This window comes from Lemur catta, chromosome 5 (genome assembly GCF_020740605.2).
Source record: "Lemur catta isolate mLemCat1 chromosome 5, mLemCat1.pri, whole genome shotgun sequence".
Lineage (NCBI taxonomy): Eukaryota > Metazoa > Chordata > Mammalia > Primates > Lemuridae > Lemur > Lemur catta.
Genome location: NC_059132.1, coordinates 30,443,481 through 30,564,626, shown reverse-complemented (window position 1 = coordinate 30,564,626; position 121,146 = coordinate 30,443,481). Strand labels below are relative to the sequence as shown.

The following is a 121,146-nucleotide window of genomic DNA, read 5'->3' as shown; positions in this document are numbered from 1 at the left end:
GACTCTAACACCCAGGCTGCCCTGTTCCTCCATCCATCCATCCATGCACCAGAAGTTAATTAAGCACCTATGGTGTGCCTGTCCTTATAGAGTTCACAAGCCAACACAAAGAAAACTGCAAATTAATATTAACAACATCCAATTTTTTTTTTATTCAGGGTCTCACCCTGTTGCCCTGGGTAGAGTGCAGTGGCGTCATCGTAGCTAACTGCAATCTCAAACTCCTGGGCTCAAGCGATCCTCCTGCGTCAGCCTCCCAAGTAGCTGGGACTACAGGCATGCAACATGATGCCTGACTAATTTTTATTTTTAGTAGAGATGAGGTCTTGCTCTTGCTCAGGCTGGTCTCCAACTCCTGAGCTCAAGCGATCCTCCCACCTTGGCCTCCCACAGTGCTAGGATTACAGGCGCGAGCCACCGCACCTGGCCAACAACATCCAATTGTTGTAACTGTGATGAAAGAGACTTAGAGAGTAATAGGCTGGTAGGTGGAGGCTCTTGCTCGGGTAGAGTAAGCCTTCTCTGGGGAAGCCACATTTCAGCTGAGACCTGAGGTTGTGAGGCCACGCACATGCAGGAGTGGGAACAGTGCTAGAGAAGGAACAGCATATGCAAAAGCTCAGAGGCCAGAAAGAGCTTGGTGTTTGAACAGAGAGAATACTTGCAGCACAGAGGGGGCAGGGTGTGGCATGAGGTTGGAGAGGCAGTCGGGTGCCAGGCATCAGGGCCTGGTGGGCCTGAGGATGAGTCTGCCTTTAATCCTGAGAGTCAGTAGGGTCCACTGCAGGGTTTTGAACAGGGGACTGATGAGGCCAGGCCACAGTGGTGCCCTGTGGAGGCTGGACTAAGGGGCGGGAGACGGGGCAGGTGGCCAGTGTGGAGGCTGCTGCAGTCGACCGTGGACTGAATGTGGCACACATCTCCCGCCCCGCTGCCCCCAACTCTTTTCCCATCTGAAAGGCTGCAGGAATGCATCCCAACAGGGAGTCTGGACTTCTGGGTCCCAGTCTGTGCTTGACCACTGACTCATGGGGTGACCCTTTTTCCTTCCCTGGCCTCTGTAACTCCTCTGCACAATGGGTCAGACACAGAGCTCCTCTGACAAGGACATTCTGTGGGCCTCTGGTTCTAGCATTCTCCCTGCTCCCCAAGTGTCTGTGTACAGGGGGACTGCTATCCAATACAACTCTTTCCCCAGGACGACTTCAGAGGCATCCAGGCTTTTCCTCCAGTAGTACCCTGGAGTGCCAGCAGGTGGCGCCCCCACTCTCAGGGGGCGGGAGAAGGGGAAAGGTGCTGGGAGGAGAGGGGTCTGGAAGGCACAGATGCCCCCAGGAGCCCCCGCACCCACTTGTGAGCCTCGCCTGCCTCCTGCCTGGAGGTGGGCAGCGCAGGAATTACCATCCTCCCTGCTGAGGCGGAGGCAGGGGCTCAGGGAGGGCAGTTCACTTGCCCAAGATCACAGAGTGACGTTAGGCTTGGCTGGGACTGGCCCCCGGTCCAAAGCCCTTGGCCTACCGTCTAGAGAGAACTTCCAGCTAGTGGTGGGGGCACAGTGGGCCTAACACTTGACCCCGGTGCCCACCTAGGCGCCCAGCTTCTCTTAAGCAAACTGTTGCCAACAGAAAGCCGAGTGCAGAAGGTTTTCTCTTCCAGGGCCATAAACCTGATTTAAAAACCAAGTTATCACTAAGATCTTTATGAGGCTGCCCCACCCCAGGAGGGCCTGGCCTGTGTGTGAGAGCGGCCTGGAGGAGGCTTCCAGAAGGAAGAGGGGCCTACCTGGGAGCCAGAGGAAGAAGGGGTCCAATAAACAACCACTCCCAGAGATAAGGGGCTGTCAGAGAGGAAGAGGCTGCTCACAGGACAGGGCAGACGGGGCTTCTCCACGCAAGAGCCGCGGCTGGACTGCTGGCATATGGGGAGACTGAGGCCCAGGGGCTCAAGGTCACATGGCAAAGTCAGAGGCCAAGGTGGGAGAGGACCTGCAATTTCAGACTCCCGGCCTGGGACTTTTAAACAAGGTTACAGTGTCCTCAGGAGGGGGACTCTGGTGGTGCCACATCTGGGCAGGCTCAGGACTCTGATTGGGGGGGTCCATCTAGGGGTGAGGGCAAGGGGAGAGCAGAGTCTCTTTTGCATGAAGAAGCCAGAGGAGGAAGAGGAACCAGCTATTTGTTTAAGCAAAATCCCAGCTAAGCAGCCGGGGGGCGGAGAGGCACACAGAAGCAGGTGGGCTCAGCTGGAGAGGGAAGGAAAACTTCCAGATAGGCCACTGACTTGCGTGTGGCCTCAGGCAGGCGACCACCTCTCAGAGCTCCAGCTTCTTCATCTGCAAAATGGGGATAACCATCAACTGTACCTCACTGTATGCTGTTGTGAGGATGAACTGAGATAACACGTGCAAAGGGCTTGGCATGACACCTGGCGCTGAGTAAATGCTCAATAAATAGCAGTGCTGTTATTGTTATTATTATTATTACTCCAGCACAAAGTAAAGGGCCAAACCCTGCGATCTCAGAGAGACGCAGTGCGGGGCACTGAACGGGGAGTCGGGAAGCTCGGGATGGGGGCACGCGGGAACGGTGGAGGCCTCCCCACCCCAGGATGTGTCAGGGGAGTGGGAGCCACGTCCATCTTGGGAGGGCAGGGTACTGAGGGGGCCACAGAGCAGTGGGGGTGGGTCCCCGGCTCCCTGGCGCTGCCTTCTCCCTGGTCAGGAAAACAGTCCTTGCTCTGCTCAGAAAGTCCCGTGCTGCCTTGGCCCCCATCTCGCGGCCACCGCCTGGGTCCTGACCACCGTCTCCGTCTCTCCTGGACCCCTGCCCGCCTCTGCCCTGGCTCATGCTCTGCATGCCAGCCTCAGCTGCCTTCCCGCCACTCCCCTCTGCCACCGTAGACCCTAGGTAATAATGTCCCACGGCCCTCATCCGGCCTGGCCCACCAGGCCTGCCCTGCCCCTCAGACTCACCTCCTGCCCCTTGAGCTCCAGACTGGTCTTTCAGCGCTAGGGGACCATGTCCCCTCGGGCCTCAGGGCCTCTGTTCATACTGACCTTTGGCCCCCAGTGCCCTTCCCCACTCCCTGGGCCTTGACTCACATGTCACTGTCACTTCCTCCTGCAAGGCTTCCCTCCTCCTCCCTCTGGGTCAAATCTCCTTATTCCTGGTCCTTGCCAAGATGTCATTTTATCTTTATTTGTGATTATTTGAGTCACACTTGTCCACCCTCAACCCCTAGCCATAAACACCCTGAGAGCAGGGCCTCACCCGGTACCTAGCACAGTGTCAGTGCAAAGGAGGTGTGTGAATATATATTTGTCAAACGAATGAATACATAAAGAGATGAATTCTTACACCTATTCCCAACCTTCAAGCCTACCATCTAGGTCTGATTTAGCAAACTCTTGGAATTAGAGGGCACCTAGAGAGCACCAACCTCCTCTCAGGGTAGGCATCCTTTGCATAGCATCCTTAACTGGAGACTAACCTCTAGCAGTCACTTACATACTTCCTGTGACGGTGAGCTCACTCTCTCTCATAACAGCCCATTTCATGATGGATGGCCCTGTAGAGAGCACTTTATTATGTATGAATGGGCTGAAATCTTTGTCTGCACCTGCAACTTTCTCTCTCCCTCCCCAAACTCAGTGCACACTCCAGGTCTTCTCCAGTCTCAGCAGTCCCAGTTACTTCAGCTCAGAGAGTGGAGTTCAGTCCTCTTGGGCCTCTTCTGCCTCCTCCGTGTACTTCTCAATTTCTCACCGGCTCCTTGAAAGGTTGGGTCCTGAGCAGAGCCCAGAGCTCCAGATGACTGCTGAGAAAAACTTCACCTCCATGTCCACTCCCTGACCTGGGAAAGCGGGGCCTTCCGTGCTGAGGCAGCCAGGTGCTCATCCGTGCCAGGTGCTCCTCCAAGCACCTGACACAGGGGCACAGCTTTGTGCTCCTCCAAGGTAGCCAAGTGCTCGTCCCTGTCAGCAACAACCCAGGCATCCCCTTTCCCCCGCCCACAGCAGACTTCATTTCGCTGCACACATCGGGCGCGACCCCCTGTCCTTCCTGGTCCTCAGTGCTTCTGTAGGTACAATGGAAAGAGTTCCTCTGAGCAGGGAGGGCAGCCCGGGGCTTACTGAGTCCCCAGCTCTGTTTCAGGATCCATCACAACCCCGGAAGAGCAAGAATCTGACCAGGGCCAGCTTCGTGGGCAGGTCACCCAGTGCTCAGAAGGGCCCTGTGCTTGGTTGAATGCTCTGCTGTCACCATCTTGAAATTCTTAATCATTTTTGAACAAGGGAACTTATATGTTCATTTTGCACTGGGCCCTGAAGATTATGTCCTGATGGTGAAACATCTGCCTAGCCCTGAGATGGTGCTGACCAGCCCCAGCTAATATGGGGACCCAAGAGAGAGACAGCTTGAACAGATAAGACCCTGATTCTGCCCTCCTTCTAGGGGCCACAAAACCCTGCCCTTTGAGGGGGCCCCCAGGAAATGTCAGAGGATCAAATCTCATAGGCGGTTTCTGCACGGCTCCTTGGTGCAAAGCCCCTGTGGGGAGGGACCCCCATCTCCCCCAGGCTTCCTGACCCAGAGCCCTGTCCTTCATGAATCCTTCCCCAATCCCTCAGCCTGCCCCCCAACTCCCAGTTCACTGATGCCCCCTCAAGTGTGCCCTGCCCCAACCCTCCAACCCCCCTCCCATCACTGTAAAATGTTTGCCAGTCCTCAATGGGGGGGCACACATGATACATTTAAAACACCAAGGGGGGCCCAGGTATAATACATGGATCAGGGCTTTAGGATCCTGATTCACACAAACCAACTGCTCAAAAGATATTGCTGAATCAAGTGGAGTACTGTGAATACAAACTCTGTTAGGCAATACCCAGGAATTGGAGTTAATTTGTTAGATGTGTTAATGGCATATTATGTAAGAAAATGTCCATGTGTTTTAGAGATGTACGCTGAAGTACGTAGGGGTAAAATGACATGATGTCTGGAATTTGTTTTAAAATACTTTAGAAAAAGAAGGGAGTAGATGAAATGTGACAAAAACCCTGATAATTGTCGAAGCTGGGTGATGGGTATACAGCAGTTCATTATATACAACTCTACTTTTGCATATGTTTGAAACTTCTTAATGAAAAAAGGGGACAGGGGGTTGCCAAGAGAATTTGGGAAAAATTTCCTGTAATGTCCCCGGAAGACCCCCCTCCCCCGGCATGCCTCTGGGTACTTTCTCCAGAGAACCAACTCAGGCGCCCCCCCCATTGCATGCAGACTCATGTATGTGTATATGTGCATTTCCTCAGGGGAAAACATCCACAGCTTTCATGATAGAGGGGTCGTGACCCCTCGTCCTCAAAAGATTAAGGACCCACTACCTTACAGACGGGAGCACTGTTTGAAGTCGAGTTGCCCCCCCTCACCACGAGTTGGTCACCGCAGAGTGCGCCGCAGGCCCGGTGTGGCCGTGTGACGCTGGCCTGGGGTCCCTTTGCCCCTGCGAGCCCGTTTCTCCACCTGTAAAGCGGGGTCGTGGGACGGTTCACGCGGCCGCGGGAAGGACTAGGTGTTCGGGCCCCAAGGCCGCTCGCTTCTCCGGCGATTCCCACGCGTGGCGTTGCCTCGACCCCGGCCCGGGCCCCGGCCAGTCCACCTCCCGCTCCGGGCAGCAATTTGTCTCCTTTTGAACCCCCCGCCCCCGACGGGTTTCCCCCTTTGATTCGCGGCCCGGAGGCTTCCCCCCGCTTTGAAATGCAAACCCGCCTGGCGGGGGCCGCGGGCGGCTGGGAGCTATAAAGGGCCGGGGCGGGGCGGCGGCGCCCGGCCGGGAGTCCAGGTGAGCGGTTGCGCGTCGTCGGGGCGGCCGGCGGCGGCGGCTCCCGGGCCCAGCATGCGCGGGGGGCCCCGCAGCCACCATGTATGTGGGCTATGTGCTGGACAAGGATTCTCCCGCGTACCCCGGCCCCGCCAGACCCGCCAGTCTCGGCCTCGGCCCGCAAGCCTACGGCCCCCCGGCCCCGGCCCCCGCGCCCCCGCAGTACCCCGACTTCGCCAGCTACTCTCACGTGGAGCCGGGCCCCGCGCCCCCTACGGCCTGGGGCGCGCCCTTCCCTGCGCCCAAGGACGACTGGACAGCCGCCTATGGCCCGGGGCCTGCGATCCCCGCGGTCCCCGCCGCCAGCCCAGCTCCTCTGGCATTCGGGCCCCCTCCGGACTTTAGCCCGGTGCCCGCGCCCCCTGGGCCCGGCCCGGGCCTCCTGGCACAGCCCCTCGGAGGCCCGGGCTCACCATCGTCGCCCGGAGAGCAGAGGCGGACGCCCTACGAGTGGATGCGGCGCGGCGTGGTGGCCGGAGGCGGCGGTGGCAGCGGTAAGGACCACTCCTTCATCCTGCGCCTCTGGACGGTTCTCCTGCCACCGCAGGTGCTCTGGCAGGGCCTAGGCCGCCCCCTCCCCCGTGTGACCTCTTCTCTGGCCCTGCTTGGGTTCCCCGCAATGTGGCCCTTCTGACCGCTCTCATCCTGGGGGGCTGTTCTCTCAGCTTCCCCCTGCTGAATCGGAGCCTTAAGAAGCACAACCTAACCCTCTTATAGATAGGGAAACTGAGACCCCTGCAAAGTGAGGAAATGAGCCTTGTGGTTTCCGGCAAGGCTGCAGCTGGAACTCAGGTCCCCAGACTTGTAGCAACACTGACCCTGGTGGTCTTTGTGTGTCTCTTCCACTCCTAACCTACCCCCAAGCAAAGGCAGCAAACTCTCCCCAGAAGGGACCATCCACCGCCCATTTGAACACGGGCAGGTCACTCTCCCTTGCAGGTCTGAGTCTCCCCGTCTTACGGTAAAGAGACTGGTGGGTCATATCCTTTGGACTCAAAAACCTTTTGGGTTAGATTGGGGCAAGGGGTCTCTACCTTACCTCGCAGGGCCCTCTCTGAACTCTTGACCCTGGGGGAGGGGAAGCCAGAGCAGTTGGGAAGGTGGCTACTGTTTGGCTCCTGAGCCTGTGAACCTCCTGCCCCCAGGCAGGCCTCTCTGATCCACCCTCTTCAAAGGCAGGGGAGGGGGCAGGACAAAGACTCAGCTTTAATGAGGGGTAGCCTGACCTCCTTTATGGGTCCCCCCTTTGTCATGTAACAGGCTGGGTCTTGGCTCAATAGTGACTCCTGTTGGCTGGAAAGTGAACACGATTCCCCATTGTCCCAACTGTGTCTGGCCTGTCCTGACAAAGGCCACCTGGCCTTGGGGGCGGGAAACTGGCCTGCCCACCCTTTGATGTCCAGCCCCTCCTCCCCTTCCCCCAGCTGGGAGTCAGCCTGAGACTTCCCCCACCTCCTCTCTCTCTTCACCCCCATCTCCCCCCACAACCAGCCTGCCTCCAGGGCGGATGCTGGGGAGGGCTTGATCAGTAGCTACAGGCTCTGGCTGTAATCACACACTCTTCTTGGAAGTCCCAGGGATATAGAACCTCCTATCTGCCTCCAGGGAGATAGAAGGGACCAGGCTCTGCCACTTGCTTCTGTGGCCTTGATTAAATAATAGCAGCTAATGTTATGGAACACTTACTAATGGACCAGGCACCGACCTAAACTCTTGCATATATTAACTCATTTAGCTCTTCTAATGTTACAGGAGGTACTATTATCACCTCCATTTTTAAGACGAAGAAACTATGGCACAGAGAGGTTAAATACTGCCCAAGACCATGTAACCAGTAACTGATGGGGCTGGGATTTGAACCCAGGCAGACGGAGCACCAAGCCTGTACTCTAATCCACAACTCTTAGGTCAGCCATCTTTTCTGGGTCTCAGTTTTACTGCCTGTGAAATGAGAGGGAAGGGAGGTTGTACAGTAGTTTGTTCCCTTGTTTGAATTATAAAAGGATTCCTCTGAAAAAATCTGGTGGAAAGTATAAACTTTCTCCCTAGAAAAAAAAATTTTTGCATCACTGGGTAGGCAATTTCAGGGGTTCTGGAGGCCCCCACTAGCTTTATCTGTAAATCCTGAGTTAAGAACCCTGCATTAGATCATAGGAGAGGAGGTGGGAGGGGGCGTGGGCCCTCAGGGTCCTGCAGTTCTGGGTCTCCCAGGCTCTGAAGAAGGAAGCCTGCCTTTCCTACTCTTCTGTTCCACCTACTGCTTCCTGCTGGTCAGGTGACTTTGGAGACAGATGGGGAGGTTCCCAATGGGTGAGGACTTGGAGAGAGGCCGCCACTGTGTGAGGAGGAAGGAAAGGGCCAGTGGGGATCAGAGGACTGGTGGGAGCTTGGGGGAGCTTCCAGGCTGTGCGATGTCAGACAAATCACCTCGTCTCTCTGGGCACAAGAGCTGCAGAATCCAGCTCACTCTCTGGTCTCAAGTGTCATTTATACACTGTTGTTTGCAGGCAGATGGACATGGATGACTCTGCCCAAGGGTGAAAGCATTTCTCCCGTCGCTCTCAGAAAGTAGAGGTAAAGGCCAAGGGAAGTGCAGGGGTCCTGAGGCTCCAGTGGCAGGGCTGTCCCACCCTGCTGAGGATGCAGAGCCATGGCTTTCTTGAGGCCAGAGCTGCTGCCTGTCTCCTGGGGGCATCTGATGCTCACCAGTGCTCCTGAAGTGGGGGTGGAATTGGGGTAGGTCACAGGCTCTCCCCGAGAGAGAGGCCAAGGCCCTCCCCTCTTTGGCCTCAGTTTCTCCTGGGCATTGAAGGCTCAGGGTTTCCTGGGGAGGGTGTCTGGGACAGCTGAGGGAAAGTCAGCATATGCCACCACCCTCCCCGCCCCCACTGAAGCTAGCCACCAGATCTCCAACCCGCCACCCTTCTTGGCCAGCGCCTTCTTCTCCCTGGCCTCTAGCATTCCAGAATATCCAAACTGGACAGTTAGGTATCATGCAGATGGGGAAACTGAGGTCCAGAGACTGTAAGGAATGGTCCGGTTGCACATGAGTGGAGGCTAAGCTGGGGTAGATGGCAGAGAGATGGGTTAAAATTTTCCTGTGGTTTCCTATCATGCTTAGGATGAACTCCACACCGCTTCCTGAGGTCTGCACAGCATCTGGCCCCTAATCACTCCCTGGCCTCACCCCAGGCTATTTTCCAAGTTCCAGCCACTCTAGCCTTCTTTTAGTTCCTCAGACCTGCCAAGTCCTACTTCAGGTCTTATGCATATGCTGTTCGCTCTTCCAGGAATGCCCTTTGCCCTGGTTCTTTGTAAGCCTGGCTCCTTCTCACCCTTCAGGTCCTAGCTTAATGGTCACCTCCTCCAAGAAGCCCTCCATGATCTCCCAAAGTAGACTTCCCCCTATAATCATGGATAATCTTTGCTGTGTTCCCTTCAGAGCACTGACCCCAATTCCAGTTTACTCACTTACTTAAATGTGTGTTTGTATATTGTCTGTTTCCGTGAGGTCCAGAGCTGTGTCTATTTGACACACCAATACATCCTGGGGACCCAGCCCAGTGCGTGGCATTTAGTAGGTACTCAGGACATTCTGTTGAATGAATGAACAGGGCAAGTGTGAAGGACAAAAGACATCTCTGGGAGAACAGGGGAGGGAGAGATCTCGGATCTGACACGGGTTTCTGAGGTCCCATCCCTGGGGTTGGGACCTGTGGCTGTCTAGCCAAGCAGTTCCATCCAGTGGTGGCAGCCTGGCTGCCCCTGTCTCCCCACTTGGACAGTACCCCTGACTTACTTGGGGAACTGGTGTAGCTGAGGCTGGTACCAAGACTCCAGCTTTATTCTAAGGAGAGGCTGCTGGACTTCCATCAGTCTTCAATCCATAAACAAAATATTGGTCAGTTCTGAGCTATTAGCATCACTTGACTGAAGCCAGGATAGGAAATGACTAGAAGGGGGTCTACTTTTTAGTCTTCTCTCTTTGCATCTATAAATATCAGTGTTTTCATTAGGGGGCTTATAAATCACCCTTATCCGGAAGGCTCAGCCCCCAGTTCCCTGTGAATAAACAGTGCTGCACAGGTTAATGGCCCACCGGGGCACCTGAGATCCCACAGAGCGAGGGAGATGTTCACTCAGATGACCAGACTGTTGCAGCAGGGTTTAGATCTTGGTCCAACCTCTTCAGCTTGCAGATGGGAAAACTGAGGCCCATGAAGGGGGCCAACACTTCTCTCCCCTCCATGTTGCAGGTCCTCTCCTTTGACCCATTGCCACAGCCACCAACCTGGCCTCTCATCTTCAGCCTCTCTCTGATGCCCCAGCTGTCTTCTAAACCATTGCCAGATTTGCCTTCTCAAAGCACATCCCCAGCTCAAGAGTATTCTATGGCTCCCCACTGCCATGGAATTGACCATTTCATTTTATGCCATTTCATTGTTGTAAAATCCAGCCCCATTTCTGTGGCATTCAAAGCCCTCTTGAGAACTGGCCCCAAGCCTGGATTGAAGCCATTCTCCCACTAGTTTTCCTAGATACAGAGATCCTCCTTGGGGACAGTTAAGAGCTGGGGCTTGTGAGTTTCACACCTGGGATTGCATTTCTGTTAGAAGCTGTATAGCCTCAGATAAGCTAACTTGGACCATTTCTCTGAGCCTGGGTTTCTTCCATTGTATTAATAACAGTAGGATTGTACCTTGAAGCAATGGTGCTTGTAAGGCATAGCCCTGCACCTGGCGCACAGTAGGTGCTCAGAGCATCAGTGCCTGTGACCACCTCTGCCAGTCCTTGGCAGGTGCACTTGAGCACACACGTCACACTCCCTGCCTCCCCAGTCTGATCCCTCAGCCACACTGCCCTCCCTTCCCTCTCCTGCAGCTTCACCAGTTCAAATCCTGCTCCTTCTCCAAGCCTACCTCCTCCTAGGAAGCCCTGCTTGTCCCCCTACCACCCTGTATCAGGCCCTTGTTTTAACAGCCCTCATCACTGACTATCTACTTTCATCATCTTCTCTATCCCTGCCATCTGCCACCTGTGATCCTCTCAAGGACCAGCCTAATCAGTCCCATCTTCACCCTGCCCTGCACATAGTAGGAGCTCATGATACATAACTATGGCATCGTCTGAATCCTTACCACGTGCCAGGCACTGTGCCAAGAGCTGCGCATGATTACTCTCACTTAAGTCTATTCATAATAGCCCTGAGAGGTGTAAGGATCTATCATTAGACTCCTTTCACAGATAAGGTTAATGAGGCTCAGCGCAGGTAAGGTGGCCTGCCCAAGCTCACACAGCTAGGACCCAGCAGCACAGCGTTCAGACCCGGAGTCTGCAGCCCAACAAGCGTCTGCCAAATAGAGGAACATGCTCAGGGACAGGAGCCTGAGCCCCTGGCTCCCACGTGCATCCCAGCCCAGGTAGGGGAAAAGGAGGCCAGTCAGGGGATGAGCTAGAAGAGGCGGGTGGGGGAGGGGGCAACAGCAGGGGCTAGGCTGTTTAAAACCGGCTCTCCAGGCAGAAGCTACGTTTGACACCTCATCTCTCAGATGTAGCTGGGAAGGGGAATGACCCAGTTAGAAGGTGGCAGAAGGCTTTTTTTGGTTGGGTGCTTCCCCCCCTGCTTTGGCAGATACTGCTGCATCGAGCTCAGGGAGTCACTGTGAAGGTCCAAATGGCTTTGCCAGCAGCAGGGGCTGGCTTGTCAGTAGGAAATTAGCTTCAGGGGGCGGCCTGTCAGGTTTCTGTCTTGAAGCTTCTGGGACGTGGAAACAGTATTCACGTCTGGAGTCGGGGCCATCACCATGTTAACATGCTGGACCCTTCCCATGGACAGTCACCCCTCAGCCCTGTAGGGGCACCCCATGTTGATCCCCTGCATCACTGGAAAGAAGGAGCAGGCTAGGCCCAGCACCCCTCCCGTGACTTCCTATTGCTCTTCAAACCAAATCCAAACCCTCTGCTAGAGGCTCTGCTGGCCTCTCCAGCCTCATCTGGTGGCTCTCTCATTCATTCACTCTGGCAGACAGGCAGTAATAGTTTCTGAGTGTCTCTTCTGTGCCAAACACACTTCTAGGCATTGGAGGCTATGGCCTGAACAAGGCAGACAGCATGCACCGAGCTCAGGGAGCTGGCGCTCTGCAACCCTCACTCTGCTCCACGCTGCCGGAGGGCCTTTGCACATGCTGTGCACGCCTCCTGAAACATCCTTCTCAAGCTTCACATCTTGGTCTCCAGGAGACCTTCCCCAGCTAAGTAAAGTAGGTTCCCCACCCCCCCACTCAGTCTAGCTCTCAGCGCCCAGCTCACTTTCCTTCCCTCTACTGATCACGGTTTGTCATTATTTTATTTGTTTGTTTTTAATCTACCGCCCATGAAAGAGGGGAATAAACTATTTACCAAATAAGCCCTGAGCATCTGTTATAGTAATAATAATATGAACTAGCATCTATTGAGCGTTCAGCATGTGCTCAGCATTTTTCCAAATGCAGGATTTCTGACCCCAGAATAGTGCATTTCTTCTCCGTTAGATTAGTGGCCTGGACTACGGCTGTGGGGGCCGTGGGGCTGGACAGAAGGACGTGCTTTGGAGCTTGAGCTGGCCAGCTGCTGCGGGGGATGTGGGGAGTGAGGGAGACAGGACTCAAAGGTGCCACCTCGTCATTTGGCCAGAGTGGCTGGAGGATGGCTGTGCTGTTTACTGAGACGATGAAGAGGAGGAAGTATCAGGTTCGTTTTATGTTTTCACCAAGGATTCATCAGGTACTCATTGCGTGTGTCAGGCACATCATGGAAGCCAGCTGAGCAAAATGGCATGGTGCGTCCCCTCACCGAGCACGTGAGGAGCTAAGGCCCGAGGGAAGGTACTTACCAAGGTCAGGCAGGCAGCGAGGGGCAGAAAAGGGCTGGAGGCCAGAACCCCTTCCTGTACCCCCACCCCAAATGTGAGCCTTCAGGATCCACACTTGCAGAGGATGAGTCACTTCCAGACCAGAGGAAGATGGCCAGGTGGGGCGGTGGCCTGGAAACCACCAGGAAACAGCTCAGCCAGGCCTCAAGTTGTTCAGCCTGGGCGGAGACCTGAACAGATGCAATTGCTGTTCGCAAATCTTCGAAGGGCCGTGCTGGGCTGAGGTTGCCCCTTTGTCTGGGTGCCCCTGTGGAAAAACTTAGGAAGAACATAAATAGGCAACAGATGCAAGACCAGGCTGCTTTGCAGCTAGTAGGCATGTACGGCATGCACTGTGGGCATCCAGCCCTTGGCGGGAGTTTGACCCAGCGTGACTGTCTGCTGTGATGGACATGCTCCGTAGCTGTGCTGTCCACTGGGATAACCACTGGTACATGTGGCTGTTGGGCACTGGAAATACAGCTAGTGCGACTAAGAAACAGAATTTTACATTTTGTTGAATTAATTTCCATTTAAATAGCTGCATGTGGCCAGTGGTTGTCGTGTTGGACAGTGCAGGGAAGTCCTTGAGAGTCCCTAGCATGGTAATCCGGAACATTGAGGAAGCTCTCCTGCTGGTTTGGCTCCTTTGTCTCTGTAGTGTCATCGTCTTCGTCATCATCGTCGTCATCATAGCTGTTTTTGTTAATAATTACTTTGTTAACTAGATTATCACATCTGGTCTCCATAACTACCATGTAAAGGAAGCATTCACGTCTTCGTTTTACAGATAAAGAAACTGGGATTAAAGAGATCCACTGACTTGGCCGGGACATACTGCTGGCATGTGGTTGGGCTGGGTTAGAACCATCGAGTCTATCTGACTCTAAAGTCCTTTCCCCTTTCCTGCCTCCCGAAGCCAGGTCAGACTGTGGACCTCGATGAAACAGATAGGGCAGCAGATGGTACAAAGGTGGCCCTGGAGGGGGGTGCAGTGATGACTGAGAACTCTGAGTAGGAAGGAGGGTGGCAGCGGGGAGGAGAGGCCTGGCTAACTAAGGCTGCAGGGCTTCCATAAGCAGCTGGTCTAGCTGTCCCTTACCCCTGCCCCCAAGCCAGCCTCATCCCTCCCTGCTCCAGAGCTTGAGTGAGGACCACGATATAGCAGCCTGACATTGTCCAATCAGCCTAGATAACGACCTTTTCGTGCGCCCAACAGACAGCCTCAGGTCCCAGGAAGGGCATCCGTGCATTGTGGAGCTGGTGAGGTCAGAGCTGCACAGCGGAGGTCCTAGCCCTGGTGGTCCAGATGGGGAAACAGGCCCAGGTAGGGGGTCCCGTGTCTGGGTGGGGCACGGCCAGATCTCCCAGGCCAGTGCGTTCTTTGCCCTGTGGCTCCCCATCAGGTGACATTCCTCCCTCTCCCAAGGGATGCCTCCAGCGTCCACTTCTGCAAGCAGCTCAGTTCTCCTTTTCGTCTCCGTAGCTCTCTGCCCTCTACAGACTGTTTTCACATGCACTCTGTTCCCCAGGCAGGGGAAGGAAAGGCCACTTGTCAAGTCCTTCAGCTCGGGATGGCCAGGCTGGGCCACAGCCCAGGCCTCTGCCTCAGCCCAGCTCTGTACGCTGACCTTTCCCAAACCTGGGCAGAGTGTAAGGCTGTTAGGTTTAGGCCCCTTACCAGAAGTGCCACCACCTCGGGGCTGGCCCACAGCCTGCCGCCTTTGCAGCCCCGCTCCACGTGTTGTCCGGGGTGGGGAGATCGGTCCTCCTGAGCTCCTCTGTCTTTCCCAGCTTTCCCTTTGCCGTTTTTCCTGCAAGTGACCCAACAACCTCTCTGCACTTATTTCCTCATCTGGGAAAAGGGGGACTCTTTGCAGTAGGAGTCTATGGCTACCCTAGTCCCACCTCCCCGAGCCCTTCCCACCAAAGGCCCTGTGGTCTCCCTGTGTCATTCCCAGGCTGGCACCACAGGCACGGGTGAGCTCCCTGTCCTGCTGCCCCCAGTGTGGGTCTCTGAGGGACTTGAGTGGAGGATGTGCAGGGCAGGCCCTCCCTGTGGGTGTGCCTGGGGCGGCAGGCAGGGACTAGGGCCTGGCCCTTAAGGGAGGGCTCAGAGCTGCATGGAACTGCAGAGTCCAGAGGGCCCTCAGATTGGTGCACAGGAGAAACTGAGGCCCAGAGAGGAGGAGGGACTTATTCAAGGCTACACAGATGGCATGGAACTGGGACCAGGACCTGCTGACCCCAGTGGTGGTTGAGTGCCCAGGGGGCTTGTTAAAAATGGCAGGGAGATTAGGACGGAGTAGATCTGGGGTGGAGCCTGGGGATATATATTTTCAACAAGCCATCATGTGTGCGTGCGTGCCTGTGTGGCTGTCTGTGTGCTGGTATGAGTGTGTCGGGCGATGGGATCTTGGTGCATAGCCACTTAGGGCTGGACCACCCAGGTAGGGGTCACGGAGGGTTCAGGGCTGCACTTGTGGTCCAGGCCCTGAGGGCCACAGCTGGTCTTCCCCGAGGGCCACAAACCCAGTAGGAAAAGGGCAAAGGAAGTGCTGACCCAAAGGCCATCTGATTTTCTTAGAGCCACTCACCCCATCCTGGAGCAGAGGCCACACCCTGCCTTTGCCTGGCCCAGGCTGGATGGGGGTCCCAGCTGCAGGCTGCCGTGGCTCCTGGCCACCATCCTCCAACTGGGCAGGCCCCGTGTCTAGACTCTCAGACTGGGAAATCAGTCTTAGAATTCTTTCAGCTACAATAACAAACACAATCAGAGAATCAACAAACATTGAGAGCTTCATGTTACCAAGTTGGAAGAGACCTTATAAATAAATGGTCTCTTCCAACACACCGCCCGTCGCACAGAGCCATTTCCTGGCATTCCTGCCAGATGGTCACCCCATCACTATGGGAAGTGAGCAAGACCTGCCCTCCCCATGCATCTGCCACATGCCAGGTAGGTACCGTGCTAGACACTGGCCACCCATCTCAGCTATCCCCTGTGTGCCTCAGGGTTGGAGATAATCACAGGAGAACTTACGGTGAGTGAGTGGTAGGTGCTGGTGCTGTTTTGAGGCTGGATAAACCTATTCGAATCCCACCTGCCTGGAGTGTGGATCTCTCTGACTCTCAGTTTTCTCATCTGTAAAGTCAGAATAACAGTTACACAACCCCATGGGATGTTGAGAAATGTATACGAAGTGCCTGGCACATGGACGTGCTGGCTATTATTAGAATAACAATCATCCCCATTTTATGGATGCAGAAAATGAGGCTCAGAGAGGTGAGGAGACTGTCCTAGGTCACCCAGCCTGTGAGAAGCTGTACCCCACAACCCCAGAGATTTGCTTGCCCGAACAAGCACATGTCAGGGTCACTTGGAGAGTTATCCAAGTACTGAGTCCCTGAGCCCCATTTCACCCCCACTGGATTTGAATTTTGGGAGCCAGAATCTGTGCTTGAAAAACAAAAAAGCTCCCCGGCAGTTCTGAGGCTGCTGTTGAGGCATTTGGAGCCCTTAGCCTGTACTGTGCGTGCTGTAGGGGACAGGGCTTTGCTCCCTCCCAAGGCAGCCTGATTCACATGGTTGGGACACTCTGTGCATCCCAAAGCCAGATCAGAGAGGAAGCCTCTCATTTGGGAGAGTAATCTGAAGCTCTTTTCTACTGTGCTCACCCCTCAAGAGCTGGGGGGTGTCCCCATTCTCCCTCCCACCCGCTTACGCTGGCATCTGGCCAAGAGGGTTACTCATTAGGTGGCTGGGAGTGGCCGGCCCCTCATCAGACACCTGTTAGAAGAGCCTGGACTTCCCCCTCAGCCCCAGCGTCCCAGGGGCCTGTAAATCATTCATCCCAGGCCCTCTACCCACCCCGCCGCTCTCACGCACCTCCCTGCCCCCTCTTTCCTGGGTGCTGGAGGTGGCACAGGTGCTCAGAGGAGGGAAAGAGTGGTGACTTGGGGCAGTCGGGAGTTCTCGCCCAGAGCTGGGACTAGCGCCCAGGATTCCTGACCATCATTAAAAATGCAAATTCAGACCGGGGCGCGGTGGCTCACACCTGTAATCCTAGCACTCTGGGAGGCTGAGGCGGGTGGATCGTTTGAGCTCAGGAGTTCGAGACCAGCCTGAGCAAGAGCGAGACCCCCGTCTCTACTAAAAAAATAGAAAGAAATTAGCTGGGCAACTAAAAATATATATATATAAAATTAGCTGGGCATGGTGGCACATGCCTGTAGTCTCAGCTATTCGGTAGGCTGAGGCAGGAGGATTGCTGGATCCCAGGAGTTTGAGGTTGCTGTGAGCTAGGCTGACGCCATAGCACTCTAGCCCAAGCAACAGAGTGAGACTCTGTCTCAAAAAAAAAAAAAAAAAAAAATGCAAATTCACATCTGCATGTAGTAAAAATTTAAAGACCCCAAAGTCTCGTTCCTACCTGTGGATTTTCAGCCTCTGGTTCCCTCCTCAGAGGTAGCCCCTACTATTGGCTTCTTGTATATTCTTTCAGAAAGAACTATAGGGGTGCACAGATGTGTGTGAGTGTGTCTCCCCCATTTTTATGCATAAACTGTAACATACTATTTATACCACTATATGTCTTGCTTTTTTTCACATATCTTCGAAATTGCTCCACATTGGTACACATGGAATTTTAAAATTTCTTTCCTTTCCTTTTTTGTTTCTGGAGATGGGGTCTTGCTCAGTCGCCCAAGCTAGAGTATAGTGGCATGATCATAGCCCACTGCAGCCTTGAACTCCTGGGCTGAAACGGTCCTCCTGCCTCAGCCTCCTGAGTAGCTAGGGCTACAGGTGCATGCCACTACGCCTGGATAATTTTTAAAATTTTTTGTGTAGACAAGGTCTTGCTATGTTGCCCAGGCTGGTCTCAAACTCCTGGCCTTAAGCAATCCTCCTGCCTTGGCCTCCCAAGGCACTGGAATTACAGATGTGATCACTGTGCCCAGCCTATAATTTCCTTTTAATGATGGCATATCGCTCCTCTCTATAGACGTCGCATTTCTTATTTAACCAGTTCCCTACTTGTACACATACATGCTGCTTTTAGTTTTATGCTATTAGAAACATCACTGGGCAGGTGTCTGCAGGGTCAATTCCTGGAAGTGGACTTCAAGGGTCAAAGGGCACGTGCCTGCTAAATGAGGCTAGATGTAGCCAAGTTGGGCTCCAAGGAGGATGTTCCAGTTATCACTCCCTGGACAGCATATGGGATTCCCTGGTTTCTAGGCCACACAGTGTGATATTAAACATTTTGTTCTTTGGTGGAGTTGTTTTCTTGGCAATTAAATTGTATGCTTCAAACAGCTCCGGCAGATAAAAGTTGGCCAATGGGTCCCTGAGCCTACCAGCCCCTCTCTAGGGCCCAGAGAGGGAGCGACAAGGCCCATGGGCCCAGTCTTTGCTGCAGCCTTGCCAGGACAGAGAGGAGTAATTGTGCAGCTAAAGCCTTATCCGTCTAGCCCCACCCCCCTCCATTCGGGGAGGAGCTGGGCCGGAGGTCAAGACACCTGAGTCCTGGTCATAGCTCTGCCAGGGAGGGTGGCCTCAGCGAGTGCCCTTTCTGAGCCCATCTATGAAAGGGTGGGTCCCTGCTTGCTCATCAGAAAGGTTGGGAGCGAGAGCTGGGTGCCTAAGGGCGAGGCAGCCTGCAGGACCACTGCCTGCCTTCCCCAGGCCCAGGTCTGGGTGGCCAGGGAGCCTCATCCCCTGCCTCAGACTCGTCTGCCTCCCGGGTGTGGCTGTGAGGCCTCTGAGCATTTTAAAGGCCCCCAGCCTGCGGGCCCTCCAGCCCCAGGCCCAGCCCGGGACTCTCAGGGGCCTGTGCTCACCACGGTCCGGCCCCTCCTGTCCCTGCAGTAGAGTGGAGGGGTGTCTGCGGTTAAACTTCTGCCACCAACGCTCAGACCGACCTAGGCCTCCAGCGACCCTGACTATACAGGGAGGTCGGACTAGGCCCCACCAGGCCTCTTCGTTGGACCTTGGTGGCCATGTAACCACCGTGAACCACGGTCTCTTCCTCTGTGGAGTGGGAGGAGACTACAGTCCCACGACCCATTCTGATGTTACCCTGGTGGACCCAGCGGGGCTGTGGATTCAGAGCCAGGTTGGGCTCTGGGGGTGGTGGCATTAGGGAGAACTGTCTTTGAGCCCGCGTTGAATTTTCTAGGCCAAGGAGAGGTCCCCATCCGGAGCCAAGGCCTGGGCAGCCAGCGCCTTGACCCCAGGCTGAGGCTATCCCGTGCTACCCGGGCAGCGGCCTGGGGTCGGTGGATGTGGAAGCGTCCGCTGCGGTTCCGCTGCTCTGGCTGGAAACCAGGGAAGAGCTGCCCGGGAACATCTGCCGTCTCCCGTCCTCCACAAAACCATTTGGCTCGTGGGGAGCCCGGTGGCTCTCCTGCCAAGCTGCGTGGGCTCGGCGGAGGGGGCGGGGGCCAGAACCAGGGACGGGGTAGTTAGCACAGGGGCGCCGAGGGACAGGCGGGGCCGGGCTGTGACCCAGGGAGCTGAAGGCCCGGCTGTTGTCGGGGCACTTGGGTGACCTGGGAGGGGTCGGTGTTTATTCAGAGACCCACCGTGTCCTGGTGGGACGCGTGTGGGGTCCGAAAGTGCTTGTGCGCCTCCTATTTATAGCCACGTGCTCGGCTTCTTACAGAGGAAACTGGTGTCTGGCCAGGCCCCCACACCGGCCCAGGCCAAGCATGACTCCTAATCTTCCCTCCAGACAGACCTCCGGTCCCAGTCCCGAAGAAAGCCCTGACATTAACCCTGGACGGTCCTCGAATCGGGCTCCCGGCCCCAGGCTGAGCCCCATGTAGAAGCCAAGGCACTGCCCTCTCTCTCCCGGGTCATCGTCCACCTCCCGGCACGTCCCTTCCTCCTGCCAGTCTGCTCTCCGTGCAGCAGCCGGAGTCGTCTTAAAGCCTAATCAGACCCCACGTCTCCTCTGCTCAGAACCCTGCCATGGCTCCCGCCCCAGACAAAGTAAAACCCATAGCCCCTCCACTGTGTCCCATCCCTGTCCCCTTGCTCCCTGCACCCCAGCCCCACCAGCTTCCTCACTGTCCTCAGATGTGTCAGACAGCAGCCACGCTCCCACCTCAGGGCCTTCGTACTTGCTGTTCCCTCTGCCCAGAACCCTCGTCCCAAGAGACCTGCGTGACTCTCTCCCTCACCTCCTTTAGATCTTTGCTTAAATGCACCTCCTCAGCTGGGCACAGTGGCTCACACCCGTAATCCCAGCACTTTGGGAGCCTGAGGCAGGAGGATCACTGGAGGCTGGGAGTTCAAGACCAGCCTGAGCAAGAGTGAGACCCCATCTCTACTAAAAATAGAAAAAATTAGCTGGGCGTGCTAGCACGTGCCTGTAGTCCTAGCTACTTGGGAGGCTGAGGCAGGAGGAGCACTTGAGCCCAGGTGTTTGAGGTTGCAGTGAGCTATGATGATGTCACTGCACTCCAGCCTGGGCAACAGAAACCCTATCTCAAAAAAAAAAAAAAAATTCTGCCTCTCAGTAAGGCCTCCATGGACCACTCAATTTAAAATTGTAAGTCTCCTCCTCCCTAAATTCCCAGTCCTCCTTCCCTGTTTCCTTTTCCTCTGAAATACTTATCATCAACTAGCATATCAAATATTTTCCGTATTATTTTCTTTCTGTCTGTCTCCCTCCCCTAGAACCTAAGCTTCCTGAGGGCAGGGATTTATTTTATTTTGCTCAGTGCTCTACACCCCTGCTTGGTGGACAGCAGGAGCTCAGTGAGTAGATTTGGAGTGACTGAGTCACTCCTGCCCTGTGCTTGACTTAGGCAGATCAGCCCCCAGCCCTCGGCACAGCCCCAGCTCAGGGCTTGGTGTCGTGGGCCAGAGCCTTTTGAGGTCCACCAACACCCCTAGTCCTTCCTGTCTGACTTTGGAGCCATCTTCCGGCATTCAGCCCTCACGCTCAGGAAAGTTCCTGAGTCTTCCTGCTTTCCCCTCCACCTGCGGTGGCTCCTCCCTGCTCTCGTCTTATGCACAGGAGGAAGGAGCAGCTGACTTCTCGTTAGTCTCAATCACCCTTGCCCTCCAGGCATCCCCTCCACGTCCCTGGCATGCAAACCCGTGGTCTGAGGACCCTGGAATCAGAACCACCTGAGGAGTTTGTTGAAAGTGCAGATTCCACCCCCAGGCTTTCCGTTTTTCATGAGCTCTGCAACTGGGAATTGCGGGCTCCAAGCTGGTGGCGCTGGCAATCAGAGTAGGGCTGTGGGTCAGGAGACCTGGGTTGAAGCCCCAGCTCCATCAGCAGCTTGCTGTGTAATGCTGAGCAGGGCACGTCCCCTCTCTGAGCCTCGGTGCCTCCCCCGTGGGCGTGAGAGGTCATGCACACCTGAGCTGGGGAAAGATTGTTGGCCCTAGGACTGGGGTGCACGTCCCTCCCCGGTTCAGGGTCCTACTTTAGGGAGCCTGTGTTGCTTTTCCTCCTGGGAGCCCTGCCTGAGCCTTTCGCAGGCTGCCCCTCCCTACTCACCTTCCCTCCTGGCTCCTTCTGCTCCTCAGGTAAGACTCGGACCAAAGACAAGTACCGCGTGGTCTACACCGACCACCAGCGCCTGGAGCTGGAGAAAGAGTTCCATTACAGCCGTTACATCACCATCCGGCGGAAATCAGAGCTCGCTGCCAATCTGGGGCTTACTGAACGGCAGGTGTGTGGGTGTCCCCATCTCTGCCATAGGAGCAGTGTGGGGACTATGGTCTCTAGGCTGCCAAGCATATTATGTAGCTCAGTAGAGGAAGAACAGAGAGGGTGAGTCTCCAGGCCATTGTCACACAGCACAGGAGAAACTGAGCTGCTGCCAACCACCCTCCCCCCAAAAAAACCTCAATATCCCTGCCCCTAAGTAGAGGCCTAAGGGGATCTGATTAGCCATAGGCCATAGCAGGCTACAGTCAGTGCTGTAGGAGGTGTCAGGTGCTATTTAAATTAGAGGAAGGAGCAGTCATAGGGAGAACAGGGAAGGCTTCCCGGACCAGGGGTGCGAGGGGAGGCCTAGAAAGATGGGGAGGAAGAAGGGAGCATGATCTGGCAGGGGAGAATGTGTTCACGGTCCATGCGTGGCTGGAGCAGGAGGGGGGCTCACTGTCCTCCCTCCCTCCCTCTTGCTCTTGTCAGTCCTCCCACCGCCTGCCCCATCTCTGCTCTCTAATCCCGCAGGTGAAGATCTGGTTCCAAAACCGGCGGGCAAAGGAGCGCAAAGTGAACAAGAAGAAGCAGCAGCAGCAGCAACAGCCCCCACAGCTGCCGGCAGCCCATGATGTCACCCCCACCCCAGCCGGGACACCCCTGGGTGGCCTGTGCCCCAGCAACGCCAGCCTCCTGGGCACCTCCTCCCCAATGCCTGTCAAGGAGGAGTTTCTGCCGTAGCCCTGTGCCCAGCCTTGTGGGCGGGGGTCCTGGGGACTCAGGTGCTGGGAATGTGGCTCCTGTGGGGGGTCTGAGTCCCAGCCCTGCCACTGACCTTCTGGGTCACCGTGGACAAGTCACCCCGACCCCCACTGCATCCCCTTGGCCCTTTTGTGCAGCGAGCCTGTTGGATGAGGACCTCTTCCATCTCCTGTGTTCTAGGCCTCAGGGCGGAGGTCTCAATCTCCTGGGGGCATCTCAAGCCCCAGAGGGCTGGGGGAGGGGCCAAGACAGTGCCCCAGGCCCCACCTCCTCCTCCATGGGTTCAAGGGGTGGGTGGGAGGCTGCTATAGGGACCCCACCTGACCCTGGAGAAAGGGGATGTTGCTGAGAGAAGATGGAATGCTTGCAGACCATGACTGAGGAGGAAGGAATGGTCAGTTCCCCCCCACACACACCTCTTCCTACAGTCTCACCTCTACCTGCCCCATCTTAACGTGCCTGAAGCCCTCCAGGCAGCCAGGTGCTGGGCCACAGCCCACAGCGCTGGGCTCTGATGACCACCCTGCTGGGTTGCAGAATCTTGTCCCCCACCAGCGTTCTCAGTGAGGCCTGTGATTGAGAGGGAGGCCCCTGGAGGGGAGAAGGGGGCAGAGCTCATCCTGCCAGGTTTTTGCCACCCCGCTAGGCTGTCCATCATGGCCACGCCCCAGGGAGCCCCCAGAGGACTTTCTCTGGACCAGGCAGAGCTCACAGCTGGACAGGTGCTGTATATAGAGTGGAATCTCTTGGATGTACCTTCAAGAATAAATTTTTTTTCTCTTTTTAAAAATGTGTAAAAGTCATTATACATAGCATTAAAGACACATTTTTAAGATGTAAAAATCATCCTTACCCTTCCCTAACAATTTCGTATTCCTTTCCTGGTTTTGTCGGCCTGCAACAAGGTCATCTTTAAAAAACATTTGCAAGATCAAAACAGGACATCATTAGAGTAAGTCTGAGACTATATAAAAATTTGAGTCCATATTGTGTAAGCAGAATCATCAGACTTAATATATCAGTCTTTTGAATGTCCCAAATGCTTTCAGTTCAGGTTTTTCTTTCAACAGATGACATTGATTGCATATCCCCATGTGCCAGGCCTGGCTGGGCCTGGGAAGCACATAGTCCTCACCCCCAAAAGTCCCCAGCTGAGTGGGGAAGACTGCCAGGTACACAGATGACGCTGGCATAACAGGTTAAGTGCCCATCAGAGGTGTGCTCTGGGCATCAGGGAAGCCAGAGCATCTAGGGATCACAGAGCATGCTCCTAGCCTATCCTGGCAGGCTGGGAGGCTTCCTGGAGGAGGTAATATTTAAACTGAGACCTAAAGGTCTAGTGGGTGCTGGTCAGGCCAAGAAGGGAGGAAAGGTAAAAAGGAGAGTGAGCAATGTGAACTAAAGCATACTTTTTTAAAACTCCTGGGAGTCTGCCACCTAGGGCCTTCTCTCCCCAGGGGCTCTGGTGCCAGCTGCCTGCCCCTCTGTTTACTGTTCTGGGAGGTGGCCAGGCCATAAAAAGTGTGTACAACCTTCTGTCATTGCCCTTTGCTCCTGGGGCACATGATAATGCACAAGGTGGCTCAGGGTTTGGCACAGGCCCCTGAAGGGCAGCAGACACTTCTCTATCTGCTCCTATCAGTGGCCTGGGAGACAACATGGCTCCATCGGTAATGGTGGACGCCTGAGGCGTGGGAACGAGGAGGCAGCAAAGGAAAGGCCCAGGGTTCCAAGAGCAGAGGGAGGGAGGGGACTAGTGGAAAGGTGGCTGGTACTGAGTGAACAGAGTTTTCAGAACTTCAAAAAATTTGCTCTGTGACCCTGGGGTAACTTCTTCCCCTCTCTGGGTCTCCATTTCCCCATCTGTATAAATGCGGAGGCTGTCTACCAAAAAGAAATGGCTCTAGTCAAGTGAGTTTGGGAAGTCCTGCAGACTCTGCTCCTCTGGGAGAGTCACATTGGTACGTTGGCCCATCAACGGCTCTGACAAGGCCTGCAGCAAAGAAACCTGTTGAATTTTCCTTAATCCAGCATTCCCTGTGCGTTGCTACCCAGGAGGCCCCTGCTGGCCCCTGCCAGCGTCCCACTGAACTGCACACACTCTGGGTGGGGAACGTAAGGACCACACCTTCTCTGTGACTCAGTGTTTAGCAGCAGCTTTTGCTGTCAGATGGCCTGGCTTTCAGCGTGACTACTTCCACGCTGCCGGACTTCAGGCAAGTTACTTAGCTTTTTTGGAGCCTCAGCTTCCTCGTTTGTCACATGGAAATAAAATATCCTAACTGATCTTAGAATTATGTTTTGCCCAGGGCCCAGCACACAGTAAGTGCTTGTGTTTTAGCCACCTGCTCGTGGGGCCGTTGCACCCTGGTGTGAGACGCTGGCAGGCCTGGCTGATGTTCTGACCACCCCCCGGCCTCAGGAAGACCTCTGCCCTCCAGGAGGTCGGTGGCCAGGCCTGGCAGGCTGGTGGAGGTTAGGAGGTTGCATGGGGCCCACAGGTTGGGTTGGTGATCACCCATCAATGGGTGTTGGAGCTCTGGGAAAAAGAAAAGTTATCTAAGACAACTTCCAAGCAGCCCAATGGGCTGCCTTTTGCCTTGTGAGTTCCCGTCACCCAAAAAGTTCCCCCAGACGGTGGAGTGTTGTAATGGCTCAGGAAAGAGACCCCTCAGGTCCTGTTAGACCCTACAGCCACCCCAGGGGTGAGCAGTGTTCCAGCTCTCCTAGCAGGAACGGCTGGTGCTGCTTTGCACACGGTGACTCTGGGTTCCCCCGCTGCTGGGTGGCAGGCACTGGTGCTGAAGACTTAGGATCCAGAATAAAATAGATCTGGCCTGGCCCTGCAAGACCCACAGCTTGGTTGTGGCCTCTGGCAAATCAGAATTGTGCACGCTGGCACTTTGTTTTACAGACAATTTCAGGGAGTCTGTAGAGCCCAAGCCCTATGTTGAGAACCCGAGCTTGTGGAGGTGACTGCCAAGAGGTCGGTGTGGGCTGAGTGGAGCAGTCACCGCTCTGCTCCAGAGAGGGGCTCAGGGATGGAGGGGAGGGTTCTGAGATCGGGGGTCTCCAGCAGCTGAGGAAGCGTGTGCGTGCATGTGTGTGTGCACGTGTGTGTGTGATGGGCTGTGATGGGGACGGAACTTAGGACAAGGGGACCGTGGAGTGCTGAGGAAAGCAGCCTGGCTCTGGGGGACGAGACGCCGAGCCAAGGGGACGCGGCACAGCCGGGCTAGGCCAGGGCGGCTGTGGGGGGCAGCCCTTCCCGGCGGGGCTGCTCTGGAGCCACTTTCCTGAACCACAGCAGATGGACGAGCAGCCTGGAACCTCGTTTTTCACAGTCACCGCTCCCTGGTGTGACAAAACACATGCTCTACAGCGATAAAATCTGAACGTTTAAGCAAATTAAAAATGTTTATTTATATGAATTTAAAAATATCTGCCTATATAATAAAAGGAAGTACATTTTCATCTAACACTTTCCTTAAATCAGCACACATCTCCATTTCACTTCTGGTTTGATGTGAGACAGAGAGAGAGAAGGGGGAGAGGGAGGTTGAGTACTTACCATTTGGATTTCGAAGCAGTTATTTCGCCGAGCAGGACCCAAACCCCCTCTGGAATGGGGCAGAGGAGATGGTGGGGGCAGCGTGGTCACTGAACTCCTGGCCAGTTGTATGATCATAAAACTGGAGCTTCAATGGATAGATTGGTTTATGTGAACGATGTCTTCTAGAACATCCTGGGGGTTCGTTTGTTTTATGAAAGTGCAGGCTTTCCCAACCAGGGCTGTGGAGACAGAGGAGAGGCTGGCAGAGAGCTGGGATCCGGAGGGCAGGGCCTGGCAGAGGTCAGACTCCTGGGTTACAGGCGGGACTCTGGCTCTGCATCCCTGAGTGAGTGTGCCCCCTCTGGGTCTCAGTTTCCCCATCTGAGAGGCACCCCACAGCCCCAGTGACTGCCACTGATGCTCAGGGGTCACTTCATGATGTTTCTGCTCAAGAAAGCTGGAAGTCCTGGCCCTGTTCCCCTCTCCTCCCCCAGGACTGGCTCTGTGAAGTGAGGGGACTAGGGGCCGCTAGGAAGGGGCCACAAAGAGGCCAGTCTTGCCGGCTTCTGAGCCAGCTCCCCTCCCTACTCCCTGTTCCTGCGGGTCCCTGTGCCTCCCAAAGGGGCTAATGAAACTCAAGGGCCAGTGGGAGGGAGCAGTTCCACAAGGCTACCACCCCTCCTGTAGGAGATGCAGTGGCAGGCCCTGGGGACGGGTGGGGCGGGTCCTGCCTGGGCCCCCTTGGATCAGGAGGCGCTGGCTTCTGCCTGTCCCCAGGCACAGCCCACGGCTCTCCTGGCTTTATCTCCAAACCCCAGAGACCCAGTGCTCGGTGTGACCTCGGGCACATGATTTTACTCCTCTCAGTTTCCTCAGGTGTTAAATGAGATGCCCTAACCTGTCGTCTCAGGCTGTTGGAAAGAATTAAAAATGAGATATTGGGTGTTAAAGTCCATCATGAGCGCAGTAGTGCTCAATAAATGTTCCTTCTCTTCACATTCATGGCCACCCTAGGCCCCATATGAGTTGGGAGAAAGGGGCAGAGGGGACACATTCCTGCTGGGTCTGGAGAGCCCCTGGCTCGCCCTGTGCAGCTGGGCTGAAAGGGAAGAGCAGCTGGAGGGGACCTGGGGAGGACAGGTGGCCCTGGGACCTGGCCAGGCCTATCCTCCAGCCATGCTTTGATTTAAACTCTTGCCTCCTCCTTTCAAACTCCAAGGGTGAAAGAGAGCAGATCCTTACGTTCATCCCTCCCCAAAGGCCTCCCCCATGCCGACCAATGGTAGGGCAACCGGATATGTGGCTAATGTCTGAACTGGGACACTCTGACAGTGAAAGGGACACAATTTATCATGTGTACGGTGGTCCACTAGCATATATCAGTCAGTCAGTCCTAGCAAAGCAACGCACACAATTGCTCTAGCTAATTTCTCATCCTAGCCTCGTGGCTCATTTTCCAGGTATGAACTCATAACTTTCCCAAGGCCATATTGCAGGTGGACAGGAACCCGGTTGCCGATAATCTAAGTCACAAACCGTCATGATGATATGGTGGCACTTGGCTGTCCCTTCTCCTTGCCCAAACCTCCCCATTTTGCTTTCATCCCAAGGAAAGGAGTGTTGAGGACCCCCACCAGCCTGGAAGGTCCATGAGGTCTGACTCTGTCTCTGGCGTCACTCACTAGTTCTGTGACCTCAAGTAAGTAGCTTAATCTCTCTGTCCTTCAGTTTCCTCATCTGTAAAGTAGGAGTAATAACACCTGCCCTCCAGGCTGAGAAAATAAGACACCTGGCCCAGGACCGGGCACATTTCAGGTGCTCAATAAATAGTGAGAAATATCTGACTAAAGGTGGAGTGCACAACCCACAGTCAGTGAATAAATGTTACCTAAGCGCCTACTATGTGCTGGGCCCTGTGCCAGATGTTTTCTATGCTGTATCTCCCTGAATTCCTCACACCCCACTAAGGGAGGTGAGATTCTTATCCCCATTTTCCAGGTGAAGCGGCAACATGGGGGACTTCAGTAAGGTCGCGCAGCGAAGGCGATGGGGTAAGGGGATTCTGGAGCCCAAGCCTGGGCTCTTAGTGTCCATGCACGGGGCCTGTCTCCCTAGTTGCCCACCTAAGAAAAGGGAGGCCCAGAGAGGGCAGGTCGCTTGCCCAAGGTCACACAGGAGGCCGATAGATTCCATCGCGAACCCCCCCCTCCCGACTCGCTCGGCCCCTCCAATCCGCAGCTCTGCGTGCGGGGGCGCGCGTATCCCGCCGTCTGTCCGTCAGCCCGTCTGTCTGGGTGTCTACGCGGGCTCAGCCGCGCACCCCTCCCCAGCCGCGGGCGCTGCGCAGGGAAAGACAAGGCGTTCGCAGCGCCCGGTCCGCGCTCCACGCCCGCAACCGCCAGACGGCAGCGCCCGCGTCCGTGCCCGCCCCAGCCGGAGCGCGGGAGCCGCGGGGACAAGGGCGCAGCGGCCGGCGGGCCATCTCTCGCTGCCTCGCTGCTCTCTGCGCTCACGGAAGCCAAGCGGGCAAGCCCAGCCACCAGCCCTCCGAGATGAAGAAGCTGCAGGCAGCTCACCTCCGCAAGGTAGGGCGCCAGGGCGGGGTCAGCCGAGGGAGCGCTGGAGGGGCCCGCCCCCATCGGGACCCCTGGGGAGGCTTTGAGGGGGCACCCGCCGGCTCGGGGCTCTGGGGGAGGCCCGGTGCAGAGGGATGGCAGGGAGGACAGGGGTCATGGCCTGCACCCCAACCCCGCCCCTGCCATCTGGGGATCCGGTTGGAGAGTGCTGGGGGCAGGGGTAGCTGGGCCAGGCCCTGTGAACAGGTGTCAGCAGCCCCCGGCGCGCGGGGTAGGGGTGGCCTGGGACCAGGCACGGGTCTCTCCCCAGTCCTGCCGCCTGCTTCCCCCAGGGGCTGATTGCAGGGATGTCAGAATAGCTGGGCACCAGCCTTGAGCTCGACTAATGTCGCTGAGAGGGGTGGAGGTGGGGGTATGGTCCTGGTGCTCATCTGCACACTGAAGCAGGCTCCATGAACCTGAGGGGCGACCCTCCTCTTTCCCGCCTGCTCCTGCCCTGCAGGCCCACCCCCGCTTCCTCCCTGCCTCCCCCCATCTCCTGGCAGCCTTAGTGTCCTGGCTGAGACAGCAGGCTGCCCCTTCAAAGGGCTGAAGGGAAGCAAAGGCAGGGAGTGGGAATGGGAGGCCCAGGGATATGGGGGTGGGGGTGGAAGCTGGGATGAGAGAGGCATCATGGGCCCAGACAGCCTGTCCCCACCAAGTTGGAAGTGTGTGGGGAGGGGGAATACCGGGGAAGTTTTCTGGCCTTTGGCTTTTGGGTGGGTACCAGTCCTAACCAAGGAGTTAGATCTCCTGGAGACTATTTCTGTGGCTGCCACTTGCCCTGTGACTTTGGACAAGTTCATCCTCTAACCTGAACGAGGGCTGGGCCACCCCCAGTGTGGAGGCACCAAAGCAGGCCCTGCTGGGTGTGCGAGGGTGCAGACAGCAATGCTGTGAGCTGGAAGGGGCTGGTAGATGTGAGAAGACTGTTCTCAGGGGCTGGTGTTACAACCCCCACCCCCGCACACACGCGCACGCGTGCACACACACACACTCATTCATTCAAGCTCTCTGCCCTTGGCAGCTGGGCTTGGACCCACTGTGGTGTGTCTTCCTTATTCACTGACATGAGTGACTTCTTGGGGCCATTTGTGGGTCTCTTGCATCCATCCTTTTCGTCCTGTCCCCATTCTTTTCCACTCCCCTCTGGCCCTCCCTTCCCACAAGACCCCTGCCCCTCTCTGCCACACATGATGTAACAGCCACATTTTGTGAAGGGTGCTAGGCCAGGAGCTTAGCGAGCCTTATCTCATTTAATCCTCCAACAATTTTGGGGACTGGGTCTTATTATCCCCACTTTATAGACAAGGCAACTAAAGCACAGAGGGGTGAGGCTTACTGCTTACCTGCAGGTAGGCTAAGCAACCTAGAGCTCACGGGGCAGGGGCGGGGCCACCTCCTCTGAGGGTCCCCTGCCCTGGTCTCAAGGAGAAGGGGGCAGGGGGTGAGAAAATGCCATGTCAGGAAAGGAGCAGCATTGCTCAGAGATGAGCACTGGCCTGGGAGTCAGGGGATCCTGGGTCCAAGTCTTGCTCTGCCCTTAACTTGCTGTTTGACCTTGGACTCATCCCTTCCCCTCCCTGAAACTCAGTTTCCTCATCTATACAATGATCAAGTTGGACTGCAGATTCCCATTGTCTCTCTCTGTCCTGAAGAAGGTACGAGAGCCTTGGATTAGGCAGTCCTGCATTTCCCAGCCCCTGCTGTGGGGACCGCCATCTGCTGCTCCCTAAGACAGAGGGTGCAGGCCTGACAAACTCAGGTGTGTGTTCCTGCGTGATCCTGGGGTGGGGAGTGGGGGGGCTCAGGAGTGGGAGCGTCACACCCAGGCGGAAGTATGAAGCAACTCATTAAGCTTCCAACCCTGCCCCATTTATTTGATTGCTTCCTTCTGTCCCCCAACCAGTCCCATCCTCACCGTGCCAGCCTCCTGGGATTCATCCCATGGTAGGGTTGGGGGCTCCAGGTGGGCTCCTGATTGGCTCAGCTTTGGAGGACCCCATCCCCTGCCCCTGGAGCAGAAGCAGGCTTCCCTCTGATTGGGGGAGGAGGGGGACGAGCTGGCAGCATCCTGCTCTTGGAACTCTTGTCGCCATGGAAACAGAGAGCCAGGACCGCTCCGTGAGCATGGAAAGGGCAGCTTCTCTGGAGGGATCAGAGGAGTCTCATTACCAGGACCTCCTGCCAGTTGGCCTAAATGGGGCTGTGGGTCTCAGGGTGACAGGTCTGCCTCACCACCCAATGCCAGTGGCCAGTGTCAACTGGCTGCTACCCCATCCCTCCCGGAGCTCACCTGGGAGCAAGAGGTTCCGGAAGGCTGATGCTCACCCGGCTGGAGAGGCAGCCTTAGGTAAAGGGGCATAGGAAGGGAGGGGCGGGTTTCAGGTAAGCCTGGAGCTGCTGCTACCCCCACCTCAGCGTGTCCAAGATCACAGCTAAGGACCCGCCAGGCATGTGTGTCTTTAACACTTGGTGCCTAGTTACTTTAAAAGCAGCTTTTCCATGCTCTTTGTCATTGTCACCATCACCCATAATCATGCCAGGCTGTCCCTATCACCACTGCCCCTGTGGCCAATAGCCAGCCTTAGGCTAAATCACCACTGTGGTCACCACTACCACTGAGGTTCTCCGGAGGGAGAATGCCCAATAGACCTCCCACCCACTTGGAACCATGGAAGGGGACGTCGGGGCCTCCACTCGCCTCTGTGCATTCATCTCTTCTCCAGAGGCCCACTATTGTGACTTTCTGAGACAGAGCAGGGCTTAAGCTGCTTCTTCCTGCACGTGAGCCAAAATTCACGGTTCTCAATGGGCCCCCGGAGCCACAGAGCCTAAGTCTAATCCCTCCCCCTGGGGAGCCCACGTCCCTCCAGGTCTTCCTCTTTCTATGCCCAGGGCTCCCAGCTTCTTCCTGTTGTCCTCCTGGAACCTCTTTTCCTGAACACCCTCCAGTCTGGCCACCTGGCCTCTGGACATGCTGCTCACTGTCTGTCCTTCTTAAACTGCGGCGCCCAGAATGATCAGAACTCCAGCACTGGGGGGGTGAAGACTCAGGCTTTCGCATCAGAAAGCCCTGGGCTGGAGACCTAGTTCCCCCACTAGCCAGCCTGGTAAAAACCCTGGGTGTGTCATGACACCGCCTGGAGCCTCAGTTTCCTCATGCTCAGAGTGGAGCTCAGATGAGTACTCAGCTCATAGAGTTGTTTCGTGAATGAAATCAGGTAATGTGAGTAAAACGTTTAGTGCAGTGAGCACATAGTAAGTGCTCAGTACACCGCAACTGTTCCTAAGAAATCATCATCCAAGTAGGACCGTCCCTTCACTTGACCTCTGTGTTAGCCAAACCATGAGCCAAAAATGATCAGGATCATTATTTTAGTGCCTGAGCCACCCTGCTGGATCAGTAAGTTTAGAGTCACCTAAAACCCCATCCTGCATGTGACCGTGTTAGCCCAGATAAGAGCACTTGATTATCTGAACTGATAGAGCATCTCTCCATTTAGCCCTGTCTAATTCCATATTCTTGTCTTGGGGTCACAGTTCCAGCCTGGCCTCACCTCCTCCTGCACCCCCTTTGTCTCCCTTACTGGTAGCCCGTCACCCCTGACCTGCTGATGACCCCGAGTGACCAGGGCGATGTCGACCTGGATGTGGACTTTGCTGCCGACCGGGGGAACTGGACCGGCAAGCTGGACTTCCTGCTGTCCTGCATCGGCTACTGCGTGGGCCTGGGGAACGTCTGGCGCTTTCCCTACCGAGCCTACACCAACGGAGGAGGTACGGGCCCGAGGGCCCGCTGATGGGTGTCCGGGGCGCTGGGCCAAGGCTCTGGGGTGGACTGAGCTTTTAGGTGACCTCAGCCACTGTCTTGTGTGTGACCTTGGGTGGATTTAGTTGAAAGTGTTTTGTAGTGGCCTGGGGCTGGGAGGAGGGAGCTCACCCTGTCTTGTCCCTTTTCATCACCCAAGCGCCTCCTCCTCCCTCTCATCCCAGGATAGACACCCACGTGGTTTTCTCCCTGAGGCTGGGCGCTTCCTGGGCCCTGCGTGGTGGGCAGAGGGAGCTGCCTGCTTCGTGACAAAGAGCTGCATCTGCCTGTCCGTGAGCACCGTGCGGCAGCCTCCTCCCCGCCTCCCCCAGAGCCTCCGCCATCAATCATCCCCTCTCTTGAATCTTCAGTCTCCCCTTCTCCCCTGGGTCCTTCCGTTCAGACTGCAAACGCAGAATCTCTCTCATCTTAAAAAAATTCCCTTTTGTCCTTGCTTCTCCATCGAGTTACTGTTCTAGGTCTTAGCAGTAGCTGGGTGGCATGCTCACCACCTGTCAGGCCCTGGGCTTCGCGCTTTCTGTGCCCGTCTCCTTTAACCCTGATGATGACCCTCGTGGGCAGGCACCATGAAGATGTGGCAGCCAGGGCTGGGAGAGGCCCACTTTCTTGCCCAAGGCCACAGGGTGGCAGACCCGACATTCCAACCCAGTACTAGGCTTCTCCAGGGCCAACGGGCTCTCACCAGTCATCTGTATCTCTTCGCATCTCCACCAAACTCTTTAAGAAGTGTGCATTTATAAAGTGAGAGAACTCCAAATAAAGCCACATGAAGCAAGGCTGGGCATGGTGGCTCACGCCTGTAATCCTAGTACTCTGGGAAGCCCAAGTGGGAGAATTGCTTGAGCTCAGGAGTTTGAGACCAGGTTGAGGAAAAGTGAGACTCCATCTCTACTACAAATGGAAAAAATTAGCCAGGTGTGGTGGTACTCACCTGTGATCTCAGCTACTCAGGAGGCTGAGGCAGGAGGATTGCTTGAGCCCAGGAGTTGGAGATTGCTGTGAGCTAGGCTGATGCCACAGCACTCTAGCCTGGGCAACAGAGTGAGACTCTGTCTCAAAAACAGACAAACAAATAAACAAAAACTAGATGAAGCGGGCCAGGCACAGGGACTCACACCTGTAATCCCAGCACTTTGGGAGGCTGAGGTAGGAAGATCATTTGAGGCCAGGAGTTCAAGACCAGCGTGGGCAAAATAGCATGACCCCATCTCTATAAGAAAAAGAAAAAAGGAAAGAAAACTAGATGAAGCAAAGAGAAGATAAATTTATAGGGCTAGAATGTGCGGAACTGGAGCTGCCCTCTGAAACTCCAGGAGGTCAATACCGCCCATGGTGTCTCTGGGTCCTCCCTCTCTCCGTTTCTTTCCTCGTTCTCTCTGCATGCTGACCTCATTTTTTCCTGAGACAGGCTTTCTCCCTGCAATTGGGGGGGTGGGTGGAGTGGCCACAGACAACTCTGGGATGACTTCATTCTCAGTGGGTTTAGCAACCCCAGAGCTTTCCAGAACTGCTCTATCTGAATGAATCCGTACAGAATTGCAGGGAAGGTCTCTGATTGGCCTGGCTTGGGGTAAGTGCCCACGGGGGTGGGGGGCTGGAGGGAGGGCAGGAGCGGGGTGGCTGGTGTGACTGGCAGCCCTTCCCGAGCCATATGGTGGTGGGCAGTTCTCTAAATGAGGTGGCTGCCAATATGCGAAGAAAACGGGGAGGGCTGTTGTGCCCACAGAACCCCAGGTGGCAGCCACAAGTGTCTGGGGTGGCGAGGGGGAGAGGGGCTTGGTGGATGGATCGGGCCAGATTCTGAAGGGCATTGATCTTCTTCTGTAGGGAATTCACTTGTTCCTTCCCTCATTTATTCCTCTGCTCACTCAGCAGGCGTTTCTCAGGGTCTGCTCTGAGCCCAGCCCGGTTCTGGGCACGGGGGGCTCCAGAGGGGAGCGAATCGCGGCCGGCCCCCTCGGCCCCAGGGATCGGGTGTAAAAGAGCAGACAGACCTCAGGGCCTCCTCAGGTCCCCAGGTGGCGTCAGCCCCCGGGGAGGAGCGGGGCCAGAGCCGGGCTTTGGGGGGAGCCGCCCCTGAGACCCTTGCTGACCCTCCCTCCGCAGGCGCCTTCCTCGTGCCCTACTTCCTCATGCTGGCCATCTGCGGCATCCCCCTCTTCTTCCTCGAGCTCTCTCTGGGCCAGTTCTCCAGCCTGGGGCCCCTGGCCGTCTGGAAAATCAGCCCCCTCTTCAAAGGTGAGGCCTCCGTGGTCCCCGGAGGGGTGGTTGTCTGGGCCTGGGGCAGCGGGGAGGTTGCCCCACCCCAGCCCCAAGCTCCAGACAGACAGGGAGGTGAGCCCAGACAGGTGCCGGCTCGCTGGGGGCCACACCGCCGGCCTGCAGGGGGCTCGGCCAAGCAGCCCAGCAGCCTCCCCCCACACCAGGTGCTGGTGCAGCCATGCTGCTCATCGTGGGCCTGGTGGCCATCTACTACAACATGATCATCGCCTACGTCCTCTTCTACCTCTTCGCCTCCCTCACCAGCAACCTGCCCTGGGAGCACTGTGGCAACTGGTGGAACACGGACCTCTGCCTGGAGCACAGAGGCTCCAAGGACGGCAACGGGGCCCTGCCCCTCAACCTCACCTACACCGTCAGCCCCAGCGAGGAGTACTGGAGGTCAGGCCGCCGCCGCCTGGCAGCGTGAGAGGGCCCCAGGCCGCCGGGGTGGGCAGAGGGCAGGAGGGCTCCGCATCCCCAAGGGGCTCAGCGTGCACCTGGAACATGAGTTCAGGCGCTGGTGTTAGGGGCACTGCGGCCTCTGTCCCAGCTCCGCACCTGACCAGCCGTGCGGCCTTGCACAGTTTATTTGGCTTCTGTTGCTTTGTGTTTAGCGTGGAATCTATAATAGTCGCTGTTTCAGAGGGCTGTTGTGAGGGTCAAGACAAGAAAGCACGTGAGTTGTGCAGTCCAGTGTGGTGGATGGTCAGTGCTCGGGAAGAGCTAGCTGATGATGATGATGGTGGTGGTGATGATGACAGTAATAGTAACATCATGGAGTCTCAGTTTCCTCCCCATAACAGGGGGTGCTAATAGCCCCTACTTTGCAGTCAGTCATTTACACACTCATTTATTCTTTTAATAAATATTTACTGAGCACCTCCTATATCAATAGGTAAAGCACTTAACACAGCGCCAGGACTGTACACAGGCAGGACCATCCCAGAATCGTCTAATGGGAGACATAAGACTCTAATAGAGTGAGGGATTGTCACAAGAATTAAACAAGGTAACACAGGTAAAACTGCCACCACAGTGCCAGGCACACTGTGGGCCCTGGGAATGGTGGGACACTGTTGCTCATCACCCCATCCCAGTGCCCCACCCCATAGCTGAGAAAACAGCGCCCAGAGGCTTGCTCAGTAGTTAATGACAGAGGTAGTACTGGCACTAAGGACTCCTGAGTCCTGATCCTGTTCTAGAGCGTTCTAAAGTAGCCTGGTCCCTGGGTGGGGACCACTGGCTGGCCAGAGAACACAGACTAGACGTACCTTCACCTACAAAGGGCTGCTCTTAGGAACTTTCCCCCAAATGGGCCCCAGGTCTTGAAATGTTTTGGTCCCAAACCTGCAGGTTCTACCCGGTTCATTCATGTGTCTGCACCCGCTGCAGAGCACGTCTGACCAGCGGGGAGGGGAGGGCCTGGGTCTGCAGCTTAAAGCCAAAGAACTTGACGTGGTCGCTGGCAGCCGCGAGGGGTCTCCATGGCAATGCCATGGCCCACTGTGTCAGTCAGGCATGCAGGTGGCAGTGGGCAGGGAGCAGATGGCACTGCCGGAGGGCTTACCTGAAGGGAGTTTAGTGAAGGTCCTTCTCAGAGGGTCAGGGAAGCCACGGGGAAAGGTGAGGCATCAGGGACCAGCCATGGGGAGAGGGTGGCACCACGAACCAAGGAGGCAAGGGGAGGGGACCAGGGGAGAACTGGAGCCTCAGAATAGTGAGTGCCCAGCGAGAGCTGTGGCTGCAGAGGAACACTGCCACGGCATGTGTTCCTGATGGCATGGAAGTGCATGCACACATGTATGTGTGCAAATACCCAGACCCCTTGCTCCTCCCATCCTCCAATACCCTGCTGTTGCCTCCCATCCACCAAACCCAATGGAAGTCGGAGAGGAAGGGAGCCCCGGTGACAGGGTCTGTAGAGGCCAGCCTCCTGGGAGCAGAGCTGGTCAGAGACGGACCGGGGATGAGGAGGGTGACACATGGAGAAGAGCAGGAGGGCCTTGCAGGCTGGACTCGGCTCGACTCCATGTCTGTGGAGCAGAGGACACTCAGACCTTTGTCTCCCACAGCCGCTACGTCCTCCATATCCAAGGCAGCCAGGGCATCGGCAGTCCTGGGGCGATCCGCTGGAACCTCTGCCTCTGCCTGCTGCTGGCCTGGGTCATCGTGTTCCTCTGTATCCTTAAGGGTGTGAAGTCCTCCGGCAAGGTGAAGCCTGGGGGGCCCCGGAGGCCTGAGGGGCTGGGCTGGGGAAGGGCTTCCTGCAGGAGGCAGGGCACGGGCTGAGTCTGCGGAAATGAATAGACTTCAGCCAGGAAGAGGGGAAGGGAGAGGGCACTGGGGGACGAGCTCTGCCTGCAGAAAGATGTGGAGGTGCAGACGCGCAGGGGGCTCGGCTGCCCTGCTGGGCCAGAGGCTCGCCGAGGCAGGGTCTGCCTGGCACTTGGAAGGAGCTCAGCAAGAGTTTGTTGAATGCTTGGAGGGTGGGTATGTGAGTGAGGACTCTTTGAGATGCAAGTGACCTGAACCCAGCTGTCACACTCACTTGGAAAGTCTGGACGGTGTGCTTTGGGCACAGTTGGGTTTAGGGGGTCAATGGAAGCTGTCTGGGTCTCGGCAGTGCTTTCTTCCAGGTTGGCTTCATTCTCCATGAGGTTGACCCTCCCAGCTCTGGGCTTACGTCTTATCTGCTTGGTGAAGGGTTGTCTCCTTCCCCCGGCTCACAAATACCCTAGAATTGAGGCTTATTGGGTAAGCGAGGCCACGTACCCATCCCTGAGCTAATCTCTGTGGCTGAGGGGGTGGGATGCTCTGCTTGGCTGGGCCTGGGTCACATGCCCGGCCCTGGAACTGGGAACGGTGTCAGCCCCAGCTAGGGAAAGTGAGAATAATGTTATCTGAAGAAGGCAAACTGAAACCAGGAGGACAAAGCCACAGCTGTCTACTTTAGGTGATGAAGGAAGGGGAGGAAGGGTGATGAAGCCAATTCAGAAGGACTTGGAAACCTGCGTGGTTTACTGAATCTCTTATAAATTAGATCTTGTCCCTCTGCAAAGTGCTGAGAAGTGTCATCCACAAGGAATAGAGCCATTAGAAGAAACACTGAAAAGACAGGGCAGAAGGCATTTAGAAAGAGGGGAGAGGTGATCATGGTCAAAGCCACGGTCATGAGATGTTGAGACTTGATAGTGTTTGCTGAAGGAGTGGCTGGAGGTTTGGGAAAAGGAGGAAAGAGGGCAGAGGGGACTTTGGGAATGCCGAATGTCTGGCGACTGTGTGGAGTGGGTTTGCAGGGGCAGAGAGTGGACCCGGGGAGGAGGAGGCCTGGACCAGGCGCCGCAGTGCAGATGGATTTGGGGTGGCTGTGGGAAGCGGGGCGATAGCACTTTGCGGCTGCTGGGTGTGTGGAGGAATGAGGGAGGGACAGAGAGGCATCCTGGATGAAGGCTGGCTCCTGGCTTGGCCTACCCCAAGGTTGGGGAGGTAAGTTACCAGGATGAGGACTGTATGAAGAGGAGCAGCGTGGAACAAGGGTGCCCTGCCTTCAGCTCCCCGTTTACCGTCCCCCAGGTGGTGTATTTCACGGCCACATTCCCCTACCTCATCCTGCTCATGCTGCTGGTCCGCGGAGTCACCCTCCCGGGGGCCTGGAAGGGCATCCAGTTCTATCTCACCCCCCAGTTCCACCACCTATTGTCTTCCAAGGTGAGGCCTCAGGGCTGGGCGCAGAGGGAGGGGTCGGGCCAGAGCCCGGGAGTGGAACGGGGGCTCCTTGGGGACAAGAGGGGGCAGGGCCCGGAGTCTTCCAAGTGGGGAGCCCAGTTTCCGTGCTGTGCCGGGAGGGTGGAATGCTCTGCCTGGCTGGGCCCGGGTCACACGCCCACCCCTGGGTCCTGTGTGTCTTTTTAAAATTATTTATTTTATTATTTATTTAGGTTTTCATTTTTAAACTGATAGATAAGATTGTATGCATGTACCAGGTACAGCATGATGTTTTGAAGCACATATACCTCTCGGAATGGTTACCTCTAGCTGCCTGTGCATTACCTCATGTAATTATCATTTTTGTGGTAAGAACATTTATTAATAACATTCATCCACTCTCTTAGCAGTGTTCAAGAATACAATACATTGTCATTAGCTATATATTATACTTCATTTATTAGTGTCAACAATGCTGTGAAGTAAACGTCATTCTCCCCATTTTACAGATGAAGAAACTGAGGCCTAACAGAGTTGGTTTATAAGCTTCCAGTCACACGGCTGGGGAGTGGCAGAGCAGGGCTCCCAGCACGTACCTGTGTGACTCCAAACCCCAAGGCGGGAGTTAGTAATGATGATGACAACAGTGTACTGACAGCGAACATTTACTACTTACTCACCGGTGACTGTGCCTGACCCACTTCTAGCATTTTGCACATGTGCAGTGATTTAAGCCTCCCCCATCCCCCTCTGAGGTGGGCACTATTCCTATCCCCTCATTACAGATGAGGGTCCTGCGGTCCAGAGAGGTGATGTGGCTTCCCAGGCTGTACAGCTAGAAAGTGGTGAAGCTGGGACCCAAATCCAGGTCCCTGTGACTCCAGGCAGGAAGTAAAGGAGTTAATTGCTGTCCATATGAATCTACTGAAATTTTACATTAGCCACTACGTGCTTCTGAACTGGACCACGCTTAGAGATCATCTTCTAGATCCTGGGTGGGAAACTGAGGCCCACAGAGGGGAAGGGACTTGCCCATGTCCCAAAGTGTGAGCCTTGGGGCAGGGTTTGCTCCCGGTCCACGTCACTTGTGAGCCAGGCTGTTGGCCACACCATCCTGGACCTGCTGCACTGTCTTCGCCCACCTTCCTTCCCTCTCTGTGGCCCTCCGCACACCACCGTGTGCCAGCCCCTCTCTCTGCCCCCTCCCATCCTTCCTGCCGCAGGTGTGGATCGAAGCTGCTCTTCAGATCTTCTACTCCCTGGGTGTGGGCTTCGGGGGTCTCCTCACTTTTGCCTCCTACAACACGTTTCACCAGAACATCTATAGGTCAGTGCCCCGCAGCCTCTGAGACCCCGGGGGGCCAAAGCTGGGAGGAAAGTGGCTGGCCAGGGAGGGCCTGGGGGGTTGAGGGTAAGGCCAGCTCACCCTGGCCTGTGCCTGGACTTCTCCTGGCAGAGACACCTTCATTGTCACTCTGGGCAATGCCATCACCAGCATCCTGGCTGGCTTTGCAATCTTTTCCGTGCTGGGCTACATGTCTCAGGAGCTGGGTGTGCCTGTGGACCAAGTTGCCAAAGCAGGTGGGTAGGCTGCCAGGCCTTGGCGGGGTGAGGGTGTGTGTCGGCCACGGCTAGGGCTGGGCCGGTGAGCCTATGTGTGGACCAGCAAGATTGTGCGTGTGTATGTTGTGTGTGTGTATGCACACGTGTGCATGCAGATGAGCATGTCCTAACTAGTCTTTGAGTATCCATATGCAAAGGGATGGGTGTGCAAATGAGTGTGCATGAACCTGTGTCTATGTGAGATTGTCATGTTTTGTGGCTTGTCATGTTTGTACAAATGAAACATTATGTGTTCAGATGTCTGTGTGCAAGTGAATCCAGGGTGAGGGTGATCTTGGAATCATGTGTGTCTTATGCCAATGGATGTGTGTTACTGGAATTATTTGTCAAATGATTATGTACATAAGTATTTTCTAATGAGGTTTTATATTTGGGTCTTATGCTTATTCATGTACTTATTAGCTCATCTATCCTATCAACCTATGTCTGTTGGGCACCTACGATGTGCCAGCCTGTGTCCTAGGAGTTAAGATGTGTCGGAGTGTGCATTGAGTGTACGTTTCTGGGCTTGGCTGAAAAAGCGGCCCAGGAGGGTGTGAGCAGCCGTGTGTGTTTCAGTGTGCATGTGGGGGCCGCTGCACGCCCCAAGCTGTTGACCCCGTGTGCCCTTGGCCCAGGCCCCGGCCTGGCCTTTGTTGTCTACCCCCAGGCCATGACCATGCTGCCTCTGTCGCCCTTCTGGTCCTTCCTCTTCTTCTTCATGCTTCTGACCCTCGGCTTGGACAGCCAGGTGAGCCTCGTCCACGGCAGCGGGCACCTCGTGTGTGGGGGGGGGGGGGAGGGGGTATGTGTGTGTGGTGGGTGCAAGACTCTGGCCCCCAACCCGTCTCCTCCCCCCAGTTTGCCTTTCTGGAGACCATTGTGACAGCTGTGACGGACGAGTTCCCGTACTACCTGCGGCCCAAGAAGGTGGTGTTCTCGGGGCTCATCTGCGTGGCCATGTACCTGCTGGGGCTGGTCCTCACCACCGAAGTGAGTGGTGCGACAGGGAGGACGGCAGGCCGGGTGGGGCTGGGCCACGAGCCCGCAGCAATGTCCCTGGCCCCACTGAGCCGTCACTGGGCCGCCTACGTCTTCCTCTCTGCGAGGAGCCCAGTCCACCCCAGGCCCTCTGTCCCGGGGGTGGCAACTCGGCCCTGTGACCCAGAGTCCAGGCTTTGGAGTCTTAGCTGGAAAGACCCGGGTTCAAACCTTGCTCCCGCACCCGCTGAGTGGCTTCAGGACAGTGACTTCTCCTCCTCGAGCTTGTTTTTCCTCACTGATAAAATGGGGGCTGTCGTGAGGCCCAGGAGGCTGAGCAGGTGGCCAGCTGTTGTCCTGTTGGCTGGCACCGCCGGCCAGCCTGGCTGCTTCCCAATCCCTTCTTGCCAGGTGAAGGGGGCTGCAGCAGGGAGCGAGGCTGGGAGAGGGGACCCCAGCTCTGCGACCTGTGTTCCAGGGGGGCATGTACTGGCTGGTCCTTCTGGACGACTACAGCGCGAGCTTCGGGCTGATGGTGGTGGTGATCACCACGTGCCTCGCTGTGACCCGGGTGTATGGTGAGAAGGGCTGTGGGTGGCGGACGTGGGGCTCCCCGCAGTGGGAGAATGGGAGTCCACCCTGGAGCCCCCCTGCATCGGAGTCCCTGGTCCCAAGGGCCAGGGTTTCCGGTGGGGGCAGCTGGGGTAGAGGAGGGGCTGCTGGTGCTTGTGGGGCCTGCAGGTGGGGCCGTTCCTCCTCCCCACCCTTGCAGGCATTCAGAGGTTCTGCCGAGACATCCACATGATGCTGGGCTTCAAGCCGGGCCTCTACTTCAGGGCCTGCTGGCTGTTCCTGTCCCCAGCCACGCTCTTGGTAACCAGCGCTGGGAGGGAGGGGTGCTGGCTGGGGCCCCCGGGTTGAGAGCAGGATCCCCTCTGCACGTTCAGTCTGGCAGGGCCACCCTGGTCCACAGGGGAGCCTCTGTCGGGGCAGTGGGGTGGGCGTCAGGTTCCTTGTCTGCACTCCCCGCCACCCCATGGTGCCCCCGGCTTTTGTGGCTGTGCTGGGCTCTGCTTGGTAAGTGGGTGGGGCTCTCCCAGGCCTCAGGGCCTCAGGGCTGGGACCTTGAAGCTGTGCTTTCTCCTCTTGGGGTTGGAACAGCTCAGAGATGGGTCATCTCAGGAGTTAGGGTGCTTCTGAGCTGGGCTGTTGCAGGCCTTGGTGTAGGGTTAGCTTGGAGCTAGCTCAGGCCTTGCACAGGCTCCAGAGATGGACCATCTCAGGTTCTGGGACAGCTTAGGACATTGGGTGGCTCTGGGCTGGACTTTCTCAGGCCTTAGGCGGGCACTGGGCTGGGCTATCTCAGACCTTAAGGTAGCTCAGACCTGGGCTATCCCAAGCCCTGGGGCCCACTGTGATGCTGGTGGTCCCTGACCCTGCAGGCCCTGCTGGTGTATAGCATCGTCAAGTACCAGCCCTCAGAGTACGGCAACTACCGCTTCCCGCCCTGGGCCGAGCTGCTGGGCATCCTGATGGGGCTGCTGTCCTGCCTCCTGATCCCAGCCGGCATGCTGGTGGCCGTGCTTCGAGAGGAGGGCTCGCTCTGGGAGGTGAGTGCCCCGCCCTGCCGGCCCTCAGCCTTCCTGCCCTGTGGCCCTGCCCCGGGCCCCCCTGCCAGAGGAGAAGACAGCTGCACCAGCACCTTATCCAGGGTGTTGCAGGCTTCTTCCAGCCTGAGACAGATCCAGGGGCTGCAGTCCCGCCTTGTGGCACCTTGTGCCACATGGAGCCTCAGGGGAGAGGTGGCACATCCAGTGACCCCTGATGACAGGGGACTGGCTCGGCTCTCTCGGTGAGTTAGGCAGGGATCAGGACTTGAACTCAGGTCACCAGCCCAGAGCTTCCCTCTGGAACTCAGGGTCAAATGGCAAGACTGAGGGACCCCAGAGGGTGGGTTGTCACCCTTCTCCTGTGCCCACAAGTCCCACCGGTGGCCTGGGATAGAATGATGGTGTGAGCCCTGCCTGTGGCCAGGGTTTTGGAGACGGACCCAGAAAACAGAGTACAAGCTGTTTGGCACAGGGGTCTGCAGGCCCTGGGAAAGGGGAGAAGTGACCCTGTGCTGCATGATCACAGGCAAATCTGCCCCCCTGAGCCTCGGGGCACCCTCTGGACATCGAGCCCTTCACTTCTGCAGCCACAGGTGTGGAATCCTCAGGTGGCAAGAGGCTGCCATTGTGCATGGAGCTTGAGTGAGCCTGACGGGGCCCAGAGAGAGTGTGGGGGACCCCACCCCCAACACACACACACACACACACACACACACACACACACACACCACCAGAGGTGCTGGAGCCAGCTCCTACTGGTTCATGAGAGCTAATCATGAAATACTCAGGAACGTGTGAGCCAGTTGTTAAACCATTGATAGCCTGAACCTGACAGTGATAGGAATATTTACACCACTGAAATTGGCTGCAGAGCAGGCCTCCCCTACCCCATCCTGCACGCCCACTTAGCAGCGCACTGCTGCCCCCACTGAGTGGCACTGCCCCTCGGCAGCCCTCACCTCACCTTCACACCTGGCCCTGGAGAGAGACTCAGCGCCCTGCCACCATTCTCAGGCAGAAGTGGGTGGTGGCCACAGCCCCCGGGACACAGGGGCAGCCTGGAGTCCAGCCTCTGCTCTGCCTCCAACGGCTGTGTGACTTGGGGCAAACTCCTTCCCTTCTTCGAACCTCAGGAGCGCCACCTGTGCCACTAGAGGAGCCTCGTGTCCTTGCTTGGGAGCCAGGGTGTCTGCAAGGGGAAGGGAGAGAGGGGAGATGCTCAGGGCGGAGGCCCCAGCTCCCAGGAAGCGGGTGATCCTCAAGCCTTGCTAACGAGCCACTGGGAATGCCGGGCTGCCCAGAAGTCACTGCCTCTCCCCTGCCCTGCTGCAGCCCCCACAGCCAGGTGGAAGGGGCATGTTGTTGGGGGCTCGAAGGGGGCAGTGAGCGGATGCCTGGCTCAAGAGTGCCACCTTCAGAGAGCAGGGCTTCCACACTGACACACCAGGATTGCAATCCCGGTTCTGCCACTTGCCAGCTGTGTGACTCTAAGCCAGTTACTGCAACGCATTGAATCTCTGTTTCTCTGTCTTTAAAATAGGTACAGTGGCCGGGCACAGTGGCTCACGCCTGTAATCCTAGCACTTTGGGAGGCCGAGGCGGGTGGATCGTTTGAGCTCAGGAGTTCGAGACCAGCCTGAGCAAGAGTGAGACCCTGTTTCTACTAAAAATAGAAAGAAATTATATGGACAGCTAAAAATATACATAGAAAAAATTAGCCGGGCATGGTGGTACATGCCTGTAGTCCCAGCTACTCAGGAGGCTGAGGCAGGAGGATCACTTGAGCCCAGGAGTTTGAGGTTGCTGTGAGCTAGGCTGACGCCAAGGCACTCTAGCCCAGGCAACAGAGTGAGACTCTGTCTCAAATAAATAAATAAATAAAATAGGTACAGTGATACCTACCCATAGGGCTGCTGTGAGAAGAAAAGGAGCTTATCAACATAGTCAGCATTGTGGGAGGCAGAGAAGCAAAGTATTTTAAAAGTTCAGGATGGATTCAAATCCCAGCGCCACCACTTCCCACCTGTGTGACCTTGGCCCACTTAACTAACCTCTCTGAGCTTTAATTTTCAGATAATATCTATGGGGGTAGAGGGTAAAAGTAATAATACCCCTCTCATTGGGATACTGTGAAGGTTAAGCCAACAATTAGCACAGAGCCATTTGGCTGGGCGTGGTGGCTCACACCTGAAATCCTAGCACTCTGGGAGGCCGAGGCGGGTAGATTGTTGGAGCTCAGGAGTTCGAGATCAGCCTGAGCAAGAGCCAGACCCCGTCTCTACTAAAAATAGAAAGAAATTATATGGACAACTAAAAATATACGTAGAAAAAAATAGCTGGGCATGGTGGCGCATGCCTGTAGTCCCAGCTACTCGGGAGGCTGAGGCAGGAGGATCGCTTGAGCCCAGGAGTTTGAGGTTGCTGTGAGCTAGGCTGATGCCGCCGCACTCTAGCCTGGGCAACAGAGTGAGACTCTGTCTCAAAAAACAAACAAACAAAAAAAAACAATTAGCACAGAGCTGGAGCACAGTGGGTGCTCAATTTTAGGCTAGGGGTTCTCATAGGGGGTGATTTTGCCCTCAGGGGACATCTGGCACTGTCTGGAGACATCGCTGTTTGCCATGGTTCAAGAGGAGTGCTACTGTCATCTAGTGGATGGAGGTCAGGGATGCTGCTAGATGTCCCGTGCACGGGACAGCCCCTGCAGCAGAGGGTTCTCCAGACCAAATTTCGAGAGCGCTCAGGTGCAGAAACCTTGCACTGAGCACTGGTGTCTGGCTGGAAGCAATCTAAGCCCCTGCTCTCGGGGAGCTTGTATGTTAATGTGGGAGACAGGCAATGCACAAACATGTAAAGGTAAGTGCTATACTTTAAAAACGAACACACAAAACAGAGTACAGGAATAGAGGGATGGAGAATGATACTTTGGCACCAGTGGAGTCAGAGGAGACCTCTCTGAGGAGGTGACAGAGATGTGACTAAATGGACAGCATGATCCATATAGACATGCAAGGGGAGAGCGTTGCAGGCAGAAGGGCAGCAGGTGCCAAGGCCCTGAGGCAGGAGGGGCTGATGTGTTTGTGGACAGCATGGAGGCCGGTGGTGTGACCAGAGCAGCGGAAGCAGGGAGCGTGGTGGCAGCCGAGGTCGGGGAAGTAGACGGGGCCAGGCCCCGGAGGCCACAGTGAACACTTAGGACGTCACTCTAAGTGGGGTAGAAGCCATTGGCAGGCTTCTGAGCGTTGGAGTAACAGGCTCTTAACACACTTTCCGAAGTCTCACCCTGCTGTGCCAGGCCCCGGGCTAAGGGCATCACTCACGGCATCTCCCTTGGGACCCGCGCCCAGTGAGCTGCACTTCATGCTGGTTCCCGCCCTTTCTTTAAGGGTCCGGGGGCTCTTCTCCCTGGCAGAGCAGGCAGAGGGTTTGGGGGACGTGATTGAGGAAGAAGCAATTCTGGAATGTCCAGGCTTAGTCATCATCTTAGTCAGCCCCCTCCTGCCATGGAAACTGGGGCTCCAGAGGGAAAGGTCAGGGCTGGAAGACACTGGGGCCATCGGCTGCAATCCTGCCCCAGTTCTCCCGGGTCATGGCTCTTTCCCGAAAGCTCCCAGCGCCCAGGATTTAAGGAAAGACTCCCGGATGGGCCTTCAGATGCTCAGAGGAGGGGCTTGCCAAGTAACTATAACAACAGCCACCATTTCCGGGCCTTACCCTGTCCCTGTCACCCTGCCAAGTGCATCATCTCAGTGTCCTCACAACGACCCTATGAGGGGCTCAGGACTCCCGAGTTACAGGCCAGGAGACAGAGCACGGAGAGCTCAGTGGCATTGCCAAAGGCCGTCCAGCTCGTAAGTGGCAGAACGGGATTCTCATCCAGGTGTGTGGATCCCTCCCCCGGCCCCCCACCCCGCGCCATCACCTGCCCTCGCCGCCTCTGGTCCCAGGGCTGTTGCAAGGATCCGCCAGGTGATGCGGTGAGGCCATTGCTGGGAGCCTGGCCCCAGCAGGGGCTCTGCCAGCTCTGCCTGTTCTCACGGCTGTCGTTACTCCTACTCCGCTGCAGCGGCTCCAGCAGGCCAGCCGGCCGGCCATGGACTGGGGCCCGTCGCTGGAGGAGAACCGGACAGGCATGTACGTGGCCACGCTGGCCGGGAGCCAGTCGCCCAAGCCGCTGATGGTGCACATGCGCAAGTACGGGGGCATCACCAGCTTCGAGAACACGGCCATCGAGGTGGACCGCGAGATTGCCGAGGAGGAGGAGTCCATGATGTGAGGCAGGAGGCAGGCGGACGGAGGCCCTGCCCAGGCCCCACGGTCCCACCCGAGGGGCCACAAGGGCCAGCTGTGCCCTCTGGGGTTCTGAGAGGCTATGGGAGGCGATGCTGGTCCCCCAATGCAAGTCCCTTTTGTGGCCTCTGCCTCTCCTGAAACCTCGATCAAGTCCCTGTACGTACACACACACACACACACACACACACACACACACCCATTCAAAGCTGAGAATGACCCAGCTCAGCCCCACTTTGCAGATAGGCAAATTGAGGCCAGGAAGGTGGGGACTTGCTCAAGGTCACATGGCAGAGGGGACTCGACCTCAGGCCTCCTGACTAGCCAGCTCCCTTTCCCATGGGGCAGCTGGCACCACCTTCTCATCTCTGTTCGGGGCCCACACCCCTCCCTTTTCTCGGGAGCCTGTCCCCACTGCTTCAACACAAGCAGAATCTCGAGCTGGGTGGGGAGAGTCAGGGCTGCAGAGGGGACGGAGGGCCAGTAAGTTAAGCGGGGAGAGAGATCCTGGGGGGCTCCTGCTGCAGACCTGGTGGGTGGGTCTCTGAAGGAGGTGGGAGTTGAGAGCCCAGGAGGATGGGAAAGGTTTGCAGGAGGAGAGGAGAGCAGGGTGGGAGGGCCTCTGGGCCAGGAGGAGGCGGAGCTGGGTGGGGCAGAGACCATCGCCAGGTTGCGGGAGGGTTCCAGGGGAATTGACCGCGGGGGAGCCAGGGACCAGGACTGATGGGCAGGGGATGCATGAGGGGAATATGGTTCTGGGTTTGTGCAGGGCAGACCCCAGTGGGGCAGGGTGGAGGTGGGAGGCCCGTGGAGGAGGGACAAGAGGTGCCAGTGGCCTGAGCCCGGGCGTTGGGCTGTGGGTGGGGACAAAAAGGAGGCCCTGGCATTTCAGAGTAGAGCCACTCCTTCACCCAGCCACCCACAGCTGTGCAAGCTGGGGAGGTGGGAGTGAGGGTCACAGTCCCTCTGCCCTTGCTGTGTCCCGCAGCTCCAGGCAATCCTGGGAAGCTGGCCTTGGCTGTAGGTGGCGGGGCAGCCTCGAGGCCCAGAGGTGGTCCCCATGCATGCCCAGCTGCTCCGGGGCCTGGGCTGGCAGCGAGCAGACGGCAGCCTCGGTCCCGTGGGTCCCTGGGAGAGGAGGGTGGGGCGCAGCAATGCCCAAGCAGGACTGGTGCACATGGCATTCTCCAGAAGGGCAGGGACCCTCAGCAGCTGTGTAGCCTCTGCGTCCTGTCTCTGGTGTCTTCCCCCCCATCTGTGTTCCGTCGGCCGCTGTTAATAAATACCACGTGAAATCGCGCTCCTTGGCCTGTCTCCTTCCTGCTGGGAGCTGCCCGGTGGGCAGCCCAGGCCTTCCAGCTCCCACTGCACAGACGAGGAAACTGAGGCTCAGCTGCCTCCCTTCCCAGATGAGGACTCTGCCATTTCCCCGACAGTGTGGGTGGGTGGGGTGAGGAAGCAGGAGGAACTCTAGGCCCTTCGAGACCACTCAGTTCCCGTGGTACATGCGGAGGCTGGTGAGGGAAGAGACTTGCTCAGGGCTACCCAGCCAAGGCGGGCAGAGCCCTTCATCCCCCACCCCGCCCCTCCCGGCTGCCTTCTCCTCTCCCCGCACCTCGGCCTTTACCGCAGGTGGGGGCTGGATCTGCAGGACCAGGCTGGGGAGGAGCCAAGAGTTTCCCAGGCAGGAAGAATTTCCTGGTTCCACCCACCCCCTCCTGGCAGGGCCTTGTCATATAAAAGAGCCCCGGGGCCTTTCAAATGCGAGGCCCAGGTGTTTGCGAAGGCTTTGATTGGGGGTGGAAAGGAAGGGCGGCTGCATATTTCAGATATTAATAAATTCCCCCTAACAGAGGGCCAGGCCCCCCTCCCACCCTTCTGTTTGGGGCTCCAGATGGGGGAGAGAGATGAATTTGCTCATTTGCAAAGGATGCAAGAACGGCCTTCACAAGTCAGGGTGCTTCTTCCCACACTGGGTGGGCGGCTGCAGCCCTGCTGGCAGGGCCCCCAGCCCTGAGCCCTCCTGGGGTGCCCCAGCGCAGCACCTGGACTGGGGAGTTTCCTCTCCGGCCTCTCGGCTGCAGCCAGGTGTCCTGGGAGAGGGTGAGGAGGCTCCCAGGAGTCTAGGCTTCTGTTCTCTCCAGATTCCAAGGGTGAGATCGGAGGGTTCTTAGAACCTGTGGGTCCCAGCGGCCTGCCCCGCCCCTGCCTCTGGCCTGTGGTCCCTGTCCTGCCCTCCCTGGCCCAGTCTTCCAGCCTGTCCTGCTTTTTCCATTTCCTCTGCTCTCAGCCATTCCTGCCGCCCCACCTGCTCCTCCCTCCGCTGCCTGCGCCATCTCCCAACCGCTGCCCTCAGGGTCCCTTCATCGAGGCCAGGTCTCCCGGCCAGGCCCTGATGGCAGTGGGAGCTGACTGGGGAGCAGGGAGCCCCGGGGGAGGGGGGGGACCCGTGACTGCACAGTAGGCATCTCAAAGGACATGGCAGCCCTGTCCACAGCGGGACCCCAGCCTGCGATCCCAGAATGTCCTAGCTGGTGGCAAACCCACGTGCCTACAGGGCCAGCCGGGGAACCCAGGTGAGCAAAGCTGTCCCCGTGAGCAGGAGAATAATTGGCAACTGGCCCTCAGGGAGTGCTGGGAAGACGAGAGGGAACTAGAGGAGAAAGCTCGAGGGGGTCTACCTCTCAGCAGGTGGCCCAGGTTGCCCGGCTTTCTGAGAGCAGCTGGGAAGCTGGGTTTTAGGGGGTTTTAGGGGGATTTCCTAACGTGAAATGCGGACACTGATTCAGAAGTTGTGAAACAGGACGGCTCAGTTAGGGCCTCCTGTCACCTCCCCGCAGGCTGACTGCTCTGCAGACTGAGGGGACGAGCAGCCCAGGGGACAGGGCTTGTCCGAGGACCTAGGTGAGAATGTGGGGCTGAGGCCAGGCCCAGGGCTCCCCCGTCACTCGGGCCTCCCTGTCCCGTCTCATCCGCTCCCGGTGATCTGTGTCCGTGGACACCTGAACTTGGGAGGCTGCTGCGGAGCCCTGGGGGTGGGGGGGCAGCTCACGTGCCTGTGGGGTAGGTGCCCTGGGGCCCTTCAATCCTGTGCGGGGTCTGGTCAGAGGTGTCCCCTGGGTGCCAGAAGACGCTGAGACAAGCCCTGGAGCATCTGCAGTGGCTTCCAGCCTGTGATCTCTGAGAGCGAACACGGCGGGGAAGGGGGCAAGGGGAGCGGAGGAGGGGCTCCTCCCCACACCCTCAGCGTCAGCCATGTTCCCAAGGCCAAGCGAGGGCCACCAGACACCAGGGGTCACACTGGTTTGCTTGCCTTAGTGTTTGGTCCTCGGTAGGCCCTGCCCGCTGGGTTCCCGTCCATCCCCAGCCAAGTTCATCTTCACGCTGTGCCCCGAGCAGGCCCAGCTGTGCTGCCTCCCAGCCTTCGCTTAGGCCGTCCCTTCCGCCCTGCCCCAGCGTCTTCCATGCACCTCTCGGGACCCTGGCCTTCCTCTCAAGTCCCTCCTAAGCACCCCTCCTCCATAAGCCTTCCTCTGTCCCCAGCCAGACGTGCCTCCTAGAGTCTCCAGGGGTCTGAGTCAGTCCTGCATCTGGTGATTCCCGACAGCCCAGCCCTGCCTGCCCAGGGCTCCCATGTCCTTCTGAGACAACGCATTTTAGTTCTGTGTTGTCAAGACCCTTACATTGTGCCCCTGGGACCCCAGAGCACTTTGGGGTAGCAGCAGGGTCCTTTGCAGACGGCTCATTCCCATCTCTGCCCCTGCCTGGCTGTGTGGTCTCGGGGAAGTCACTTAACCTCTCTCAGCTTCAGTTTCTTTACCTATAAAACATGGGAAATAACTCCTACTTTGCGGCAGCGTCACACGGGTTTGGGACGGTGCTGCAGGGCCCCAGCACGGGGCCTCGGTGAGCATGTGACACACACTTGCTAATGGAAGGAACACATTTGTGTCCACAGCCCTGCCCCAGCACCAACACCTCCAGGACAGAGACTGGACTGTCCTCATCTCTCAGTCCCCCCAGTGACCACACAGGGCTGGTTTACAGCTTTGCACGAGGGAGCATCAAACTGAACGCAGTTCTCTGGTGGCTTTGGGGATAACCAGCAAAGAGTTAAGACGGTGTCAGGCCCCTCCGGATCCCACGTGACCCTTGGTGGCGGAGCCTCAGGGTCTGCGGTGGACTCTCTCCTCCAGACTCATTTTTTGCTGGTGGCTCATGGAAAGTTTGGTTCCTTGAGCTCCAGGCCACTCCCTCCGGGGCCTGGGGCCTCACTGACGCTGGTCCTGCCCTGGAAGGGCGTCCAGGGCTGCCGGCCCGCCCGCGGATCCTTGGCCGGCACCCCCTGCGCCATCTCTGCCTGACTTCCTGCCGCCGGGGCCTGCTCCCCCAGGACACAGCCGCTGCCCGCCCCTCTGGCCACACGGAGGCCTCCTCTCTGCTCCCCCACTCAGGAGCGCTCTTTGTCTGGGGAAAAAGCCTTTTTCTGCTCAAGTCCACAGCCTCTGTGAGCTGCAGCCCCTGGGGAACGGTAGCCGGTAGGGGCCAAGGAGGACTAGCACACCCACCGGTCCGAGTGGAATCCCAGCTCCACAACCCAGCGGAATCTGCTATGTCATCTCTCTGAATCCCAATGTCCTCAGATGTAAAATGGGTAGAATAGTTTTTGCCTTGCAGAGGATTCAATGAGATAATATAGATGCTCAATCTATAGTTTTAAAAAATGATCGGACTGCTTAGGGCAAAACATGGCACGTAGAAACCTCCTAGGTGGGGTGGTTCTCGTTAGCCAGCTGTTCCTCGTACAGATGAGGAAACTGAGGCTCAGCCCAGGGAGAAGGACGTTGGGGGTTGGCACGGCTGGAGCCAGGGACAGGCCACCCTGGAGGCTCGGGGCAGTTCCATGGCGATGTGCCTTGGAGACCAGGCCTCAGTGTCCCCATGTGTGAGATGAATGGGTTGAACAGGAACAGTGGGCCCCACAGAGGTGCCTGGGGGAGAGAGGTGGGGGGGGCCCTCTGCCTCCACCCACCCCCCTCCAGCCTTCTGCTGGGACCACACCCAGGGAGCTGGGGAGGGGGGCAGCGACCCCTTCTTCAGAGACAGATTTGGCATTGGCTCTGCCAGGTGGGAAGGAAGTTTCATTCCTTCTGCAGGATGAGCCCTGACGGTTTCTCCGGTGAGCTGGGATGCCCAGCCACACCAGGGTGGGAGTGGGCACAGCACTAACAGCATCCTGGTCCCAAGCCTTGCTTTGACCTTGACTCTGCTGATCCAGGGTCAGGGTCTCAAAGAGCTTCGGGGCTTGGGGAGGAGTGAGAGGCGGGGAGGGGCCTCTGGTCAATATTGATTTAGCTGAGTCAGGGAGGAGGACAGGAGGGCAAGCCTGGGGCGGGGAGAACCCGATAACTGCACCTTCAGGCTTCCATTGTGAGTGGGGGACTGGGGGAGGGGTGCTCAATGCAGGGTTCCCAAACCTGGGTGCTTACTAAAACTACAGCTGCCTGGACCCCTGCCCAGACTGAGGGTGGGGCCGGAAACATCTGTGTATTTTTAGCAAACTCTCTGGTGATTCTGCAGCAGCCAGCTCAGTTCCTTTATTTGGGGACCACAGGTTCAATGTCATTGTAACAATGAGGAAACTAAGGCCCAGAGAGGGGACGTGACCCATCCAATGTCCCATTGGAGAGAATGGTGATAATCCCTGTTTTTCCTTGCGGGGGAAGAGACATCCACCTCTAGCTCCCTGTAACTCCCTCCACCTCCAGCTGAGGCCCCGGGCCGGGGAAGGGATGGCCGGATCAGGCTGCCCCGAGGGAAGTGGCTTCTGAGACCTTGGTGGCCCAAGTGGACAAGGGAGGGTGGGGCTGCTCTCAGGAGGAAGCTCAAGGAGAGGGGCCCGTTCCCACAGCGCCGGACCCGCCCACCTTGCGCTGGGCGAACACTCCCAGCATCTGGGGATGTTTCCTAAGGATTTGCTACGACCCAGGTCTGGAGAAGGCCATGTCCTCTGCTGGGGGCCACCCGTGCCCTGGAAAGGCACAGCCGTCTCATGGCAGGTTCGGGCTCACTCAGCCCTCTGACATTTCCAGCCTCTTTCCAAGCCTGCTCTCCCTGCCCCCAACCCCTACTTGTTCCGGGCTCTCAGCCTCTGCTCTGGCCTCCACACTCTCCCACCTCTCAGCCCTTCCAGCACCTCCACAACCCCCCCACAGCCCCATCCCTGCCTTTCCTCCTCCTGCTTCCCCTGGGCTCCTGCACGCTTTGTAGCTCCAGCTCCAGCTCCATCCTAGTCTGCCTGGGGACTTGCTTTCCGCATGTCTCTCGCTGTCTGGAGTGGCATCAGGGATTCCTGGAGGACGGGAGACAGGTCTAGCTCATCCCTGAGCCCCCCTTGTCGCTCGGTCCAGCTGCAGCAGGTCCCAGGGAAGTCCCAGTCTCACCTCCCTCCCTTGTGCCCTGGGCCATCTCGGGCACGTTCTTTCCCCCTTGGGCAGCACAGTCTGTCATTCACGGGGTGGAGAGAATAACGGTGCCCACAATGAGGGCCGCGCTGAGCACTCAGGGAGCACCTGGGAAGGAGGTGGGGCGTGCCTGGCACTCGGTCAGCACCCAGGAAGTGTTAGCCACTGTGACTGCAGAGGCAGGCGGAATACTTGTGCCCACATGGCACCCACTCCTCCCTCATTCCAGCAGCACACGTCTGCCGGGGCTCTACTCTCTGAAGAATGACCACACCTGCCACGTGCATCTCGAGCATGGACAAGATGCCGTCCTGTCTTCAAGGCGCACACACTTGGTAGACATTTGGTAGGTGACTTTAACCCAGAGACCTGTGGTGAGGGAGGCAGAGGCAGCTGGGGAAGCCCACGGAAGGACCGAACCCGGAGTGTGTTGGGGAGTCAGGGGAGGCTTCCCAGAGAAGATGCTGGAGCTGCGTCCTGCAGGGTGAGGAGCTGCCGCAGTGCTCCGAGCAAGGGTGTGGAGCATGCAGCTGCGGGTGTAGACAACTGAGAGACGGGGCAGCAGCTGGCGGAGGACAGAGGGCTAAAGGGAGGTGAGTGCATGAGAACCCCAGTGGCTACGTGCGTGCCGGCTGTCAGAGACGGGGAGCGGGAAGCACAGGCCAGGGCGAGGAAGGCTCTGCAAGGAGCAGAGCGCTGGGCTCTGAGTTAGAAGCCTGGGCCTCTGCGTCTCATTGTTTCCCTCCTTAAATAGGGCTGTTGGAACTGGGACAAGAGGTGCTGCGAATGCACTTTGTGAACTGTAGAGCATCATGCTCCTGTGAGATAATAATAGTGTTTTTAAGTGCCGTTGGTACTTTTTCAGAGTTAAAGGACATCTCTTGAGGACAACTGGGCCCTCCCGGAACATGGTAGATGCTGGGGGGGGGCAGGGGGTGCGCGCGGGAAACCAAGGGCTGCCTATAACCTGCTCCTGTGCTGCCACCTGCTGGCGAGCGTGTGCCATGGCGGGGGGCAATGGCTGCCTATAACCTGCTCCTGTGCTGCCACCTGCTGGCGAGTGTGTGCCATGGCCACCCGCGCCCTCAACCCTCTGCCCAGGCGGGAAGTCCTGGGGCGTGTGAACGTGGAGCTGGGAGGGGTCCTGGCGCTAACACTGGTAGGCTCCAGGGCAGGGGTGCAAGTGGAAGCCCCCAGGCCCCTCTTGCTCTCCTCAGCCTTGTCCTATGCTCTCCCTGCGAAGGTCCTCACGTGTGTGCAAGACGCACATCCCCCCAGACACTCCCCCGTGGCCACCCCACACAGCAGCGAGGACAGGCCCAGAAAGCGGCTGGTGCAGGGACTCTGGGGGCCCATGGTCTACAGGGGCCTGTGGGCTCCAGCGGGTACATCCCCACCGCCCCGTGGAATCTAGGGCTCTGCAGGGTATGAGCATGTGACCTGGGTTGGCCCAATCAGAATGAAGACCAGGACTTTTATTTTGCAAGGGGGGCAGATGTAGAATAGGAAACAAACACAAACCTCCCCGTGCAGGGACTTGACCAAGACAGGTAGACATGGAGTGCACAGAAGTTTGTAGCTATTTATTGCACTGAAAACACCAAGAATAAAACAGACACCCCTTCTTCCCTTCCCGCCCCCCTCCCCTAATAGCAGAAAGTTTGAGCAGTGGTCATTCAAGTTCACAGCCACATATTTTAAAAAAAGAAAAGGAAAGAAAAAGAACTGAAACAAAACCCCCAAAACAAATAGTAACAAAGAAACCAGCATGGGGAGTCTGGCGAACACATCCCCCCAAAGGGTCTCCCTTTGAAGGGAGACAGGAGGCCACGGGTCAGGATTTGCACTATGGTGGGCACAAACCCAGGAGAATACTTTCCTGTAAACGTATTTGCACGCTGGAGCCTAGGTTTTGACTTGGGTTTGGATTTTTTTTTGCATCTGTTTGAAGGAGCATGGAGGTTGTCTGCTGCGGGTGGGCTCTGGGCAGCTTTTTCTGCCAGTGTCCCCTGCCTGCTGCCTCAGGATCAGCCCTGGTGCCCTGTGAGCTGCACCAGGTCGCTGCCCACCCACAGGCGTGGCCTTCCCAGGGCAGGGGGGGGGCCATCTCAACCTGGGGTAGGGACGTGCCTCCACTTCTCCAGCACTTGGAGAGGGGCACGGTGGACAGGAGGTGTGTCAGCCAAGGAAAGGCAGGCCCTTAGGGTCCTCCAGCTCAGTTTCCTCTGGTGGGGAAACCAAGGCCCAGAGAGGGGAGAGGACTTGCCCAAGGTCACACAGCAGGTGTGGTCAGGGCTGGGAATGGAAGCCTGCTAACCCCCAAACTACTGCTCTCTCTCCCCTGCAGTCCGCTGCTGATAAGCAGTTGACAGGCACCAAAGAGGGGGATGAAGGGCAGGTGGGGGAGGGGAGGGCAACGGCCAGCTCCAGAAGTGAACAGGAGGGTCCCGCCAGGGGCCAAGCCCGCTAGTTCTCACAGGTACATTGGGCTTCACATCACCCTACGTCTGATCCTCCATCGGCCAGATAGGAGCACTTAGCCCATCTAACCGATGAGGAAACTGAGGCTAAAGAAGGGCTCAGACCTAGCCTCAGTGACTGTAGCATCCCCTGGCGAAGGCACCTTCACCTGTGGCTGGGGATGGCTGTAGGGGACTGGCAGCTCACGAGGGGGACAGGTGGTTTCGCTGCTGGGACAATGGGATCACTGGGCCTTCCTGGGAAGCCCTCAGGGCAAGTTCTCTGCCGAGAACAGAGGCCAGTGATGCACCAGCTTGGGAACCAGGAGGCTGGGGCAGCCTCTTCCTGGCCCGTCGCCCCCACCCAGCCTGTCTCACTGGTGTCTGGGCAGCGGGGCTTGAGGAAAGAGCCCAGCAGACGGCTCATGACGGGGAAAACTCAGCAAGTCCTGGATCAAACATCCTCACATCCTCACCAGTTCTGCTCCAACCAAGAACACCCAGGAGGGTTGGGGGCACCAGAGCCTCCTCCAAATCCCTGGGGATGTGGCTCCTCCTCCCCTAAAATCCTCCAGAGGAGACAGTATCTCATGCTGGCAAAACACGGCCACACAGAGGCCAAAAGCACAGAGAGGCAGCAACATAATTCCGAGTTGGACACTGAGAATACAACCTCTATTTTTTTTTTTTTGTTCAAAACATGTAGATTGGTTTTGTTGAGTGTTTTTCTTCTTTTTGTTTTTGTTTTTCAACATACTTACTGCATATAAAGTCATGCAAAGAAAACAGTGCAGACAGTAGATCCTAGTGGATGTGCCAGGATAGTCCACATCAGAGTCAATCCCAGGGGAAGAGGGCAAGAGGGAAAGAGAGTGCAAACCCGAGGCCACAGGATGAGGCGTGACAAGTAGAAATCCCCCGTGTTCTGCTTCAGCCATCAGACGCCATGGGGAGAGGGGCGATGAAGACACATGCTCATGGGTCCCCCAGAGGTGGGTGGGGGGTGCTGGGGGCAGCACACAGATATGGTGACGTGAGATCCCGGGGAGTGCGGTAGTGAGGACCCCAGTGTGGGAGGGAAGCAAAGAAAAGTCCAGATATTTCCATCCTGGCGAGCTCCCTCCCCCTCTCTGCCCTGCCTTACTGTTTCCCAGTTGGTGCCGCCATCTGATGCTTCACAGTCCCGAAAGGAACGCCTATGTCAGCTTACCTGGGGACCCAAATGGCAGAGAGGCCCTGTTCCCTGGGGCTGAGTCCACCTCGGCCCCAGATACCCACGGGGGACAAGGTCCACCTCAGAAATGACCAAACAAAAAAAATCTAGAACAGAGAGAAACTACTCCTCAGCCCTCTTCCTGCCCACCTTCCGAACCCAACCATTCTCACGATAATTTGAGAGGTCTAGTTATTACGTAGATATCCATGAACGCGAAATTCATTTACGAAATACACAGAAGTTTGGCTATAAAAAGGCATGCGGTCCAAGTAGAAGTGATACCTAAACGTTGCTCTCTTTCGCCCCGGAGACAATTAGGTTTCCTCTCTGAGATAAGACGGAGCTGGAATTCTCCAGGGATGATGGAAGGGCAGGGTGGGCGGGTCAGTGCTGGAGGTGAGCTTTACCCGAAGGAAGCAGGAGGCGAGTGGGGGCCCCTGAGAGGGTGGCCCCCCCACACTGAGGGAGGACTCCGTGGACCACCGTGAGGCCAGCGCAGGAGGGGAGAAGCGCCGGGGAAGCAGTTTGAGGCAGGAGGCTCCTGGCGTCTGCTCCTCTCTCACCCTCTCCCTCGGGGGGCTGGGGGGCTCACCTACCCTTCCATGAGGACCCCAGAAGAGGAGAGATCCGGGAGAGGGACAGGTGGACACCCTGTGCCTCACCACCCCCTTCCCTCCTTCTGCCCAGCCGATGGCGATGGCGAGCATACAGCGGGGCATTCTAGCCTGCAGCCCAGGCAGGGCCAGGCCCCGGCAGCGGGGGAGGAGGGGGCCGGCACCCAGGCCCCAGGAAGCCCCGGCCCGGCAGGGGGGAGAAAGCGAGAGTGAGAGGTAGGGGGTGGGAGATTTGGCCATTTGCTTTGAAGTTGTGATGGCTTTTGTGGACAAGCAGGTTTTGTTGATGCAGGTACGGAGCTGACAGTGTGGGGTGACATGATGGGGGGAATTCCAGCCAAATGCAGGTGGGAGAACCAGCAGCCACATTCCACGGACAAAGAGTGGATCTCCGCGGCACAGCGACGCGGCGAGCCCGGCCTGGGGCCTCAGCTAAAAGACACAAGTGTGGTGCTTCTGAGGGCGCGTGTTTTAGGTCGGGCAGCCAAGCCACCCACCGCCAGGACGGAGTGCCGGCCGCCTCCCCTGCCCCCTCCTCCCCAGACCTGCGGGCGGCTCGTTCCTGGGGTCTCCCCCCCGCCACCCCGCAACTCTGCAGCCTTTCAGAAGCTGGAGGCAGCAGGCTGCTTCCCCTACGTGACACCCCCCCAGGTTGGCACCCTCCATTCCTCTGGGGGCTGGGAAGGAGGGGCTCTTACTGGGGCAGGACGGAGGGCGCCCCGGATCTGTGGAAGTGGACGATCTGCCATTTGCCATCCCGGCGGTGCCACACGCGGGTCTCCTCGGACTGGGCGGTGCGGGGGATGCCACCGGCGTCCAGGTACTGCGTGATGCGGATGTAGGCGATGCAGGCCGACTCGTCACCCATCAGGTGGATGTGGGGATTCAGGATGGTGGTGTGCACGGGCTTGCTGTTCCGGGACCACACTGGAGGCGGGACGGGAGGGGCAGAGGAGATGCAACAGGGGCCTCCGCCTCCCTTGCTTCCCGTCCTCACCTCCCAGCAGCCCTCTCCACAGAGGCGTCTCTGCCTGCCTCATCTGCAGGGCGGGGCCTCTGGGACAGGGCTCAGCCACCTGGGTGTCAAGGCAGAACTTCTAGGTAACAGGGACATCACGTCCCGGCTTAGATACAGTGGATTTCAGACACGCCACATTCTTCAAACACGGGAAAATGGTGTTTTAGAATCAGAGCCTCTCAGCCACACAGAAGTGGGGGGCCAGGAAGGTCACAGACGAGCCCAGACCAGTCTCAAACCCAGATCCCTCCGGGTGCCAGGCAGGCGCATAAACGAGGGGCTGAGCTGGGTATAAGATGCCGAAGGACAACTGACCCTTCGCCTCGGGTCAAGGGGCGAGAGGGAGTGATGGGGACGGGTGAATAAAGAGGGCGCCATGTACACAGCTTGCCTGGTGGCTATAGTGTAAGTGGGAACCGTGCCGATTTCAAGAGAATCTGGCACTCTGGATTTTTACATGGAAACTTCATTTTTAATTACCAGCATTTAATTCAAATTTGAAACATCATGCAGGCCCCATGAAACATATCTGCAGTCCAGATATGGCCCGTGGGCCGCCCCTCTGCCGCCACCACTATACATACATAGAATTGTGGAAACCTGGGGGGCATTAGAATTGCAGAATCTGAGGACCTTGTGATTACAAGGATGGTATTGGAGGTCATGGAGCTTTCCAGAATCTCGGGAGAAATGCATAACCCTTGTAATCATGACAGAACTGACACAGCACCTGACACAAGCTCCCACTATATGAAATATGAGCCACCAGCATTATTATTATTATTATTCTAGAAACTCAAATTTTTTCATCAATACAGAAAACAAAAGCATCGAGAGACAATGACCCAGGGAGGGGTTGGAGAGCCGTGGTCAGGACCCTGGGCTCGAGAGGAGCCCTTCCCTTAGTGCAGCCCGCGTGGAGGTCTGCATCAGGGACAGCTGGCTTGAAGCACAAGTTCCCCACCCCTGCCTTTACAGGGCCCCGCTCAAGAATCCATAATATTAAAAAGTTCCCTTCCCTGTCCCCACCCCCTGATTCTGATGCCCAGCCAGGTGTGTGAGCCACTTATTTCCTGAAAAATGTAAAACGTCTTTTTTTCCCCCCAGAATTGCAGAAAGCCGTCAATAGCGCCGACCCCCTAATACTATAATCACACTACACCCAGGCTTTGGATAAAGGACGTAAAATCACCCAAGTGTTAGACATGTAGAATAACAGACTTAGAACTCTGGGCTGTCAGAGATACAGAATATAGAGTTTTAGCATCACAGATTTGGGAGTGACCTCAGAAGTCAGACCCAGGGGCCCAACTACAGAATTTAAGGAGGCCTCTATAAGCATCCCGGGTAGCATTTAGGGCTGGAGGCACACGGGACCATCTATTTCAGCATGTCCGTGTAGCAGATATGGAAACTGAGGTTCAGAGAAACAGTCTGATTTGTTCCAACCTGGGCCAGTTCCTGAGAAAGATGCAGTGGAGTCTACAAGAAATCAGCCTCCAGGTGGGACTGAGTTAGGACAATCTAGAACAATTCCAGGAGGGACAAACAGAGCTTAGCATTGCTGAGGGGACTGGGCCATGCTGTTATCAGTAACAACTGGGTCCTGAGGAGCATTTGCAAAGAAATGCCCCCTAACGTGGTGTCTTCTGAAATGATAAGAGGCTTCTAATATCCGCTTTTGTGGACAGGGTGGGAGACAGGGCCAGGTCCTCAGCAGGAAAAGCCAGGCATTTGGAGGGTGGGGCTTGGCCAGAAGCACACAGCTGCTCTGGGTCTTGCTTTTGTGGGGTCTGCCTTTGAAGTGACCAGATGTTTAAGCCTAGGGTCCGGGGCGGTGCTAAGACGGGGCCCACTGAACTGAGGCAAGCGTGGGCCGCTTGGCCTTCCCCTGTGTTTATCCCCTTTGCTGCCCCTGAGCCTTTAGAGCTGGGCCTTAGCCTGTTCTCCACTCTGCTTCGTGGGACTGTCAAGTTCACGCTGGGAACCAGCGCCCCCAGAGGACAGAACGCAGAATGGCGGCCACAGTGATCCGAGAGGGAGCTCCAGGGTGACAGGGACCTCTCTTCCCATGGGAATTCAATCTTCATTGCTAGCCTTGCAGAATTAGAGTTTGGTTTATTAAAGAAAGATGTAGCTTTCTTCTTCACAGCTTTTTGGGGGGTGACCTTGAGCCTCTAAATTCGATACAATTCAGCCAGAGAGGGTGCAGGCCAGGAGGACAGGGTCAGTCCCAGCCGGGTTTGCTAATGTGCCTGTGGACACAGCAGGCGGCACCACGGGAATCAGGTCCCGGTTCTGCCACCAGCTTTCTGGATTCCTTGAACAAGTCACTTCCCTCTCTGGGCCTCAGTTTCCTCTTCTGTATGATGAATATTGGGACCAGATGTGACTTCTGTGTTATTTTTGAAGTACCACCTTTGTTATTTTTACCATATACAAGTGCCACCAGTATTTACTTCATTAAAATATTTCCCCCGAATCAATTCATTTTACTGATTTATATAAATTTATTTTTTTAAAACTTTCGAGCATAATTATTAATGAACAATCAATATCACAGAATAAAATTTTAATAATAAGGCCAGCAAAAAGAAAAGAAAGTCATGTAATCCTTGCTCCATGCTCTTGCCTACAAGACAAGCCTGAGACTTGCTCACTCTTTGATGAAGAAGGAAGTTAGGAAGTGGCAAAGAAGTGTTAAAGACAGGCTACTGCCCAGCTGAGCCTTTCCCCTTGGTGGAGCCAGAGTACTGAAAGAGATTTGAAAGGAAGCAGCTTCCCCACTGTGTGAAGCAATGCTGTCTCAAGTGGTGCCTCGATACACCTGAAATCACTCCGTGTAGCCCAGTGGTACATGCCCTTCATTTTGGGGAACCCTGTATCTACCACCTCTCAGGTCCTTCCTCCCTGTCCTAAGCTGTGTGATTCTAACCTGTACGCCCTTCCTTTCACCCCTGTCTGACCCCTGGCCAAGGGAGACACAGACACAGGCAGAAAGCGTCCTAGGTCAGGCCCAGCCTCAACCCTCTGACAGCCCCTGGTTGCAAAGCTGCCAGGGTCTCTCCTGCAGAGGAGAGGCCCAGGAAGGACAGACATGCAGGACAGAGACCTAGACGAACAGGCAGGGCACAGCAGTGTGAGCTCACCGTCCTCTCCGCTCTCCCAAACTGCCCACCCACAACCCACGAAGCCAGCTCGAGACCAGCTGGGCAGCTGGGATGGCCTCGGGCATCAAGATGACCATAACTTGGGTGCATGAGCCAGGGGGAAGGCTCCCTCATCTATAAAATGGGAGTAAAGCTCCCCTTCAGACCCCTCCCAGGGTCACGGGCAGGAGAGGCCTGGGAGGGCTTGTCATGTGTACCCCTGGTCTCTGGGACGCCCCTCGCCCCCTCCTCAACCACAGGGGAGACAGCTGGCAGTTGATGGGCCAGGGTTAGGAGAGGGAACCAAGAGGGTACCAACCCCTGTCCACACAGGATCTTCCGCTTCGCTGGCTCCTGAGCTGCCCCTGGGGCCCTGCCCGTCACCCTGCTGTGCCGTCCGGCAGGACACGGAACGAGAGCAGACAACAGGCACCCCAGAGAGAAGGGATTGCTCACGGTTTTCAAAATAGAATCGATGGAAGTCCAGACCCTCAACCAGGTTCCCCAGGGCCTCGGGTTCAAAGGCTGTCATGCCGGGGTCGCACATCTTCCTGGGGGAAAGAAGCCAGAGGAAAGAGGGGCTAGGCCGGCTTCTTGCTGGCATCTCGGAGGGTGAGCCTGCGGAAGGGGAACGATTGCGCCCACCTCATGGGATCAGTGGGGTTAGCGGACAGGAAGGGGCTGGCAAGCTGTAAAGTGTGGGGCGTCGCTGACAGCTCGCTGCCGTGTACAGCCAGGAAGCCTGGGCTTGGGGCCTGGCTCTGCCACTCAATGCTCATGAGACTTCAAGCAAGTGGCTCAACCCCTTGAAGCAAGAGCAGCATGGGTGGTCGTGCAGGGTCGTGCAGCCCGCTAAAGCTGCTCTCCAAATTTCACTCCCTGGCCCAGGGCAGTGGATCCAGAGGGGGCTTTTTCTAATTTGTCTTTGGCAGGGGGCCAGGGGGCAGTGTGCTTTTTCCTTCATGTAATAGTGACCTCTGCTCTCCAAGCCAGGTGTGTGCCTGGCTGGTACATTTTGCTAGTTTGAGCAAAGGTGCCCTGTTGTTAGCAGCAGCCCTGACTGTGAGCCTCAGTTTCCTCTTCTGTAAGATGAGGAAAGTAGCATTAGGCGAGGTAATATCTGGGAGGGAGGAGCACAGGGTGTGACTGAGGAGACATTCACAAATGGAGACTGTATTTTCAGCTTGTTGCTCCCTTCCAAGTCTCCAGGGGACCCTGACGGCCAAGTGGGGGACAGGAACAAACTGTCTTTCTCATCTCCAAGCCTCTGGGATCTTTTGCGGCACAATATGGACCCCTGTGACAATAGCAATGAAGCCAGGGACAGGAAATGCCATGGGACAACCAGAGCTCCCAACCCAGGGTGGAATTGGAGATACCCGGAAGAGAATGTCAGACCCAGCCTTATCTGAGCTGGACAAAGCCCTTGCAGGGCACGCTGTCCCTGCTCTGTCTTGTCTGTTTGGGTGATCCCAGACAACTCAGTTCTCCACTCAGGACCTCAAATCCTCCAGCTGGATTAAGCTGGGGGGTGGGGGACTATGCTCAGACCCAATGGGATGCTCTGGACCCTTCCACCTCCAAGGGTGGGGGTCTGAGCACTGAGTGTGCGGGAGACTGAGCACCTCCACTTAAGAGGAGTTCCTGTCTCCTAGAATGAAAGGACTCAGAGGCCATCGCCTCCAACTCCGTTGTACATGTGGGGAAACCGAGGCTCAGTGAAATAAACAGACTTATTCAAGGTTACACAGGGCCAGAAGGTCATGGCAAGGGATCAGAACCTAGAATAGGCTGTAGAAATCAGAGGATGTGGTGTCACAGAGGTGGAAGGGGTTCCCCAAGACCTCTAGAAGTGGCACTAAGGAGCTTAGGGACCACAGGGGCCACCTCTCTTTCCCTTGCTCCCTGGATGTGCCCTTCCAGAGCCACTGGTATGATATACCCCAACTTTTTCTAGGACTGGCTACAAGTCCAGCTTAACAGCCTGTTTCTGTGCTTTTATGCAACATCCAGATACACACATGCACACACACCCGTGCACACTCCTTGTGCACATAATCACGAACGTGCACCCATGTGTACAAGTGCATGCATACATATATGTACATGAGAGCCTCAGTTTCATACATGCTCCTTGCAAGCTCCCTGTTCCTCCAAAGGGGAGTGGTGCATTTCTAGAGGCTTTGCTACCCACTGCTGCTGAAAACCCTCCCACAGTTAGAAGGCACCTGGCCTGCCAAGCCTTTGAGAGGCAAACTTCAGCTCCTGGGCACGGTAGAAACCAGGAACAGGCTGCCCAAAGAGCAAACTCCAGCCAGGTTATCCCCAACTCACCTTAACCCAACAGACAAGGGTCACTCTGCCTTAGTAGGTGATCTTTGTCCACCAAAAAGCAAATGTGGGGTCTCCACACCCAGGTGTTATCAGCAGTGGCCAAACATTAAGGCCGAAGCCCAAACTCCAAAATATTTGCTCTCCCTGGGGCCAGCTGAGGTGCTCCGAGGCCTGCTCTGGGCCAGACCAGGAAAGGTGTGCGTAACCAGCCCGGGGTGCTCTGGCCCAGACCTTGCACACAGCCATCCCTCCAAAGGTGGGTCCGGGTCTGTGTGTTTTGTGCAGGCTGCCTTATTCCCCAGAGGGTTTAAGATTCTGCTGTGAGGACTTTTGCTCACCCCTGCCCACGGCAGGTACACACCTTATGGCTCCTTCTCTGCTTCTACCCATCTGAGGTCAGAGGTCCAAGGAGATCCAGGGTGAGGCCTCAGGCCCACTGGGCAGGACTGAGGGGGGCCTGCCTCCCTCCTCACCCTCCCAGCTCATCTCCTGAGGGGCCCACGCTGTGACGGTGACCACCCCCTCCTTCCAGGGGGAAGCAGAGGAGTTTTGTTGGAGTTTCTCCTGGGGAACAAGGTGTGAGGAGGAGGGAGGACAGGGGGAGGGGGACTGAGATACAGAGAAGTGTTGTGAACACAAAGCTCAACATAAGCCTAAAGTCCAAATGCAAAACAGAAATATGAGTTCGGTCTGATTCACAGCACATGCAAAGTGAGTGGATGAGGGTCGGAGATGAGGACCCCCAAAGTGAGCCACCAGCACCCCCTGAACGACGAGCCAGGCAAGACATGCAGAACAAGCCCAGCCGACTCACGTGTAGGACTCAAAGTCTCCATTGCTTATGGCTTCGATCAGCTGCTCTGTCACTTTTATAATTTCCTGTTTCCGCACTGTAAGGCAGAGGGGACACAGAAATAGGAATAATAATAACAATAATAATGAAATAATAGCGATAGTAATGAAGCACCAACTACCGTTGCCTGAGTCCTTGTCACACGCCAGACCCTGTGCTGGGATCTGAGGACCTCATGCAGGTTGTCTCATCTGTCCCTGCACTGCCCCTGGGAGACAGGTACCTTTAGCCTCCTTTCACAGGAGAGGAAACTGAGGCCGGAAAGGTGCAAACGGTGTGCATTTTCCCTCCACCGCACACGGCAGGGCCAGTGTCTCAGTTGGCAGCTTTTGCCTCCAACAAGCATACTTGGCGGGCTTTCCGGCTTGAGGCCTGATTTGAACTCAGGTCTTGACTCCAAAATATGCATCCCCACCACCTTGCTTTGCCAAGGGAATCAAAACAGGATCCACTGTGGCACTGTCACTAATAGCCAGGAACCAGGGGCTCCCCCATGGCCCAAAGTGGGGCTCACCCTTCAGTCTGGGTGAGCTTTTTGCTCCATTTGGGTGCCTATAGGAATCAGGCAGTGTACTGTCCAGAGCTTTCTAGGCAAAACGCATCCCAGCTGCTGAGACCTGGCCCTGGCCCGTCTGCCACTGACACACCACAAGCAGTTGGTCTTTCTGGTAGAGAGGTAGACAGGGGGACAAGGGGGACATCGCCACCTCTCATTCATGCAGAGCCGAACACGCAGTATCCAGGCTTCGCTCTTAGACAAACGTTCGTCTAAATTCCAGCCTAGGTCCTTACAAGCTGTGCGACTGTGGGCCACAAGGCTGTCTGCTGGTCTGTCAGGGGGAGATGACAGTATCCTAATCCCAGGGTTGTATAGGGATGGCATGGTGCGATGCACACGAAGCATTGGCCCAAAGCCTGGCACACAGTAGGTGCACATGATAGGTGCTGCCGCTCTCTGCAACAGCCCGCCTCCCCCCACTAGGACCGCCTCATCGGCTCCTCACAACTGCCCTGGCAGGTAGGCAAGGCCAGCTTCTCCCCGTCCACACGCAGGTGACGGAGCCTCAGTGGGGAGGAATGTGGCCAGGTGTCCTGTCTCCCAGCAGGGCCTGACAGGAGGCTCCCTCGTTTTCTCAGGAATAGGCCCTCTTTCCCTCCTGCCCCGGCCGCAGGCTGGCTTCCAACCGGCCGGCTCGCTGGCCCACTGGAGCAGCCTCAGGTGAGGCAGGTGGACACGCTGCCCGGAAAGCGAGCTCAGCCCGCGGCACCCCTCAGTCTGGACTGGGAGGGACACCAAGCCCGGCGGAGGCCCCTACGCGCCTTCCTCATCAGCTGCCCACGCGGCCCCGGCCACACCGGGAGTGCTCAGGCCTGGAGGACACAGATCACAGAACATCCACGCTGGAAGCACCCTTGGAGGCCACGGAGTCAGACTCATTATTAAACTACTGGGGAAACTGAGGCCCAGTGAGGGGTTGTGATTTGCCTAAGGACACGGAACATGGCAGGTGCAAAGTCTGGCCCCCAGCCCAGGCCCTTTTCCACGGACCCTGGAGGCCCAGCCCGTGTGCTGCTCTACCCCCCAACTCAAATGTGAGTTCGCGGAGGCCAGGCCATGGCTGCTCTCGCCGGCTGCATCCCGGAGCCCGGAACAGGCCAGGCCCTCACTACTGAATGAATGAATGCGTGCGCTTAGCCCACGCAGTCCCAAAGCCTCATGGTGCCACTTCACTTCCACCTCTGAGAGGAGCAAACTGAAGGCGCGCGAGGCCGAGTGACCTGCCGCAGTGGAGCTGGGACCGCACCAGAGTGGCAGCTCCAGAGCTGGTCACGCTGGCCGGCACCACCCTCAGCACACGCTGGGGGCTCAGGAGACGCTGCAGTTACCGTGCAGCGTCAGTTCCCATGGTGACCTGCTAATCCTTTCTCTCCCACCTTCAATCAGAATCACCTGGACTGAGAAGGAGGCCATCTTAAGGCCACGAGTGCCCCTGGGTCACACGGGCTGGCTTGTTGCCACCCTCTCTCTGGGGCCTTGCCTGGGGCTGGGGCACAGGTGCCCTCGGTACCTGTATGCACTGAGTGAATGAATCAGTGGGTGGATGGTGCCAAACCAGAGTCTGGGCTGCTCTCTTTGTCCTGTCCCCTGGAATTGCCCAAGTTACCTGGTAGCCGCTGTCCCTAGAAATCCAGAGCCCAGCCTCCGGGTCAACTCTTCCCTCCTTTTGGGAAGCCGGAGATGGAGGACGGGCAGAAACCCAGCCCTGCCAGAGCCACCTCGTTCTAGCCACCCCCACATGGAATCGGGGGCGATGACCCACATGCTCCGTGGGCTGTGGGACCTGTGCCACCTGCCTTGCCCTGACCCACCTGCCTTGCCCTGACCCTCCCAGCTTGCCATTCCACGAGGCTGCGCCTAATGTCCTGGCTCCCATGGGCTGCTTCTCACTGCCATCCCGGACAGTCTAGCACAGTGACTGAGGGCATGCACGCGGGAGCCAGGATTCTGGCTGTGCCACTTAATAACTGTGTGACCTTGGACAAGGGCCTGCCCTGTGCCTCAGTTTCCCCATATGGATAATGGAGTTACTGATAGTACTTACCTTGCAGAGTTGTTCTGAGGATTGAGTTAAAAATATATCACTAGACATAGCTAACACAGGTATGTCCTCACTGACAGCCAGCTGCCACTCCAAGCCCTTTACATCAGCTCGCTTCCATGACAACTGCTCCGTCACGAAACCCAGACAGAGCAGTGCCTGGTGCTCCATAAGTGAGAGCTGTGGTCGTTACCATCTGGAAATCTCTGAATCAGAAGTTCCTCCTGGGGACAGCCTTGGGTCCCTCGCCAGGGCAGGGCTGCGTCCCAGCAGCCTGATACGTGGTGGCTTGGTCTTGGCTGGAACCTTGGGGCTTGCGGCCTGCCAGGCAGACCACTGCGCTGCCGGACAGCTCTCGCTGTGTGCACCACCGCCTTCCTGAGAGTTGAAATCTACCCCCCTGAGAACCCCCAGTTATAGTTCTAGTCTTCTTCTGCCTTCTGGGGCTGAAAAGTGAGCACCTGCTTCCCCAGCTTCTATTCCCTCCCTGAAATCAGTCTTCTCAGGGCTAAGGGCCTCCAAGGTGTGGTTTCCAGGCCCTGACTCAAGCTGGCCATCTACTCCTTGAGGGTCCCTGGGCTGCCTGGATACCTCTCTGGGTATGAGCACACAATCTCAGGTGTGGTCTGAGTAATGAGAATAATGCAGATCTGGGGTAGCACTATCTCCTCCCCAATTCTGGGTCTTATACCTCTATTAATATAGCCTGAGAAAATGCCTGACTTGGCTGTGTCTTTGGCACTCAGGACACCAAGTTTGCCAATAGTCAAAGCCTAGTGGGCAGGAATCTCCCTGGTTTTGTTCTCTGGAACAGAAGATCTGGGGGCCCAGAGCTTCTTAGATCTGGAAAAGTCCACTCTGGTTCTGGGTCCTTTCTGTGCCCTCAGCAGCCCCATTGCTGTTTAAGGGGTTCATTCAGCAGCTGCTCAGTAGCAATCTCCGGCTTTCTCATCTGCCAGGTGTTCACCCAGACAATCCGAGAGTGCTCCCTACAGATGGGAAAGCTGAGACCCCAGAGAGGTTAAGGCACTCTCTCAAGATCACACAGCATGCTGAGCCCGAGGTGGGAGCAGCATTTCTGACTGATATTTCCCAGAACGTCTCTGCCCAGATTCTGAGGCAGCTCCTCAGTAGGAGAGAAAATGAATTTTTCATGGTTAACCAGGAGGAGAGGAGGTTGGGGAGTGGGGAGGAAGCTGCCAGAGCCCGGCACAGCTCGGAGAGCGAGAGGCCTCTGCGCTCAGCCAGAGGTGCTCTGAAATATTAATGTCTCTTTCTCTCCCCGGGGGAAAACGGTCCCTGGAGGATGACATTTCTAATTAACTTTAATGTCAGGTCAGGGTCCACCCCACCAGCTGCTATTCTCACTTAGTAAGAAGACTTAACAAATTAACACTAGAAAATGGTTCTCTGGGAACTTTCTCTGGGGCCTGAGAGGCTGGGGGAGGCACAGGGGCTCCTGTCTTCTGCCGAACACGAGGCAGAGCTCCTGGCTGAGCCAGCATCTCCTCTATCAGACATGGGCTTCCGGGGCTTTTGGACATGTGGGGAAACTGAGGCAGAGAATGGGTCCCAGTTCTGCCATTAATCACCCATCTGCCCTTTCCCCTGGCTGGGCCTCAGCTTCCTTTCTGTAAAAGGGGTCCAGGTATGCCAAAATTCAAGACTGCAAATCACCCCATCCTGATCCTTCAAAGCTGAGGACAACGATTGCAAATGTGGGACCTCAGGGACGCAGCCCAAAGGCACTACCCCAGGTGCAAGATGTCTTTGCCAGCTCCTAATTTACATGAATAGTACATACAAATTTTGTACTCTATTCAAAATATTTCTGTTTAACATATAAATTTATCTTAAAATAAAGTAAAATGGATGCTCCAAGAAAATGTCACGTGGCTTCCTGTCATTCCACGAACTCCAGTTTGAAACAAAGAAATTAAGATTTATTAAACACTGACTATGTGCAAACTCTGCACGAGCTTTATGTCATCTTCTTGTTTCACCTGCACAGCAATCCTCTGAGGTTGGTGCTGTCATCATCACTTCTTTGCTTTTTTTTTTGAGACAGAGTCTTGCTCTGTTGCCCCAGGTAGAGTGCCATGGCATCAGCCTAGCTCACAGCAACCTCAAACTCCTGGGCTCAAGTGATCCTCCTGCCTCAGCCTCCCGAGTAGCTGGGACTACAGGCACCACCATGCCTGGATCATTTTTTCTATTTTTTGGTACAGATGGGGGTCTCACTCTTGCTCAGGCTGGTCCCAAGCTCCTGAGCTCAAGCCATCCTCCCGCCTCAGCCTCCAAGAGTGCTAGGATTACAGGCATGAGCCACTGCGCCTGGCCCCACTTCTTTACTATTAAGGAAACTGAGGCTCAGAGAGGTTGAGTAAGTTGACCAAGGTCATCCAGCAAATGGGCTCCAGTGGAGAAGTGCATAGCCAGGTCTCTGTCTGCTCTGAGGCCAGGATTATGAGGTCACATCCAGTCTCCTCAGAATCCCAGAGCCCAGTTCTTACCACTGGGCAAGCGAGCCTTGCATGTGGGGTCTCAGAGGCACCATTTCTGGGCCCAACACAGACCTGTAGCATCGGAATCCACAGAGGCAGGCCCAGGAATGTGGTTAGAACACCAGGCTTGTGGGACTAGGAATGCTGACGTGACCTGAACAGGGGATTCTTCTTCGAGATAATATATTACTATTTTAACATATTTATTTATTTATTTGCTTGTTTGTTTTAGAGATGGGGTCTCACTACATTGCCCAGGCTAGAGTGCAGCAGCTATTCACAGTCATGATCTAATAGCACTCCTGGCCTAAGTGATCCTCCTGCCTCAGCCCCCCAAGTATCTCAAGATAATGTGTTTTTGAAGGTTGCCCAGGTGCCATCACAGAAGGTGGATTTGCTCTAGTGCCAGTCTGTGGTGACACAGTGCCCACCACCCCTCAAGTTGGGAATGACCAGAAAGGGACACACATAGGGTGGGGCCCAACTTGCAGGCACCCTGCAGAGTCAGGAGGCAGTCATGGCGTGCGGTGTGTCAAAACTGCCACAGAACCTGAATCGCAATTATACAAAAATATTTATTGTATAATAAAATGCTCTTTTCTGCATTTTTATAGTCTAAGGCAAAATATCTAAACTCCTAAAAAAATGTCTAAACTGCTATGGCTGAGTTCCCTCCAGGTCGACAGCCTTGTCCTCTGTTACAGAGACTCCGCAGGCGTCTAGGACATACTCCCGAGTGTGCAAAGCCCTGAGCTCCCTGTGCTGGGGAACAAGGGGGGCTGTTTGCTAAGGCATCGGGGATTAGGTGTCCCCTGAGCAGAAGTCAGCACTCCCTGCTCCTTCCTCCCAGCTCCAGGTGCACTTGCCACACACCAAGACCTCAGAGTGGTGGTCACCAGCCAGGCCCCGGAGCCTGGGTTCAAACCCTACCCCTGCCCTCCCGAGCTATGGGACCTTGGGCCAATGAACTTAACCTCTCCGACCTCTGTTTCCTCAGCTGTGGAATGGGGTTCCTCCCAGCACCCCCTTCCTGGGGCTGTTGCGAAGCTCCAGTAAGTTAGTGCAGGTCAGTCCTGGGACAGCACACAGCAAGCATTGCACAAGTGCAGCCTTGACTACTATTCCCGTGATGCCCTTTGTTACAGCCCAATCCCAGCCCCCTGCAGCTTTGCGCCTCCTCCGTCCATCTGTGAGCTTCCGAGGCCGTGCTAGATGCCTGGCCACGGTGCGGTGCGTCAGGGGCAGTATTCCCTGCCCTCCAGCCAATCAACTTCCTGAGTTTTCACTGTCCCTTCCTTTACCATTGTCACTTCATGTTTCTCAAATCAATTCTCTTTTTTAAAAAATCCAAGAATACTCATTTCAAAAGGAAAATTTATATCACTACTATACATTTACAACTTGAATATCTTAAACTTTTCTGTAACACACATTAAAGCAAATCTGTAACCTCTAGAATAAGAGAATCTACGTGCCAGCAGTGGTTCCAGCAGCCCACGGGGTGAACAATGCCCACGGTGTGCCCAGTTCACGAGGAGCCGAAGCAAAGCTCTTTGTGGAAGAGCAGCCTACGAGACGGGCACGGCGCCCTCTGGGCTGGAACTGTCAGTGAAGGGGTCTGCCCAGCCGGCACCAGGAAGTCGGGACGCCTAGACCCCGAAGGCGAGGCTCCTCCCTACCTTTGGTGTCTTCGTCCTCAATGGTGGTGTTGGTGCTCTCAGAAGATTCCTGACAAAGAGAACACAGGGGATGGTGAGGCCTGCCTGGCGGCAGGACGAGGCACGGCCAGGCGCGGCTGTCCCGGCTGCCTGATGGCGTGGCCCGCTCTCTGTCGGCCTCCCAGGCTCTGCCATCCAGATGCTGCACTGCAAACCCTGTCGGACTCTCCAGCCTAAGGAGGGGGAGGCCCAGCTAAGCAGGGGGCCGGGGGCCGGGGCAGGGATGAAGGGATGGCTGCAAGGAGAACCCTGCCATTTCTGGAAGGGCTGAGAGGGGGTTCCTGGGTCCTTTCTGCTCGAGGGGGCAAAGAGGGGGTGTGGAGGAGCAGAGAGACACCATGGCGGCCGCAGAATGGGGACGGAACCCACACTGGCAGGAGAGGAAGAGAGAGAGAGGGAGGCCCAGTGTGAGAGAGGGTGGGCTTTTCAGAGGGGAGGAAAAACCACACAACTGAGACAGCAATGGAACCAGAAGAAGAGGGACATAGGCCACCGTGCCACCACTGGAGCCCCTGGACAGAGGCGGGGCTGCTGGCTCCTCTGCCACCGGTGGGCCTGGGTGGCCTCACACACGCTCAGGAGGGGCCTCCATGGCACCTACCACTTTGGCCAAACCAAGCCCCACCCTCGCCACGACGGGCACAGAACAAGCCTGAGACGAGTTCCAGAGCAGAGGGGCAGGGAGAAGCGAGAAGCCAAGGGCTGGACGGGGGATGGGGCTCAAATCCACCTTTGGACCCGAGGGAGGCCTTAGGTCTGCTGTCAGCCTGCTGGTCTGGGCTGTGAAGTTGGAGGTGTCAACAAAAACACGCAAACAACACACACACACAACACACAAATTGTCACACAAGGCACACGTACCAAGCACGCCCTGAGCACCCTCTCCCCGCCCCAGGTTCCCAGTGCAGCCTGCAGGAGGGAGGCAGGAGCAAGGGTTCGAGGCCCAGCATTTACCGGCGTATAGGAGACGGCAGACACTCACCATTAACTGAACGCTGGAACTGGACTTTCTTTTCTGGAAAAACAAGGAGAAGAGATGGGACAGGAAAAGACACAGCGTGAAAACGGCAGGGAGCAGAGGAACGACAGGGGATGTGTGGAAGGAGGATGGGCCTCAGGGTCATCCTCGCTGGTCCTTTGTTGGCTTGGCCTCGGGACAAGGAGCCAGTGCCCCCAGCAACAGCTGACCTGGCGGGGCCAGTCCTCTCAGCCTGAAGGTTTGGGTTCTCATGCACAACTGCCAGGGTCTACCAATCTAACAACCAAGCTCAAGGTCAAGCCTCCTTTGGACCAGGGCTGCCCACTATGCCTAGCTCTCATAGGGGAAGCCAATCCTGGCTCTTGGATGCCAGCTGCCTAAGGCCTCCAGAATCCAATGCTCTTGAAGCAAAAAAGGGTGCTCAGGTCTGGAGAGGAGGCCCCATGTCTCCTCCTAGACTCCCTGTGCATCTCTAAGAGGACCCCACTCCCAGTAGACTGTCCTAGTCACTTGGGAAATTTGTCAGAAATATGCAGAATCAGCAGTGGCTCATGCCTGTAATCCTAGCACTCTGGGGGGGCTGAGGCGGGAAGATCACTTGAGTTCAGGAATTTGAGACCATCCTGAGCAAAAGTGAGACCCCGTCTCTACTAAAAATAGAAAAATTATCTGGGCATGGTGGCAAGTGCCTATAGTTCCAGCTACTTGGGAGGCTGAGAGGCAGGAAGATAACTTGAGCCCAGAAGTTTGAGGTTGCAGTGAGCTACGATGGCGCCATTGCACTCTAGCCTGGACAACAGAGCAAGACTCTGTCTCTAAAAAAAAAAAAAAATTGCAGAACCAGGTCCCCTCTGAGGAGTTTGATAACTAGGTGTGGGGTGGGCCTGGGCATCTGGGCATCTCCATTTCCAACAACAGCCCTATGAGATTCCCAGGCAGGGCCAAGTGTGGGAGCCAGTGCTAAGTGGCCTTTGAAAGCCTGCTTGCATTCACAACTCCCATGACTGCCCTATTCAGCTCCTTTATGCTGATGGGGAAACTGAGGCACAGCCAGACATGCAGCTGAGTCTGAACTTGAGTCTTTCGGCCCTGCCATTCAGCCTGTACTAGCATTTTGGGAATGTGTATCATCCCCTGCGTTGGCCGTGGAACCAAGGGAAGGAGGGCAGGGACAAATGTAGATTTCCTTCTCCTTCCCTCACTCTCTGAGCCAGGAGCCTTAAAGACTCAAATTCACAGATTGCAAATCGAGACTGACACTTGCATCACACAGATGGGAAACTGAGGCCCAGAGAGGGGCAGTGGCCTGTCCAAGGCCTCTCAGCAAGCCACCAGCAGAGCTATGGCTAGAACCCAGGCCTGCGTGCAGGACTCCTTCCTCTTCCTCTCTCCAGGGCTCCAGGTGCCCACGGTCTGACCCCTCTTCAAAGACTCAGCCTATCCTGGGCACCCTCACATCTGAGAGGCCAGAGGCCTCTCTCCCTGCTGCACCATAGGGGGAGCAAAGGAGGGGCTGGCAATGCCCTCTGGGTAGGCCCTCGCCACGGGGAGGCACTGGATATTTCTTGACAGTCTCGGGTCTAATTCTGGGCTTTCTGACTCCCAGATCCAGTGAGCCTCTGCATACCAGGAACATAAGACCCTGTGCCCTCCATCCCGGGCCTCCACAGACGTGGCAGGGTGGCTCACTGTGCGTTCCAATGCCCATGTGCTCTCAGGAGCACAGAGGCTCCCACGCCGGCATCGTCCCCAGCTGGGCTGGACGGTGTGACTCCCGCAGCCAGCAGCCTGCAGCCAGCCTCTCCTCTCCTCCTCTCCTCCCCATCCCTGTCCTCCCTTCGTTCCTCTCTTCTTCCTCTCGTCCCCTCCCCTCCCCTCCTAGTGTTGGCCTCACCCCCTGGCTGCAGCCAGACCAGGCACAGTCAGTGTGGGGAAGGGGACAGGCCCACAGAGCTCCACTGTCGGCAGAAACCTGAGGAGCCGCGCAGGGCCGGGGGGTTCCAGGCGGGACACGAGGAGGGAACACAGAGCAGAGACTGCATCAGATTCGGACGCACAGTGACAGGATGGGACATGGGGGAGAGAGGTCATGACGGCACGGATGGGACACCAACAGGGGCAGTGAGTGGGGCTGAGGGGTGGGAGCTGCCAGCTCCTCCTCACGGAAGTCAGGGCCTAGGGCTGGCCGGAAGGGGACGTTGCTTTTTGGTGGTAGAAAGGATCGATTTCCCTGAGTCACAGAAGATGACAATACTAACAATCCCGCACTGACCTGCACGTCAGAGCTTGATTTAAAAGGGACTTTCGCCAAAAGTAGAGTCGCCTCTCTCAGAACCACGTGCAGAAGCATGGCGTAAGGTTAGCAAGGATGAGAGAAATTGAGTATGGTCAAAATTGGCCTTGAAAGCCCCCAAAGTACACCGCATGTCACATCTCTGTGACAACTCCGACCGGGCCAGCATTTCCTGCAGCGCTGCAGACAGCCAGGCCTCTGGGTAATTCAGTTAGGCCCCAGGTGAACGGCGGTTTGTCCCTGGGGACCGAGGTGCAGGAAGAACGTGTGTGTGTGTTTCCCGCTTTGGCTGAAGGTGTGTGAGTTAAAGGAGCATCAGGTGTGGCTGCTGTCACCAGCCCCCGCAAACAACTGCTGTGCTCCCCTTGTACAGGTGACAGACCAACAGCCTGGGTCCCCCAGGGAGGGAACTGCAGGGCCGACTAGAACCCATGGCTTTTTGACTTGAAGTGCATTTCACTGGTACTGAAAACACGACTGGACCCCCGCCCCTGCTGCCCTCCCCACTCCTTCAGGGAGCGCCAGGCGGCAGACTGGGCTCCCCGGATCCTGGCCCAGGGTGGATGTCCCCCTCCTCCATCCTAAGCGAGGGAAGGAGGCTGAGTATGGTCAAAATTGGCCTTTGAGTTTCTCTTCATCCACACCCAGGCCACCCTGAGAAGTCCCCCAGGGTCTGTCCTGTACAGCAGGAGGCGGTGGTGCTGTGTGCAGCCGTGCCCACTGGAAAGCCTGCAGTGGACAGCAAAGCCCCGCCAAGCTACGAGCTGTCCTTGCCTCTGACGGCTTCCGCCTCCTGGCCCTGCCCTACAGGAGCCCGACCAGAGTTTCTTCCCAAGACCCAGCCCGAGGGAGGCCCCTCCTGACCCGACACCCAGTGGCTCTGCATCAGCCTTGGCCAGGGCCACACCCAAGAGCCAAGCACCAGAGCAGCCTCTCTCTCTGTCCCCTCCTATTCCACCAACCTGGGCCACAGCCCACGAGTGCCTGTAGCCTCTGTCCCCACATCCCCCAAATCAGGACCATGGAGTCCACTTCCCCCCAGCTCAGCAGCTCCACTTGGGGGACAGAGAAGGCCCCAGCTGCTGCAAGCCTGGCAGCCCCCACATTGCACAAACCTCCATTACCCTGTCACATTGTGGGGGTAGGCGCAGGGCTGGCCCACAGCAGCAGGCAAGCCCGAACTCAGTGCCAGATTGCATTACAGGGTTTGGGATGGGTCTCTTAACTTTATAAATCGACTTGGCTTTAGATCCGTGGTTTTCAAATATTTTCTCGAGCAAACTTTGTTTTAAGAGAAATTGTACCCCAAAGTCTGATAACATACAAAACAGAGAAAAAATAACACTGACCAGCAACTCGTGAGCACGTATCACATGCCAGCACCAGACCAAGCTATCGATGCAATTATGTTAGTTAATCCTCACCAATAGCCCTAGGAGGTGGGACCTCCTTTGACCTCATTGCATGAATGAGGAAACACAAGCTCAGGGAATGTCAATAACCAGCCAAGGTCTAGCTGCTGGGAGCCCACCCAGGCTCTCTTAACCGCCCTGATGGCTGTCCCGCAGAGCTGTTCAGGTTGAAGTGGACGTGAGAAACCCAGAACCCCACCCCATCTGCTGCGGGAAGTGCCTGCCCAGAAGCTTTGGGTTCCAAAGAGTTCAGTTTGCAAACCACTGACTCTGACTAATAACCAAATAATTATGTATTCCTCAAGCACTCAAGATAAGAAGGGAGAATGATTAGATAGAATATTGTCGCTTTTTTGTTTGTTTATAAGCTGAAATCATAGAAATGATCAAGTCCACAGCCCACCCGTTGTACCTAGGGGGACACTCAAGCTGGGACCAGGCTGAGGGCAGAGGGGAGGCCCAATCCTGGCATGGGCCATCCAGCCCAGACCCCTCCCATGCAACCCCTTGACAGACCAAAGCCAGTGGCCTGAGACCATACACGCCGCTCTGAACCGAGCCACGAAGCCCCAGCACACCTGGGAGGCTGTACTCACACAGAATCCCACACCGTCCAATGTCCTGGGCACAGCCCAGCCTGGGGGCCCTGGCCGGGCCAGGCTCTGAGCCCAGAAAAGGCAGAGTCTCAAGAGACAAGAAGATGGAGAGCAGGGGAGGAGGGAGCTGCAGAGAGCAGGGGCCAGGCCCCAGAGAGCAGACGGAGAAGAGAGAAGAGACGGGAAGGAGGGGCCACCGGGCCGGAGGGAAGTAGCTCGGGCAGGTGCAGGGTGGGACGGGGCCAGGCCCGTGGGGGAGGAGGGGATTCTTGGTGGGCCAGGGGGCACCTCTCGATCCCAAAGCCTGGAGGAATGGCTGTATGTCCTCCACAGGCTTTCTGGGTTGGACTAAGGTGCGCTGGGGGGCTGCGGCCCGTTCCAGCCCACCCACCCTAAGGAAGGAGGAGGTCACCAGTCATGGCCACGTCTGTCTCCTCCTCACACCCTCTTGCTCACCAGTCCTCCAGCCCTGGAGAACCGCACAAATCTCCTTCTGACCTGCCCCTTTCTTTGTGCCGGCCCCCACCCCAGGGTGCCTGCCTCTCTCCCACAGCCCCCACCAATCACAGTGAGCAGGTGGGCACCAAAGCCCAGGTTTGCGGGTCTGGGAACGGCCTGGCCACAGGTGTGACCCGCGCCTGCCCAGGACACCATCCAGCAAGGGCTGGGTCGCAAGCCAGTCCGCATCGGTGGCAATGCTGCCGGAGACGGCCTGCCGGGCTGCCGGGCTGCCAGGGCTTACCTTCACACCATCGTTCTTCTTGTTTCCTCCACTCTTCCCCCCTGCGGAGGAAAAAAAGTAGAGGGTTAGCAACACCAGGCAGGGCACCAGGGCCCACAGGGCGAGGAAGAGCAGCATCCACGAGCAGCCAGAGGGCAGACTGCAGGGACGGAGCCGGCTCAGCAATCCTGGGGGGAGGCCGCCGCCGCCTCCCTCCTTGGCGGCCCAGGGACTGCCAGTGGCCCACTGGGTGGGCCTGGACGCCCCCGTTCTCAGCAATCTCGAGTGTAACCCGCCGGCTTCATGGGTTGAGGGAGTTATCCAGTGTGTCCCAGGACTGTGCAGTTGCTATTTCAGCCTGGGGATTCCCTCTGGATCCCAGTCACCCCCGTGCCGGTGGTGGCCAACCCGGAGGCCCGGCTGCCTGGCCCGGGGCTGGACGCTCCCTCCCCGCCCTGGCCCTCTCTAATTTTAGCCCCATGCTGCTGCAGAGGTCATGTGTCAGCCCTGCCTACTCACTCCAGACAGCTGCAGGCCGAGTTTTGCCGGTGACAAGAAGCAGATGGCCCCCCGCCGTGGCCCACCCTGCCAGAGCACCCATCCCCTGCCTTTCTCCTCGGGCAGCACAGGCCTCCCCAACCTCAGACTCCGGAGCCCCACACTGGCGCTGGCTGTGACCCTGGTGGCAGGGAAAAGCAACAGCTCTCAGGGAGGCCTCCCCCGCTGTCATTTCCCTTTCCCTCCCTCCTCACCTCCTGGCCAGAGCCCTGCAAGTGGGCACCAGCCAGGAAATGGCCCGAATGCCCCGGCTGGGTCAGGCTGCTTCAGACCTTAAGCAAATGCCTTAAACAAGCCGCGATATCTATAAAGGGCTTAGCACAGCCCTTGACCTGTATGCAGTAGGTGTTCAGTAAGTGGTAGCTCCTGGTAGCCTTGAGAGGGTGAGCTGGGAGGGGGCATCCCAGGGCCCCTGGGGGGTGGGGCTCTCGGCTGGCCAGCTTGGCAGTCACCCCACATTTGCACCTACGACCCCCTCAAGGCTCTGGTCTAAAGAGCCCACTCACACAAACCAAGGCAGGGGGCACTTCCGGATGCCACAGCTGAGAGGAGTGGCTGTCCGTCCTCCACAGGCTCTGGGTCGGACTAGGATGGGCAGAGGGAGTGCTTGCCCTAGGTCCTCAGGGAGGGTGGGCCCTCTCAGCTCCAGCCACTACTGCGGGCTTCTGTGAGGCCACAGAGCCTGATTTTTAAGAGATGACAGAAATCTGAGTTTTTCTATGAAATCTCCTGATTTTTAAGTGCTAGAAACCCGTTGCAAAAAAATTTTAAAACTTTTCAAACACCTTTGGCTGCACAGAGCACACTGAGGGATTAGAGCCGACCCTGGGGCCGCCATATTGTGAACTCTGGACTAGAGTTCTCTAGGGTGCTTCAGTTGTTAAAAAAAGACTCTGACTGACTGGGTAGCTCATCTTTCAGTTTAAGGAATGGCAGGATCCTTGTCTAGGGAGAGGGTGGGAGGGCAGTTCACTGTGGTAGGAAAAGCCCAAGTCTCAGGTTCTAGCGTGTGCCCACCTCTGGGTCTCAGTCTTCCCAGCTGGTTACATGGGCCGGGGACCTACTTGGTGAAGCCGGGGCCGCCCCCTTCTCAGAGCGGGCCCTGTGTCCACAGCAGCTTCCTCGGCTGGCCCCAGCCCCAGCCAGAGGGCCCCTGGGGTGAGCTTTGCTCTATCTGCTATCTATATCTGCTCCGCTGCCCGCCAGCCTCCCGGCTCCCCAGAGAGAAGCCTCTGGCGGACACTGGCCCCGGCGCTCTCCAACGTGCCAAGAGGAGCTTCTTGCTAAGCCCTGACAATAATCCCTTCCCCTTCCCTCTTTGAGGCCACATGCCTCAGGTAATTGGGCACTCCCTGCCTTAACCAGCCTGGCTTTGGCCAAGGGCCTGGGAGGCTCCTGCCCTGGCCTCCCTGGTAACCCAGCCTGGTGAAAACCACTTGCTCTGGGCTTGGTCAAGTCTGTGCTGAATGCAGGCTCTGCCTCTCCCCAGCTGTGCGACTGGGGGCCGTCAGAGCTCACCTCCCTGAGCTCCCGGCAATATCTCCCTGTTGTCTTGTCATGAAGGCCACCTGAGCAGAAGCTCAGGACTGCTCAGCACGGGCTGCAATAACCGTGTGACTCCCTCGGCCTGGCTCCATCCTGCCTAGACCTGAACCCCCAGCATTCTGGAAGCTTATCCCTCTGGCTGGCCCAGGCTGAGGCCCCCAGCACTGCTGCAAGGTAGGGGAGCCAGATTAAATCTCTAAGTAGTCCTAGTGGGCCCTAGGCTTGCTGACCTTTGACCTCTTTCCACCTCTGGGTACAGGTTTGTGACAGGTGAGCTACACGCCCCAGTCATGGAGTCCTCTGCAGCCCCCACTGTCCCTAGGACCCCTACCCTGGGGGCACCCAAACATCCAACAGGACAATGCCCCAGCAGACAGGTGCAGGGTGTGCTGGGGACTCTGAGGTCCCACCACCTACCAGAGAAGTTCCTGGTGGCCAGCATAGTGGTGAGAATGGCTCCCTGCAAGAGACAAGAGGAGGGCAGTGGGAGGGGAGGCCAGAGGGGAGGAAGTGCAGCGGGGACAGAGAAGGTTTGGGGAAGGAGAGGCAGGTGCTGCCTTCAGAGACGAGCCAAAGCTTCTGCCCCACCCTCCATTCGACCCCCACCCCCCGCCCAGAGTCCATCCCCCACCTCCCTGGAGAAGTCAGGGTGAGCTAGGCTTTAGCTGGCACAGCTCCGGGGACAAGGCCATCCTAGGAGCAGATATTAATAGGTCCTGAGGCCTGGCCCAAGCTGATGGACTTGAGGACACCTAACGGTGGGGACTTCTAAAGGCCGTGGATGCTTCCTGCCTGGGCAGCGACAGCAGACCTTGCGTCCCTCAGCCCCTCCACCTCTCGGCCCTCGGTCTGGGCTGCGAGCACATTGCTTTAGGACTAGCTCGTGCCTCCATGGCCTATGGGCTCAGAACCCTGGAGGATTCTCGGTGTGGAGAAACCTTTTTCTGTCAACGGGTGGGCTGGGGGACAATGGCCTTCCGGTTCTGACGCTGTCTGATTCAGACTTGACTTGGACGCTCGTCATCTAACAGTTTACGGTGTTAAGAATCCCTGATTCCGACATGTTGAGACTTCCTCTGTGACACGGTTCCCACGGCAGGATGGGGGTGGCACTCAGCTCTCCTGGCACCATGCAGACCCTCACCCCCTTAACCCATGTCCCCATCCTGAGCCTCCATTCCAGGCCTGGGGGGCAGCGGGTGAGGAGGTTCCAAAGGAGCTGGGGCCTCCACATCTGCCCCTCAGTGTCCCCAGCGTGCTGATGGCTCCTCTGCCCTGACCAGCTGGGGGCCCCTCGGTGCCCGGCAGGGGCTAGGCCAGGAGCTGCCACAGCCCTGAGAGCCCACAGGACCTGGGAGAGGCCGCCACTCTGGGCCCACCTGGCCTCACTATGGCTTCCTCCGGGCCATGACCACTGTGTGAGTGTCTCAGCCATTCCTCCCCAGCGCTTGGCAGCTGGGGCCTCTCTGCGTGGTCTCCTGTCCAGCCACATCTCACCCACAAATGCTGTCCCCAGCCACTCTGAACCACCTGTGGTCCCCCTAGGGGGCCATGCTCGCACTTCCAGACTTCTGCGCAGGCAGCCCGCTCTGTCTGGAACATCTCCCATTCTGACTCTACTCGGCTAATGCATGGTTGCCCTTCAGGGCTCAGCTTAAGTGCCACTGGCTGCAGGAAGGCGTTCCTGATCCTTCCAGACCTGGGATGCTGGTGCTGTGCGGTGTACTGCCACCACCTCGGGGCTTGCCCAGACATGACACTCACCGCGTCCCGGGCACTTGTCTGTCCTCTCTGCTAGACCGAGAGCTCAGTCAGGGTGGGGCTGGGGTCCCATTCACTGCTCACTCCCCTAGCCCAGCCCGCCATTCAGCATGCAGTAGGTATTCAATAAATGCTTGTTGAATCCATGAAGGAAAGAAGTCATGAGCGAGTCTCTTGGCCTCTGTGGAGACCCAGACCAAGCTACTCCCACGTCGGGGGGTGTGGAGGGTGACGACCCGTTACCTTCAGTTTTCTCCTGGCATTGAACTTCTTCAGGCAGTCCACGGTCTCCTGTCTGTGCATGCAGGAGGCCACGGTGGAGCGGTGCTGGGGGAAGGTGGGGAGAGGTCTGTGAGTGGCAGGCAGGGCTACCCAAGGGGGCCCCTCGGTGGGGCGTCTTAAGGGAGATGTGATTGCATCTCGGGGAGGACGAGTCTTTGTTCTAGGGGATGCTGCAGGGTGCTTAGCAACCTGGCACCAGGCATTCGATGCCAGCAGCAGCCCCAGTCACGATGCCAACCTGGAACACCCCCCTTGTTTCCATATTCCCCCTGAGAAAAACAGCAGGGTCAGAGTCTCTTGGATTAAGCCCCCTTGGCTCTAGGCTGAGCCTCAGGGACCGGGGCAGGGCCGGGACTCCGTGAGGGCCTGGATCCTGAGGTCTGGAGGGGCTCCCGGGAGTGGCCCTGGCGGGGGGAAGCTCACCGAGATCCACGGGTGCTTAAGGGCCTCGGCGGCTGTGATGCGTTTGGATGGGTTGATGGTCAGCATCTTGTTGATCAGATCCTTGGCTTCCGGGGTGACGGTGTCCCATTCTGGCGACGGGAACTGGAAGGGGCAGAGGGGCCAGGTTTGCCCAGCCTGCCCCAGGCCACCCCTGCGATCCCCCAGCCCCTGACTGGCAGGGGAGCAGGCAGGGGTCCTGCTGCCCATCCACGTGGGCATCTGCAACCAGGAGGAGTTGGGGCTCCTCAAAGAAGGGACCCTTCTGGGCCAGGGGAGTGGCAGGGTCCCCTGACCCTGGACAAATCAGAACATGGCCAGAGGGAGAGGAGACCTCCCTGTCATTCTGAGGCTGTGCCTTATCTGGGGAGCCCAGGCCAGTGGTTATAGCCCAGACTGCAGAATTGGAAGGCCTGCGTTCAGTTTTGGCTCTGCCTCCCAGGCTGTGTGACCTGGGCCAGTCACATGACCCCTCGAGCCATCCCTAGAGATGTTGTGAGAGTTAAATATAATATAAAGCATATGGCACATAGCTTAATAGACATCAGCCTTGCGAAAGAGCAGTGCAGCTTGGTAGTTAGAAGCATGGATGCTAGAGCCAGACTATCTGGGTTTAAATCCCAGTTTTACCATTTCTTAACTCTGTGATCTGGGCAGTCACTTCACCTCTTGTGCCTCAGTTTCCCTATCTATGTCATAGATTGATGTGAGGATTAAATGTAATAAGATACGTAAAACATTCAGAAGAGTGCTACAGAAGTGTTAGCTGTTATTATTATTTATATATATGAAAGAGAGAAAGACATAAAACCTGGCTGGGGGCCTGCCCCTCCCCTACTCCTCACCCCACGTTGGTGCCAATTCTACCTGCTGGGGCCCCACAGGATAAATCCCGTCACTTTGAGCCCCCAATCATGAGGCACAGTGTGGACACTGCCTGGCCCTGGTCAGTCTTCACACTCCCCTGGGGATCACCCCTGCCCAGTACTAGAGTGGCAGGGGACCTGAGTGTGCTGGGAAGACGGGAGGGAGGCCATTGCAGACCCCCGACCTACTGGACAGTGGCTTCCACTGGAAGGCGCCAGAGGATACGGGGGCCGGAAGGAGGAGCGACACTCACATCATAGGCACCGGCTTTGATCTGCTGGTACAGGCGGTGCTGGTCCTCATCCCAGAACGGGGGGTACCCAACCAGCAGGATATATAGGATGACCCCTGGAGAGAGAACCAGAGAGCCTTCAACCCCCTGTGGGGAGGTGGGGGAGTGATGGGAGAGGAGAGAGGGGCCCCAGAGGCGGGGGAAGCCGGGGGCACAAATTGGCCTTTGGATGGACTCACCGCAGGCCCACAGGTCCACAGGCTTCCCGTATGGGTCCTTCCGCAGCACTTCTGGGGAGAGGTATCCAGGTGTCCCTGCGAACCCTGCTCCCAGACACACACACAGGCAGACACACACACAGAAGTGGGCATGTAAGTGCCCTGCAGCAAGATTCTGCTGGAAAAGGGGATGCGGGTTGCCCTAGGACAGTCCCTGCCCCCAGATGCACGCAGGCCTGATTCCTGAAACCCTGACAAGCCAGCAGAGCCTCTAGATGGGGTCGGCAAGCACATGGCACATCTGTCACCACTCCCCACAGCCTGGGGCAGACAGCAGTCACAGATCACAGAGCTTCTTCCCACCGGGTTCCGACTCCCGACTTCGAAGCATAACCCTGCCAGCAGCCGCTACCAGTCATTTGCTGGCGGCTGTCAGGGTGAGCTGTGCTTGCCCTGTCAGCTCCAGGCCGAGCGCTAAACCCCTGCCCGCTCTCCGGCCCCTGCAAGAGCTGGTCGTGGGAGTCAGGAGGCCTGTCCTACTCTTGCTTTGCCCCTAAATCCCTTGCGTAGGTCTCTTGACCTTCTTGGCCTCTGTTTCCCCATCTGTCAAAGAGGGATCAGGGATTCCTATCTTAAATACCTCCTGGGGTTGCTGAGAGGATCAACTGAAATAATGGACATCCAAAGTATTCTAGCAAGTAATACAGGAACAGTTAGCAGTTGCTGAGTGAGTCCGCTGAGCGCTGGGCTCATGTCATCTGCACACTGCTCTTGAGGAATATACTATTATTGTCCTCATTTTACAGATGAGGAAATGAAGGCTCAGAGAGGTGAAATGATGTGCCCAAAGTCATACACCTTGTAAGTAGTAGAGTCAGGATTTGAACACAGAGCTCCGGTTCTTAACAACTGATCAATATCGCCCATTAACGAGTAGCCCCAGACAGCTGAAAGGGACCCAGTTATGCCAAAAATCCCAAAATGCGCTGGATCACCTGACCTGGCTTCTTAAAATCCCTTTCCAAGTTTCTTAGCCTCTGTTTTCTCATCTATAAAATCAGAATAAAAACCTCTAATACCCAGACTGGTGGGGGAACCCCACGGAAGCCCCTAGCGAACAGCGAAGGTGTGTGCTCATATGAAGAAGCCACGTGTGTCCATATGAAGAAGCCGTGCTACCGTTTTAACAATAACCGTGTCCCTGTGCCTGGCCCCAGGAAGACAGGATGGGCACTGCTCACCCCCTGAGCCCTGGCTGGCCCCACGTTCATCTCCAGCCACCGCAGCTTGGGCAGGGTTTTCCTAGAGGCGGATTTGCGAACGCCCCACCAGCCCGTCCCACTCACCAAACCATGCCTGCTGCTCTCCTTCCACCTCTATGGCCAGGCCAAAGTCCGCCAGCTTCACCGCGGCACCCTTGAGCTTGGAAGCCAGCAGCAGATTCTCCGGCTTGCCGGGAGAGAAGAGGGAGAACAGGGAGGAAAAGGCCAAGAGACAGTCAGCAGGTGCAGAATCTCGCCTTCCGGGCCCGGGCTTACAGGGAGGGCGGCTGGACACTCCAGAGGCCCCTGCCCCCACCTCCAGCCCCAGCCACAGGATCCTGAGCTTCAGTCCCCAGAGAGGGGACGATTTTATGACAAGATCCCCATCTGCTATAACAGAAAGACCCTTCCTCCACCAGTCACCCCTCACGCCCTCCCCTCAGGGTTTGGAGCTGGGGCTAAGGTGAGGGTGGGGGTGGAGTTGGGGGTGGTACAACCACCATCGCAATAAGAAGGAAACAGCCTGTTTATTGTGCCCCTACTATGTGCTAGCCACAGGGCTAAGTGCTCTGCACACACCATCTCTTGTATCATCTCAGCAACCCTTTGGGGTAGGTGAGATGCCCATTTCCCACAGGGGCCTTCTGACGTCCCTGGACAAAGTCCCGCTTGTTCCTACCTCAGGGCCTTTGCACTTTCTGTTCCCCTGCCTGATCATGAGCTCTCCCCATGAACTCCACAGGGCTGGTCCCTTCTGTCTGTCCAGCTCTTGGCTACATGTCACCCCTTCAAAGAGGCCCTCCCTGACTACTCTATAAAGGAGGAAGCCTCAGGTGTCCTCTGTCTTAGCTCCCGTTGTTACCTTCTCAGGTCTCATTGTAATCAGTAATGTTTCCCCCATCTGTCCATGTGCTTGTTCACGATCTGTCAGCCCTGCGGAATGTGAGATCCTTGTCTGTCCTGTTCACCACTGTATCCCCAGCAGCTAGGATTGGGGCGGGGGCGTGGCACATAACAGGCATTTAAGAAGTATTTGTCATATGTATGACGATGACGGCCAGGCATGGAGCCTCATGCCTGTAATCCCGACGCTTTGGGAGGCAGAGGCAAGAGGGGTGCTTAAGGCCAGGAGTTCAAGACCAGCCTGGGCAACATAGTGAGACCTCGTCTCTATAAAAAAAAATTTTTTTAAATAAACAAAGATGAGGAAACTGAGGCTTAGAGAGGTTAAGTGACTTGACCAAGATCACACAGCTGGCAAGTGATAGAGCCAGCATGGAGGCGAAGTCTGAGTCCATCTTAGCCAGTCGAGGCTGAAAGACGGTGGGGCTTACACATGGGACCAGCAGCCAACCTGGGGACAGCCCTATGCCTGGCCTCCGGGGCATCGAGGATGCTGCCTTTCACCGGCTCAGGGCTCCCGAATTCCTCCACTTCCTGCTGGCCCTCTTCCACCTGGGGGACCCAGGACAGAAGGATGCTAAGAGTGTGGGCTCTGCGCTTAGGTACTCCTGGCTTCTCACCCCAGGGCTGCCACGTCTATGCTGTGCAATTTTGGCAAATTATTTCACTTTCTGAGCTTTAGTTTCCTCTCAGAAAAATACCCACCTTATGGGGTGGTACATGGATTGATTAAGACAGTTGTTGTAAAGTACTTCACAGTGGCCTGCAGCAAGCACTTGACCAACCCTGGGATTCATGTTTTCTACCTGGGGAGGGGCTCGGACTCTCTAGAGTCTTGGTTTCCAGTCTTCCTCTGACCCCCATCCCCAGTGAGACTTCCGAGGAGTCCCACCTCTCACCGTTCACTGCCCAAAGCTAGGATGGACCCAAACAAGTATAGCTCCCTCTGCCTGGCTTGATAAGGCTTCCTTTGTCCTCTGGGGACTGTGTTCCCAACATGTCCTGGGTCTCAGTAGCCGTCCTGCCCTGATTTGATGAATGTGTCACTAATTAGTGTATCCAGAGTGGCCTAAATTTGGGCTGCCTCTCCTCCTTCCTCCTCCCGTGCAGGGGCTGTAGCTATAACGGGAACAGGCCCTCAGGGAGAGCCGCCCTGCAGTGTGGCCAGAGACCCTCTTCGAATGTACACTTGCCTAAGTGTCTAGACGGAGCCACAGGGAGCTCACCTGGAGCTCAGGTGAGAAGCCATGGACTGCCCGTGACAGTCAGAGGTGGGCAGAGGTTCCATTCAGAGCACGGTGCCCCAAAGAGGGAGCTGGACCGACTGGAGCATGCCCAGGGAGGGTGCCCAGGCAGGGTGCCGAGGATAGGGAGAGCCTGGGAACCACGTCCTGGGTGGGAATGGCGGCGTACAGCCTGCAGGAGACTCAGGAGCTGCGACAAGGCTGCCCCAGTCCCTCTAGGGCTGTTCCAAGCTAGAGGCTTGATCTCTGTGTGGTTCCAAATGGCAGAACTGAGGTTCAGGGCAAAGCTCCCACAGCAGGCAAGATGGAAGGAGTGTTCCCCAATGGGTCAGGGGGCTACTCCATGGGAAGTGAGCTCGTCGTCTCTGAGGCTCAAAAAGCAAAGGTTCGTTGGATACCTGGCAGGGTCACCCTAGATGGGGCTGCTGCAGAAGCAGGGGCTAGATAGAGTGGCTTTTTGACACCAGACTCCCAAGGTCACCAGATCTGGGGTTAGAAGGCCAGGGTGCCCTCATCCTAGCTCAGGACAATTGAATGGCACGTCTGTGGGCAAGTCCCTTGGACTGTTTAGGCCTTAGTTTCCTGCTCTGCAAAACAGGGACGATATGAGCCACCAGCTGCTGATGACTTGAGGCCCAGCAGAGGAGATCCACAACGTCTGTGCTGGCAGGGCAGGGCCGGGCAACTAGTGCCAGTCCAGACTCCACACCTGCTTAGTCCTGTCCATCTCCTTCAGGTGGGAAGAGGGAGGACTCCAAGGGCCCAGAGTCCTGTTTTTCTTTTCTCCCAGCCCGCCAGAGACTGGGGAACAAAAGTAACAATGTGTCCGTATACCAGGCACTGTGCTATCTCATTTGACATCCTCACCAACTCCGTGCAGGGGTTGCTATGGCAACGCCATAGTAAAGGAGCTGCAGCTCAGGGGGGTCAGGATACTCTAGACTGTGCGGCTGGCAAGCGGCCTGCTTGGGACTGGGCCCCGGCCTACCGTCTTCCTCACCCCACCGTAACCAGTCGTGGCAGTCCAGCTGCACCTCACTGGCATGGCACAAAGCACATGGGCTGGGAGATGGGAGACCAGGGGCCCAAATCCAGGCGCTCTGCCTTCCTAAGCTCAGTTTCCTCATCTGAACGGTGGGAAAATATTCCTACCCACTCCCCCTTCCAGCCTTACTCGGGGACATTAAAAGGATTCTGGTAATACTCGGCTCTGCAGGAGGGAAGCACAGAGGTGGCCAGGCTCAGGGTGGGCAGGCTCCAGGGTGGGCAGGCTCCCAGGGTGAGCCGCACCCGTGTGGGTTGCTCACCTTCAGGTCCCGGTGCACCACCCCCATCTGGTGGCAGTGCAGCACAGCCTCCAGGATCTGCTGGATACAGTGACTAGGGAGAGAGAGAGGAAGGGGTCACAGTGGTGCGAGCACAGGCCTCCCCTGGGACGCTGACAGAAGGCGAGAGTACCTGACGCCCCGGTGCCATTGCCAGGCAGCACCTGGCACTCACCTGGCATCTGCCTCGCTGTAATACTCCCGGGCCACGATGTCTTCAAACAGCTCCCCGCCGGTGACCCTGGGGAGACAGGCACAGAGTCACCCTTCCATAGAGACAGGAAGCTAAGGTTGGGGTCCAGGGACCTCAGGACCTCAGCCAGAAAAGGAGGGGCCCCAGGATCTCTGGGGTGCCCCTGTTATAATCCCCTTCATTTTCCAACACATCCTTCTGCTGACTCCCCTCCCCTCCCCCTCCCCACCCCTGTCCTTCTCCCCCACTGGGCCCAGGCTGGACCCCAGACGTGGGTGCCACTCAGAACACATCACTCGGTTCATCAGGAAGCCCACAGCCTCCTCAGTCGTTAACATGTCCAGGCTGTTTGCCTGGACCAGCCCATGGCCGACTCTCACCGCCATCCTAGGAACCCCTGGGGCCTGTCATTTCATCACTGCTTTTCTTCCAATCGACTATCTTTAAAAAATTAAACATATTCCAAAAGGAAACTTTATATTGCCACTGTAAATGGAAAACCAGCATCACTGGCCACAAATAGAAGAGAAACAAAAATAAATATAGGATGAAAGCTAAAAACGTTTGTTGGTGTTTCAGGAAAACCAACTTGCACTGCTTGGGTGGCAGGCCTACCACATTTGGGGAAACTGTGGAAGAAAAGAAGGAATTCAGCCCAGCCCGATGGCGTCTGGAGCCCTCCAGGCCAAGGGGCCCAGCGAGGTCATCCCTGCTCAGGCTGCCCCTGACACCCGCGGCACATCCCAGGGTGACACCAAACTCACAGGTCAAAGATCAGGTAGTGGTGTCCCTCCTCCGAGATGCTGTCATGGAGTCGGACTGTGGGGGGGCAGAGGCAGCCGGTTACACCAGGACACACTGCTATCCCCACCTCCCGTCCTCTCACCCCTCCTACCACCGACATCCTGGTTTCCCAGACAGTCAGTGAGCACAAACTGGGTGTCGGTACTCTGACAAATGACGCGAGTAAGAGCTCAACACAAGTACGCCCAGGCCTCATGCATTACTGAAACAAGACTGGGCTTAAAGGCTAAATAAAGACACCTGTTTTGGTCAGAGTCTGGTCCCCTCCCCTCTCCAACCCTCAGTTTTGTAGCTGGGCAGGCCGGAGTCATAGAACTAGCCTGTGGCTCCAATCTGCCACTTCCTTGCTGTGTGACTTCAGGCAAGTTGCTAGGTCCTTCTGAACCTCTCTTTTTTTGCCTGAACAATGAGAATGAAACTTCTGGACTTGTAGGTTTGTTGTGAGAGTTCCATGAGGCACACAGTTGGCGCTCACTCAGTGCTGGCCTGGAGCTAATATCCCTGCTCTGCTCCCAGGTCTGAGGAGATAACAGAGAGTGGAGGCTGGAGGCAGGAGTGACAAGGTCCCTGAGTTGTGGCATGCAGAGAAACTGCCATCTCCTCACATCTCATTTACCAAGAACAGAGGCAAAGCTCCCAGGAGTCCAACATTACCCACTGAGCTTTTGCAAGGAAAGGCCCCGAGCCCTGGGGCTGACTCTGGGGGCCCACACCCCATCAGCCAAGGGCAAGGGCAAGTTCTCACAGGACGGGCTCACATCCTTCCCTGAACCCCAACCTCAAAATGTTCACGGAGTGGGGTGCTCCTGCTGGCTCAGTGAATTATGATCCATCCACACAATGGAAAATGACACAGCTGTTAAAATAATGCAGCAGTTATGGATCCAAATTATGTTGTTTGGTGAAAAAGCCAAGTGCAAAACAGTATGTGTAGTAGTTTTTAAAAAGGATGTATTTAAGTTTATATATGGCATAGGTCTCTCTGCAAGAATACAGAAAAGCCGGCATTGGGGGTGCCTTTAGGGAAGGGAAGTGAGGGAGCTGGGTCATGGGGGGAGACTCACTTTTCACTGTGACCCCTACTGCCACCAGAATTTTTGTCATGTGCATGTATTTCTGACTCAGTAGTACTGAGTCCCTGAGTTGTTCATGGCTCTCATATTTGCACAGAAAATATGCAGAGTGGACTGAAAGGTGGCCATCGCATACCCCAGAGTGAATGACTTATAGGCAGGGGGATGCGGACCAGAGATGGAGCATGAAGGGGATACAAATTCAAATGAAATTTTAAAACATTTTAAAATGATGACACATATTTATAAATAATAACTGAAAGATGTTTTAAACATATTTTAAAGTACAATCTTAAGAACACATATAATATAGTGCTGCTTTAATTTCTTATCAATATTTTCTTTTATTTTATTTTTGAGACAGAGTCTTGCTTTTTTGCCCAAGCTAGAGTGAGTGCTGTGGCATCAGCCTAGCTCACAGCAACCTCAAACTCCTAGGCTCAAGTGATCCTCCTGCCTCAGCCTCCTGAGTAGCTGTGACTACAGGTGCAAACCACCATGCCCGGGTAATTTTTTGTTTCTGTTTTTGGTTAACTTGCTAATGTTTTCTATTTTTTAGTAGAGACGGGGTCTCACTCTTGCTCAGGCTGGTCTCAAACTCCTGACCTCAAACGATCCTCCTGTCTCGGCCTCCCGGAGTGCTAGGATTACAGGCATGAGCCACGGACCCCGGCCTCAACATTTTATTATAAAAAGTTTCAGACGTACAGTTAAGGGAGCACCTGTACACCCACCACCTAGAATCTAGATTCTATCATGAATGTTTTCCTGTACTTGCTTTACTACATTCCTATCCATTCCATTAATTTATTTATGGAATAAATAAATTTATTTTATTTGTCCATTAATTTATTTGAAATTTTACTGCATTTCAGAATAAAAGCAGGCAAGCTTAATTTGTAAAATGTATATATGTATTTAACTGTATTTTTTGTGTGTAAAATCTGGCAATACATCTATGCCCTGCCCACATCCCTTTAGTAAGCTGGTGCCTCCATCCCCCAGCTGCTGGGAGTGTTGGCTGCTAAGGGCACCCCTGCCTCCCTGTCTCAGGCTCTGCTCCTGGGAAACCTGACCTGAGACGGTGTGTTCAGGTGTACAGTACTTGAGAAGGTGCATACATATCATATGCAAGCAAGTATCATAAAATGTCAGCTCTAGGTCTGCAGTCCCCAACCCCTGGGCCACAGACGGGTACTGGTCCGTGGCCTGTTAGGAACTGGGCCGCAGAGCTCCGCCATCCTGCCCTGACCCCACCATGGAAAAATTGTCTTCCATGAAAGTTAGGAACGGGCAGGGGGAAGGGGCGCACAGCAGCAGGCGAGCTGCAGCGAGAAGGAAGCTTCATCTCTGTCTACAGCCGCTCCCCATTGCTGACATCACCACCCGAGCTCCACCCCCGCCCAGCGTCCATGGGAAAACTGTCTTCCATGAAAACTGTCCCCGATGTCAGAAAGGTTGAGGACCGCTGCTCTAGGTGGTGAGGTTGTAGGAGATACTTTTAAAAAAGTATTTGTCTTCTCATTTATCTATAATAAACTTGCATCATTAGTGTATCAAGGTAAAGTTTTGGTAAAGATCCTTTCCTCTCCCCGTCTCCCCCCAAGTGGTCTCCTGGAGACTGGACTCCTTCCTGTCCACTCCGGGGGGCTGCGTGAGGTCTGTACCTTCCCTTTCGTGCATTGAGAAGCTCTGGGCAGCCAGACTCATCTCAGAAAGGGCTTTCAGAACCAGGTCAACAACCTTTGAAAGGAGCCCCAAGAAGACTGGGGTCCCAGATCCACCCTCTGACCAGAGACCCCAGCCCCTTTGGAGAAGGTCCTCAGGGCTCAGGGCAATGTCCAGAATTGAGGGAGGTGTCCTCCAGAGCTGACTGTCACTTGGATGTGCCTTTGTGCTGATCATAAAAGGCTGCTCCTCTGAGCAGCCAGGTGAGGGGCACACGGGCTGGATTTGTGCCCCCACTTAGGCAGTGCACCACCTGTGCCACAGTACTGGTGTCAGCTTCAGTTCCTGAGTGAAAGCAAATCACACCTCGAAGCCGAGGAGACAGGACTGTATTTCAGTGCTGCGTTCGTACACGAAACCTCCCCTCCGGTCTATGGCGGCTGCCCTGAGGAACGACTCAGCCCAAGGCGAAAGGCAGGATTCAAGGGCCATAGGCTCTAGTAACAATCCTGCCTCCTGGCGGGGTGACTGGCATGTCTGTGCCCATTGAATTATGCTGTCACTTTTGACTTTTTAAAATATTGTCATAGAACAAACAAATCTGTAACCTAGTTTTCATTTATGTAGCTGGATTCATGAATTTCTGACATTCCTGTGGTATTTCCAACAGTCACGATTTTTGTCTTGGAGGTTGAAAAATAGTACTGTTTCCTTATCCGCGTGTGCCCCTGACAGCACACTCATGGTGTCCACTTGGGAAGCTAAATAGAATGAGAACTTGGGCCCTGGAGTCAGACTTGCTGAGTTCGCCTCCCAGATCCACCTCTTATTAGCTGTGTTACTATGGGCAAATGACCTAACCTCTCTGAACCTCCATTCCTAACAGTGCCGCTAATACCGTTGGACTGGTGTGCATAATTATGATGACACTTCTCGTAAAGAACCTAGCACAGTGCCTGGCACTAGGAAAAGCTCAGTAAATGACCATATTGTCATCTTCATCATTGACCAACCACATTTACCTTCTCCACCCCAAATCAACCACTAAATTCTCAGGTTGTCCCTAGCACAGCCCAAGTCCCCTGCACCCTGGGGTGGCCTTCTGGGGTCTGCCCCATCTGCAGGTGGTGATGGTTCAGAGAGCAGGTATTGTCCTCCCAAGCAGGATCTGGGAGGTTAATGCTTTGTGCACGGTGCAGTCGGACTGACCTGTGCTGAGCCAGGGACCTCCCTGACCTGGGCCCCTTGGGGCTGGGCGGTGGCCACACATAGGCAGCAACCAGTGATCTTCTCTGGATCCACCAAGCAAGCTGAATAGGACTCAGACTGGTTTCTCTAGGAATAAACTCACCTCTCAGGTTCGACACTCACATCTGCACCTCTTTGCACTTCTTTGGGAAGATTACAACGTGCTTTGAGATGAGATGCTTGGAGGACCCAGAAGGTGCACCCTCCCAGGACCCTTCCAGCCCAGGCAATAGCTCAAAGTTCTTCCAAGAGTGTCCCTGTGCTGGATGCTCATCTTTGATGTCCTGTTCACTGTGTGTCAACTAGCCCACCCCACCCCCACCCCCACCCACGCTCCATCCTCATTTCTCCCCCACTTTCTCAGAGCCTAGCAGACGCCTTGGCACGTGATGCGTCCACCATGCACTTGACATCAGGTGAATGAATGAAGGAAGGTGATGATGATGGTGATGAAGATGATAAGCTACCATTTGTGAGCTTTTACCACACGCCAGGCTTTGTGCCAAGTGCTTTACTTGCACTGTCACCTTGAACCCTCCCAACAGTCCAAGAAGGTGGGTACTGTGATTATCCCCACTTCACAGAGGAGGATACTGAGGTTCAGAGAGGTTCATAGCCTGCTTGAGCTCAGACACCTAGTAAATAGCAGAGCTGGGATTGAAACCTGGTGTGTCTGACTGCAAAACCCATTCTCTTAACCACCATGGTATACATAGTGTTTCAGTGAGGACTAAAAATCCTGATGGCTCGGAGAAAAAACAATCTTACAGAGTTTCAGGCAAGGGTATGTCTTCAGGTAAGGTTGTTCTACAGGAAGGTGCAGATTGGGGAAAATGGGGGCAGCTTAATGGTGATAAAGCACTTGCCTCGGGACTGCCATTGTGCTATGCTCTCTTTTATCGTCACAGTCCCATGAAGTAGGTATCGCTTCCACTTTCCAGATAAAGCTAAGCTCCAGAGTGGTTAAGCAACATGTCCAGGGTCACACAGCATTTAAGCAGCAAACCCAGGATTTGAGCTGTAGTCTGTCAGCTCGAGAACCCATAACTGTCTGTTCCCCACTATAGCTGGCAATGAGGGGGAGAGGGAGGCACAAACAGGAGGAGGCAATGTTGACCTGAGACAGCTGCGACTATGCAGCAGCAACACACACACACACACACACACACACACACACACACAAACACTCTCCCCGCCTCCTTCCTCTGGCGCTGACAGTCTTTAAGAACCATGGAATTTTACAGTCAGAGATCACTCACAAACCCCTGCACCATACACTGGGGGAGTTAGAGGCCCGGGGTTGGCAGAAACTGCCCAAGGCCACATCAAAAGGACATTAGCAGGGCAGGGACCAGGGTTCAAGCAGGGTTCCTCCCTGCCAGCCTCCTCGCTGCCTCTTCTCTGATGCTGGCCCTGGAGCCTCTGGCTGCTGTTTGTGCAGGGAAGGGGAGGTGCCTTTTGGGTATAAATAGCAGATGGAGATGCTTCTCTCCGGCAGGAGAGTTAACCCTTGGGGCCCTGGGCATGGAGAGAGGTTTCCCTCCCAAGTGAGAAGGCATGGTGGCTGGCGGAGTGGGAATAGTCCTTAGACCACCTAGACCTCCTCCTCCTCCAGCCTTGGCATGGCTTCGGAGCATGCTAGAACTGCAAAATCTGAGACCACTGAGTCAGAGCCTACCTTTTCACAGGTGCCCAAGTGATTAAAGAAAGAGAGCCCTCTCTTTGTGAAGATGGGGAAAAGTGTCCCAGAGAGGGTAATGCTCCTGCCCAGTGTCACACAGCCATTCCCCGCAAACCCGCACTTCCTCCCGTCATGACTCTGGACCCCGACAGGCAGGGATCAGCCCCCCAGTTGTACTGGGGGGTGGGAGGGGAGGTCAGTGAGGTGCTGTTTCAGGACCTGGCCCAGCCCAGCATGGGCCCAGCCTGTGCTCCCTCCGCCCCTGGGGCAGGCTGAGTTGGAGCTGGTCTCAGGGGGCTGGGGAGGTGGGCACAGGCTGGCTGAGCACGGGGGTGGGTTTGGGGAATGGGCCACACCGGCCAAGGCCAAGCTTCCCCCTCCCCCCAGCCCCACCCCGGCCGGCCTATTTTCATCTCTCGCAGAGCTTTAGGAGTTTTCCTGAAACAGCTTTTCCGAAGGAGGCTGCCGGCAGTGTGGGATGGGAGGAAGGGCCCTTTCTTCACCTTCCCCCGAAACAAGCTGGCTCTGAGGAATGTGGAAACCATTAAAGACGCCCCCTTTCCCATCTCTACTGCCTCCACCCCTGAGAAGAGAGCAGCTGCTCTCCACCCCACCCCCAAACACCCACGGGCCAGGATGGGCAGGGAGCGGGCCGGCCTGCACCCCCGCGTGTCCCCAGGGCTCACCGATGTTGGGGTGCTTCAGCAGGCGGCAGATGCGGGCTTCACGCTCCAGCTTCTGATGGTCTGAAACACAGACGCTCAGGTGAGTTCCAGGTAAGGGAGGAAGCTCCGCCCTCGTCTCACCCTTCTCACTGCTGCTAATTAGCTCTGCCTCCCAGGGCAGCCCTCGGGGGCTGGAGAAGCTCACCCCTTGGCCAGGGACTCAGCCCTCCAGGAAGCCAGGGGGACACAGTGGAAAGAGGGGGAGGCCTGCGTTTCAGTGACTCAGGTACATCCCTGCCCCTCTCGGGGCCACTGTTTCCAGGGCTCTCAAAGGAGAGGCATCTCCAAACCCCTTCCTGTGTAAGGCCCAAGCTCCACGCAGCCCAGCGCTCCCCCCAGGTCTGGCGAGAAAAACAATCACACATGCATTTCTCCCAGCTTGGAATATTCCCTCTTCCGCCCACCTGTCATTCACTAACCATCATTCACTCCTGCCTGTCCTTTGATGTCCCCAGCCCCTGGCGGCCTGCCCTGACCGCCAGGTGGGCAGGGGCCTCTCTTCTGTGCTCTCAGGGCCCCCAGACAACAAGTTCCACTCTGTGTCATGGACATCTAGATCCTTGAGGGCAGGGACTTGGTCTCTGTTGTACCCCTGGAAGCTACCTGAATGCTTGACACTTAGGAGGTGCTCAAGAAATAATTGAATGAAGGAACAAATGATTGAATGAATGCACCTTTCTAATGGAGTGACTATTCTTTCCAGAAGACCTGAATTAATTCCCAGGAGCCTCTTTCCTTTTAGAGGACTCTGGGACCAAGAACACAGAGAGCCCCAAACAATCTGCAGGGGAGAACTTGTGTGTGGCAGCCACAGGGCTGACACAGCGCCCTCTCTCTCCTTCCGGGACTTCCACCCGGATCACCCAGGGGGTCCCCACATGCCTGGGAGATAGGCCTTGCTCAGGATCTGCCACCTGTGACCTCTGACCCTCAGGCTGCTGGGAACAGTCAGACCCACGACCTCACTCAGTACCCCCGACACCCCTGGGCTGCGGCATCATCATTCTCCCCATTTTATAGATGAGGAGACTGCAGCCTGAGCAAGTGGAGGCCTTGGTGGAGGGCAGAGTGGGAACTGAAAATGCATTTCCCAATTCCCTTTTTGGTGCTTTCCTCACAATTTGGTAGTTGATGCCTTAATTTAAAAAAAAAAAAAAAGTAAAAAAAGAAACCACTAACACGTGCAGAATATTTACTCTGTGCCGGGCACTGTGCAGAGTGCTTTAGATGCCTTTTAAGCCCTCACAATGAACATTTTAGGGAGATGCCGTCATTTTTCTGGCTTTACAGAGGAGGAAACAGGTTCGGAGAGGTTAAGTACCTGCCCAGAGTCACTCCCATGGTGAGTGGTGGAGCCACGCTTTGCACCCAGGCAGTCAGACTCCAGAGCAGGGCTTTAAACCCTGTGCTGTGCTGTTCTCCACACCCGGACTCATAACCTCCACCTCCACCTGAGCCCAGTGCCCGAATGGGAACCTCAAGGCCTACGGACGGGACCCCACGTGGACACTCAGAGGCGAGCCAGGACTAGGAGCCTGGTCTCTGAGTGGCCCCTGGAGGGTGATGAGGACGGAGAGAGTCCCAGCCCTTGCCTCCAGGCACCCAGTTCCACTTTCCCCTGCCCCCTCCACTGGAGCAATCACTGGCCGTCCTCTAAGGGAGGCAGAAGCCAAGATCAATACTGAAAGGTGGCTTTTCCATAAGCAAAGCAATTAAGTCCAATTCTGTTTCCATGGGCTCAATTCCCCAGCTGAAGACTGGCTGCAGGCTCGGGAAGGGGAGCATTCCTTTGATTCCCCTCCCCCCATATCCTCCAGGGCAGAGGATACGGGCTTCCGGAGAGGGGGACTGGCCTGGCTGGGCCCTCAGTAGGAAAGGCTGGGCCCCCTACCCCCGCCCCATCCCACACCATCCCACCCCCAAAGAACCAGAACCCAGACAGGTCAAGTTCAGCCCTGGGAGAAGTGGAAGGGGCCTCCTGGCCTCGGCTACACGTTCCAGGGCCCAGGGGCCCAAATTTGGAATTTGGCTGTTTTCTCACTGTGAAGTTACCCAGGTACCGACACGACTGATAAAAGAAAACGTTGATTGCACTTTGAGCTTGTGTCTGGTTACCAGTCCTCACTGCTGGAAACGCTAGGAACTGACAGTTTTTATAAATCTTTTCATTATCTTGTACATAGTACGATTGCCCTGTGTTGTAACTTTCACTGTGAAAAGTATTAATTTGTTGAATGTAAACATATACAGTGTACAATAATTTCTGTAACTGTTTGCAATGTTCCCATTTTCTCATACACAGAGAACCTCATGACATATAGGGACCCTGTTTCTTTTGATCTCTGCGGCCTTGCTCTGTTATGAAGATGGGGAAACTGAGGCCCGATGTTAAAAGAGCAGCCCCTCCATCAAAATCACTAGTCAGGTTGGCCGAGCCTTATTAGAACTCAGAGCTCCAAGGCCCCAGCTCTGGGACAATGCCCCCAATACTCCCCCAATTGTCTATGCAGCTGAGGAGTTGATTTTAAGATGTAAATTAGCTCTTATTCCCTGGCTTCCAACTCTCCAACAGCTTCCCAATGTGCTTATGATACGACCCAGACCCCTTCGGTACAGCCAGCAACCTGTCCTGGGTCCTGCCTCACCTCAGCCATGCAGCTCCAGCCACGCGGGCCTCCTCTCTGGCCTCCAGCAAGCGGAGCTCCTGCTCACCTCAGGGCCTTTGCACCTGCTGTACCCTCTACCCAGAAGGCTCTTCCCTGGGTCTTCTCACACTGCCTCCTCCTCATCAGGCCAGTCCCAGCATGTCCCCTCCCGGGGGAGCTTCCCTGGCTGCCTTTGGTAAGCGTGTCCCTCCTGCCTCACCGCTTCCCCCTTACACCATCTTATGTTCTTCATCACACTTGTCAATACCGAAAACTGCCCACCTGATTTTCATGTTTCGTGTTCTTTTCAGTGTCACTCCCTAGAAAACAGGCACAACGAGAGCAAGATCTTGTCTGCTGGTCACTGCCACGTCCCCAGGGCCTGGCACAGAGCTGCTAGGCAGCTTGTCCCAGGCCCCTGAGCGAACAAGTAGCAGAGCTGAGATTTCAGTCTATGTGTATAATTACTATACTCTGTTGCTTCCCATCCTAATAATTAATTAATTGCTGAATCAATCCATCCAGCTCGGCAGAGTTGCACACGTTGAGAGGTCTGAGGGAAGCCAGAAGCCTCCGGCCTCTAGTCTGGGCACCTGAGAGGGTTGCCCTAATGCCCACGATGACATCTTCTCCCTCCCCGCTGGACGGTTGGATCACCTCCAGGGGATTGGGGTCAGGGGCACAGCCCCGCCCAGAGCTCAGCAGGCAGGGGTGAGTGGACACTCTGGGGCAAGGTCCCTGGGGCCAGACAGTCACTGCAGGACAGCGCAGGGCCCAGGAGGAAGTGCACGCCACGCAGACACCTTGCAGAGACCTGAATGTAGCTCGGGTGCAGGCTGGATGAGCCATGCTTCCCATGCGGGGCCCTGAGACCAGCCACCAGAGAACTGAGCAAGTGACCCCTCCATGCCTGAGTGGACAGTGCAGCTTGCAGAGGTCACAGGACCCAGGCCATTGCCTCTGGCTGGCTGTACCAGCTGTGTGGCCAGTGTGCCCTAACATGTTAACCCTGTGTGTGCCCTGGCGGGAGTGAGCCTGAGCCCGTATTAGCTATTGCCTCTGCCCACAGGATTCTAAGAACGCGGGCGCTGGGGCCTCACCTGCTGAACCCAACCCTGGGGCTGGAACTCAGGCAGCTGCATTTTTAAAAAAAAGCTCCTGAGGGGATTTGGCAGGGATTGGGACAGGCAAAATTTTAACTTTTTGTTTCATTTCTTTATGGTTTCTTTGAATTGTTTATACTATGAGCTTTTTTAAAAGACTGGTTTAAAAATATAGATAAAAATATCTCCTGGGTTTGGGAACCACTCGCTAGAAGAGGCTGCAACTCAGGGTGGGCAAAGGGAGCCACCGCTCCCTGGGAGGGGTGGACAGAGGCCCCGGGGGGGCGCAGCCCCTGCTGGGAGCTGCTGGGAAGTCACCCAGGAGTGCCAGCAGGAGACGGTTAGAGTGTGTTGCCAAATATTCAGCATTAACCCCCTCCCCCCGCCCCCAAGGCACCATGAGTGGCAAACAAAGAATCCTGCTAAAAGAAGCTCTGCTCCTCCTCTCCTGCAAGGGAGAAAAGCAGCTGGCAGTTGGCAGACTTTTCCGGAAGGTTCCCTGATAATCTCCCCACCCCAGCCCTCCACACTTACCTAGGCCTGGGCCAACTTCCTTCCAGAAGGTCAAAGGCTCAACAAATTGCCAAAGAGAGGGGGCTTGGGTGGTTACAGCCTGGCATATCCCAGGGTCTACACTGTCCCAGGGATGCTTGGTCACCTCCCAAAACAGGAGCAATGGCCCTTACACTTCCCCTGGTTTGGTGAACTAGCCGGAGATCTCAGCATCCAGGGAGGACCTCGGTTCTGACCCTCCCTCCCCTTGGGGCAACCTCAACCCATCACCCCCAAGTCATGACTCTAGTCCTGTCCAGCTATATCTCAGGGATTGGGACATCTCGCTTAATCACTAGAGACGAAAAGCTCAGAGAGGTTACCAGATCACCACTAGTCACACAGCAATAACAAGACAGATCCAGGCCCCCGAGTAGGAGGCAGCACTCCTGCCAGCCTTCCTGCCCACCCTGGCCCCCTGCCCTGGCTCTGGACCTTGCACAGGTCTGGCCTTTTCACACTGACAGGGTGACACAGGAGGGCCCTGGGCCTCCAGAGACCCCTACCTTACCCCCAGCCACCCCCTCTGCCCTCTGCCCCACCTCTTTTCCCTGCAAGACACGGGGGGAGGTTGGTAACTAGGAGGAAGTGCTGAGCTCCCAGCAACACCGAGCCGAGATGAAAGGCAGCAACATGCAGTCCAACACAGGGCCTGCGGGGAGGCCTGCGGGGAACAGCATGATCATGTACCAGCCGCCGCGCAGGACCTCTGTGAACCCACACCTGCTGGGCCCTGGCCCAGACACAGCAGCGGCCTGACAAACACCTGGACACTGTGCCGGCCCCTCAATAGCATCCCCCATGCCACACAAGCCAGGGGCTACATGGCCCACACCTGCACCCACCTCGCCCAACAGACTTCCCGCCACCACCGGGCAGTGCCCAGGGAAGCTTCCGCACTGTTTCACTTGGGATCAGGGTCTTTGACAATAACCCTCCCCCACACATTGACCGTGGTCACCACCACCATTACCGTCCTAAACACAGGCTAATGGCAAGAAGCACGTCTCCTGGGAGGGCTTCCGAAGCCTTAATGTCCATATAAATCACCCCCAGGCGTCTTATTAAAATGCAGATTCAGAGCCTTGAGGTCTGTACCGGGGCTCAGGCTGCATTTCTAACAAGCCCCCGTGATGCGGATGCCCTGGTCCAGGACCATTTCCAAGATCCCAGGGCAATGGTTCCCAAACCTGTGTGCCAAGTAGAACTACCTGGGCATCTTTCCCAAAACCCAGGTCACACCCCAGACCTACTATTTAGGGAGCAGAGCGCGCTGGTGTGGCTGAAGCGAGCACACCTGGAGTCCGCCGGACGCTCCCTGCACACCAAGCGCCAGGCGCTGTCCTAGGTGCTGGGCCTGCAGCAGCCCGTGCTCTGGGAGCTCCCGGTCCAAAGGGAGCCGGATGCTAAACAAGGAACTAGCCAGCAGACAGGATGAGTCGAGGCCAGGGACAGCCACGAGGGAAAGAAACAGTAATGACAGAGAGAAAATGGGGGAGGTCCCTCAGATTTACAGGGTCGGGGAAGCCTCTCAAAGGATGTGACTTTGAGCCAAGACCTGAAGGCTGACAAATGGCCGCCCGTGCGAGGAGCCCGGCTGGGGCATTCAGGCAGAGCAGATGGCAAGAGGAGGTCTGGAGGGCAGAGGTGACAGAGGTGGCAGGAGAGCAGGGAAAGGAGGCCCCGTCTGGCGCCTTAGCCTTCACCTGTAGGGGCAGAGGGCTTGGCCTGTCTGGGAAAGGCTGTGGGCTCCGGCCTCGATTCCCTGAGAAAGATAAAAGGGAGTTTCTGCTCATGACACCCTCAGGAAGCAGAGCCCTGCCATCAGCATTACCCGGTGGCACAGGCCCGGGGCCTGACTCCAAGTCAAGCAGCAGAGGGAGGGCTGAAGGCAGGGAGAGCGCCCGAGGGCAGGACAGAGGGCAGGCACCTACCCCTGGCTGAGAGCTTCTTGGTGTTGATGATCTTGGCAGCGTACTCCTGGCCGGCCAGCACCTTCACACACCTGCGCACCACCGAGAAGGCGCCCCTAGGAGGACAGAGAAGGCGAAGAAAGTGAGAGGGGCCCAAGGGCTGAGTCGCTAGGGGATGCAGGAGTGTGCGCAGCTGGGCCGCGCTAGGAGGGAGCCCTCCTCAGAGCCGCGCAAGCTCACACGGGCTGCTGCGGCCCTGCTCAGGGACAAGGAGACCCAGAAGACGGACCCAGAAGAGGATTGTCAGCAGCTGGCCTCATGTGAGATGCGCCTTCCAGAGTCACCAAAGTTAGGCTCACCGAGTCATAAAGCAGAATCATGTGGTATTGGAACCACAGAATCTAGGTCTCTGAAAGTTTTTAGTTTTTTATTCTTTGAGTAGGTAACACATTGACAGTATTCAAAGTTCAAAAGATACAAACGACTCCCTCCTATCCCTGTGCCCCACCTCCAAGGTCCCCTTCCCAGCGATGACCACTGCTAACCGGGTCCTTCAGTCTCTTTCTGCACAGACAGTACTGGGCCTGCGTGCTGTTCTGCATCCTCCCTTTTTCAGTAAATAATATATTGTGGAGCTGCTGCCTCCATGTCATAACGTGAAGAGCTCCTCGTTACACAGTAGCATGCAGTTGTATGGCTGTCCCATCCTTCACCCAGCCAGCCCCCACTGAGGGGCAACTGGGGTAGTTCCAATCTGTAACAGGTACAAGCACCACCACAATGACTAACCTTGTATGCGGGCATTAGAATTGCACTCCCCATGTGTGCACGTGTCTGTGGGATAAACGTCTTGAATTGGAGTTGTTTGACCAAGGGGTAGGTGTTGTTTGGCAGCTCTGACAGTAATGAGAGATTGTCCCTCTTAGAGATGGCACCAACTTACTTTCCCACTGGTATGCAAGGGGACCGGTTTCCTTTGCCCTTGTCAACACAGTGTGTTATCAAACATTTTTATATTTGCTAGTGAGACAGGTGGAAAATGGCAACCCAGTGTAGATTTAATTGGCAATTGTCATATTAAAAATGAGGCTGAGCATCTTTTCATGTTTTAAGAGGCTCTTGAGATTTTATCCTCAAAGTATTCGTGATGAGAAGAGAACTTGGGGCAAGGCCTGAAAATTTCTAAGCTCACAGGGAGAAAATGATCGTTGCCATGTGGACCGTGGTTCATTTCCCACATCATTTGATTTTTCAGGGAAAACTGGAAGTCTAGATATTGACGAGAAATTTCCCAAATTTTAAATACCGGCATGTTATTCCAAAAGAATCTGAGCATGGTATCAGTCCAAACAGAACCAGTCCGAGTGCTAGATCCAGAGGCTAGGTGCCATTTTGCATACTTTGCCACAAAGGCCATGGGGTCCAACCCCTTGGGGATCACAGAGGAGGCTCCTAGGAGTCTGACAGCAACCACGGTCACTACTATTGCCATCCTAGCCACACACTAATGTCAAGAGGAGAGTCTCCTGGGCAGGATCCCAAACTTAATGTCCACACCAATCCCCCAGGCACCTTGTGAAAAGGCAGATTCTGCTTCCTCAAGTCCGGAGCTCCATGCAGCTCAGTCTACAGTGCTCAAGGTCACACCGCAAGTTCCAGGCAGAGCCACATCCAGACCTCCGCACTCCTAGGTGCTTGACTTCCACGCCAAGTGAGCCTCCCACCCCCAGGGACACTGGGCCATGCCCAGGTTCTTGACATGGCCCCACCTGTCACATCCTCCAAACTTTGATCCCCTACCCTAAGCTTGTGGGCAGATCCAAGCCACGCAGATGAGGCTGACGGGCACGGGAGGACGCTGGCTGGCACCGAGGGGCCTGCAGGCTGGCACAGATGCCCGCTCTCCTGAGCACGGAATCACTGGCTTCTCGCCTGGGAAACTGAGAAGAAGGATGAGGAGGACTAGAGACCAGGAAATACGACCTTGCAGGAAAGCTGGAGAGGGCCAGAATTCCCGGGCAGACGGAGGGCCTCGCTCAGCAATGGATCCTCCCTGGGTGTGCCGCCTGCCTGGCTTTCTCGGGAAGAAAGCAGCAAGCCTCCAGTCACCTTCCCTGAGATACCTCCCCTGCTACAAAGCCCCTCCTGTGTGCTCCCAGGGGACCCCTGCGTAGGAAAAACGCACTTCTCTTTCGTCATTACCACAACACTTCTGCCCACCAAATATGAGGAGGTATTTTCCATACCAGCCAATTCTCCTACCCTTTAGACACCAATTCAATGTAATTATGACACCACCTAGAGTTAGTGCAGACCCCGCAGGCTGAGGGCTAAGTCCCACAAGACTGTCCCCCTACCTCAGGTGCCAATCACAAGTCGTGGGTCCCCAGGGTACCCACAATCCTGTCCAACTTGTCTAGCGACTGGGGGTTCCCACAACCCCCTCCTCAGGTTCAATCATTTTCTATGGCGGCTCACAGAATGCAGGAAAATACTTACATTTACCAGTTTTTGCACAATAAAGTCTATGATAAAGTGTACAGCTGAACAGCCAGATGAATAGGTGCACAGGGCAAGGTCTGGAAGGGTCCTGAGCAGGGGAACTTTTGTCCCCGAGGAGTTGGGGTGCACCACCCGCCTGGCCCATGGGTATGTTCACCAGCCTGGAAGCTCTCCGGGTCCTGTACTTTAGGGATCTTTACGGAGGCTCCATCACGGAGGCACGATCGACTATTAACTCAACCCCCAACCCCTCGGCCCTCCCGGAGGCTGGAGGATGGGCTGAAAGTGTCAAGTTTTTGATCATGGTTTTGTCTTTCTGGTGACCAGCACCCACACAGAGACCACCAGAAGTTGCCACATTAGGAAAAAAATACTCCAAGGGAGTTAGGAGCTTGGTGTCAGGAACTGAGTTCAAAGACCAAATATTAGAACAAAAGATGCTATTAGCACCCCTATCACCTGGAAGACTACAAGAGTTTTAGGAGCTCTGTGCCAAAACCCAGGAATGGAGACCAAATATATATTTCTTATTACAACACAATATCACAATCCTGCACCTCCACATATAGCCCAAGTTGGTGGCTGCTGGCCTACCTGTTTGTCACTCCCACCCTGACAGTGAGTTCCTGGGGCCAGGACCCTTACTTTCTCCTCTATGCCCCCAGTACCCGGGTACCCAGTGTCTGGAACCAGTAGGGCCCTGTAAGTGTTATTTGCAGGAAAAGGAGGTAGATTTAAGCAAAAGTAAGAGGAACTGAAATGAGTCAGGGGTGTTAGGAGCAGGAACAGGCATCCGAGGAAGGTAGGGGATGGCCAGTCTCTCAGGCAGGGGGATGGACCCAAAGACCTTTAGGTCCCTGCCCTGCTGGAGTCATGATTCTCTAAAGCCCTACGGGAGAAAACATGTCCAGTGGCCACATCCGGGAAAGGTTCCAGGCACTCCAGGGAGAGGAGGACAGGAAAGGGGAAGGGCTTGAGCCCCAGGGTGCAGCGGCCGGAGCTTGTCCTGTTCCCCAGCATCTAGCATGCTTGTCTGGAGCTAGAGTCCAAGTACTGTGTGCAGGGTGGGTGGGTGGATGAGGGATGCAGGGATCCATGAAGGGACGGAAGGAGGAAGGATGGAGGGACAGAGGGAGGGAAGAAGTGCTACAAAATTTCTCCATTAGAGAAACAAAATTCCATTCTAGGTAAAGACCTTAGATCAGTGGTTCTCAAGCCGACTGCTGCACAGTCTCCTGGGGAATCTTTTGAAAATACAGACTGCAAGGCCCCACCCAGACCTACTACATCAGAAGCACTGGGTGTGGGCCTAGGGAATCTAATTGCATTTTAACTCTCTCTCCGGGTGGTTCCTTCCCAGCCATCTGGGCACTGCCCTCCTGCCTTCTGGGGAAGTCCTGCTACATATCCTGCCTGATCCCCGGAAATCAGCACCGATGGGACCCACACATGCAGGGAGGCTCAACAGGCCCGTGAACCTGGGGTCTGGCCCAAGGAACCGAGGCCCTAAGAGCCACAGCTATAAAACAAAAAAAGCCACACTTGCTGCACTTCCTCCTCAGAGCAGCATCAAGCTTTCGTGTAAAATCAGAGGTTCCTAACCAGGGGTCCACGCCAAGGGTGGGGCAGCGCAGGGCCCAGGACCCACTGAGGGACATCGTGTGCACCCGAGTGTAGGCACGTGCATTGTTTTTCCTGGGGCGAGGCTGCATAGCTTTTATCAGGTGCTCAAACGGAGGAGTTTCCCAAAACCAGTTCGGAGCTACCCATCTAGAGGGCACCGGCCCTCACGCACCCAGAAGGCATCCTCCATTCCAATGCACATTCGCAGCTAAACTCTTTCCTGACCCCGCGCAGCAACCCCGCAGTCGGAACCATGATCCTCCCTGGACAGACCGGGAAGCCGGGGCTGTGTGCGAGCAGGCGTATTCCTGGAGAAGCCGTGAAGAGAATCCAGGTCACCTTCACTTTTTCTTCTGACCCACCACAGGCAAGAGAGCGGTTCTCAAGAGCAGGGGCTCTGGGGTCACAAAGACCTGTGGCCCAATCCCAGTTCACCCCTGCCTCTGTGACATTGAACTTGGCACGTCTCCTCTCTGTGTCTTCCCATATGAGGGCAATAATAGCATCTCCCTCCTGGGTGTGTCGGGGACATTAGGTAACTGGCGCAGAGCACTTGGCACAGGGCCAAGCACACAGGACATGGTGAGGATAGAAGGGGGGTGGAAGGGCCAGGGACCCCCTCTTTCCACCTACGTGGCCTCAGGTCCCCACGCACGAGTACAAAGGCTCACCCCCGCCTGCCATGGCAGCGGAGATCAGAGACGAGTCCTAGGAAAAATGAGAGTGAGGCCAGCGAATGGGCAGCCCTAACCTCCTTTCTAAAATCTTAAGGTTAAAAAAGGCATGTTTCTGTATTCTTGTCCCTCAAGAACGGATGGCCACAGCCCACCAGCCCACTCCTCCCATGCCCCTGAGCTGAGCAGCCGGCCAGCAGGTGGGTGGGTGGGCAGGAGCTTGGGAACAGGACAGGGTGGGAGAGGCTGGGAGGCCAAGGAAGGAAGGGCAGGGGTGGGAGGGTGTGGCCTGGGGTCCCAAGAGGAAGGGATGAGGCCTGGGTGTGAGGGCCCCGTGTGCGGGGGGGATGCCGGTGGGCTGTCCTGGGAGCGCCTGTGAAAGTGCTCCCGGGTGCACAGCGGGAGGGGTGGGGGCAGTGTTTCTGGGTGCAAAGGGGTGAGGGGGGCATTCCTGGGTTCCTAGGGGTGGGGTAGTGTTCCTAGGGGCAAGGGGTGGGGGTCTGGCCAGAGGGGTGTATCAGCCACCGGGTCTAGCCCTTGAGCATATGATGCTGTGAGGCCCCAGGTGTGACAGGGCACACGTGTGTCACCCTGGGTATGAAGTATGTATGCATGTGAGAGGGTCACAGAATGTGGGCAGGGAGGCGGTGTGTGTGGGAGACAGGCAGGCAGACACTGGAGGGACCAAATCTCAGGGTCTCAGCCTTACTGGGAGGTCTTGGGCAGGAATTGGCCCCAACGCGGGCCTCAGTTTCTTCATCTGCAACATGGAGGCTGGGATAGGGATGAGGCTGATTAACACAATGGCCTTTCCAGCTTTAACGTGTGATACCAGCACTGTCCTGTAGAACCGTCTGTGATGATGGACATAGCCTGAGTTGTCCAATGTGGCAGCCACTAGCCACGTATGGCTACAGAGCACTTGCAATGTGGCCAGTGAGCAGCATGTTGGATAGTGCGATTCTGTGACAATTAGAGCAGGTGCCCTTGAATCCCACCAACCGGAGTTCACGCTGCGGTTCAGCTACTTACTAGCAAGTTCCTTCACCTCAGTAAGCCTGTTTCCGCCCCCATAAAATTGTGGACAATAATAATTGTACCCACCCTGTGCAGTTGTTTCAAGGATTCAATGAGATAATAAGGTAGACAATGCATCTGGCCGTCCCCGGGGTATAGTAAATGCTCAAGAAATAACGCCTTGTATAGACATCGCTATTCACAAAGGGATGAGAACAGCTGGCATCATCAGAAACAAAATGGACCTTGTTTGCCAAGGCCGGGGAGGAAGCAAGCCATGGAGGGGGGAAGGGGCTGCGCCCTGGGGCTGAGTGGCCTGCCCTGGGGCGGGTGGGCAGGAGTCTGAGCAGGCGGCAGCCCCGCCCAGCACCCGGCAGACAGGCGAGAGGGCACAGCCACGGTGGGTCCAGCGTGGCTGGGAATGTGGGAACATGCTAATGGGCTGTGAAAAGCAAGAGTCACGCTGGGAAATTGCTTTCTGGCTGCCTGGCTTTCTGGTGTCCAGGGAGTGGCTGGCTGCCAGCCCACAGGGGACCCACCACCCTCTCTGGCCTAGAACACCCCGAAATGTTGACATGGCAGCCAAGTGCAGCCCCAGGAGCACTAGGTGGGGAGCAAACAGACCTGAGTCCTCACCCAGCAGGGCTGCCAGTTTGCTTGTCCTTCTGGGCCTCAGTTTCCCCACTTGACAGGTAGGGATTCGGAGCCCCAGTTCTACTCCCTCCTGGGGCCATTTGTGAGTGGTCCCTGCTCCCCAAGCCCAGTTGTTGTCAACTCCCTCTAAAGGAAACCTCTCCAGCTCCACCCGAGCCACTCAGAGCCGAGGCCACGCCTGTGGGTCTCAGCAGACAGGAGCACTGTTTATCCATCGGCCGTCTGGGGACAGCACTCTCACCAAACTCTCCCTCTACTCAGGACCCCGGGAGTCTGACTGTCTTGCAGTCTTTAGGGTCTTCCCTTCATTGGCTGCTTCCTCAAGCACACCCAGGTCTACGTCATTCTGGGGAAATAAACAGCCTTCCCCCCAAAATAAAACAAAAGAACCAAGAACCTTTCTCCCGACCCAGCAGCCTGGGCTGCTTCCTTCCTCCCTTCCTCTTTGCTGCCAAACTTCCAGAACAAATGTCCGACATCCGCCGCCTCCTCTTCCCACCTCCCACGCTCCATGAACCCACCACAATCTGGCTGCCGCCCCCGGCGCCCCATGGAAGAAAGGCCTGTGCCAGGCTCACCCACCCAATTCCTCCCCCACCCCCCATGACCTCCTGCAGTCCCCTTTGGTCCTAATGTGCCCAGCCTGCCCAGCCCAGGTGGCGTCTGGCCCCACCGGCCGCAGTGGGGGCTCACCCGTCCTTCGGTTGCGGGGTCACTCACAGTGCCCGCACAGCCCCATCTCTGCCGCTCCCCGTCTGCCCCCCATCAGCCCTCCGTCCATCCTCTTTCCACTTCCCCTCCGTCTGCTCTGCCAGGGCCCTCAGCTGTGACCTCTGGGAGACTCTGGGCGCTCACAAACCCACTTAAATTTCCACAAACATGATTCTGTGCCTGTGCATCGTCCTGGCAAAGGATGCGTGTCCTTCATCAGTGCCACAAAGGAGTCCCTGACACCCCAAAAGCTTAAAGCCACTGACCAGCACCCATGATTGAAATCTACATCCATAGCCCCCTCTTGTCTTCAGAATTCTAGTCCCATATTTTTAGCTACTCATCATCTTGCCTGGATGCTACCTGGCAGGCACCTCGTAATCAAAGCCCAGTCTCTTCCCCTAAACACGCCACTGTCAGTGAAGATACTTAAGCATCCTACCTCTCAGAGATGAGCTGCGGGTGATTTCGGAAAGTTCCTGGTCTAATGCCGACAGACCTGTCACCTGTGAGGGGATTAGCATCCAAGCCCTCTTGGTGGTCAGTGACGCATTGCTCAGGCCAGCGGATGGGACCACCCAGGACGTGGAACCCAGAACATGCAGGGTCGGGGGAGGGGCAGGGAAAGAGCTGGACTTGGCCACAGGAGAAGCACCAGCTGTTGGGCTAGCGGGTGGGCATTCGGAAGCCGGAATACCCAATAATATCTTATTACGACGTCTGCCCCCTCCCATTCCATAGATGAAGAAACTAAAGTCAAGACCTTGAACCCAGGACTGTTGACTGATTGCCCATTGCTTTTCCGATACCGGATACTGTCAGATCAGAGGGGGCTCTAACTTGGGGTCCACAGCTGGGCTTTAGGGTAGGGGACATATCTGTGGAAAATGATATTGGACTGAGTATACATTTTGATGGGGGAGAGTGCCCGCAGCTGACATGATGTTCTCTGAAGGCTCCTAATTCCCAAAACAGTTAAAAAGCTGGGGTCAGATTCATTCAGAAACAAAAGGAAAACCCTGCACCAGGTGTTTCTACCACACCCACCTCTGCGTCCCTCGAGCAAGTCCCTTTCCTTCCCGGGGCCTCAGCTTGCCCATCTGTGAAATCTGCTGGCAAGTAATTTTCAAGCCCTCTCTTTCTTGCTTTTCCTTTATTTCCCATGTAAGCAGTAAGTATCCTTTCTTAATAGTAAACAAACAAAACCCAGCCATGCAAGCCTCCTAATGGCAAATAGACCAGAGGTGATGGGGCTGGGCGCTCGGGATCCCCTAGGCTTGACGTCCCCCTCCACCCCCTGCTGCTTCGTGGCTCCCTGAAGCAGCTCTGGGAGCAGAGTTCCAGAAACCACCGCATTCCACAGCTAGGAAACCCTAGGACCTCTTGGACAAACCACCCCTCTCCCCTCCTCCCACCTGCCGCGGCTGCAGCCGCCCACTCCCAGACTCCAAAGATGCTGCAGGGACGCCGTGTCTTCGAGCTGTCCCACACTGCCCCACCCCCCAAACGCCAACCCAGCAGAAGTTTCATGGGGGACACAGAAGGCCTGGGAACCGGAAGATTCTATCTGCTGCAGGGAACATTGAACCAACAGAAGTTCCAACCTGTTCCTTGTTTTGGCTGCGCATGGCTTTTCTTGAATGGGTTACAAGAAGAAACACAGAAAAATATTCCCAGTACCCAGAGGCAGGGCCACTGGGCAGGGGAGACGCAGAGGAGCTACTTTTGCCCCAGCCTCTGACGGCCTCCTGGCCTGGCCTGGCCACAGCGCACACCCCACAGGCTTTCAGAGGTCCCAGTGTCAGAGCGAGAGGCCCTGAGCTGCAAGACAGCCGAGCACTCGGGTGGAAAGAGGCTGGAGTGCCCAATTCTCGTGCGTCACTGACTGTGTGACCACGGGCAACGCCCTTGCCCTCTCTGGGCCTTAGCTCCCTCTCTGTAGAACAACAGAGCACCCCTTGCTCTGATATCCTGGATGGAACTGAGGATATCTTGGCCCTAAGCCGTCTCCCTCCTCGTTCTCGCAGCAAAGCATCCCCCTAGAAGAGCACAGGAGGAATAAAGGGCGGGACGAGGGGTGTGAACCTGCACAGGGCTGCCCACGGCGGCACCCACCTGCAGGATGGAGGAGCAGTCCTGGCCCTTAGAAAGTTCTTCCTTGTGACTCCTTCCACGGTCAAAAAGAAAGGAAGGAAGGAAGGAAGGAAGGAAGGAAGGAAGGAAGGAAGGAAGGAAGGAAGGAAGGAAGGAAGGAAGGAAGGAGGGAAGAAGGGAGGAAAGAAGAAAGGAAGGAATAAAGGAGGGAAGGAAAGAAGGAAGGAAGGAAGGAAGGAAGGAAGGAAGATCTTCCTTATGTTGAGCTGAAAGCCGCCTCTCCTCTCTTACTCTACACATTCGGGGGCTCTGCCCCGAGGGCCTCTTGGGCCCAGGGACAAATCTGCAGACATGAGGGGAGAGGACACAGCCCCAGGGGTTCTGTTCTCCTGCCAAAGTCCCCCGGTTCCTCAGTGCTCTGTCACTTGATTTGGCTTCCAGATGCTCACCACTCCCCAGGCCCCCTCCTCCAGACAATCTACAGAATTTTAATACTCCTTCTAGGACACAGTATCTGGAATTTGGGGGTGGGCTGAACGAGCCAGAGAAGGGTGGGACCTCAAATCCCCCCGGGGCTGACATGCTCCACTGAAATACATATCTCAGAGCCTTTGAGCTGTACCCACTCTGAGGAACACTCTTCCACCCTCTTCTCTGGTTAATTCAGCCTCCAGCTCCCTGAATTCAGCTCCTCACAGAGCCTTTCTCACCCCAACTAGTTGAAGCCCCTCTGCAGCTCATAGCTCCATGACTGTGGTCAGAGCCCTTATCCAGTTGCATTTAAATAGTGATTTCTGAAGTGGTTTAATTAACGTTGGCTTTGCAGCAGACTGTGAGCCCCATGAGGGCAGAGACTACATAAGTCTTGCATGTGACACCTGCTGGGCTCAGCCCAGGGCTGGGAACAGAGAATGTGCTCAGGAAATATCTGTGGAATAGACGCAAGGATCACAGAGGTGTCCTCCTTTTACATGACTCCAAGACACCAACACTCTCCACCCACTAGCCTTAGAATCCCACTAGCCTAAGGGTCTGACCTGACACGGTGGTGGACAGCCGTGCCCCGTGAGGACCTAGAGTGCCTGGGCGGGGTCTCCGCAGGCTGGGCTGCAGCAGGCTTGCCTGAGGTGGGAGGCTTCCTGCAGTGCCAGGGTGGCTCGTGTGCAGGAGAGGGGGACTATGGCAACACGGTGACAGAGACAGATAGAGTGACACCAGAGAGACGGAGAGAAGGGCACAGAGAGACAGAGGCAGACAGAGAGCAAGAGAGGGCCCAGAAGCCCAGCCAGAGTCATCTTGCCACCCCTGCCCTGGGAGGTGGCCCTGTGTGTGCTCTATGCCATGTCAGAGCCAGTGCGTGTGTGTCCATGCACACGTGTGTGCTGCTGTGAGCTTGCGTGAGGGTGTGTGTGTGTGCGTGTGTGCATGCATCAGCAACAGGATGTGGGCACTGCGTCCCGAGGCTCTGCCCTCACCCCACGGAGAGGGCCACGGCCCCAGACTGCAGGGGTGCTGGCAGCAGTGTCACTGTGAGCTTGTGGAGGGAGGGAGGGAGGGAGGGAGGGAGAGGCTCAGTGGAGTGTCAGTGTGTCTCAGCCTGAGTGGGGGCGGCTGTGTGGGGGCGGAGGGCTGCAGCATGCACCAGAACGTGTGCGTGCCTGCCGCTCTGGTGGCTCGGAGGAGAGAGAGGAGCCTGTCCCCGTCCCTGTCCCTGCCATCCCCTCCTTGAGATCTTGCCCCCCAGTTTTTCATCATTTGGCCTCTGGTCCCCGCGCATCATTTGGTCCCCTATCCCAGGCCCTGCCTCTCCCTGTGGCCTTGGACAAATCCCTTCTCTCTGGCTGTTGGCTCCCAGAGGCCAAGGCAAGGGCCAGGCAATCTGCACGGTCCCTCCAGTTCTGATGTTCTGGGGGTCTGCAATCTCCCACGTGTGCCTTCCAGAGATGGTGGCCACCCTACTGGGGCATTTCTGGCATCCACAGAGGTATTATGACCCCCATTTTACAGATGGTAAAGTTGAGGACACAAAGGACAAGTGATTCAGCCAGGGTGGCCCAGGAAATTAGAGGCAGAAGCACGACTGGAAAAATCAGCAACAGCTCAGAATCCCCCCCACATGCAAGGCCACCGCTTTCTTCCCTTGTTAGTGGGTAGGAGAGAGGATGTTCCCCAGACATGGCACCAGGAGTGGTCCCTCTCTGCGACCTTCCTTCCATACGCTGGGTGCTGGAGAAAGGACACGGAGCCCTGAGCAGGTCCCTCCACCTCCTTAAGCCACAGTCTCTCGTCTGTAAGACGGATGAGTAAGCCCTGCCCCTCCCTCGGAGATGAGCTCATGGAGGGAGAGGTGCCTCGCTGGCCCCAGAGCGCCGTGGAGAGGAGAGGGTATTAGAGGTGGCATCAACGCACCGCCAGGCCTCTGAGTAGCATCGATGCCCAGGTGCTCTCTCTCTCCAGTGTGACATTGTCCACACTCCTACCAGCTCTGCCGGGGAAGGTGGGACTGCTAAGCACATGCTACGGATGCTAGAGCTTGGGCTCCAGGGGAGCACTTGAGCACCCAGGACCCAGGTCCCGAGCTGCCTCTGGACCACACTGGTACCCGGGGATCGGCCTAGGCCGACGGGGTTCGCGATCCAAAGCCGCGGAGGTGAGAAGGGGCTCCGGACCCAGGGCCAGCCCTCTGCTCCGTGTCAACCCTGCCACCCCGCCGGCCAAGCGCAGCCCCTGCAACCCCTCCCCCAACCCCAACACTGCCTTGAGTCAATTTCAGATCCCTGTTTCTAGAGAGAAAAGAGTGGGTTGAGCTCTCTCTCTGATCTCCCTCCCTCCCTCTCCCTCTCTCAAGTAAAATCTCCTTTGGAGGCTCTTTCGGTACAGCCCAGTGATTACACAGGCTGCAGGGCAGTTCTCTGCTGTGCCAGCCTCTCCTGAGGGTGAGATCGATGCCACGGGCTGGGCAAGGCTTCTTCTCCACTTCCTTGAACCTGATCCTTTTCCTGGACCCCTCTGGTGCTTCCATACCCCCTGGCCCCCACCACTGCCAGCATCCTGCCTTTCTCAGAGATTCTGGTCTTCAGAGAAAACTGGACATACCAGGAGCTCTGGCCTGGCCACCCCACCCCACTCTGACCTCTGGAGCTCGTGTCACCGCCTCTAGCAAGATTCTGGGCCCCTGGGGTCTGGGCTTTCATTCCCCTCATCCCTGGGACAGAGGAGGACTGGGGTCAAAGGAGAAGGGAGTGAGCTCAGCTCTGGGTCCCAAGAGACAGCCCCACCCCAACCTTCTAGGGGACCTGGAATGGAGTTCTCGCCTCATCTGGATTCACAGGCTTCAGTGGGACCCTCAGTGCAGTAGCATCAGGGGCTCCGAACCCCCTGCCCAGGGCCCTGACTCCAGCCACAGCCTCCCAGCTGGCTGCCCCCAGGGCTGGAGAGGAGCAGCTCCTCCTGCATCCATAGCCAGCCCTGCCTGGGCTTCTAGAAGGCCTGCCATCCCGAGCCGGACCCCACTGGGCAGGACGCCAGGAAGCCCTCCCGAGGCACTTGCCTTCCTCTCCAGTGGGCAGCCCACGTCCCCAAAGGAGGAGGCCCAAAGCTCCATGTTCCCTTTTAGGGCCAACCCAGCTGCCTCTTCCAGTCACCCTGCTGGTGACCGAACTGGGCTCTGGAACAGGGGCTCGGCTTTTGGGTGGGGACTGCAGCGTCCCACCTGGCAGGGGCCGAGGGTCATTGACTGAGGAATGGGCCCTGCAGGTGTCTTCCTTGCTTCCTCACAGAGGAGCCCTGGCGACACTGCCAGCCCAGGGGAGACGGCTTCGTCAGCCCCCTTCCCCCACTGGGCAGACTCCAGACAGAAGGCAAACATCTAGCAGGTCCCATTACCTATCTTTAGCCCTGCTAGGCTTCGAGGACAACTGTCACCCCAGCAGCGAGCCTGCGTTGGAGGCCCACCTTGTGCCAGGCTCAAGGCTGCGTCTCCATAGGCACCATCTCATGGAATCCTCACAGCGCTTCTTTCTCTCCAGATTACAGGTGGGGAAGAGGCACCGACGCCTGCCCAATGTCACAGAGCTATGGGTGGTGAGGGATGGAGCCTGTGCCCCTCCCTGCCCTGCTGGCTGCTCAGACCGAAGCTGTTGTGCAGACCGGGAGCCCCAGCCTCCTCGGTGACATGCCCTGGCCTTTCTACACCGACCTCAGAAGCTCGGAGCCAGGCTACCTCCTCCCCTTTGCTCCGACACAAGCATCCTTAACCTGAGGCCCAGGCACGGACTTCCTGACGTCCTGCAAGCTCTTGATACCGCATGCAGCATTTTGTAGGTTTGCACATTTTTCTGGGGAATGTAGATTTAGCCTTTCATCAGATTCCTGAAGGAATATGTGACCTAAAAAAAGGTTAAGAGCACTGATGGTTCTGGAAGGAAGAGGTCTGAAATGCATTAGATAAGGCCTGGCCATGTCTGCTGCTCTCGGTTTTCCTGCCATGGCCACGCGCCAGGGCTCTCTTTCCTCTGGAATTCTCTGTGAAGGCTCATGAAGGAGCCCTCGGCCAAGATGCCCCCACAAAACCCAGTCTTAGTGACATCCCTCTCCTCTTGGGGCAAACCATCACTTTTATTTTCACTTCGAGCACTTGAGTCACATCTCAGCTCCATCTCACTGTACTCTGTGACGCAGTCCTGCCAGAACCCAGCTGTGGTCGCTCCTTACAAGGCAGCTCCTGGCGAATCAGGGAATTCTTGGGTTCTAGGCGGACATTGGAAACCAGCTGGACGGGGGTCCCTGTGCAAGTTTGGTGGACAGCCTCAGTTCTCCAGAGCAGCCCTGAACATTTTGTTCCTGCCCCTACCCCTAGCACAATACACGCTCAGAAAAGCAGGAAGTCTGCAGACAAGAGTGAACACACATCTGCACATGGCTGTGTGTGCACACGGGAGCTGGAGTGTGCCTGTAGGTGTCAGGATAGCCTGGGAGTGCCCGTGTCTGTGTGCAGGCAGCCTCCATGTACACAGCACAGGCCCACCTCCCACACATATACAGACACCGGCATGAGCTCACACATGCCTACAACACCCATACTCCCACACGAGTCTGTGAGCCCAGGCCTCACACATGCACACACACACGTACACCCTCCCCTTCCGTGTGCACGACCCTGGTCCTCACATAGATGTACATGTCCAGACCTCACGGGTCTGCATCCACGTCTCACATGTGCATCCTTACTCACCCCCAGACCTCACACACATGTGTCTCCTGATGTGCACACAGATCTAGCCTGACATACATGTGCACACACAGTGACGCATGTCCACACCCTTGCTCCCATGCAACCCAGCCAACAGCACTCCTTGGATACTCACACACATGCACCTCTTCCTGGTGAACACACACAAACACTTGCACACCCTCTCAGTGCACACAGGTGTACCCCAGAGCCAGTCCTTACACAACACAATTTCCCTCAGAAGTCCTTATACACAGCAATCTACATCACCTCCCCTCAAAACGCACACTGGTGCACACACATTCAGAACTCGCACCTGCTTACAGAGCCCCTCTCCCCTGCGCTCCTGCTGCTATAACAGGAACCCACCAGGGCACTGCCGCTCCTTTGCCCACAGGGAAAACTCTGCCTCCAGACTGCACCCGACCCTTGATCCACCCCAGGATGCTCCACAGACCTAGCTGGGGACATCCAGAAACCCCTCCCTGACACTCCACAGCCTACTGGGCTACCCCAAGGCTCTCCCGTCTCTCCTCATCCTCCCACCCTTCTTTCCAGAGCAGTCATCAGAGACAGGAAATGACTAGTTCTGGGCTGGGCAACTTTGCCACAGGACCAGAGCTGCTGCAACCTTCGTACCACCAGCCCCTGCTACAGCGGTGTCCCCTCCAGCTTGCCTGAATGCCCCACCCCTCCTCCCAACACCCAGGAAGCCTCACCAGCCGCTCAGATATTAACCCCTGCTGTACTGATGCTCTCACTCCTGGCAGGAGCTGGGAAGGGGGTGGTGGGGAGCAGACGCGCTTACAGGGAGAAGTTGCCCACTCGGCACAGTCGCTGCAGGTGTCTAAAGTCAGGAAGGACTGCCTGGGAGCTGCTGAATTCCCTGTCATGGAGGTATCTAAGTGGAGGCCAGATGGCCACCTCACGCGAAACTAGAGGAGGGATTCCAGCTTTGGACCCAGCCGACTGGGAAAATCCCCTTTTAACCCCGAGTTTCTAAGAATCTGTGTGCAACCAGGCTGTGTGTATTTGTGTGTGTGTGTGTGCATACATGCACTGGCATACACTGCCAACCTCTCACCCCTACACACACACACGCGCCTGGTTGGCTTGGCACATCTGTGCACCCACAAACATGCCGACACCCGACTCTGGGCACTCTGTGCACATGCAAGTGTCCCCAAACCCATGCAGCCTGCCTTCATCTGTATGCACAAGAATGCTCCCACGGCACTACAGGCCCGTGCCCCTGGCCCGAGACAACGACGCCCCCTGTGCCCTCCAGGACTCCCTGAGGCGCAACTCACTTTCCTAGTTCCTCGAAGAGCTGGTACTCTTCTGTGAAGCGGGTGCAGGTGATGGTGGCCATCCTGGTGCTGGGCGGGCAGGCGAGGCTCAGAGCTGGGAGACCAGGACGGAGGCACTGCTGCTCTGCTCCTGGATCTAGGGGCCACTCGCCTGCCCGTGCTGCCGAGTGCAAACAGAGAACTGGCTTGACTGACGAGCCCGGGGCTTCTGAGCAGGGCACTGTGGCTGCTCACAGCCTCGCGAGCCTTCGTCAGCATCCAGGTCCCCATGGCAACCACCTCCGAAACGCCCTGTTCCCGTTGCCCCGGTAACTGCCTCCCCAACACCTGCCTGCCTTCCACTGCGAAAACCTGCTCCCGGACGCCTGGCCCTGCCGAACACAATGCTGCAGGCCTGTGTGGGCCGGGGGGCGGATGGACGCAGCACCCCCAGGGTGATGGGCCAAGGGAGAGATTGGGGGAGGGGGAAGAGAAGAAACTTAGTCCACAAGTGATCTTCTCTCTTCCCACCTCCCCCACCTCCAACTGTGGGGCCCTTGTAGCAGACGGGATGGGATTAAGTGGGGCAAAAAGGCAGTTGCCATGGTAACTGCCAGTGGGTGCCGCATTCCAGGATGGTCCCCAGGAAAGACAGGATGCAGTTACCCTGGCAACTTCATCTCCTCTGGAGAGACAGGTATTGCCCCGTTGCCCTGGCAACAGCTGGGTTCTAAGGTTTACAGGGAAACGATGGCTAATTTGTTGGGATGGCTCTCTCTGTGGATTACTGTAGTCTGTAACTGTCTCTCAGTTCCCCTCTGTATTCTTTTTTTGCCTCTATTTCTGTCTTTCTTATTTTGCTCCTGCTCTCTCTGCTCTTCTACCACCTTGCCCACCACACTAGCACTCTAGCTTGGGGGAGAAGTGCAGAGGACACCCTAGGATTCTGGAGGGATGGCCCTGGCTGCCCACTCACCCCCGCCTCTCCCAGCTGTGATGGTTGCTCCCCTCCTGAGCCCTCTTCCGCAACCTCTTCCCCACCCCATGCCCCCAGAGGGACCGTGGAGATCTGGTCTCCTGGGGCTCATGTCCCAGTTTCTGCCTGTGCTTCCAGTCAAGGTAAAAGAGGCGAGAGGCGGCCGTGGGGAGGCAAGCATGGCCTGGCTTACCTGGGCAAGGCCAGTGACCGTGCACCTGCCCTGAAATCTGCATTCCCAAATTGTGTGGGCATCTTCCCTACCAATTTCAACTCTTTAGGGCATCAGCCATACATAAACCCACAAGATCTCACCCCAAGGCCTGGAGGTTAAGAAGGAAAAGGACTGGAGTTTAAGACTAAGGATCTGTCAAGTTCCAATGACATTTATTATCTGTGTGACCATGGGCAAGTGACTAACCCTCTCTGAGCCTCCAGCTACTTTTCTATACAACAGTGGAATAAAACTGCCCCTGCAGAGGAAGGCTGTGAAGATGGAGTAGGCTAAGAGCTGTTTTTAGTTTCTAGAAGAAGAAAAGGAAGACTCTTTTTAGTTTCTAGAAGAAAAGGAAGCTTTAAAGCAGGACCATGACCACCCCCATCACTCTAGCTTAGACTTAGAATCTCAGACCCTGGGCACCCCCGCCCCCCTCCACTCAGGAAAAAGGATACATTAGCTCATTTCACAGCTTGCAGGGCTGAGACCTCATGCCAGCACCTGTCCCCAATGAGCATGGACATGATAAATGATCCAGGCATCCAAACCGTCTGGGATTCTAGCTCACCCCTTCTGAACCTCCAAATCGCCTTACTGGTCCCCTCATTTGCTGGACATGTTGTCTGCTTGTTGGTATCCTCCAAGCCCAACAAGTCTCTGACTCACCACCCTAAGTCCAGGAGCCCCCTGGAGATATCTGGGCATCCCCCAGTTCTGCCTGTCTTCCTGGGAGTCAGCGGGGGTGGGGGAGAATGATGGCTGAGCTCTCCCATTCAGCCACTTTTCCCAGGAGGGGAAGGGAGGGAGGCAGAGGGGAAGGAGGGGAAGTGAGCAGGGAGGAGGGGGGTAATGGCTTTGCCACTAATTGCACCATTACCACCTTCAGAAAAAGGAAAAACCACTCAGTTTTGTTTCTGCGCACAATATGCTTCCTGCTCGTGCCGCCAACGTTGCAATTCACAGGCAGAGAGGAGAGGCCTGCACTCAGGGGCCGCACAGCCAGTGGGCATCAGGCAGGGCACAGAACACGGCACCGAGCTAGCGGCACCTGTGGGCAGGTGGGAAGAGGGCTGCATTGCCACCCTCCTGCCCTAGACCCTCTAGCCTGTCCCCAGGAGGGGGTGGCTTCCACAACCGAAAGTGCTGGAATAGCCCTCAATGACCACTGAGGCCACCGGCCATTGCCCGGAGGAGAGGAGAGGCAGTGCTGTTCCGTAGAGTGACTCCACGACCTACAGGCTGTGTGATTTTGGATGCGTATCACTCATTTGGATGAGTAACTTCTTTGTGCCTCAGTTTCTCCATCTGCACAATCGGGTGACTAATATTCCCTACCTCCAGGCTGTTCTATGGGCACAGCGGCTGACACACTATAAATACTCAGTACGCAGGAGATTGTTACGGAGGAACTCAGAAGTCCTTTCCCCACACACCCCTCTCCCTGAATCACGGAAACACACATCGCCGTCTTCAAGTCCCTGTCCTTGGGGGCACTGTTCTCTGAGTCCCCACTGGAGCTCAGCTCATGGTTTGGATATCACCTTGTCCAGGCCTAGTTTGCAGCAATGTCTGTAGAACAAAGGACTGGAGCTAGAAGGAGGGGAGGTCACAAGGACCTGCAGTTCATCGTGTGCCAACAGAATGATAATATGGCTTTAAAAATTAACCAGTGAGACAAAAAGCAAATATGCCGTGAGGCTGTGTTAATGGAAATCTAACATTCTGAACAAAGGAGGTGGTATTCTGCTTGGCTTGGTGCTGGCCTGACCACCCTGTCTCTCTCCCTGTCCCTGATGGGGACCAGGATTGTGGCCTATGTGGCTGCAGGGGGCAGGGCCAACCCAGCCCCACTCCACTCCTGTCACCTCTGCCTGTTCTTCCACTTCCATCTCTCCTTTAAACCTCCCTTTCTTCTCTCTTATTCTCTTTCTTGCTGTCTTCCCTCCCTTGCGTATTTTCTTCCCAGTTCTTATCTTTCCCACTCCTTTTTACTTCGCTTCTTGTTTCTAACCCCCTCCCCTTCTGTCATTCTTCTCTCCCTCCCCTGGTGGCCCAGACTGTGCATGTGCTACTAGGGGCTGGGCAGGTCCCAGGCTGCAGGAGAGATGGCTGGAGGGGCGGAGGAGGGAGGAAGAGGAGAAGAGAAAGAGGTCTCAGCAAGTCTCTCTTACACGTGCGCCCACACCCCTCCGAACCTTCCAGAGCCTGGCTTAGGGCTGTGGGCACTGCCTTGGATGGGCACCCCCATCCTGAGTGTAACTGCCACTCAGCTGAGAAGGCACAACTGCTAATTCACTGCCTCCCCTGTGCCCGCGAGGCTGGCAGCT

The 121,146-nt window shown here is 56.3% G+C and overlaps 3 protein-coding genes across 4 annotated transcripts; 2 read left to right on the top strand and 1 right to left on the bottom strand.

Annotated features, from left to right (window-relative positions):
- The first annotated feature begins 5,836 nt into the window (after window positions 1-5,836).
- On the top strand, window positions 5,837-23,055 carry CDX1 (caudal type homeobox 1). The gene is made up of 3 exons (XM_045552701.1): window positions 5,837-6,377; window positions 21,324-21,469; window positions 21,979-23,055. The coding sequence occupies exons 1-3, from the start codon at window positions 5,924-5,926 to the stop codon at window positions 22,186-22,188; spliced, it is 810 nt and encodes a 269-aa protein (XP_045408657.1). The 5' UTR covers window positions 5,837-5,923; the 3' UTR covers window positions 22,189-23,055.
- Window positions 23,056-27,935: 4,880 nt separating this feature from the next.
- On the top strand, window positions 27,936-57,876 carry SLC6A7 (solute carrier family 6 member 7). Of its 2 annotated transcripts, XM_045551384.1 has the most exons (16): window positions 27,936-28,347; window positions 31,974-32,157; window positions 34,316-34,447; window positions 34,636-34,870; window positions 36,544-36,682; window positions 38,045-38,179; window positions 39,400-39,503; window positions 39,633-39,757; window positions 40,417-40,529; window positions 40,640-40,771; window positions 41,238-41,337; window positions 41,532-41,632; window positions 42,202-42,369; window positions 46,436-46,563; window positions 53,353-53,497; window positions 57,705-57,876. In XM_045551384.1, exons 1-15 carry the CDS (start codon window positions 28,315-28,317, stop codon window positions 53,471-53,473), a joined length of 1,950 nt encoding a protein of 649 aa, XP_045407340.1. In that variant the 5' UTR covers window positions 27,936-28,314; the 3' UTR covers window positions 53,474-53,497; window positions 57,705-57,876. The 2 variants fall into 2 exon arrangements, with proteins under 2 accessions (XP_045407340.1, XP_045407341.1); XM_045551385.1 differs by lacking the exons at window positions 53,353-53,497; window positions 57,705-57,876 and having other exon boundaries at window positions 46,436-46,747.
- On the bottom strand, window positions 57,504-117,924 carry CAMK2A (calcium/calmodulin dependent protein kinase II alpha). Its single transcript, XM_045551386.1, has 19 exons — window positions 117,648-117,924; window positions 101,854-101,948; window positions 95,581-95,640; window positions 89,185-89,239; window positions 88,403-88,468; window positions 88,210-88,282; window positions 84,840-84,942; window positions 83,515-83,598; window positions 83,297-83,391; window positions 82,159-82,281; window positions 81,697-81,780; window positions 80,110-80,152; window positions 77,611-77,651; window positions 72,571-72,603; window positions 71,550-71,598; window positions 64,728-64,803; window positions 62,036-62,130; window positions 58,111-58,339; window positions 57,504-57,844 (listed from the first exon to the last, which is right to left on the bottom strand). Exons 1-19 carry the CDS (start codon window positions 117,707-117,709, stop codon window positions 57,841-57,843), a joined length of 1,470 nt encoding a protein of 489 aa, XP_045407342.1. The 5' UTR covers window positions 117,710-117,924; the 3' UTR covers window positions 57,504-57,840.
- Between the last annotated feature and the right edge of the window lie 3,222 nt (window positions 117,925-121,146).

Excerpts from the sequence above, each read along its gene's own strand:
- CAMK2A (XM_045551386.1), bottom strand. The coding sequence starts at position 117,709 with ATGGCCACCATCACCTGCACCCGCTTCACAGAAGAGTACCAGCTCTTC. Across the intron at positions 83,599-84,839 it reads AGAGCAGCAGGCATGGTTTG|GGTTCGCAGGGACACCTGGA; the intron begins GTGAGTGGGACG and ends GTCTGGGAGCAG. Across the intron at positions 77,652-80,109 it reads GGCCACCAGGAACTTCTCTG|GGGGGAAGAGTGGAGGAAAC; the intron begins GTAGGTGGTGGG and ends TTTCCTCCGCAG.
- CDX1 (XM_045552701.1), top strand. The coding sequence starts at position 5,924 with ATGTATGTGGGCTATGTGCTGGACAAGGATTCTCCCGCGTACCCCGGC. Across the intron at positions 6,378-21,323 it reads CGGAGGCGGCGGTGGCAGCG|GTAAGACTCGGACCAAAGAC; the intron begins GTAAGGACCACT and ends TCTGCTCCTCAG. Across the intron at positions 21,470-21,978 it reads TGGGGCTTACTGAACGGCAG|GTGAAGATCTGGTTCCAAAA; the intron begins GTGTGTGGGTGT and ends CTAATCCCGCAG.
- SLC6A7 (XM_045551384.1), top strand. The coding sequence starts at position 28,315 with ATGAAGAAGCTGCAGGCAGCTCACCTCCGCAAG. Across the intron at positions 32,158-34,315 it reads AGCCTACACCAACGGAGGAG|GCGCCTTCCTCGTGCCCTAC; the intron begins GTACGGGCCCGA and ends CTCCCTCCGCAG. Across the intron at positions 42,370-46,435 it reads AGGAGGGCTCGCTCTGGGAG|CGGCTCCAGCAGGCCAGCCG; the intron begins GTGAGTGCCCCG and ends ACTCCGCTGCAG.